The following is a 134374-nucleotide window of genomic DNA, read 5'->3' as shown; positions in this document are numbered from 1 at the left end:
GATCCACAATAATTTAAATCAATAAGAGAGTGAGTATTAGAGAGAATGTTTAAAAGAGAGTGTTGTTATCATTGCTCATATATTAAATTAATCCCCTAATAAAATATATAAGAAGTGGTCGTAATGTGCATGAAATAATGGAAAATTCTATGGTGAAGTCATGAAAATAACTTTTTTGGTGAAGTTAATACTATAGCATCAAAAATATAGTGAGTAACACCCCACTGTTTGTACAGTGACATCAAAAGTTCAGTCCCCATAGTATCGTCAATTCATCAGATTAACAAGACTACATTTAATCTAATTTTATCCTATCTTGTTTTAAGTGTAACACCCCACAAAGTGTAACACTTAAGACTATCACATAATATCATCAACTCTGTTTGCATGTTAAAGATGCCAACGATACAATACAATAGTACTTGTAAGTCCAAGATGTTGCAAGCATTACTAGATGAATTACTATTGATCATTAATTAGTAATCAACAATTTAAAAATGAATCAAACATTAAGATCATGATTAACTTTCCCAAAAAAAATCAGTTTTCTAATGCACCATAGAAGCTCCTATAAATAATAGTAGTAGATCAATATCGAACGTGGGGTCAAGATAACAACAATAAATAAGCCAGCCACATTATTTAGTGTTTTACATCAAGTTTGTGATAGATTCTCAGTCCAAAACAAGAAGAAGTTTGTGGTAGTAATCGGTAATGACCACCTCTCACAAAAAGTATGATGTATTCGTTAGCTTCAGGGGAGAGGATACACGCTCAACCTTCACTGCACAGCTTTATCAAACACTCAAAAAGGAAAATATCATAACATACATTGACGAGAATCTTAACAAAGGAGAAGAGGTTGGTCCAGCACTTGTTCAAGCAATCCAAGAATCACGTATGTCTCTCGTGGTTTTCTCAGAAAACTATGCTTCCTCAAAATGGTGTTTGGATGAACTCCTCAAAATACTCGAATGTGGAAAATTTCATGATCAAGTGGTTATACCTGTGTTCTATAGAATTGATCCATCAGATGTACGTCATCAGACGGGAAGTTACAAGGAACCATTTGCAAATTACCAGATAGATCGCAAGAGCAATGAAGACAAAGTGTCTCAATGGAAAGCTGCTCTCACTGAGATCGCCAATATCTCCGGATGGGACTCCAGAATCTACGGGTAATTAATTACTTTCCTTTCACTACCCTTAAATAATTATAGGTAATTTGTTTAACAGCCGATGAGAATTAGTCACACGAGCGGGGCTCGAACTCGGATTCTCTCGAATTCAAGACCTGTCTTTTTACCATAAGACCAAGCTTTTGGAGTCACACAAGTAAATTTGCAAGTGGCGTCCACGACTAATTTTCATTGTTTTTTTTTGTTGCATAAATTACACATAATTTTTCAAGGCTAATCTAGAAAAAATATTTGTTAATACATGTATGCAAAAACTCTTGATAAAGAGTTTGATCCTCAAGTCTTTACCGTTGTAAAAAAAACTTTAAAATAAGAGAGTGCAGTTTGTAACTAATAAGCCCTTCAAGTTATGGATCTGGTTGATCGTCTTGAACAGGGATCTGGTCTCTGTTCGTCTTGAACAGTGCTATGATTGTTTAATAAAATTTATTGTTTCGAAAAGAAAAGAAAAATTATGGATCTGGATTTGATGCATTTACTGCATTGCCTATATTTATATAGATTGAGATTTTTTCTCTATTAAGTATATTAACAGTGCATTGCCTATATTTATATAGGTTGAGATTTTTTCTCCATTAAGTACATTAACTAAACAAATTATTATAAAAGTTTAATTGTTTGATATACTCTATAAAATTTATGATAAAATATAATTCTTCAAAAAGTTTATGCAAGCGAAAAAAGTACATAAAGTTGGGGTAAATACATAAAACTTAGAGGGTGTAAAGCTGTATATGCTTCTGGCGGTTTTTTTTTTCTAGATTACCCTCTCTTATTTAGAGGATATTTACCCTCTCATAATATCAACCAATCAAAATGTAATATACATTAACAACATTAAATGTCATAAATGAGTCAATTTTTTTCTAAAAAAAGAATCAATTATAATCATAAGGTAACTTTTAATACTTTTAATTTTTATTTAATTATAGACATGATTACATTAGAGGTCATTTATCTTATTTATTTGTTACACTTGAGTCATTTATCTTTTTTTTTTTTCCGCTTAGGTCTTTTATCTCTTATAAAAGCACATATACATCATTTTTCTCATTTTTTTTTATTTAAAAAAAATACATAATTTTATTTTTTTAAAATATATTCTTATTAAAAATGAAATAAATCCAGAAATATGATGAAGATGTTCATCATCTTCATCTTCTTTCTTTAAATCTTCATCATCTTCATTGAATCAAAAAAATTTCTACACAAATATATCTCCAAATATCATGAATTAATGTTATATTCACCTCAAATCTTCTTTTAAACACAAAAATCAAAACCCTATAGAGAAAGAGATTTAGTTTCATCACAAAAAAAATAAATTTAGTTATATAAATTGTCACGCATTATATTATTATTATTATTATTATTATTTTCTAACTCAATATTCAAGCCCGACATAAAAATAACCCAAAAATTGAGAGCAGCTTTGCACATCAATTTTGTTCTTTACAGAACAATCTTAACTTTCGTAAAGCCCAACCCTTCCGCCAGTGACTAAGCCTCCACCATCCACCTTGCAACATTTGTGAAATTAAGGTTTTGATTTTTGTGTTTAAAAGAAGATTTGAAGTGAATATAACATTAATTCACGATATTTGGAGATATATTTTAGGAGAATTTTTTTTATTTAAAGAAGATGATGAAGATTCAAAGGAAGAAGATGAAGATGATGAACATCTTCATCATATTTTTGGATTTTTTTTAGTTTTAATAAAAATATATTTTTAAAAATAAAATTATGTATTTTTTAATAAAAAAAATGCGAAAAAAGATGTATATGTGCTTTTAAGAGAGATAAAGGACCTAAACGGGAAAAAATAAAGATAAAGGACCAACATGTTACAAATAAATAAGATAAAGGACCCATAATGTAATATTGCCTTAATTATATTTAGGTGTTCAATCTTAATTAATTTACACTACAGGACTGGCTTAAAACAATTAAAATTTTAGATCAAATTTCTTTCATCTGAATGTCCTTAAATTTATCAGTTATATTCATACAATTTCTTCTTCCCATTTTGATTGTTCAATTTTGTCGTTCCCAACTGCCGCATTTTTCATTTTCGTGAGAATCGTCATCGTTCGTTTGATTTCAAATATCGTGAGAATTGCCGTTATTTCCAGTACCACGTCAAGTATGATGACTTTGAAGGGATTTTAAGAGGGTTTTTCAAAATTTTAATCCTCTTTGCGGAAGAAATCCCATTGAAACGGATCTTGATTAAATCATTAATCACTAATCAAATAGAAATTTAAATACTTTAAGATTCATGTGTTTACCTCTTGAAGAGCAGAACCTTTGTAGAAGAAATATTTCTGATCACGAGCAAAGCAAAACAGCGATGCCTCTACTCAGTCCACACGAACAAAACTTCTCCGATGACCGGTGCTAGCCAATTCCAATGAAGATTCAGAGAGAAGAAGGTTTAGAGAGCGGCGGCTAGGGTTTCACAACTTTTGTGAATTAGGTTAAGCACTCACAAAAAGTTAGTAATGCTTCAACACAAGGGTTCTATTTATAGAATCACTTGTGTGGTCAGCAAGACAACACTTAAATACACCGTACCTTACGGTGGACCGCGTTTCTCTATTTTTCGTAAATTAAATAATAAAGTCATATTTAATTATTTAATTAATAATAAGTCTCACTTATTATTTATAAATAAGTCTCACTTATTATTTATAAATAAGTCTTACTTATTTATTTCTCTTATCTATCTGTCCTTTGTGTGTGACCCTATAGGTTCCTGTAACGTTGGCAATAATATTAAATCACATATTTAATATTATAAACAGTGAGCGGTATCTAGCAACACATCACTGCTACCCAAGTGACGAGAATGTCATGTGATCTGACGAAACCTTTCTGTGATAATGATCATGTGTATAATTACCTTTTTGCCCTCATGTCTATATTGAACACAAGGCATAGACCGTGTCATCCTTGTCTAGTTCAATATTGGGCCCGTAGACATTTCTCCTGTTATGTAGGAGGGGCAAATTCCATCTTGGTCACTCATGTCCCTCAGCATGATTCATGGAGTACCCATCAACCAACTTTATAGTCATCTTGTTACGAACAACGTTTGAATGGTGACAAAGCACTCGACTCCAACATCTAGGGTACATAGTGGTTTCTGGTCGAAGGGTGGAATACACCACTATCACTATGAGAATATCTTATGACACTTTTCATAACTTTTACTATATAGTATTCTCATGGCGGATCAATCCAATATAAATATTACTCCTAATATTTATATCTATGTGAAGACTTGATAACTCTTTATCCATGATCTGTGAGATGTGATCATCACTCTACCCATATAATAGTCTCTATGCTTTAATGATATCCCACTTCTCAATAAAGCTTGACTACAGATACTTTAAAAATAGTTTCCTTATGTTTAACGGGGTCTCACAATTAAGTTATACTTAATGTTCCATTAAACGGACTAACTATTCTAGGGACTTTATTATTTTGAAACAAAACAAAATCAATAAAGAAATGTCTTATTATTATATATTCACAATATATACTTATATCAATATCATGATACAAAGCCAAACTCAATCAATATAGATTGGCTATTAGGGCTTACTCCAACAGACTTGATTTTTCTTTTTGATTTGATTTTTCTTGGTTGTGAGGTAGTTAATTATAACAATTGAGTAAGTCATCCGTTGTACTTTGAGGGCTGCTAGCAGGTGTTGCCGCTGTGATGTTGTGTGAGTTTGCTAGCATTTTTTTGGTTGCTGCTGAAATGGTTATGTGATGAGGCTTTTGTTCTTTTATTTGGACTTAAAGACTTTTGCTGATAGTGAGACAAGTCTATGCGTGTTAACAGATTTTATTAGGTTGGCTGCTCAAATAAAAAAAAAAAAGTCACGATACATGACGCGGTTCTAGAAACAATGACAATTCTCACTATATATAATTGGAAACTGCGGCAATTTGGAACGACAAAATTGAACAATCAAAATGGGAAGAAGAATGAAAAAGAACAATAATTGATCAATATGGAAGAATAAAGAAGAAGAAATTTGAATGAAGGAGATGTTTTTGTTCTCACGTTCTGGGTTCTGGAATGGAAGAAATTTTATGAATGTAAATGATGAATTTAAGGACATCCAAATAAAAGAAATTTGATGTAAAATTTTATTTGTTATAAGTCTTATAGTGTAAATTAATTAAGATTGAACACCTTAATATAAAAAAAATTAAATCATTTGCTGTTTCAAAAAAAAATTAAATAAAAATTAAAAGTATTAAAAGTTACCTTATGATTAAGATTAACTCTCCATAAGAAAAAAAAGATTATTAACTCTTTTATTTTTAGAAAAAATCTACTCATTTATTTGACATTTAATGTTACCTATGTATATTACATTTTGATTGATTGATATCATGATAAAGTAATTACCCTCTAAACAAGAGAGGGTAACGTAGGTCTCACCCTTCTAGCTGTGCTGAGAGTGTTATTTTAAGAGATGCTATGTCTAGAGCACCTGTTCCTCAAAAAACGTCTAGAGCGTTTGTTTTAATTTTATTTTTTTTAATTGGTTTTTATTTTAATTTTATTTTGTTTGTATTTTATTTTATTTGGTTAATGTTATTTTATATTTAATTTTTTATTTTAACAAGACCGTATTTTCTTTTAATTTCCAAAATCAATTGTTTTTTCTTTAAAATTACATTTATACACATGACAAACATTAAATGAAGACACATCATCACTAAAACACATGGGGGCCTTTAAATCTGAAAAGGGGAAAAAGATGGGGTGCAAAATCGTTCAATTAAAAATATGGGATGCAAAATCGCACAATTGACAAAAGATAGGGGGAAAATGCAATTAAGCCTTCTTTTAATTGAAATATGCGTGGGTCATTGTACCCAACAATATTATATTTGTGATCCCACCAATTTGGAAATACTTTTCACATAAAATGTTGGTACTCACATGCATTTCAAAGAAGGAGGCTCACCCCAAGCATCTACCACCCTTAAAGGCCAATTGAAGAGTAGGCCCATGACTCGAACCTTGGGTCCACGTTGAGTAAGAGTTAAGTCTCCACGAGTTTTGCGTGAGGTTTGAGGGGCAAGTACTCGCTCGAATATCCAAACCTAGTTACCAGGCAATACGAACAAGTAGCCGTCCACAATTATAAGATATAGTTGTTGAGCCATTGGGGGAGAGGATGCAATATTCCTCTATATATAAGTGGACCATAGCTAACCCTTAACTAATTCACTTTTTACCCCCTAAATACGGTACATCTTACGCTTAATACTTGGTACCCTGCCTACAAGGTCTAACGCTAAGTACATTAGCTTGAACATTTGGCGTCCAATGTGGGGTTACAGTAGAGTTATTCCCCGATCATACTTTATCAATATGAACCAAATGGTGCTATAAGGAAACAATGAGGTGTTGTTGGTCGTCTAAGCTGTGGTCAAGGATCTAGGACGCTATAACGAAACCCTGCAAACACAAGTCGAGGAAATACATCAAGCGCAATAATTTATGGAAATCTTGATGGAGGAGAAGTCGATAACCACAACCCATAAGATAGAAGATCTGGGATGCCCATGTTCCATCGAACTTTAAACCGACACGTTTTATGGAAAAAGGGATGTTTTGGATCACCTTATGGCTTTGGGCACCCAAATGGCGATCTTCAGAGTAATCGAGACTGTGAAGGGAAAACTTCTCTCCGACACATTGAAGGACGCAACCCTTCAGTGGTATATGAACCACCCAAGCCACTTCATCATGGGATACAAAGACGTCCATATCAAGTTGGTCCATGAATTTACGGGAAGCAAACATCCAATCAAAGCACAAATCCATCAAGAGAGCGGAGAATGAAAAACTTATCTCTTCACATTCCTTAGCCTTCAATCCCTTGATCCTGCTTGAATCCTTTTTTGACTTCAATAGAGAACCCTCTACACATGTAATTGAGAGGTTTATCCTCTATAGAAACCTCATCAACATATTGTTTTTCCCCTTTCCTCTTTGAAAGATGGACTTACATGCTCAACAAATCCAAACCGGCCTCGACACAACCTCATTCTTGGTTAGCCCTTTTACTCTCTAACAAGGATCATTGGAGTTTTCCACTCATCATTACCAATTATACTCAAGTTACATGCAAACACCATGACACAATTAAAAAATGATCTTCATTCAAACCAACACACAAAGATTCTCACAGTGACATAAAAATTTTACTTACAAAGAAGACTCTTCAGAGTAACATTATCTGACTCTTTTTCAAATTGAACCTGAAAATCTATTAGGGCTAAGGATATTGGATAACTTGTTACTTCTTTCTCAAAAGCATAAAACTTATCATAGCAGAAAACTTTCATTGGAACCATATCACTCATCCAATAAAGAGGAAATAATCGCTCACCCTCATCATTGAAAATGATTCCCTCAAATTTATCATTACCTTTGACCTGAAACAATCTGCTGTTAAAATTGTTATAGTTTCATTTGACCTAATGAAATTGCTCGGATAATAACAATAACAAATAAAGTACACTGTATGAAAGGAAAATGAAAAAAAAAAGGGTGAAAAATTCCTTTCTAATCCGAAGGAAATTAAGACCAGCAAAGAAAACACCTTGAAAATGGTGGAGGATCGGTTGAAAGGAAATAAAAGGTAGTGGAATAAAGTTTTTGGGTGGAAGAAACAATGATGATTGTAGGGGAAAATATAGAATAGTTGAGAAATTAAAAAGACTCGCTCCATTAATGACGCGAGTCTTGTGTAACAAGTGGCGCAAAGGTGATTGATAGACAATCTAGGGAAAAAATCGTGCATTTGACCAATGCAATGATTCAAAATAGTCGAACATAAGAAAATGCTCCATATCTATGCTTTTTTGAAAAGAGAACTCGACCTACGTCTAAATTGGTATTCAAGCATTTCACCCTTACATGTCTCGTTCTTAGAGGGTTATGGACTATAGGGTTGGCTCTAACCACATCAGAAAGGATTATTCAAGCAATTACCCTTACTAACATCGTGCTTGGGGGAAGGTTGATTAGATTGATTGATCGGCCCAAACATCCACTACTCTCAGAGCCCAATTGAAGAGAGAGGAAGGCCATGACCTAAACGTTGGTTCCATGTTGCTTATGAGTTAAATCCCTATCAATCTTGGGCAATGTTTAAGAGGCAAGTAAGAGCCCAAATATCCCAACCTAATCACTAAGCGATACTTGAGGAAAAAGTCTATATCTGTTCAATGTTATAGGATAAACTTAAATGCATTGCTGACCCTTAACTCTTAACATAGTTGAGAAATTAAAAAGACTCGCTCCATTAATGACGTGAGTCGTGTGTAACAAGTGGCGCAAAGGTGATTAGTGGAGTTGGCCGTGATAGAAAGAGAAGAGACACATTGATAGACAATCTAGGGAAAAAATGGTGCATTTGACCAAGACAATGATTCAAAATAGACGAACATAAGAAAATGCTCCATATCAATGCTTTTTTGAAAGGAGAACTCGACCTACGTCTAAATTGGTATCCATGCATTTCACCCTTACATGTCTCGTTCTTAGAGGGTTATGGACTATAGGGTTGGATCTAACCACATCAGAAAGGATTATTCAAGCAATTACCCTTACTAACATCGTGCTTGGGGGAAGGTTGACTAGATTGGTTGATCGGCCCAAGCATCCACTACTCTCAGAGCCCAATTGAAGAGAGAGGAAGACCATGACCTAAACGTTGGTTCCATGTTGCTTATGAGTTAAATCCCTGTCAATCTTGGGAATGGTTTAAGAGGCAAGTAAGAGCCCAAATATCCAAACCTAATCACTAAGCGGAGGAAAAAGTATATATCTGCTCAAAGTTCTAGGATAGACTTAAATGCATTGTACCTCCCAAAAAAAAAGCTATCTTGGTCCCATAACTTTAGAAAATGTTGCAATTTTTTAAAGATAGGAGGCCATAAGTGCATATTGTCTTAAGGATAGAGGACCAAAATCACAATTTTTTTAAAGTTATGGGGTCAAAAGTGCATTTAAACCTATATATAGCTACTGAGCCATCAAAGGAGAAACCTTTATCCTCACACTTATATAGAGGCACCCAACTAAACCCCGACTCATTTACTTTTTACCCCTAAAATACTAAACATATCATAGGCCTAGTACTAGATACCCTGCATATTCGAGTTATATAATTCAAAGTGTTATAGAGTGCGTGTGCGAATGGTGATTCTCAAGGAGTTAAAATCCCTTGTCGTGAAAAAAACACATTAGCCCTTGATAGAACAACGTGAAAGTATAGAGATTAAGGAGAGCGGTTTGTGACAAATTGAGAGAATTAGATAATAGATGAGAATCAAAGAGATATTATTGATTGAAAATTTCATTTTTGTGATTTACCTCAAAGTCTTATTCATACAACAAATTTAACAAAGTTTCTAACAAACTAGGCAGTTACTTTTTTTTTTTTTTTTTTAACTAGGCAGTTACTTGTAAAACAAGGTAACTACCTAACTAACTAATGCATTAAACCTTCTAATAGCCATGTCTTACATAATCGAAGGCACGAGAGGAAATTAGATTTTCAGGCTTTTGGTGGTGGATGGTAATGGAGCAAATTTGATTCGTTTTAACTAAAATTTCAATATGTTATTGCCATCACTTTGTATTTTTTATATATTTTACCGGAAGCTTTAGTTCCTCTTAGTTTGGTTGGTATACCTTGTTTTTAGAAGTGTTGCTTTGTTGTCTGGTTTCCACCCGTTGCCTAATTTTATTTTATTTTTTGTCAAGTAGTCTATAGTGGTTAGATTCACACACATTGTGTGTAGAGAAATGGGAAATATGAAGTTCAAACCCCGGCCACAACTTATAATGTGCCTGATAGCTACTAAATAAGCTACACTTATGGGTCTTGTTCCCTAGCGTTATTAGAAAGGATATTGAGTACCCATTATTTTACATCTAGACTAGGTCTCTCGTTTTTTTTTTTTGGTAGATAGACGAAAATGACAAAGCTATTATAAACTAGGTCTCTCGTTTCTATTATCTCATATTGAGGAAATTTTTCACGCTAAATATTCGGCGTCTTTGATATTTAATTTTTTTGTTATTGTGCTTTGAAATTTGTTTTGGATGGTTGTTTATTTAATTGCACATATGTGGAAAAATTATTCCACTTTAAAGAGATGTCATGTCTGGTTTTTTCCAACAGATACAAATAATGATAAAGTAAGTTTGATAAAATGGCTAGAAGGATTATGAGTTGAACAAATATCATTTTGAATTGCAATAGAGAGATCAAATTCAAAAGGAAAAGTAAGAGGAAACAAATTTGACTACAAATGAAAACTGGGAGTGTTCTTCTTATTATCTATATATCTATTTTTTTTACTAATAGTCCTTATCTAGTTAAATATATGGTGAATGAGAAATATCGAAAAAAGGGGTAAATGAGAGTGCTATTGATCATATACCTCCCAAACAAATCCTGATCATTATTTCATTATATTTACCTTCTTGGATAGGGATGATTCTCAACTCATTGAGAAAATTGTGGAAGATGTTGGGAAAAAGTTGTCTCGGATGTATCCTAATGAATTAAAAGGTCTTGTTCAAATTGATGAAAACATAGGATATACTGAATCACTACTGAAAAAGTATCAAAGAATTGGAATATGGGGCATGGGAGGAATCGGAAAGACAACCATAGCCAGACAAATGTTTGCCAAGCACTTTGCAGAATATGACAGCGCTTGCTTTTTGGAAAATGTAAGTGAAGATGTAGTAAAACTCGGACTAATACATGTTCGTAATAACCTTCTTGGTGAGCTACTAAATCGACAAATCAAAGCAACTGAGCATGGATCTGCATCGATTTGGAGGAGGCTGAGTGGTAGAAAAGTTTACATTGTACTTGATGATGTGAACACTGCATTGATATTAGAATATTTGTGTCAAGATCTTTATGACCTTGGACCACACAGTAGACTCATTATCACAACAAGAGACAAACATATTCTTAATGGAACAGTTGATGAGATATATGAGGTCAAAAAATGGAAGTTTAAAGAATCTCTAAAGCTTTTTAGTTTAGGAGCCTTCAAGCAAAGTTTTCCCATGGAGGGTTACAAACGTTTCTCAGAAAGGGCAGTTGAATATGCAGGAGGTGTTCCATTAGCTTTAAAAGTTTTGGGTTCATTTTTTTATTCAAGAAATCTTGAATTCTGGGAATCTGAATTGAATCATCTAGAGAAAAAAGGAGAATCCTTGGATGGAATTCAAGAAGTTTTAAAAGTGAGCTATAATAGATTAAAAGAACGATATCAGAAAATGTTTCTGAACATCGCATTCTTTTTCAAAGATGAAAATAAAGATTTTGTCATAAGGATACTTAGTGCAAGTGGTTTCAATGCTAGTAGTGGAATACAGATCCTTGAAGAAAAAGCTCTTGTAACAATTTCAAGCAGCAACAGGATACAAATGCATGATTTACTACAAAAAATGGCTTTCAATATAGTTCATAATATCAAAGGCCCAGAAAAGCTAAGCCGGTTGAGGGATAGCAAAAAAGTTAGTAGCATTCTTAAAAGTAAAAAGGTAATATACACAATGTACCCTTTTAAAAGACATATGCATGTGTTTACATATCTGATTTGTCGTCACTAACAACGTTGTCTTTTGTTAATTAGGATACTAGTGCGGTTGAAGGCATAATATTTGATTTATCTGAAGAGGTTGATTTACATATCCAAGCTGAAACATTCAAAGAGATGACTAAATTATGGTTTCTTAGATTTTATGTCCCTTTGGGTAAGAAGAGATCCACTACCTTGCATCATGATCAAGGTATTATGTCAATTTCTGATAAATTGAGATATCTTGAGTGGAGTGAATACCCATTTAAGTCTCTTCCACATGCTTTTTGTGCTAACCAGCTTGTTGAGATTCACTTGCCGCGAAGCAATGTAGAACATATTTGGGACGGAAATCAAGTATGTGTTTCGGTGTGTGATTTTAGTTTAAAATTTAAATGGGGAAAATTACTTTTTAACTCATCCTTTTGTCTTGATATGTTTCAGGAACTTGTGAGTTTAGAGACAATCAATCTAAGCGAATGCAAGAAGTTGATCAAACTCCCTGATTTGTCTAGGGCAATAAAACTCAAATGCCTCTATCTTTCCGGTTGTCAAAGCTTATGTGCAATCGAGCCTCATATTTTTTCGAAGGACACACTTGTTACCGTGCTACTAGATAGGTGCGAAAAATTACAGAGTCTTAAAAGTGAGAAACATTTAAGATATCTTGAGAAGATCAATGTCAATGGCTGCTCTCAGCTTAAAGAATTTTCAGTGTTCTCAGATTCAATTGAAAGTTTGGATTTAAGCAACACAGGAATCAAAATATTGCAGTCATCAATCGGTCGCATGAGGAAGCTTGTGTGGCTCAATTTAGAAGGCTTGCGACTTAAGAATCTACCCAATGAATTGTCTAACCTGAGATCACTTACAGAGCTTTGGCTTTGTAATTGCAACATAGTAACTACATCCAAGTTAGAATCCATATTTGATGGTCTGGAATCATTAACAAGATTATATTTGAAAGATTGCCGATACTTGATTGAAATCCCTGCCAACATCAGTTCCTTATCATCATTATATGAATTAAGACTAGATGGAAGCAGTGTGAAGTTCTTGCCTGCAAACATCAAGTATGTCTTAAGGCTAGAAATTATCTCCTTAGACAATTGCACAAAGCTTCGTATTTTGCCAGAGCTTCCACCACACATCAAAGAGTTTCATGCCGAAAATTGCACCTCATTGGTCACCATATCTACTTTGAAGACTTTTTCAGGAAGCATGAACGGAAAGGACATATACATTTCATTCAAGAATTGTACGAGTTTGGATGGGCCCTCCCTTCACGGAAATCTTGAAGATGCTATATCAACAATGAAAAGTGCTGCATTTCACAATATATTAGTAAGAAAGTACAGTTTGCAAACACGCAACTATAATTATAACAGGGCCGAGTTTTGTTTACCCGGAAGAAGAGTTCCACGACAGTTCCAATATCAAACAAAAGAATCTTGCATAAATATTGAACTTTCTAAACTCTCCTATTCATTGGGATTCATTTTCTCAGTTATTATTGCTCCTCCACCCATTAATACATTCAATGATGGTCTTACAATTCAATGTCAGTGTTATTCAAAAGATCGAAAGATGGTGGGATATGCGTCTAAGTGGCATCACAAAAACACCACAAGATTGAATTCAGATCATATTTTTGTGTGGTATGATCCGTACATTTCTGACATCATATGGGAAAGTGATGAAACAAATGTTACTTTTGAATTCTCTGTTTCTACTGTTTCAGCGGAAGGAGTTTATAACAACTTTATGACAGTCACAATGAAAGAATGTGGGATCTGCCCAATTTATTTCTCAGAATTTCAAATGCTTTTAAGCATACTAAATTTGGACAAGGAATCACAATTAAATTTGTGCGATGCTGTGAAATCTGAGTCAACATTACATGGAAGGTATGAGGAGGTATGCAGTTACATTGAATCAAGTGACACATGTGGTGGGGAGTCAAGCTCGGACGATGGTACCGAGCTACCAAACCAAGAGTTGGCCTTGAATCAAAAATGTGACTGCTTAATAGGTAAGAAGCTTCTTACTCCCTTTTACGAATTATGTAAGTTTGGTCCTACTTTCATTAAAAAAAAATTTACTCGTCCTCAATCGGGTTGAGTTCAGCTGAAAGAATTAAATACGAACAACGTGGTGAACTAAGATTTAAATTTCAATTGATAATGGTACCCATATTTAGTGTCAAAATGTCATGAATATGATTATCTCCTGTGGAAGAATTTATGAGAAACAAAACGAATATTTAATCAACATACTGGGATAAAATTAATGTTGCCAAGACATGCTGACATGGTTAAGAAACTTTCTTCCATATGAAACGTATAGGGGTAAAATTAATATATTGCATCATTATACAAATAACAAGAATTTTTATTTAACATTTCTTTGGCTCCATGTTTTCTATAAGCAGATCCATTTAAGTGCTTGTGGAGGTTGATTTGCACCTGAAGTTGGGTATATATGGAGCTATATGTTCTCTTTTTCATGGAAAAGTTCACGAATGCAGGCATGTTTTTCATGGTATAAGCAATGTTTTAAAAATGATAAAACTATAGCAAGGTTCCACTACTAAAAAAAAATAATATTAGCGAGGTAAATTTAGAGACTGAAAATGTCAAATCTCTCTCTAATTCCGTCACTAAATTTTTAGACCAAGGAATTTGGGAGATTTTATTTTTTCCGTCACTAATTTATCTCCCTAATTTTGCTTTTTCTATTAGTGTTCTTTAACTAAATTTAATATTCCAAACAAATTCTTTTTTTTTTTTTAAGAGTCTAAAATGAAATATATTAACACCGCCAAACAAACCCATTATTTTGTCGACCACCTGCATAATTGAGCTTTCTTTTGCATTTAAAATCCTTTTGTTTCTTTCTTTCCATATTTATTATTTACTGTTGCAAACTAAATGACCTGTAATCTCGTCAAGTTAGTAATTTATCTTTAAAAATCTCATTTGAAACTTTAAATTAAGTTATATGATCTCCGATGCAGTTTTGTCTTTAAAAATCGAAATGAATCAGTTGGTTCAATTGAGAACAGACCATCTCGTTGGTTGATTTGATCTCAGTTGTCTCACGATTAGTATGTAACATGTTTTTTTTTTTTTAATTATTTATTTTAATAATTAGTTTATCATCTAATTCAATCATAGTTAAACTGATTAAACTACTATGACTCAAAAGTCTCATCCATTCCAATTTTAAAACATTGGATAAAAAAGGAAAGGGTGGACGAGGGGCTAATTTGTTTGGGATTACGATTGAAACGGGATGATAAATTTCAGAATCATTTTTTCTTATAGAATTTCATTTTTTTAGTAAAAAACATGTCACTCATGGCAGATTGCTCAACATTTGAGGCGGCAGCAGCAGCAGCAAGTCAGGTCTTCTGCATTATAAGTGCAGGAAACATGGTTTGAATCGCGTACGAGGTGGCAGATTTCAATAATCTATTGCAGAAATTAAAGCACTATCTTGCAGCTTGTTCTTATGTAAGGATGATTTAATTTATCGTCAAGTTTACTTTTTTTTTCAAATGGTTTACTAAACCCATTAACTTGTATAAACTGTGCATGATCTTATACACTATATAGGATTAATTGTTTAAATTATCTTTATATATATACACGTGAAGTCTGAAAAATGACTTGTGAAAAGGAAGAAAAAAAAATTCTACTTCTTTAATTTGTAATTCTTTCTATTTTTATCCTTCGATGGCTCAACTACGCATAATCTATTATATTTATTATGTGAGCATTTCAATATATCCATAAGAACCACACAACAACTTGCTGGATTAATAGAAAATCTAACCTCTCCTTATATTCCCTCCATTTAAGTCTAACATAGTACTAAGAAGACTCGCTAAATATGTATGGTTGGGGTGGGAGTTTGTTTTACCTTCAAATTTATCGAGTCTTCTTAGTACTATGTTAGACTTAGGTGAAGTGAATAAGAAGAGGTTAGGTTTTTTATCAAGTATAAGAGCTTATGATGTAAGCTCTAATGTTATAAGCCCTAATGCTATAAGCATTTATATAAGCTATTTATCCAAACGGAGCCTAAAAGGAAAAGTTGACATATTTATAGGGACCAAAAACATATTTAACCCTTCATTTTAATATGTGCTCCCTATTGTCTGTCTCGTAAGACTAAAATTGAGTTTATGGTTTACTCCTTCTACTTTTAGAATGAAATATAAATAAAAGTATAGTAGAAAAGTTAATATATATCGTTAAAAAATTAGTCTACATATATCAATTTTTTAATTACCCTATTTGCTTATAATTTATTTGGGAGGGAATATAGTTTATAAAGTTTGTATGATTATAACAGACATGTTTGATAACTTTCAATTTTACACAAGTCTATAGTTTCTTTTCATGACCTTATCGTGGTTTTTGATAAGTTAATTCAAATAGTTTATAATTTTTTTTTTCATTTTATCCATGAAATCTTAATTGAAAATAATAAATATTAATTAAATACATATTATTTTATGTCTTTTCATATTTATAAGTTACTTCCACCGTTAATTTTATCAAAAACTACAAATTCAATCAACTATTTTATCCATTATCAGTTATAAACTAGACAAAACTACACAATTCGTCCCTTACCTTAAATTTAGGTAACACTTTCGTCTTTTATATTTTTTGTCCCAATTTAATCCTTTGTAATATAATGTCAATATCATATCATTTTTATGCGAATTTTTTGATGAAATATGAGTTTTTAGATTTGTATGGTGAAGATTCGGATTTGTTTATAAGTTTGATGAGTTTTTGATGATTTTTTTAATAAAAAAGGATAATTATGTCGGCAGTTTATAACCTAAAGGACTAAATCGAGACAAAAAAATAAAAAGAATGAAAGTGTTAACGAAAATTAAGTTAAGGAACGAATTGTGCGATTTTGCCAATAAACTATTTGTAAATCACCCGCCATAAACTAACTTATTAGCTATCCTCAATTTTTTTACCCGAAAAGCCCTATGCAATTATTAAGGATAAAAACTTAAACTTTTTGTCAAAAATAAATAAAATTTGTATTGGAAAAAATATTTTTTTCATTTTTTAAAGGTTCATGTTTCAAAATAATTTTGTATATTTTTAAGGCTTAATTACACTTTTGGACCCCTATCTTTTCAAAAGTTGCGGTTATGGACCCCTAACTAATTTAAATACAAAACAGCCCCCTATGTTTTGATTATTTGGCAGTTTTGGACCCCCAGTCCATTGTTGACTCGGTCAACGCTGACGTGGCACCCTAAGTGAGGTGCCACGTGTCAATTTTTTTATTTTTTTTTGCCTTGGGGGTCCAAAACTGCCAAAAAATCAAAACATAGGGGGCTGTTTTGTATTTAAATTAGTTAGGGGTCCATAACCGCAACTTTTGAAAAGATAGGGGTCCAAAAGTGCAATTAAGCCCTATTTTTAATTCTTTAACCCGTATCGCATAAGCATTTATTAACATTTTTTTTCCTTTTTTCATCAAAACATATCGAATAATTCTTCTAAAAAAAAATATAGTAATCGAATACTTGACAAAAACATAATAATAAAACCTTGACCAAAAATATATTAATCGAATAGAGTAAAATAAGTAAACATAAATAAATAGTTAATTTCCCCCCTGAAATTGTAAGTTTCATCAATTACCCCCTTGAAATTAACAAAACTTCAATTACCCCCCTGAAATTTCACAACGTTAGTCAATTTACCCCCTTCGTCAAATTTTTCTGTTAGTGAACATGACGTTTTGCAAATACCCTCCTGAAGTTTTGCACTTATGTGCAAAATGCCCCTCAAACTTAAAAATTTATATTATTTTTTTCTTAAAAACAAACAATTAATAGTTAAATATTAAAACTAACTATTAATTTTGGAATTTGAGAAAACTACATGCATATATACATCAAAATAGGCTCCAAAATGGGGAAAAATATGTATTTTTTAAAGTGACAATAATGGGATGATTTGTGGATTAATATTGAGGGTTGTGTAGTTTAAATGATTTGAGCAAATTGTTGAAGGAGTTGGAGGAGTTAAAAGACTAAGATGGTGAAGGAGAAAATATAAATTTAAATCTAATTATTAATTTGTTTATAAACCTCTAAAAATAATAATTTGTCTATTAGAAATAACCATTATTGTCACTTTAAAAATACACATTTTTCCCTATTTTGATGTATATATGTCAATAAAGGATGTCAACCCCGGTCGTTATAACTAAAGGCAAAGCTGGACATATTTGCCTTAAGCCAATTAAAAGACATAAACTTGACCCTTTCTGCTAGACGATCCGAAGTCATTAACTTATTCTGAAAAATCCTGTTATTTCTTTCCTTCCATATAACTCAGACACAAGCATGTCAGATTACTGTCACAAAAAAGGGTGAAGATAAACCTGCTAACCGACCAAAAGATGAAGTTTTATCTTAAGAATAAAATATTCAACACATTACAGCTTTAGAAAATAGTTTTTTTTTATTTTTTACATAAAACAACGACTTTCACTCTTAAATATCCAAAATTTCTTACACACTTGCTCATAAAATATATTTTGTGATGAAATAATATGTTTTAAACTTCGAGGTGAGCAGTTAATTGCTATAATATTGATGTGTGTAACATTTTCTATGTAGAGGCGTTACTCTGCATCTGCATCTGCATCTAAAAGGAAGTAAAAGGTTTATTATTTTTTCCAGGGCCAATGAGATGTACTTGGGGAGGTCTATGTGCATATTCAGCAATGAGATATCCAGGAATTTTCTGATGTTTTCTTTTTTCAGAAAAATATAGAATCGCATCAAGAATATATAGTTTGTTTTTAATGTATTGGAATTCTTGAATACATGTCCAATTTTTTGCATAACAAAAAAGTTTAGATTATAGAAGATACAGGTTTATGCAAGGTCCGGAAGAAACATCAAACACACCACAAAATCACATAAAGCAGATCTTGATTAAACCAGAAAATACAGCATTGCATTATTGTGCAAGAAATAAATAGATGTTGCAGAATTATAACTACGTGCAGAAACGGTATTAATAATTAGCTTGCAGAAGCAAATGCATTAAACCAAAAGTGTTTAAATCAGAAAACAATTATACTAAAATGCAGCATAAAATATGCATAATTAGCAGAAACTATGCACAATTCAACGTGATTATGATGGATTATGTAGAAATTTAAAGAGAATGCAGCAGCAGCAGTGCAAAATTAACAAAGAAATTAAAACCAAGATTGAGATATGAGCCTTAAAAGTGTATCTTTGCTCGTAATAGTAACCGGAGGGTGTACGATTCAATTTTTGCCTACAACAATTATAATTCATCAAGCACAGCAATTCATTAATTATGATTAATTTTTACGTACTTTTTTCTCAGTCATTATTATAAATAAATAATCATTTGTTAAGTTTATTGAATAATTTATAAAAAAAGTGATTGTTATTTGTTTGAAAAGTGAGTTTTTTTTTATGATAGTGTATGGCCGGAGTATTAAATAGAGTATTGTCCAAAGAAATAGTAAGACTATAGGGTCAACTTTGAAGAAGAAGCATAGTTTTGGGAGTATGCCACGAGAGCACGTGGGTTGCTTTGACAGTGGCAGGCAAACAAAGTCAAACATTTCCCATCTTTTTATTCATGGTTAAATATATTTTAGATCCATATAAATATGTCAAATTTTCGTTTTAGTTATTCTAAAAAATTTCTTCAACTTTTAATCCCTATAAAATTTTCAATCACTACTTTTGGTTCCTATTTTTAATTTAATTTTTGTATTTTTTTTAATGAAATTATGCAGAAATTTGTAAAATATTCTAAAAAAGTTTCCTAAAAAAAATATGAATTTTTTAACAAACCACAAATTAAATATGAATTTTTAACCGTAAAAAAATATAAAAATTCATACTAAATTAATGTTTTGTTAAAAAATTCTAAATTTTTTTTGGAGTGATTCGTATAATATTTTGAATTTTTTGAAAAATTTTATTTAAAATTATGAATTCTACATATGAATTTACTTTAAAAGAGAGATAAAAAATGAAGATTGAAAATTTTATAGAGACTAAAAGTTGAAAGAAAATTTTAGAGAGACTAAAAGGAAAAGTTGACATATTTATAGGGACCAAAAACATATTTAACTCTTCATTTTAATAGGTGCTCCCTATTGTCTATCTGGTAAGACTAAAATTGAGTTTATGGTTTACTCCTTCTACTTTTAGAATGAAATATAAATAAAAGTAGTAGTAGAAAAGTTAATATATATCGTTAAAAAATTAGTCTACATATATCAATTTTTTAATTACCCTATTTGCTTATAATTTATTTGGGAGGGAATATAGTTTATAAAGCTTGTATGATTAAAACATACATGTTTGATAACTTTCAATTTTACACAAGTCTACAGTTTCTTTTCATGACCTTATTGCGGTTTTTGATAAGTTAATTCAAATGGTTTATAACTTCTTTTTTTCATTTTATCCATGAAATCTTAATTGAAAATAATAAATATTAATTAAATACATATTATTTTATGTCTTTTCATATTTATAAGTTACTTCCACCGTTAATTTTATCAAAAACTACAAATTCAATCAACTATTTTATCTATTATCAGTTATAAACTAGACAAAACTACACAATTCGTCCCTTACCTTCCCTCCAAAAAAAAAAATCCGTCCCTTACCTTAAATTTAGGTAACACTTTCGTCTTTTATATTTTTTGTCCCAATTTAATCCTTTGTAATATAATGTCAATATCATATCATTTTTATGAGAATTTTTTGATGAAATAAGAGTTTTTAGATTTGTATGGTGAAGATTCGGATTTGTTTATATGTTTGATGAGTTTTGATGATTTTTTTTAATAAAAAAGGATAATTATGTCGGCAGTTTATAACCTAAAGGACTAAATCGGGACAAAAAAAATAAAAAGAATGAAAGTGTTATCTAAAATTAAGTTAAGGGACGAATTGTGCGATTTTGTCAATAAACTATTTGTAAATCACCCGCCATAAACTAACTTATTAGCTATCCTCAATTTTTTTTACCCGAAAAGTCCTATGCAATTGTTAAGGATAAAAAATTAAACTTTTTGTCAAAAATAAATTAAATTTGTATTGGAAAAAATATATTTTTCATTTTTTAAAGGTTCATGTTTCAAAATAATTTTGTATATTTTTAATTCTTTAACCCGTATCACATAACCATTTATTAAAAAAAAATTTCCTTTTTTCATCAAAACATATCGAATACTTCTTCTAAAAAAAAATATAGTAATCGAATACTTGACAAAAAAATAATAATAAAACCTTGACCAAAAAATATATTAATCGAATAGAGTAAAATAAGTAAACATAATCGACAACTGTTGCATAATTTAAGGATCTTGGATTCCCACGGCAAGTGGTTAATTCATAGCTAGATTCCCTATTCCTTCACTAACCCTAAACGGGCAAAAAGACAGCTGTACCATTAAAAAAAAATTTGGTTGAAGTACCATTATATCATTTTAATTCTGTTTCTTCTTTTTCTTGTTTAAAGAGTTGTTAAAAATGATTTTGTCGATGGAAAATTGATTATGACGTATGTTTGATTATTTTAAAATAAAATTGGTTAAATGTTAATAAATATCCTAAGAATACTTACTAGAAGTTAAAATGAAGTTTTTTTTTTTAAACCAGCCAAAATGAAATATATTATATTATCAAAGGTGATTCATCTCACATAAGATGTGCAAAAGAGAACACTTATCACAAACAAAGTTTAGTTACATTATGAATTCGAAAGCAGAAACGAAAAACAGAAAAAAAAATGGACAAAAAGCTACACCAGCACACCCATACACAACAAAGGATGTCGCCCCCAGTCGTTATAACTAAAGGCAAAGTTGGGCATATTTGCCTTAAGCCAATTAAAAGACATAAACTTGACCCTTTCTGTAGACGATCCGAAGTCATTAACTTATTCTGAAAAATCATGTTATTTATTTCCTTCCATATAACTCAGACACAAGCATGTCAGATTACTGTCACAAAAAAGGGTGAAGATAAACATGCTAACCGACCAAAAGATGAAGTTTTATCTTAAGAATAAAATATTCAAACACATTACAGCTTTAGAAAATAGTTTTTTTTTTTACATAAAACAACGACTTTCACTCTTAAACATCCAAAATTTCTTACACACTTGCTCATAAAATAAATTTTGTGATGAAATAATATATTTTAAACTTCGAGGTGAGCAGTTAATTGCTATAATATTGATGTGTGTAACATTTTCTATGTAGAGGCGTTACTTTGCATCTGCACCTAAAAGGAAGTAAAAGGTTTATTATTTTTTTTAAGGCCAATGAGATGTACTTGGGGAGGTCTGTGTGCATATTCAGCAATGAGATATCCTGGAATTTTCTAATGTTTTCTTTTATCAGAAAATTATAGAATCACATCAGAATATATATTTTGCTTTTAATGTATTTGAATTCGTAAATAGATGTCCAATTTTTTGTAGAACAAAAAAGTTTAGATTATAGAAGACACACACCTCTATGCAAGGTCCAGAAGAACCGTCAATCTTATTAAGGATTTACAATGGAATTTACGTTTAACCTACGAACCGAATAATTCTGAACTTAATAAGTGCATGAATTGGAAACACACAACAAAATCATGCAAAGCATATCTCTACTAAACCAGAAAATACAGCATTGCATTATTGTGCAAGAAATAAATGGATGTTGCAGAATTGATAACTACGTGCAGAAACGGTATTAATAATAAGCTTGCAGAAGCATATGCATTAAACCAGAAGAGCTTAAATCAGAAAATGGTTACACTAAAATGCAGCATATTGACAAAAGTTTATTTGATTTTCCTAAAATAAAATTCGAATATTTCCCACAGTAATAATTTGGTCTTTCGAATTGATTTAGATTAATTCGATCCATATGGGATAATCCATATGGGATAATAATGAATAAAACAAAGGACAAAAAATAGGGTGAGGGGGTCGAACTAAGTGTATATAGAATCTAATCGTTATAAGACAACTCTTAGTTTTTTAGGGGTTTCCAAGAATGATTCTCGAATCCTATTGAATCTAAGGTATAACTAATTGGTTTGAATATGAATAATAAGCAGAAATGATGCACAGTTCAATGTGATTATGATGGATTATGCAGAAATTTAAACAAAATGCAGCAGCAGCAGTGCAAAATTAACAAAGAAATTAAAACCAAGATTGATATATGAGAAGAAGTTAGAACAAACAAGAATTGATTATTGTTTTCCCCTTTCGCTTGAATATTATTTATATTCCAAATATTTGAATATCTTTTAAAAATAAACTTTGAAATAAAAATTTTAACAATAAAATTTCTGGATTATTTTACTCTACAAATTTTAAAAAAGAAAACTTCCAGAATATAATTTCTGTACCTATATTTTGATTTCAGCGGCAAAAATCCTTCCGTTAGAATGAACGGTCTCTAGTTTGCTCAAGGCCATATAACAAGAATCTTGAATATTTTCAAACGAGTAGATGGAAAATGGCTAAATATGTTTTTAGTCCTTATAAATATGACAATTTTTTGTTTTAGTCCCAAATTTTTTTCCATCTTCACTTTTGGTCCCTCTTTTAAAGTAAATTATATGTAGATATCATATTTTTGAATAAAATTTTTTGCAGAAAAATTCATAATATTATTAGAATCCCTCCCAAAAAAAATTATAATTTTTTAACAAAACATGAATTCAATATGAATTTTTATATTTTTGAAGATAATTGGACGAACTGTTTGCACTTCGAACTGAATCGGGCTATTTCAAAGCAAGCCGATGAATCCGAAGATTTTGTTTGTGGTGTATTACACCAATTGGTTAATTATATGCTAGTTTTATGGCTTTATTTCATTTATTTATAATCAAATAGTTCTTCCCCATTGTGTAATTTTTATGAATTTGCCAATTTTTCATACAAGGAGTTGCCATGGTCAAAGATATCGTAGCTGACACAAGCTTCCATTACAACAGAGAAGTTAACGGACAACTAACGGTGTTAACATACAAAGAAAGAATATTTAATTAAAGAAACAAATAAGGGAGGTCAATGTTCATTTTTAAACTAAAGGGGGTCTTTGTGTTGTTTAAAGAAACCTCCAACTCCAAGCGGGCAGCTGATAAAAGAAAGTCATATTCATATGTTTGTTTTGTTCATACTCAATCATAATTTCTAATCAAGGTACGTAAAATGTCTTATTCCAGCAAGAAATACGATGTCTTTGTCAGCTTTAGAGGCGAGGACACTCGGTATGGCATCACCAACCTTATTTACGATGCTCTGATTCATAAATCAATAAAAACATTCATAGATTACGAGCTCAATAGAGGAGAAGATGTTTGGCCAAAACTTTCCAAAGCTATTGAAGAGTCACACATCTCCGTCGTTGTTTTCTCTGAAAATTTTGCAACCTCAAAATGGTGTTTGGAAGAACTGGTGAAAGTGCTGGAATGCAGAAAAGACCATGGTCAAGTTGTTATACCTGTTTTCTATAAAACAAATCCGTCTCACATAAGAAATCAGACTCATAGTTATGAGAAAGCATTTGCAAAACACGAGAGAGATCTTGGGACCAAAAGTAATGCATCCAATAAACTTATAGTGCTTAAGTGGAGATCTGCCCTTACTGAAGCAGCCACTATATCTGGATGGGACACTCATACTCACAAGTAAGTAACCAGTTTTAGATGAATTTTTTAAGATATTCAATTCAACCACCATGTGTTAATTCCTAAGCATAATATCTCTCGTGTTTTTGATGAATTTAATCTACTTATTATTTTTTAAGTAATAGTGTCAAAATAAAAAGCTTTTCTCTTCATATAGTTATGAGAAAATTATTTGTTAAAAAGTGGAGTATATTTTTTTTTTAATCAAAAAAAGAAGAGGAAGTGAATTATATATATCATCATCATCATGTTCTTAATGTCTACTAATATATGAAGGCAAAAGGAGCGACTTTATTCTTGAATACTAGTACATAAATGAAAGTAGTTCAAGAATAACAAAAAGGATAATCAAATAAAAGGGAAGAAAATAAACAAATTAAAGAGGTGATTTCAGACCAAAAATTGACTATAAATCAACCATGGATGCATTAGTTCTTTTTTTCATATGGAAAATTTTAACAAGTGTCACCGATCACTCTTTAGTAGACATGGTAACAAAATCCGCCCCGCCCCGAATTTAACGGGAAAAGCCGATTTAATTGGGTACGGATGTGGGGGAAATCTGGATTTTTAGTACGGGGTCGTGGGCTCGGGATGCTTATACCCGCCCCGCACCCGTTTTTTAAAATTTACTTTATTAAATTTTATAATCTTATAATTTTCATAAGAACCAACCTATTTTAATATTTTATTACTCTTTAAAAACATGTTTATTATAATTATTTTGCTCTTTTGAAAAAAAATTATTAGATCTTTAATTATTAATATAATTATTGTTTTTTGTTGCTATGAACAAAATGAAAAAATATGTATTGTTTTAAATATTTTATAAAAAATAGAGTTTTCGCGGATGGGGTGGGGCGGGGCTGGGAGATCCGTCCCCATTGAGGGCGGGGTTGGGTGTTCAATTTTTACCTCCAATATGGTTTGAGGACGACGGCAGGCGGGGGTGGGGACAGGGATGCTTAAACCCGTCCCGACCCGCCTCGTTGCCATGCCTACTCTTTAGAACCTTAAATGGTAAGTTTTTATGAAGATTTATGAATTCAGTGCATTAAAAATTGAATTATTTGATTTTGTAAAAGAATATTTTTTTAATTAGGAATGCTTAAAGAGTGTTATGGAAACACTCGTTAGCAAGACCCTTCATATTTGTTTGTCTCTTTTTAAAAGTTTCATTTATACTTTATCCGTCTTAAATTATAAGTCGTTTTGAGAAAATAAATTATTCTAAATTATAAGTCACTTTACAATATCAAGAAAACATTAATGATACTTTTTTCCATTATACCCTTATCCATTTATTACATTCTCTTATTTCAATTCTTCAATTTATTTTTCACATAACATTAATAAAGGATAACTTTGTAAAATAATGCAAAATTTATCTTTCTCACAAAAATTAATTATATTTGTTTAATTTGTGTGAAATGACCAAAATAATTTATAGACGAAGAGAGTAGTTTAGTTCTCAAAATATCTTCATAAACATTGAAGTGGTGTGATTTGATTAAATTCATGTGTAAAAAAGTTTTAAATTGAGGTGAATACAAGCTAAAGCTATAAAATAATAGATCGTCCATTCATTTCATAAAGTTTATCTCCTACTTCAATTTAGTCTATAAACTAATTTAATACATTAATTATTTTCATCAAAAGTATCCCTATTTATTTTACAAATCGAAACATGATCTTCTCACACAAATTTCTCACACAAATCGAAACATGACTCCAACAACTGATAGCGAGGAACAATATGGAGCTGCAACTATTAAGCAAAATATGTTTATGCCCCAATCAACAACCTCCCCTATCAGTTTTGTCGAATCAAACAACCTTGGGTAACAAAATTTGCTCCCACAATGTGTAACATAAAGCAAAAGTAGGTTCAAATCATGCAAAACATCATTGCAATAGAAGTGAACAAACCCACAAATTCCAAAGAACTCATCAGCATGCTTATGGACATTTAGAACTAGCGACGGGTATTCTTCACGGAAAAAAGATCCATAAGATAAACAACAATGTGTACAGTCGAGTCCCCGTGATGTTAGCTTAAAGATAGGGACATTGCATAATATATGCAAGGGTCATGTTCGAATTCTGAACACCTCATTTATTCACATTAAAAAGATGAATTTTTATCCATTAGACTACTTTGACAAAAAAAAAAATATGCACAATCCTATGCATGGGCGTAAAGATCCATAAATAAAACAAAATTCTTTTTGTTATTAGTTTCTTGCTTTATGTGCATAATATATTGTCATATTTATGATAAATTTAATTAATCATTGCTTTTTGTGTCATTTACTCTTTTATTTTTACTATGTTAGGGATGAATCTAACCTCATCCACAAAATTGTGAATGATGTATTGCAAAAGCTACAACTGAGGTACCCTAATGAACTAGAAGGCGTTGTGAGAGACGAAAAAAACTGTGAATGTGTGGAGTCATTATTGAAAAGTGTTCAAATACTTGGAATTTGGGGCATGGGCGGTATGGGAAAGACAACCATCGCCAAAGTCTTGTTTGCCAAACACTTTGCTCAATATGACCAAGTTTGCTTTGCTAATGCAAAAGAATATTCAGTCAGTAAGTTATTCTCTGAGCTACTAAAGGAAGAATTTTCTCCATCTGATGTTGTAATATCTACATTTCATATGAGAAGGCTGAGAAGTACCAAAGTTTTGATTGTACTTGATAATGTGGACAGTTTGGATCAATTTGAATATTTATGTAGAGATTATGGTAAGCTACATAAAGATAGTAGACTCATTATAACAACAAGAGACAGACAATTGCTGAGAAAACGAGTTCATCGGATATATGAGGTCAAGCAATGGGAAGATCCAAAATCTCTAGAGCTTTTCTGCCTTGAAGCTTTCGTGCCAAGTCATCCCCGAGAGAAGTATGAGCATCTCTTGCAAAGGGCGGTCACTTATGCAGGGGGCGTTCCACTGGCCCTTAAAGTTTTTGCTTTACTTCTTCGTTCAAGAGAGATTGAATTTTGGGAGAGTGCTTTTAAGAAACTTGGTAAGCATTCTAATGCGACAGTGCATGAAGTTTTAAAATTGAGCTATGATGACTTAGATGCACTGCAGAAGAAGATATTTCTAGACATAGCATTCTTTTTCATAGGAGAAAAGAAAGATTGTGTTGCGAGGATACTAGATGCTTGTGATTTCGAAGCAAGTAGTGAAATAGTAGTCCTCAAAGACATGGCTTTGATAACTATCTCAAATGACCATACAATTCAAATGCACGATTTGCTACAAAAAATGGGTTCGGACATATGCAATGATCGTGGCACGGACCCTGCAACACATACCCGACTGAGTGGAAGAGAAGCTCTTGATGTAATTGAAGAAAACAAGGTAAGGGGAAGAAAAACTGACATTTTTTTCAACACAGTTAAATTACTATCTAATAAAACGTAACCAATTAATTGGATAAATTTTACTTTCTTGTCCTGCAGGGGAGTAGCTTCATTGAAGGCATAATGTTGGATTTGTCTCAAAATAATGATTTATCTTTAAGTGCCGACACATTCAGCAAGATGAAAGGCTTAAGAATTCTTAAATTCTATGCACCCTCTAACCAGAGTTGTACTACTACATACCTCGACCTTCCCGAATTTCTTGAGCCATTTTCAAATAAACTCAGGTATTTTGAATGGAATGGATACCCTTTTGAGTCTCTTCCAAAACCTTTTAAGGCTAAGTTTCTTGTTGAGATCCGCATGCGGTACAGCATTGTTAAAGAACTCTGGCAAGGGATACAGGTAAATATACACACATTATCACATATACTTCTTCTTCTTCTTCCCTTTTGAGTGTCCTCCAAAACCTGTTTATGATAAGTTTCTTGTTGAAATCTCCATGCTACACAGCAATGTTAAATAACTGTGGCAGGGGATACATGATTTGCATTTTGATCATATCATCTTTTTCAAATGTCACAGGAATTTGATAAATTAGAGGGAATTGACATGAGTGAATGCAAGCATTTTGTACAGCTTCCAGATTTGTCTAAGGCGTCAAGACTTAAATGGATTAATCTCTCTGGTTGTGAGAGTCTGGTTGATCTTCATCCGTCTGTTTTATGTGCAAACACACTTGTTACTTTGATACTGGATAGGTGTACAAAGGTTAGAAGCGTTAGAGGTGAAAAACATTTAAGTTTTTTGGAGGAGATCAGTGTGGATGGGTGCACAAGTTTGGAGGAATTTGCAGTGTCCTCGGATTTAATTGAAAACTTGGATTTAAGCAGTACAGGAATCCAAACACTGGACCTATCAATTGGTTGTCTTCCCAAAATTAAACGACTTAATCTAGAGAGTTTAAGACTCAGCCATCTTCCAAAGGAGTTACCTAGTGTGATATCTCTAAGGGAGTTGAAGATTTCTGGCAGTAGACTAATAGTTGAGAAACAACAGCTACATGAGCTGTTTGATGGCTTACGATCCCTACGAATACTACATATGAAGGATTTTGTTTTTGTAAACCAGTTTGACCTCCCCAACAACATCGACGTTGTATCAAAGTTAATGGAATTAAACCTTGATGGAAGCAACATGAAGAGGTTGCCTGAAAGCATTAAAAAGCTTGAAGAATTGGAAATTTTGTCTTTGGTGAATTGCAGGGAGCTTGAGTGCATACCAGAGCTTCCACCTCTCATCACAGTGTTAAATGCAGTTAACTGCACATCACTCATTTCAGTGTCAAGTCTAAAAAATTTAGCAACAAAGATGATGGGAAAAACCAAACACATTTCATTCAGTAACAGCTTGAATTTGGATGGACATTCACTTACCCTTATAATGAAAAGTCTCAATTTAACAATGATGAGTGCTGTGTTTCAAAATGTGTCTGTAAGAAGACTTCGTGTGGCCGTTCACAGCTACAATTATACCAGTGTTGATACTTGTGAACCAGGAACATGTATCCCGAGTCTGTTGCAATGTCAAATAGCTACTGACTCCTCCATTACCTTTAATTTGCTTCCTGATCATTCCAACCTGCTAGGATTCATATACTCAGTGGTTCTTTCTCCAGCTGGTGGAGATGGAACGAAGAAGGGTGAAGCTAGAATAAAATGTCAATGCAACTTGGGAGAACAAGGTATAAAGGTTAGCTTGCTAAATACTGATTGCACAGAACTGAACTCGGATCATGTTTATGTGTGGTATGATCCATTCCATTGTGACAGCATTCTCAAATTTGATAAACCTGAGATTTGTTTTGAGTTCTGTGTTACAAACGATATGGGGGAAGTTGACGGTTCAATTGGTATTAAAGAGTGCGGGGTACGACTTGTAGGTGTCGAAGACTTGGAGAGTGTTTTACTGGAATTGGAATTGGATTCACCAAGGAAAGAAGAGTTGAAGAAGGCAGTTGAATTAGAATCAGGACATAGTATAATCTTTAAGCCACTTGAAGATCTTTCCACAAATATCACACAAGGTTTGCAACTTCTTACTCCCTTTCGATAGTCTCATATATGTTGTGTTTATTCCTACTACTACTTAATTAAATCAAGTCCTTCTTCATCTCATTCATTATCACAAAAACTTACTTAAAACAGCTAAATAACTATATTTTTACAGCATACCTGCTAGTTCTTATTATTTTGTAAACTTGAACACCAAAACATCAGTTCTTGAAGGAAGGCATTGTATCTTAGCAAAGGGATGTGACCATCTCACTGGGAAAAAAATAAAAAATGTGTTTGTATTGCCACATACTTCAACCAATGTTTTTTTTCCTTTTCAATTACTTGATTCTTATCCTACTGATTATTTTTATTTTTTTAATTATCTGGATGCACTAGTATTTTTGAAGAAGGTTGCCATTCAATTCATGCATCTCCTTTACTAATGTGGCTTCATACTCCAGTAACAATCCGCAAGTCATTCTTGTAAAACAAATTTGACTAGCAAGTCATACTATCTCCTTTACTACTTTGGCTTCTGATATTGATAGATTATTCCAAAATGCGCCAAGAAATGCTCGACAAATGAAATCTACACCAGACTACCACTGCGTGTGACCTGGATTCCTTTCTGTCAATGGAAGCACGGAATCAGAGTCATAGGACACCTATGCATATTCTATAAGAAATGGTGTGGGATCAAGGGAGAACTAGTTAGTGAGCTAGAATATGGTTACCGCATTTTAGGGAGGGGGATCTTAGTCATTTAGCCTTTATATGATTCAACAAGAGGAGTGTGGGAATCATTCAGTTTTATGGTTGATAGTTGTGGTTAGGAGAGTTCTCTCTCTAGTAGGAGTTATGCTTTGGAATAGGATCCTTTGACTCTGGTTATCGCTTTCGTCGTTGTAGAGCTTCATATCTCCGCCCTTTCATAAATAATATACAGTTTCACTATCTTGAACTTCTGTAATGGGCGAAATTGCTTGACTGGTTGATAGAACGTGTTCAACCAGTCAAGCAATTTCTCCCATTGAATGACTCATATTTTGACCTCAATGAAATGGCTTTAACATTAATCGGAAATTCGAGTCACCTGATTTTCATCCAATGAACCAGATTTGTGAATGACCGTTTTACCGTGGATAACCCAATTCTGCTAACACTTAAGTTTGTTGTTGGATAGAGTGAGAGGAACGGAAGGTTGAATTTATAAACCATTAGGTGTAGCCAACTGAATACCATCTTTCAAATAATTAAGTTCGATCATAATTTAATTAAACATATTATTTTTACTTGTGCAATCTTAAATACAGCAAGTATTATTATTAATGCTTAATTGCACACTTGGATTCCATAAATTGCAATTGTGCAACTTTGATCCCTATTTTTTTAAATGATTTTGACTCTATTTTCTTTCATTGTAATCGGATAGTCCCCTCCCACTCTGAATTAAGTTACACATGTGGTCATGAGGAGTCAGCATGCGGTGAGGAGTCAAGCAGTGGCCAAGGTACCCAGGTACAAAACCAAGAGTTGGCCTTGAACAAAAAATGCGACTTTTCATGTGACTTCTTAATACGTAAGAAACTTCTTACTCCCTTTTAAAAATTTCTTATGCAAATCAGGAAATTATAAACATAACTGGTTGGTATATAACATTCTTTTGGATCCATGTTTTCTATAAGCAGGTCCATTGAAGTACTTGTGGAGATTGATTTGCAGCTGAAATTGGGCGTGACAGAGCGAGCAACAAGATAGTAACATGAAGATAATATGCGGTATATATATTTGAATTTGGTTATAGCATGAAGATAGTATGCGGTATATGTGTGTGTGAATTTGATTGTGATATTATAAAATATGTATTATAATTTGAACTATTGGAAAAAGTCACTGTGTATTATTAGGAATGACTATAATATGGTTTATGCTTTCATTTACTTTAGCGGACAATGTTCGAAATCTTTGAATTGTATCGATATGATATATTTGATGAACATTTATAAGTTCATGTTATAATTTTTTTATGAAACAAATATTGTAGCTTAGTTTTTCTCCCTTTAGAATGATTCTCAATGTTATTTTTTAGAATGAACAAGCAACATTAGATGCAAGCATTTTGAAATCACAAATATTTTTTCGTTTTTCATTTTTTGTTTCTCGTTTCTGTTGAAATTGTACATGTTTTCTCCAGGATTAATTTTCAGTTGTTGCAAGTTTTATACATTCAAGAGAAATAAACTCAGATCAGTTTGGTAAGACTAATGTCTGATATGTTGCAGAACTTTGGATTCTGGTTACAGTTACAGCATGTTCGTGACCACATCTAGAACAACAATCTTGCATCCGAAGACCTATTTCACATGATTTTCAAAAGCAGGAAACAGAAGAGTTTGAAAGTGATTATCTATTTTTTCCAAACGCGAACTTAGTCTCTTACTTGCAAATAGTACTCATCCTTGAAGCAAGTATGCAGCTGATAAACATTGTTTTCGTTTTTCGATTTGATCACTGAAATCATGCCATTAGAGGATTTTAATTTTTAAAATATTAGTATTTCACTTTCTATGTACTATGTGTTTACCATATGTTAATTTGGGTTCTAGTGACTTCGTAAATTGTAGCTTTTCCTTTTTCAAAAGAAGCAAAGTTTATAGTATGATTTTAGAATTGATTTCAGCATCACTGCCTTGACATTTTTATGGTGTCTATTTAATGTTTCATAATGAATTTCACTGATTGATGAACCTTGCCTAAGTTATCCTATTCTCATTTTTTATTTTATCAATTGAAATTGTTTAATCATTTTGGAAAAACAAAGAATTTTGATATCAATCGAAAAACAAGAGAAAATCCTTAATGTTCGTGAATGTGCACCCACACGTTACAAGCATAAATGATGGATAATGCAAAATTTTCCCATAGTCAGGTTAATGGAAATGAAGTAAATTGATAACTGAGTTCACAAACACTCACAATCTCTCGCTACCCGCAACCCAATTACATCGAAGAATTTTCTCTAAAATTCTCTCAATGAGTTTTTCTCTAACTCTCCTTGATGTAGGTCACTTGGCTTGTTTTTTTGTATTGTGCTTATGATACATTTCTTATTCATACTTCCTTCCAAATGCACCTCTGTTTAGAGATATATTGAACAGAATGAAGCACGGATACGGACACTGGCACACCGATACAGTTAATAATTCTAAAAAATCACATAATACAGTATAATTACATGAATCAATATCGTGTCAATGTCGGACACGACACATGTCCGACACCGGAACACGCATAATTCAAGGAGTGTCCGTGCTTCATAGCAACCTATAGAGTTTGAAAAAATCAGCATCTCTTTTTTCACCTAAAGTCATGAGCTTCAATGTGAAACCGACATAGCGTGCCAATATTCAAATATGCTGCACCGCATGCTGAAATGCTTGGCACCAAAAGTCTATGCATAGCTTACTGTGTGTTTGGTTATGCGGTGATAAAAATTAAATTTGATAGAATTGAATTTAAAAGAATTAATTTTAAATAAAAGTGAGTTGTAAACGTGAGTTTTGGTGTATTCACCATGCAACCAAACATATACTTAATGTGGTAAGAAAAAAGGCAACCTTACATTAAATGAATAGAAGACTTTGTGTATGACACGTAAACATGTGTTTTGAGCTATGGAAGAAACCCCACAGCATAGAATCCATGAATAATCTCACCGACCATTTTTCCTCTCATGATCACATTATTTAAAATTTTCAATAAAACTTGATTAAATCTCATAATCATAGGAACAATTTCACCGCAATATAAACAATAATTTATTTATATATTAAAAAATGAGTAACGACTTGCATTGTAAAGGAGATATATGCTAAATATTTATAATGAGATTTGATAACATTGATATATAATTAAGTACAATAGAAAAGCTGATAGACGTGTCTTTCTGCTAGTGAGTATAAGGCAAATAATTATTGAGGCAAGAATAGCTTTGATATTAGACTCAACAGACTGTATTAGTATGTGTATACGACCAAAGCTTCAAAGTAACTTAGATATCACAATATTTATGTTGCTTTGTTTCTTCTACCCTCTCAATTGATTCATTCAGATTCATAGAATGCGTATAAAACAATATAAATTCAATGTCGCTAAAATTTAAAATGATAAATCTACAAACAAACTCAAAACATTAAGATTAAAAACATTCCAACAAAAAAAAACTTAGATTTAAACATAAAATGACAAAATGTTTACAACAAAAGTGAGTGATTTGAATAGCCACGACCCCAGGAGCTATAATGTTGACGACTGAATCGTTAATTTGAGTATGTAACATGTAAAAAAAAAAAAACAAATGAGATATAGGAACGAGACAGAAAACTAAAATAAGTAGTTTTTTTTTTTTTTTAATAGATAGTCTAGTGGCTAGAATTCACCTTATAAGCTGAATAAGTGAAGTGTCCGAGGTTCGAACCCCGACCCCTGCATATAATAATGCATTGTCCAACCAATTGAGCTAAGCTCACGGGACAAAATAAGTAGTTTTTAAAATATATAAAATATGTCTCCCAAAAAAAAAAAAAAAAATATATATATATATATATATATATAGATATATAATATGGGTTTTTTCTAGATTACCCTCTATTGTCAAAAAGGAATGCAAGCTGTAGTAAATAATGATTGAGTCTATTTCTTAAAGAGTGATGCAGCAAATAGGGATGCAGGCTCATGAGAATGTTTCAAAATATAACTCAACTTTTTACATATATGCAGGACACCAACTGATTTGAGTGAGATAAACACAAAATCTATTTCGTCCAAGATATAAAATAGTCATGAAAACACTTCATTTTATCATTTAGCTCAAGGTAACCCCGTGACTTATCTTCTTATGAGGTAAAAAATTTGACTAAGAAGTGAAAGTAAATAGAACTATTGGCATGAACATCAATAAGTAAAAGGATTTTAAAGATCAAACCAAACTGCATAATATAATAATAACCTACAAACAAAGCTACATATCTGTTACATCAAGAATCATGTTAGATTGATATATGTGCCACTGGCCACTACAATAGCACACAATACAAAATTAATAGACTTCATATCATGATGAGTATTTCTCAATATTTGCTGCTTACCTTCTGTCCGCGCATTTGTCTTAACAGTCTCAGTGAACACAAACTTCTCAAAAGCTAACTTTGAACTGTTTGTCGGCCAGTCATCTGAGTAATACTTGACTGCCACACGCTTCCCTTCAGAGTCTAAAAGAAGAATGTTTTTTATTGAAGGACACAAACCCTACAGATGTAACAATATGGAAACATGTCAAAAAAGAAGCACTGTAATTTTCATATATGCTGGAAACTCCCTCCTCCGTGGTTTCTAATTTGCAAAACTGATAATCATCAAAACAAAATGCAAGCAAAATGGGTGCAGAACAAGTTGTTCAATTTCACACACCATTCATAAAAGAGCAATTTTTAATAATCAACACTTTTCTCTTATTAGTTCTCAATTCCTGGCAAAGAAGCACTTGCAAGGACAAGGACACCAGATATGACACCGACAAATCAAAACCGATAATAATTTGAAAACATAACAACTGAATGTAATCACATTGACGACCCATGTCAGTGTCAAACACAAACACATGCCGGACACCAGATATGTCTTTGATTAGAAGTGTCGGTGTGACAGAGATTCCAGGTAGTGATCTCAGCAGTAACTGCAGATCTCAGCAGTAGATCATGGCATTTGTAGTGCTGTCAATTACATATAATAGCAAATTTGTTCAAATTTTGGTTAAGTGGTTATTATTATTATTATTAAGCAACGGATATTGCAAAATTACTTTGGTTTTAGATATAACGGAAATCACCTTTACAAGTGGGCTTAGATAAACTAGTCATGATGCATTGCATTCGTGATCATTATATATATAGCATTTTTCTTCATTATATTTACCTTTTTGGATAGGGATGATTCTCAACTCATTGAGAAAATTGTGGAAGATGTTGGGAAAAAGTCGTCTCGGATGCATCCTATTGAACTAGAAGGCCTCAATGAAATTGATGAAAACAAAGGAGATACTGAATCACTACTGAAAAAGTATCAAAGAATTGGAATTTGGGGCATGGGAGGAATAGGAAAGACAACCATAGCCAGACAGATGTTTGCCAAGCACTTTGCACAATATGAAAGTGCTTGCTTTCTGGAAAATGCATGTGAAGAAGTAGACAAATTTAAACAAATGCAAGTTCGTAGTAATCTTCTCAGTGAGCTACTAAATCGACAAATAACACCAACTGAGCATCGATCCAAATCTATTAGGAGTAGGCTTACGAGTACAAAAGTTTTCATTGTACTTGATGACGTAGATAATGCTTACATATTAGATTATTTGTGTGAACCTCTAGGTGGCCTTGGACCACAAAGTAGACTCATTATCACAACGAGAGACAAACATATTCTTAGTGGAACAGTTGATGAGATATATGAGGTTACAAAATGGAAGTTTGAAGAATCTCAAAAGCTTTTCTGTTTAGGAGCCTTCAAGCAAACTTATCCCGAAGAGGGCTACAAGGGTTTCTCAAAAATAGCAATTGAATGTGCAGGAGGTGTTCCATTAGCTTTAAAAGTTTTAGGTTTACATTTTAAGAAAAGAGAATATGAATTCTGGGAATCTGAATTAAATTATATGGAGAAAAGAGGAGAATCCTTGGGAGAAATTCAACAAGTTTTAAAAGTGAGCTATAATAGATTACCATTACAACAGAAAGAAATGTTTCTTGACGTTGCATTCTTTTTCAAAGATGAAAATAAAGATTTTGTTATCAGGATACTTGATGCATGCGGTTTCAGTGCAATCGGTGGAATAGAGAGCCTTAAAGATAAAGCTCTTATTACAATTTCAAAGACCAACAGAATACAAATGCATGACTTACTACAACAATTGGCTTTCGATATAGTTCGCATAGGCCCAAAAAAACAAAGCCCATTTAGGGATAAAGAAGTTAGTGATGTTCTTAAAAGTAAAAAGGTATGAACAATACCATATTAATTTACATGTTTCTACATAATTTATTTGTTGTCATGCACTAACTTCTTCTTTTGTTAGGGTAATGATGCAGTTCGAGGCATAATATTTGATTTGTCTCAAAAAGTTAATTTACATATCCAAGCTAACACATTCAACGAGATGACTTATTTAAGGTTTCTTAAATTGTATGTCCCCATGGGTAAGGAGAAATCTACTAAGTTGTATCCTCCTGATCAAGGTATTATGCCATTTTCTGATGAATTGAGATACCTGGAGTGGAGTGAATACCCTTTTAAGTCTCTTCCACACCCTTTTTGTGCTGAGTATCTTGTTGAGATTCACTTGCCGCATAGCAATATTGAACATATTTGGGAAGGAAATCAAATACGTCTTCGTGTGTCTGCAGGTTTTAGTCTAAAATTTAACTTGAGAAAATTTATTTTGAATGTTTTTTTTTTTTTTAATTGTTACAGGAACTTGTGAATTTAGAGACAATCAACATAAGAGAATGCAAGAAGTTGATCAAACTCCTTGATCTGTCACGAGCATTCAAACTGAAATGCCTCTATCTTTCCGGTTGTCAAAGCTTATGTGAAATTAAACCTCATATTTTTTCTAAGGACACAATTGTTACTGTGCTACTAGATGGGTGCAAAAACCTACAAAGTCTTATTAGTCGTGATCATTTAAGATCTCTTGAGGAGATCGATGTCAGAGGCTGCTGTCGGCTTAAGGAATTTTCAGTCTCCTCAGATTCAATTGAAAGATTGGATTTAACCAACACAGGAATTGATAAATTGAACCCGTCAATCGGTCGCATGTGTAAGCTTGTAAGGCTTAATTTAGAAGGCTTACTGCTTGATAATTTACCGAATGAATTTTCTGACCTGGGATCACTGACCGAGCTTTGTCTGTCTAATTGCAAGAATCTTCAACTTTTGCCAGAGCTTCCACCACACTTGAAAGTGTTTCATGCTGAAAATTGCACCTCATTGGTCACAACATCTACTTTGAAGACTTTTTCAGAAAAGATGAATGGAAAGGAGATATACATTTCATACAAGAATTGCACGAGCTTGGATAGACCTTCTTCCATTGACCGCAATCTTGAAGATGGCATATTAACAATGAAACATGCTGCATTTCACAATATATTAGTTAGAAACAACAGTTCGCAAACAGGCAAATATGAGTATAATAGTGTCCAATTTTGTTTACCATTTCCAGGAAGAAGAGTTCCAAGAGAGTTCCAACATGATATAAAAAAATCTTGCATAACTATTGAACTTCGCAAGCTTCCCTATTTACTGGGATTCATTTTCACAGTTGTTGTTTCTCCTTCATCAGATGAAAACCAAGATGCTGAAATTCGATGTCAATGTTATTCAAAAGTTGGAAGGTGGAAAGTGGGAAATGCATCTAACTTTAAGTGGAATCATAAAAACACCACAAAATTGAAATCGGATCATGTGTTTGTGTGGTATGATCCATACCTTTCTGACACCATATTGAGAAGTGGCCACACAGCTTTTTCTTTTGATTTCTCTATTACAGGTGGAAACAATAATAGGTCTCTTTCAATGCCAATGAAAGAGTGTGGGATCTGCCCAATTTATTTGTCAGAATTTCATATGCTTTCAACCACACTAAATTTGGACGAGGACACACAATTAAATATTTGTGAAGCTGTGAAATCAGAGTCAAAATTAAGTAGAAGGTATGATGAAGTATGCAGCTACTTTGAGCCAAGTGACACATGTGATTGGGAGTTGGCCTTGAAGAAAATATGTCATTGTTCACATGACTGCGACTGCGACTGCGACTGCGACCGCGGCTGCTTAAAAGGTAAGAAACTTTCACTCCCTTTTATCGTTTTTCTGTCGCTGCATAAACTGCTCATAGTTTAATACAGCATACACCTTTTGCAGTGTATTTAGGAAATTATTAATTATCTATCGATCACTTCCTATTATACTCCTAAATAAATAAAATGTGTGGGAGCATTCTTCCAAATATCTATAGGAGCTTTAACATGCACTCACCATAAGTGACCGGTGTTACAATTTTTTTATCAAGTGGTGTTACATAATTATATTTTGTCAAAAAAAAAAAGTACATAATTATATGCATTTCATTTGCTTGCATCTTATTCTGTATACTTAATTTAACTTTGCATTAAATATCCAAGGACATTACCTCAAAAATAAAAAATTAAATATCCAAGGACATCTTTGAGAAACTTTCTTCCAGATGAAACAATAATATATATTGCATCATTATATAAACAACAGAACTTTAGGAAATTATTTTTTACCAAAAAAAAAAAAAAAAGTAAATTATAAAGGTAGAAAGGACCGTAAATCGATTCCGTCAATTGAATGGAAAAAAATTGAGGAAATAATGTGAAAATCTTGATAATTGATCTTCACATTATTAATGGTCAAGGTTAATGATAAATCATTACCAATGATAATATTGGAGATTAATGATCAAGATCTCCACATGATAAATCTTAACCATTGGTAATGTGAATATCAATAATAATTAATATCTCCAGAATTTCCTCAGTTTCTTTTTCAATTGAGAGAATTCACTTCCCAAATGACCTATTTGCTTTAAAATGTTTTAAAATCACTTTTAATGTTTTAGTTATGTTTGTAAGCTTTTTTAAAAATACTTTGTTAAAAAATGATTTTTGTGTTGAATATGGAAAAGCTTTTCTGTTTAGCTTTTGGAGAAAATTATTTTTAATAGAAAGAAGAAAAAAAAATTGGACTGGAAAAAGAGAGATAAAATATATTCTATCAACCATATTAATAAAAATATATTCTATCATACAGAATTGATATATAACACCCTTATCGATCCATCATTTCTATATGCAGATCTATTGAGGTGCTTGTGGGGATTGATTCGCACCTGCAATTAGATATGACAGAGCAGCCAAATTAGATGCTTCAAAATCATTGGTCCATGCTGTTTCAGCTTAATCAAAAGTTATCATTTTAAAGTGTTCCAACAACTTCAATGAAGAGAGGATGCTTGTGCTGATCGTGTTTTTAGTAGTAATAGTTTTGTTTGGTGGAGTTTTTTTACCTAATTATTAACGATGGATTTAGAAACAAATTTGGTCTCCTAAATTTAGGAATTTATTTGGAATTTTTTTATGCATGCATTGCACTCTTTTGGATAAGATTTTTAATGAACAAATATTTGAAATATTTTTTTCATTGGATTTTGGCCTAATCCTCTCTAAAAAAAAATCTTTCCCTAATTTTTTAATACTATGTTCCTTTGAGGTGATGTAAATGATTGTGTGAGAAGTAGAGATGCAAGTCTTGCTGGAATATCTTTTTTTCTTGTGATGGCTATGCACCTCATAGATTTATTATAAATAGATAGATAAATAGAAATGTGTAGTATTTTCGTCTTCCAAAGGCATTTGTGGTAAATGCAGAAATTAAAGGCGACAGTTGATGATAAATTGTACTTATTATAGAAGACAATTACTGAATCTGTTCTAGTACAAGTATTAAGTAGAATAAAGATGATGATGTGAAAATGGAAAAATAGAGAGAGCTAGTGAGAAATAGAAGAAGGTTCCACACATTTCACACCAATGAAAATTATGCTTTATCATTTCCCTTTCACATAACCCTCAATTATACTTAACTCTATTCATTAATTCACTAACTGACAAATCCCTTCAACAAAGAGCTAGAAATACGGACACGTCTTCCCGTCCTTATTTTTCCTACAATTGCATTTTTCCCCTATATATTAATTCCAGTGTTAATAAAATTAATTAAAAGAGCAAAACCTTTACGTTTTAATGATAACAAGTATGTTTGAGAATTGGAAGTTTTTAAGGTTGAGGCAAAGATATTGAGGACTAGGTTGTCTTAGTGGTAGTTGTTTGTAATAAGTTAATTATAATGAAATCCCTTGAAAGTGTAAGAAGACTAAACTAACTTTGGATTATGGAGTGAACCAGGATAACTTTTTTGTGTCATTTTCTATCTTTTATCTCTTTGCTTTCCGCTACTATTTATCTGTATTCGGTTATCTCAAAGAGATTCAAAAAGCAACCAACAAATTCAATCTCCCCTTGTGTTTTTCTCACCTTCACTTGGTATTGGAGTAAAGTATTTGAAGTTTCTCTTAACCATGTCAAAAAAAGATCCGGAGAAAAACAAGTCTTCCTCTCTACCTTCCACCACATCAAAAGTGATTCCAAGAATGATTCCTTTATACATCTAAATATCAACAATCGTTTGTAGTCCAACAGTTGGAATAATTGCCTTCCAAGCAATAGACCTGGGTTAGACTCCCGGCAAACGCATTCCTTTTATATCCTCTTTTGTACATAAATGATGAATGTAACAACATCTTAACAACAGACACAACTTGTTTCATCTACAATACTATGTTATAACAAGATGAAAACTCCAATATTTATGAGTCTAGTTTTAGGGCTCTGATTTTATTTGGTGATGTATTATGATACATGCGACATCGCTATTTTGGAGATTTTAATTGTTGATGAGATGTTATTCCGCTGCGAGTTTTGAAAAATTAATTATGCATGTTTGGTTTAATTGAAAATGTAGCATCTAAATCCTTTGAATTGTTGTAGCATCTAAATCCTTTGAATTGTTATATTATTTACATGATTTATCGCTTTAAGGATTTAGGGTGTTACAATTTCTAACAATAGAATACAAATGCACGACTTACTACAAAAGATGGCTTTCGACATAGTTCGTAATGACCAAGGAAAACGTAACCGATTGAGGGATATTGAAGAAGTTCGTGATGTACTTAAACATAAAAAGGTAAAAGGCGCTGATATCTTTTCAATGGTTTTATTATAATTAATTTTCTATCGTTTACTTTGTTTTTGGGGAAGATGTTTTTTTTTTTGCCTTCTCTCTTTTACCAAGGGGGCTGATATTGTTGAAAGGCATACAATTTGATTTGTCTCAAAAATCAAATTTATATGTCAAAGCTGAGACGCATTTGAAATGATGGTTGATCTAAGATTTCTTCGATTATATGTCCCCTTGGACAAGAAGAGATTGACTACCTTGAACCATTCTGATCAAGGCATTATACAATTTTCTGATAAACTTAGATACATTGAGTGGAATGGATACCCTTTGAAGTGTCTTCCAGATCCTTTTTGTGCTGAGTTTATTGTTGAGATTCGCCTGCCACATAGCAGTGTAGAATATCTTTGGCACGGGATGCAGGTGCGTATGCATATGTGTGTGCAAACTTAAAAGTGTTTAATTTATATAAAATATGAAAACAAAATATATTGTAACATACCTTTCTTTTTGAATTGTTACAGGAACTTGTGAATTTAGAGGCCATCGACCTAAGTGAGTGCAAACATTTGTTCAGCCTCCCTGATTTGTCTGAAGCGACAAAACTCAAATCGTTGTATCTTTCAGGCTGTGAAAGTTTTTGTGAAATTCATTCTTCTATTTTTTCTAAGGACACACTTGTTACTTTGATACTTGATAGGTGCACAAAACTGAAGAGTCTCACGAGTGAGAAGCACTTAAGATCTCTACAAAAGATCAATGTCTACGGCTGCTCAAGCCTTAAGGAATTTTCATTGTCCTCTGATTCAATTGCAAGTTTGGACTTGAGAAATACAGGAATTGAAATATTGCATCCATCAATAAATGGTATCAGCAAGCTTGTGTGGCTCAATTTAGAAGGTTTAAAATTTGCAAATCTACCGAATGAGTTGTCTTGTCTGGGATCACTTACCAAACTTCGACTTTCTAACTGTGATATAGTAACTAAATCGAATTTAGAAGACATATTTGATGGCTTGGGATCATTGAAAATATTATATTTGAAATATTGTGGCAATTTGCTTGAACTCCCTACAAACATCAGTTCTTTATCATCATTGTATGAGTTAAGACTAGATGGAACTGATGTGGAGACACTACCTTCAAGCATCAAGCTTCTCTCAGAGTTAGGGATTTTATGGTTAGACAATTGCATAAAACTTCATTCCCTCCCAGAGCTTCCTCTAGAAATCAAAGAGTTTCATGCCGAAAATTGCACTTCATTGGTCAATTTATCCAGTTTGAGAGCTTTTTCAGAAAAGATGGAAGGAAAGGAGATATACATTTCATTCAAGAATTGCGTGATGATGAATTCGAATCAACATTCATTGGACCGGGTTGTGGAAGATGTCATATTAACAATGAAGAGAGCTGCACATCACAACAGATCAATAAGATACAGTATTAATGCTCACAGCTACAGTTATAACAGTGCAGTGGTTTGTTTACCAGGAAGTGAAGTTCCAAAGGAGTTCAAATACAGAACAACTGGTTCCGAAATAGATATTAGATTACAGGACATTCCTTACTCGACGGGATTCATTTACTCAGTGGTTATTTCTCCAACCAATAGAATGCAAAATGAGCATGGTACTAGTGCTGAAATTCAATGTGAATGCCATCAGGAAGATGGCGATAGGGTGGTGTTATACCCCGTTTTTGGACCTAAAAATACTAGGGCCCAATTTCATTTCAAACTTTGTCAATTATCAAATTTCAACTGTACAGTTCAATTTGTCTCTGCCTCGCAGTATTTTCAATCACAATTTTACCTATGTTTTTCTTGCATAAAACCTTTCGAAATGTCTTTACTTGTCTTGTAAGTCATTCAAAAGTGTCTCTGAATCATTACATTGCTTTTTCTACAGTTTATTTCAAAATTTGCAAAAAGTCATGCAGAAGGGTATTTTGGTCATTTCCTGCAGTGGGAGCCATTTTCATCCTTGTGACTGTCTCTGAGTCTTTTCAAATTCATTTTTTACTTTTCATCAGTAAACCCTGTTTAAATTCATTTCAAACTCGCATCTGAGTCAGTGTCAGAGTCAATTTGAGTTGGTTTAGGTCATTTTTAGCCCTAGGGGCATTTTGGTCATTTCACATAAAAATTTGGCATAGAGAGGTTACTTTGAAGTACCTCATTTAGGCCTTTGGTTCGTTTTAGTCCGTTTTGTCAATTTTATTTTTGTTTCGCTTTACGTTTAGTCAAATTACATATTTTAATTCATTTTATATTTTTTTTTTCTTTTCTTTGCATTTTAATCCTTCAACTTTTTAAAAATTGCATTTAGGTCCAAGTTGTCCAATTCTCTTTTATTTTTGAGTCTGTTTTACAATTGCAGTCCAGTCCTTGTCATTTTCACAATTTGCAGATTGGTCCTTAAATAAAAATAGCAAGCAGCGCCCAAGTGAGCAAGTCCAGGATACGTGTCAGTTCCCCATTGGCCAAACAGTACACTTGTCAGCTATAAAAGCAACACAGTGGCAATGAATTTCACACGTTTTTCCATTCATCAAGCGCCAACTCATAAACACAGAATCACACTCTCTCTCTTGTCAGTTACAAATCAAAACAGAAAAAGCTTCAACATTCATCAATGGCGTAAACCTAACCTTTTCCAGAAACAGAAACTACACAAATTCAAGCTATTTTTTCATGGATTCTCAGTGATTCTTTGAAGAATCGTCATCATTGAATCAGTATCTTCGCAATTCAAGGTGCGAATTCGCCAAAGGCAAACTCCAGCACCGATCACGAAGATACAGTGAGGAAGACGAAGAAGAAGGAAAGATAATGAAGGTTTAAACCGGCGAAGAAGACGATAAAGCAAGAAACCAGCAGGAACACCGGTTTATTTCCGGATTCAAAGCCAAATCACATAGCATCAAGAACATTCAAGTTTTCCCAAAGTTTTCCTCCATTAAAGGTTTCAACCAAAACCTTAGGTAAAACTCAGAATCTTTTCTCAAAAGTATTATCACTGTTAAACCTAAAAAAAATATATCACGCAAGCAATAGATCCAAAATTTCCAGAACTCAAAGACGAAACCGTAACCGTAAACACAAAACCTAGATCCATAAGGATCTAAGTTTTGAAAGCAAGAACAAACATCAAAGAAGCAGCGAATAACGAGACGATGTAGATCTTTAAACGATCTAAACATTTCCTTTCAAAAAATCAAAAAATCAGTTTCAAAACCGTATGGAAATTTTTAGATCTACGTCGTTTCAAACCGTATTTGAAAAAACAACTGCTGGATTCGTGTTTAGGGTTAAAGGACGAACCAGAAAATACAAAAACCTTTAAGTTCTGGAAATTTTAGGTCACCGGAGTTCATAGTCTCGCCGGAGAAGATGAAGTTTCCGGCGGACCTTCAAGGTCTCCGCCGTAGCTTCATCCTCACCGGCGGTGAGGTTTCTAGAGAGAGGTGAGAGATGAGAGAAGAGAGAAGGACTTAGAGAGAGAAAGCCAAGTGAAAAATGAGAAAACCGGTGTTCCTCCACTTTTATAGGCCAGCGAACCGGACCGGTCCAGTCCGGTCCATCCTCCTTTGATTCCTGGCCGTTTGATCTAGGGTTTTTGAATCCTGGATCAATCGTGTGGCTCCTGTGCATCCGGACCTTGTAGTTTTGGGCTTTGGTTTGGGCTTAGTTCTTTTCTACGTTTTTGCTTATTTTCTGCTATTTGCACTGTTTGTTTTTGCTATTTGAACCAATGCCTTGATTAAAAATTTTGATAAATTTCCTAGAAAATCCATGCTTACTTCTTGACATTTTCTTGATGTTTTATGGTATTTTTGCACGTTGGAATTGGCAAAATTCTTGTATGATTAATCCATGGCATTTTAATTCTTTCTTGGATTATTTCTTATGATTATTTTGTCAATTCTATCATTGATTTGTGGATATGTGATAAAAGGCCATTTGACATGTTAATGTGAGGTGCTCATACCTACAATACTAATGTTGATTTTGCTGTTTTAGATTGATTCATGAAACCTTGATTGTATGAGCGATGTATGCATATTCTAAAAAATAATAAAATGCTAATTCTATCTCAAAATTGGTATGAAATTAAGCTTGCTTGTTTCTAATGATCCTATGATTATAGCTTGAGATAAAAGAAACTATTTCAAACTTGCTATAGCATGAGAATTAGAAGCTACAAATGCCTTAGTTCTTATATCAAAATTTTGGGTTTTTATTACCATTTTATTACTATCTTTATGGCATTTTATGCGTCTTTGCCTCTTGCTACTCTTTATGCTTTATTTCACTAACAAGTTTATTTCCATGTTTCATGCATCCCATTTAGCATTCCCTCCACTTTCTTTAGCCTAGCATTTATCTTTTGCAAGTTTTAATTCATTTGGTAATGTAATTTGTTATCATTGGTTTGTAGCTTGGCAAAGGGGCCATAGAATGTATTTAGGCAATTTTTGTAATATGGACTATGGACACTATGACGCACCGACACGCACACACTCACCTTAGATGTATGCGTAGGATTGTATGGTTAGATGAGCGCTTAGGTTTGAACACTTAGAGAAAATCCATCTTTTTCCAAAAGAGAACAATTGAACTTCACTTCAAAAATTTTCATAATAAATATGAAGTCAACACTTCATTTTTTTTCTTTTCTTTTTCTTAAGAAAAATTCAATTCATCTTAATCATTTAGACTTTCTTTTTAATCACTAATCAAACCTCACTTTTTGCTAAATCTAATGCCCTTGAGGCCTCTCATCTCTATTCTTCAAAATCTCTTTTCAAACTTAAAATCAACCAATAAAAACAGAAAACCATTTTTGAGAATGAACTACGAACGGTTTTGATCCCTTAAAAGGGTACGTAGGCAATGAGTCAAAACTCATCCAAGCCGAAATAAAAATCAAATTCTACTTCTTCTCACCCCCCATTCTTAACTAATCACACCTTCATTTTTTACAAATAGTCTCTAAAAATAAAGCGTAGAAATCAACTTAGGAGAGCGGTTCTTATGGAGTACCATAATCGCTCCGGGTGCCTAACACCTTCCCGTAGCGAAAACGACCCCCGAATCTAGAACTCAAGGGTTTTTCTCCTTTTACCCTTCCCAAGAAAAAAGAGAGATATCAACGGTCGAAAGGTTCAAGTCCAATTAATGGCTTGGCACCCCAAAACCATGATAACAGAAATGGCGACTTCACTGGGGATGTCTTTTTAGCGGGTCGCGCCTAGTTTTCCTTAGTTTATATTTACGCTTTGTTTTATTGCTTATGTGAATACTTGTTTACTTTCATTTAACGTGTGAGGTGAGAATATCAAAAGTCCTAACCCGGGCTGAGTGAACTTATGTTTAGGTAGAGATATAATCGACAATTCGATCCGGGGGTTGCCTCGTGTATTGGATTATGCGATCAATCTCACATAGCTGAGGCATTTTGAAGGTGATATTGTCGGCGTGTGTTGTCATGCTTAGGCACTTCACTTTCAATTGTTCGACGAAGCTATGAACCGTAGTTACCAAACCCATCCTAGCCTTTTTAGGACGTAGTGCGGTGGCTAAATTGAGTGTTGTCTCAAACTTTAGTCGTCACGCGATACTACACTCAAACTAGACCTTCTCACAAATAATCATGGAACGGGTGTCGTCCTGTACTACCATGATATATGTGAGAGAGGTTGCAGTTTGGGAACTGTGTTAGAACCTTGGTTACTACTATCCAAAGCCTTAGTTCACCGGACGCCGTGTCCATCCGTGGCCCTGTTACTTTGAAACTCAACCCACTTTTAACAACACAATCATGCATACATGCATTCATGCATAAACATTTTTCATGCATTCATCGAAGGGTTTAAACAAATGAGAATCTTTGTAAATAATCACAGGTATGAAGAAGACTAAGTGCTACAAGTTCAAGGAAGTGGATTTGGTCAGTTTAAGAGAGTTGGCACTCAAGGTCAAGAGTCAAACAGGATTCCGACTCAGGTATGGGGGATTGCTTACTTTGCTCCGAACCGATGTGGACGAGAAGCTAGTGCACACTCTAGTGCAATTTTATGATCCAAGCTTCCGTTGCTTCACTTTCCCGGACTTCCAGTTGGTTCCTACTCTCGAGGCTTACTCCAATCTAGTGGGTTTACCTATAGCCGAGAAGACGCCTTTCACCGGTCCCGGGACTTCTCTTACTCCTCTGGTTATTGCTAAGGATCTCTACCTCAAGACTTCCGACGTCTCCAACCATCTTATTACCAAGTCTCACATCCGGGGGTTCGCTTCGAAATATCTTCTTGATCAGGCTAACCTCAGTACTACTCGTCAGGACACACTCGAGGCTATTCTTGCTTTGCTTATCTACGGGCTCATCCTCTTTCCGAACCTCGACAACTTCGTGGACATGAATGCTATCGAGATCTTTCATTCCAAGAACCCGGTTCCTACTTTGCTAGCGGATACCTACCACGCCATTCATGACAGGACTCTCAAGGGCCGTGGGTATATTCTTTGCTGCACATCTCTTTTGTATAGGTGGTTTATTTCGCACCTTCCGAGTTCCTTCCATGACAACTCGGAGAACTGGTCCTACTCGCAGCGGATTATGGCCCTTACTCCTAATGAGGTCGTCTGGCTCACTCCTGCCGCTCAAGTGAAGGAAATCATTATGGGTTGCGGAGACTTTCTCAACGTACCTCTTCTTGGTACTCGTGGAGGAATCAACTACAATCCCGAGCTTGCTATGAGACAGTTTGGTTTCCCTATGAAGTCGAAGCCCATCAATCTTGCCACATCTCCAGAGTTCTTCTTCTACATGAATGCTCCCACCGGACAAAGGAAAGCTTTCATAGATGCTTGGTCCAAGGTTCGAAGGAAGAGTGTGAAGCATCTAGGTGTGAGATCTGGTGTTGCTCATGAAGCCTATACTCAGTGGGTGATAGATCGAGCCGAGGAGATTGGTATGCCTTATCCAGCTATGAGATACGTGTCCTCATCTGCTCCATCTATGCCTCTACCTCTACTCCCCGCGACTCAGGATATGTATCAGGAGCATCTAGCTATGGAGAGTCGTGAGAAGCAAGTGTGGAAAGCTCGGTACAATCAAGCCGAGAATCTAATCATGACTTTGGATGGTAGAGATGAGCAGAAGACTCATGAGAATCTGATGTTGAAGAAAGAACTAGCTAAGGCCCGGAGGGAATTGGAAGAGAAAGACGAGCTGCTTATGAGGGATTCCAAGAGAGCTCGAGGACGACGAGATTTCTTTGACAGATACTGTGATTCAGATTCCGAGTCCGATGATCTTCCGACTACTTCCTATGCTTGAGAGCTTTATTTGTTTACCTTGTTGAAAATGTTGTGTAATTTTGTTTATTTGCAAGATTTCTAATTTGTTTTAAAATCCTTCGATGAAAAAAATAAGTCTTTTGCATTCGCATTTGCATATCATGCATCATATGCATCATGCATTGGTCACAAAGGCTTCCAAGTGCTCACTATCTCCTGGTTCCTCTGCCGCAGTGTGAAAAGTGGCTCGTGCTCAGAGAGTTTACGAACCAGATAGAATTGATCGAACCAGAGAATACAGAAGAAAGAAAAGGGCTATGGAAGAAGAGAACGCTCAGCTTCGCACCGAGTTAGCCTCTCTAAAGGAGGAATTGGCTAAAGCTAATGACGTCATGACTGCTCTACTAGCTGCTCAAGAGCAATCAGCTACAGCTATCCCTACAACCACAGCTGCACCAGTAACTACAAGCGTGCTCCCTACCACTTCTGCAGACAATCGCTTTACTATGCCAGTGGGGTTTCCGTATGGGCTTCCACCGTTCTTCACTCCCGTTGCTACAGCAAGCACCTTGGGCACTGCTAACAATGTTCTGATCCCTGCAACAAATGCCGCCTCCATCATTGCTACTTTGCCACAAACAACAGCAGCTGTCACTGAGCCTCTGGTACCCACTCTGCCTCAAGGTATTAACATCAACACACAGTACAGAAGCATCCCCGTAACCAAGACTATGGAAGAAATGATGGAGGAACTTGCTAAAGAACTCCGTCACGAGATCCAGGCCAATCGATGGAATGCAGACTCTGTCAAAACTCAAGACCTTTGCTTAGTGTCAAAAGTGGATGTTCCTAAAAAGTTCAAGATTCCGGACTTCGACCGGTACAACGGGCTAACTTGTCCTCAAAATCACATCATCAAATACGTCCGGAAGATGGGCAATTACAAAGACAATGATTCCCTTATGATCCACTGTTTTCAGGATAGTCTGATGGAGGATGCCGCAAAGTGGTATACTAGTTTGAGTAAGAATGACATCCATACCTTTGATGAGTTAGCCACCGCTTTCAAGAGCCATTATGGGTTTAACACTCGACTGAGGCCAAATAGGGAGTTTCTCAGGTCCCTATCTCAGAAGAAGGAGGAAAGTTTCCGTGAATATGCGCAAAGGTGGAGAGGGGCGGCTGCCCGTATCACTCCTGCTTTAGATGAGGAAGAAATGACCCAGACGTTCTTAAAGACGTTGAAGAAAGATTATGTTGAGAGGATGATCATCGCTGCCCCGAACAACTTTTCGGAGATGGTCACTATGGGAACCCGTCTTGAGGAAGCAGTCAGGGATGGAATCATTGTGTTTGAGAAAGCTGAATCTTCTACGAGTGCATCGAAGAGGTACGGTAATGGACACCACAAGAAGAAAGAAACGGAAGTGGGGATGGTGTCAGCTGGAGCCGGTCAATCAATGGCTACTGTTGCTCCTATCAATGCAGCTCAAATGCCTCCGTCATACCCATATATGCCGTATTCTCAGCATCCGTTCTTCCCACCGTTTTATCATCAGTACCCTTTGCCGCCGGGCCAGCCTCAAGTGCCCGTCAATGCAATTGCCCAACAGATGAAACAACAGACGCCGGTTCAACAACAACAACAAAATCAGCAAGCTAGGCCTACTTTCCCTCCGATACCGATGTTATATGCTGAGTTGCTTCCAACTTTACTCCAGAGAGGGCATTGTACAACTAGACAGGGTAAGCCCCCACCTGATCCGTTGCCTCCAAGGTTCAGGTCTGATCTCAAATGTGACTTTCATCAAGGTGCCCTAGGTCATGATGTCGAGGGGTGTTATGCTTTGAAGTATATCGTGAAGAAGCTCATCGATCAAGGGAAGCTGACTTTTGAGAATAATGTCCCACACGTCCTCGACAATCCTCTTCCAAATCATGCCACTGTGAATATGATCGAAGTGTGTGAAGAAGCTCCGAGACTTGATGTCCGCAACGTCGCAACTCCTCTGGTACCTCTACACATCAAGCTGTGCAAAGCTTCTCTGTTCAATCATGATCATGCCAAGTGTCTGGGATGTCTCCGTGATCCTTTGGGTTGTTATACTGTTCAAGAAGACATCCAAAGCTTGATGAATGATAATCTTCTGACTGTCAGTGATGTTTGCGTGATTGTGCCGGTTTTTCACGATCCGCCTGTCAAGAGTACACCTTTGAAGAAGAATGCTGAGCCTTTGGTGATAAGGTTGCCAGGACCAATTCCTTATGTTTCGGATAAGGCTGTTCCATACAAATACAATGCTACTATGATAGAAAATGGAGTAGAGGTGCCTCTAGCCTCCTTTGCCACAGTAAGCAATATTGCCGAAGGGACTTCTGCAGCGCTAAGAAGCGGGAAGGTTCGTCCGCCGTTATTTCAGAAGAAGGTAGCTACACCGACCATTCCACCAGTTGAAGAAGCAACTCCAACCGTTGTCTCACCCATTGCTACAGATGTGAACCAGCCTGGCAAATCTATAAAGGATTCAAATTTAGATGAGATTCTGAGAATAATAAAGAGGAGCGACTACAAGATCGTTGATCAATTGCTGCAGACTCCTTCGAAGATATCTGTCTTGTCATTACTCTTGAGCTCCGAGGCTCACAGGAATACCTTGTTGAAAGTGCTGGAGCAGGCTTATGTTGACCACGAAGTTACGGTAGATCGTTTCGGTGGCATAGTGGGAAATATTACTGCTTGTAACAACCTCTGGTTTAGTGAAGAAGAGCTGCCGGAAGTGGGAAAGGGTCACAATCTGGCTTTGCACATCTCGGTGAATTGTAAATCAGACTTGATATCAAATGTGTTGGTGGATACCGGTTCCTCTCTCAATGTAATGCCCAAGACAACCCTAGATCAGTTGAGCTACCGTGGGACCCCTTTGAGAAGAAGTACTTTCTTGGTCAAAGCTTTTGACGGATCTCGAAAGAATGTGCTGGGGGAGATAGACTTGCCGATAACCATTGGCCCTGAGAATTTCCTGATTACCTTCCAAGTAATGGACATTAATGCATCCTACAGTTGTTTGCTGGGAAGACCATGGATACACGATGCGGGTGCGGTAACCTCCACCTTACATCAGAAGTTGAAGTTCATAAGGAATGGAAAACTTGTTACCATTCATGGTGAAGAAGCATATTTAGTCAGCCAGCTGACTTCTTTCTCTTGTATTGAAGCAGGGTCTGCTGAAGGGACTGCTTTCCAAGGTTTGACCATTGAAGGTGCAGAGCCTAAGAAAGCTGGGGCTGCTATGGCTTCATTGAAAGATGCTCAGAAGGTTATCCAAGAGGGTCAGACTGCCGGCTGGGGCAAGGTGATACAGCTCTGTGAGAACAAGCGTAAAGAAGGTCTCGGGTTCTCCCCGTCATCAAGGGTTTCCTCGGGAGTCTTCCACAGTGCTGGGTTTGTTAATGCTATCTCTGAAGAAGCCACTGGATCTGGTCTCAGGCCTGTATTTGTTACACCAGGAGGCATTGCGAGAGATTGGGATGCCATTGACATTCCTTCAATCATGCATGTTTCTGAGTAATGTGTCTTGTTGCTTTAATGCTTTGTTTTCAAAATAACGATCCTCTCGCTCTGCCCAAAGCGAGAGTGATATTTTCTGTAAGGGCATGTTTGTTTCGGCATTGCCGTTGATTAATAAAACTTTGTCGTTTCTTCCACGACTACTTTTTTTTAGTGCTTTTTCCCTTGGAAATAATGGTAATGCCAGAAAGAACCAAAACGTCTGTATTTTCTTATTAATTTCAAAAATCTGCATGAAAAAAAAAAACTCTTTCTAAAATCATCCAATCATTATATGCAGGTTGAACCATAATAAACCCGTTGAACACAGTAATCCTACGGTTCCTCCAAATTTTGAATTCTCTGTGTATGAAGCCGAAGATGAAGAGGATGATGATATACCATATGAGATCACTCGGCTACTCGAGCAAGAAAAGAAAGCCATTCAGCCTCACCAGGAAGAGATTGAGCTTATCAACATAGGTACCGAGGAAAACAAGCGAGAAATCAAGATTGGTGCTACTCTAAAGGAAGGGGTTAAACAGAAGATCATCCAGCTCCTCCGGGAATATCCGGATATTTTTGCATGGTCCTATGAAGATATGCCAGGTCTAGACCCTACGATTGTGGAGCATCGGATCCCCACCAAGCCTGAATGTCCTCCCGTCAGGCAGAAATTGAGAAGGACTCATCCTGATATGGCTCTCAAGATTAAGAGTGAAGTTCAAAAGCAGATTGATGCGGGTTTCCTCATGACAGTTGAGTATCCCGAATGGGTTGCCAATATTGTGCCTGTGCCAAAGAAGGATGGTAAAGTCCGGATGTGTGTTGACTTCAGAGACCTGAACAAAGCCAGTCCAAAAGACAACTTTCCATTACCTCATATTGATGTGCTTGTTGATAATACTGCTCAATCTAAGGTGTTCTCCTTCATGGACGGTTTCTCCGGTTATAATCAGATCAAAATGTCTCCTGAAGATAGAGAAAAGACATCTTTTATCACTCCATGGGGTACTTTCTGCTACAAAGTGATGCCTTTCGGCCTAATCAATGCTGGTGCTACCTACCAAAGGGGAATGACTACTCTGTTTCATGACATGATTCACAAAGAAGTCGAAGTATATGTGGATGACATGATTGTGAAGTCAACAGACGAGGAGCAACATGTTGAATATTTAACGAAGATGTTTGAAAGGTTGAGAAAATACAAGCTTCGATTGAATCCCAACAAATGTACATTCGGTGTCAGATCCGGGAAGTTGTTAGGCTTCATTGTCAGCCAAAAGGGCATTGAAGTCGATCCTGATAAAGTCCGGGCCATCCGAGAAATGCCAGCTCCACAAACAGAGAAGCAAGTCAGAGGTTTCCTCGGGCGTTTGAATTACATCTCCCGATTCATATCTCATATGACCGCAACCTGCGGGCCGATCTTCAAGCTGCTTAGAAAGAACCAGCCTGTTGTATGGAATGATGAATGCCAAGAAGCTTTTGATAGCATCAAGAATTACCTGCTGGAACCACCTATCCTTGTCCCACCCGTGGAAGGAAGGCCTTTGATTATGTATTTGGCGGTATTTGATGAATCCATGGGATGTATACTTGGTCAACAAGATGAAACTGGAAAGAAAGAACATGCTATCTACTATCTGAGCAAGAAGTTCACCGACTGTGAAACTCGGTATACAATGCTTGAGAAGACTTGTTGTGCTCTAGCTTGGGCCGCCAAACGCCTGCGTCATTATTTGGTGAATCATACAACTTGGTTAATATCCAGAATGGACCCGATCAAGTATATCTTTGAGAAAGCGGCCGTTACTGGGAAGATTGCACGCTGGCAGATGTTGTTGTCTGAATATGATATTGTGTTCAAAACTCAAAAGGCAATCAAAGGTAGCATTCTTGCCGATCACCTTGCTTACCAACCTCTTGATGATTACCAACCAATTGAATTCGATTTCCCCGATGAAGAGATCATGTATTTAAAATCCAAAGACTGCGAAGAACCGTTGATTGATGAAGGTCCAGATCCCAATAGCAAGTGGGGTTTAGTCTTTGATGGTGCTGTCAATGCTTATGGTAAAGGAATTGGGGCAGTCATTGTATCCCCGCAGGGGCATCACATTCCTTTTACCGCCCGGATTCTGTTCGAATGTACAAACAACATGGCTGAGTATGAAGCATGTATCTTTGGGATCGAGGAAGCAATTGACATGAGAATCAAACACCTCGACATCTATGGAGATTCTGCGCTCGTCATCAATCAGATAAAGGGTGAATGGGAGACCCATCATGCTAAGTTGATTCCTTATCGTGATTATGCGAGACGTTTGCTGACATATTTTACAAAGGTTGAGCTGCACCATATTCCTCGTGATGAGAACCAAATGGCTGATGCTCTTGCTACTCTATCCTCCATGTTTCGAGTAAACCATTGGAATGATGTGCCAATAATTAAAGTGCAACGCCTTGAAAGACCTTCGCATGTGTTTGCTATTGGGGATGTGATCGATCAGGCTGGTGAAAATGTGGTTGACTATAAACCCTGGTACTACGACATCAAGCAGTTCTTGCTAAGCCGTGAGTATCCGCCGGGTGCTTCCAAACAAGATAAGAAGACCCTGAGAAGATTGGCCAGTAGATTCCTGTTAGATGGAGATATTCTGTACAAGAGAAACTATGACATGGTATTGTTAAGATGTGTTGATGAACATGAAGCAGAGCAGTTAATGCATGATGTACATGACGGTACCTTCGGAACCCATGCTACCGGGCATACTATGTCAAGGAAGTTGTTACGAGCAGGTTACTACTGGATGACCATGGAGCATGATTGCTACCAGCACGCCAGAAAGTGCCACAAATGTCAAATCTATGCTGATAAGATTCATGTGCCTCCGCATGCTCTCAATGTTATTTCATCCCCATGGCCGTTCTCAATGTGGGGCATCGACATGATCGGAAGGATTGAACCGAAGGCTTCAAATGGTCATCGTTTCATCTTAGTGGCAATTGACTACTTCACCAAATGGGTTGAAGCAGCATCTTATACCAATGTGACCAAGCAAGTGGTAGCTAAGTTCATCAAGAACAACATCATCTGTCGATATGGTGTTCCCAGCAAGATTATTACCGACAATGGTACCAACCTGAACAACAATGTGGTGCAAGCTCTTTGTGAAGAATTCAAAATTGAGCATCATAACTCTTCTCCCTATAGACCTCAGATGAATGGTGCAGTTGAGGCCGCCAACAAGAATATCAAGAGAATTGTCCAGAAGATGGTAACCACTTACAAGGACTGGCATGAGATGTTACCCTATGCTCTGCATGGCTACCGTACTACTGTGCGCAGTTCAACAGGGGCAACCCCTTTCTCTCTTGTATATGGTATGGAAGCAGTTCTTCCTTTGGAAGTAGAGATCCCGTCTCTCCGTGTGATCATGGAAGCAAAGTTATCAGAGGCTGAATGGTGTCAAAGCCGATATGATCAGTTGAATTTGATTGAGGAAAAACGTATGGATGCCATGGCTCGTGGACAGTCATATCAGGCAAGAATGAAGACTGCTTTTGACAAGAAAGTCCATCCTCGAGAATTCAAGGTAGGGGAACTTGTATTGAAAAGGAGGATAAGCCAGCAACCCGACCCAAGGGGCAAGTGGACGCCTAACTATGAAGGTCCTTATGTTGTCAAGAAGGCCTTCTCCGGTGGTGCTTTAATCCTTACACACATGGATGGTGTAGAACTTCCAAATCCAGTGAATGCCGATATAGTCAAGAAATACTTTGCCTAGAAATATGAAAAGAACAGCGTGGTAGGTCGAAAACCCGAGAGGGCGGCTTAGGCAAAAATGCGCTTCCCGGTGGATCGAAAACCCGAAAGGGCGGTCCAGGCAAAAATAAGGGACAAAAAAAAAACAAATATGAAAAGCTCGCTGAGATTGTACACAACTCAGGCAAGAATGAGCGTCTCGATGAGCCGAAAACCCGGAAGGGCGGTTCATGCAAAAATGAGATTGAAACAAAAGGCAAGTAACTATATCTGGCCAACCACCGTCCCCCTTGGGGCATCTGCAGCTGTTAATGACCATCTTCATCAAAAGCGAATGCTTGCGAATTCAAAATTTCCAGGAAATGTAGTGATTACTGTGTTCAATGTACCACCAACCAATAAAATTACCATTTTCCAAGCTTTGTGAATCCGTGGAGTCATGCCTTTGGCTGACCACCACTCTTATACATCAATTTGAGCCTTTGCTTTTGTTTGAAAACTCTATTTTCTTCTACTTTCAAAGCTATATATAAAACATTTTCTTTCTATTTTGATAATGACAATGCTTGAAACAAACATTTTGAAAATTGAAAACTTTTTGTCTATTTTGAAAAGCAAACCTGAGCAACAGGGTACATTCAAATGAAACATGCATGAGCGAGAGTATGTTGATGTCTATTTCAATATATGTTACAAGCAGGTTCTCCTCCAGGATAGTCTGTGGTCAATGGCAAGAATGAAAAAACAGAACGAAAACGCACGAAAACAAATGAGCTCGCTAAGTTGAAAACCCGAAAGGGCGGCTTAGGCAAAAATGAGCACCCCGCTGGATTGACAACCCGAAAGGGCAGTTCAGGCAAAAATGGGGCATTGAAAAGAATTTATTTCCCCGGTGGATCGAAAACCCGAAAGGGCGATCCAGGCAAAAATGGGATGCAAAAAATGAAAATGAGAATATAACGTGCAAAAAGCATTGACCACAGATGCAATGTCTACAACATACCCAGCACTGAAATGCCCAGCACAACGGCATTTTCCCCAGTCAGGTCTTCCAAGATTCTATCTCCAGCAAGTTGCATATCTACCTGCCCTCAGCTTTGGTTCCGACACGTCTCCCAACGACGTCATCTCCAAAGAGGATTTCTAAGAATGTGTAATATAGCACGAGCCACTACGTGCCCAATACTCTAATGTCTTGTCTTCCCCGTGAAGTCGTGCCTACAAACTGCCAACAGTCATGCATTACAAGCATTCATACATGCATAATCATGCATATTGCGTACCCATGCATTTAATGAAACTGTTATATCATCCGTGCATATCGCATTTCCAATGTTAATATCGGTCAATTTCTACCTTTCAATTCAAATCGACGTCAAGTCAATCTCAATTTATATTTTGTCAACAAACCAATCCCCAGTGAATATGTTTCTGTTCGGTCAAGTGGCTAGTTCAAGTCCAAGAACAGCTTGTACCTATCAATTTGCTTATGTTATCGGTCGAGTGCCCAGCTCAATCCAAGAGCAGCTTGTACCTGTCAATATGTTTCCGTTTGGTCAAGTGCCCAGCTCAATCCAAGAGCAGTTTGTACCTATCTATCTGTTTGTCTCCGGTGGAGTAACCAGTTCGCATCCAAGAACAAGCTCGCACCTGTCTATTTGCCTTGCTTTCAGTCGAGTAACCAGTTCGAATCCTTAAGAACAACTCGTACTTGCCAATTTTCTCTTTTTCCCAGTCGGGTCACCAGTTCGAATCCATAAGAACAACTCGCACTTTCCAATATCCCCAAGTGAGTTACCAGTTCGAATCCATAAGAACAACTCATGTTTGTCCAGTAACCTCTATCCCCTGTGAAGTGACCAGTTCGAATCCATAAGAACAACTCGCAGTTGTCTGTTTGTTTCATCCCCGGTCAAGTGGCTAGTTTGAATCCAAGAACAGCTTGTACCTGTCCAACTCGTTTCCAGTTTCCCGTTACTCTGCTATTCACTATCTTTGTCAATGTCTACCAATCCCGCAATGGATACGACATATTTTGTTAATTCCAATCCCCATGAGGTCTTGCATTCATAATCCAAATGATGCATGGCATGCATATTATTTGAAAATGGGTAGGCGTATTTTTACGTCCAAACACAGTGCAAATGCTAATATTTAAGTATCTTCGTCCTGTCAAGCCAAAGACTCCGTCTCTTGACTCTCCAGACAAAGAAACTTAAATAGGGGCAGCTGTTATACCCCGTTTTTGGACCTAAAAATACTAGGGCCCAATTTCATTTCAAACTTTGTCAATTATCAAATTTCAACTGTACAGTTCAATTTGTCTCTGCCTCGCAGTATTTTCAATCACAATTTTACCTATGTTTTTCTTGCATAAAACCTTTCGAAATGTCTTTACTTGTCTTGTAAGTCATTCAAAAGTGTCTCTGAATCATTACATTGCTTTTTCTACAGTTTATTTCAAAATTTGCAAAAAGTCATGCAGAAGGGTATTTTGGTCATTTCCTGCAGTGGGAGCCATTTTCATCCTTGTGACTGTCTCTGAGTCTTTTCAAATTCATTTTTTACTTTTCATCAGTAAACCCTGTTTAAATTCATTTCAAACTCGCATCTGAGTCAGTGTCAGAGTCAATTTGAGTTGGTTTAGGTCATTTTTAGCCCTAGGGGCATTTTGGTCATTTCACATAAAAATTTGGCATAGAGAGGTTACTTTGAAGTACCTCATTTAGGCCTTTGGTTCGTTTTAGTCCGTTTTGTCAATTTTATTTTTGTTTCGCTTTACGTTTAGTCAAATTACATATTTTAATTCATTTTATATTTTTTTTTTCTTTTCTTTGCATTTTAATCCTTCAACTTTTTAAAAATTGCATTTAGGTCCAAGTTGTCCAATTCTCTTTTATTTTTGAGTCTGTTTTACAATTGCAGTCCAGTCCTTGTCATTTTCACAATTTGCAGATTGGTCCTTAAATAAAAATAGCAAGCAGCGCCCAAGTGAGCAAGTCCAGGATACGTGTCAGTTCCCCATTGGCCAAACAGTACACTTGTCAGCTATAAAAGCAACACAGTGGCAATGAATTTCACACGTTTTTCCATTCATCAAGCGCCAACTCATAAACACAGAATCACACTCTCTCTCTTGTCAGTTACAAATCAAAACAGAAAAAGCTTCAACATTCATCAATGGCGTAAACCTAACCTTTTCCAGAAACAGAAACTACACAAATTCAAGCTATTTTTTCATGGATTCTCAGTGATTCTTTGAAGAATCGTCATCATTGAATCAGTATCTTCGCAATTCAAGGTGCGAATTCGCCAAAGGCAAACTCCAGCACCGATCACGAAGATACAGTGAGGAAGACGAAGAAGAAGGAAAGATAATGAAGGTTTAAACCGGCGAAGAAGACGATAAAGCAAGAAACCAGCAGGAACACCGGTTTATTTCCGGATTCAAAGCCAAATCACATAGCATCAAGAACATTCAAGTTTTCCCAAAGTTTTCCTCCATTAAAGGTTTCAACCAAAACCTTAGGTAAAACTCAGAATCTTTTCTCAAAAGTATTATCACTGTTAAACCTAAAAAAAATATATCACGCAAGCAATAGATCCAAAATTTCCAGAACTCAAAGACGAAACCGTAACCGTAAACACAAAACCTAGATCCATAAGGATCTAAGTTTTGAAAGCAAGAACAAACATCAAAGAAGCAGCGAATAACGAGACGATGTAGATCTTTAAACGATCTAAACATTTCCTTTCAAAAAATCAAAAAATCAGTTTCAAAACCGTATGGAAATTTTTAGATCTACGTCGTTTCAAACCGTATTTGAAAAAACAACTGCTGGATTCGTGTTTAGGGTTAAAGGACGAACCAGAAAATACAAAAACCTTTAAGTTCTGGAAATTTTAGGTCACCGGAGTTCATAGTCTCGCCGGAGAAGATGAAGTTTCCGGCGGACCTTCAAGGTCTCCGCCGTAGCTTCATCCTCACCGGCGGTGAGGTTTCTAGAGAGAGGTGAGAGATGAGAGAAGAGAGAAGGACTTAGAGAGAGAAAGCCAAGTGAAAAATGAGAAAACCGGTGTTCCTCCACTTTTATAGGCCAGCGAACCGGACCGGTCCAGTCCGGTCCATCCTCCTTTGATTCCTGGCCGTTTGATCTAGGGTTTTTGAATCCTGGATCAATCGTGTGGCTCCTGTGCATCCGGACCTTGTAGTTTTGGGCTTTGGTTTGGGCTTAGTTCTTTTCTACGTTTTTGCTTATTTTCTGCTATTTGCACTGTTTGTTTTTGCTATTTGAACCAATGCCTTGATTAAAAATTTTGATAAATTTCCTAGAAAATCCATGCTTACTTCTTGACATTTTCTTGATGTTTTATGGTATTTTTGCACGTTGGAATTGGCAAAATTCTTGTATGATTAATCCATGGCATTTTAATTCTTTCTTGGATTATTTCTTATGATTATTTTGTCAATTCTATCATTGATTTGTGGATATGTGATAAAAGGCCATTTGACATGTTAATGTGAGGTGCTCATACCTACAATACTAATGTTGATTTTGCTGTTTTAGATTGATTCATGAAACCTTGATTGTATGAGCGATGTATGCATATTCTAAAAAATAATAAAATGCTAATTCTATCTCAAAATTGGTATGAAATTAAGCTTGCTTGTTTCTAATGATCCTATGATTATAGCTTGAGATAAAAGAAACTATTTCAAACTTGCTATAGCATGAGAATTAGAAGCTACAAATGCCTTAGTTCTTATATCAAAATTTTGGGTTTTTATTACCATTTTATTACTATCTTTATGGCATTTTATGCGTCTTTGCCTCTTGCTACTCTTTATGCTTTATTTCACTAACAAGTTTATTTCCATGTTTCATGCATCCCATTTAGCATTCCCTCCACTTTCTTTAGCCTAGCATTTATCTTTTGCAAGTTTTAATTCATTTGGTAATGTAATTTGTTATCATTGGTTTGTAGCTTGGCAAAGGGGCCATAGAATGTATTTAGGCAATTTTTGTAATATGGACTATGGACACTATGACGCACCGACACGCACACACTCACCTTAGATGTATGCGTAGGATTGTATGGTTAGATGAGCGCTTAGGTTTGAACACTTAGAGAAAATCCATCTTTTTCCAAAAGAGAACAATTGAACTTCACTTCAAAAATTTTCATAATAAATATGAAGTCAACACTTCATTTTTTTTCTTTTCTTTTTCTTAAGAAAAATTCAATTCATCTTAATCATTTAGACTTTCTTTTTAATCACTAATCAAACCTCACTTTTTGCTAAATCTAATGCCCTTGAGGCCTCTCATCTCTATTCTTCAAAATCTCTTTTCAAACTTAAAATCAACCAATAAAAACAGAAAACCATTTTTGAGAATGAACTACGAACGGTTTTGATCCCTTAAAAGGGTACGTAGGCAATGAGTCAAAACTCATCCAAGCCGAAATAAAAATCAAATTCTACTTCTTCTCACCCCCCATTCTTAACTAATCACACCTTCATTTTTTACAAATAGTCTCTAAAAATAAAGCGTAGAAATCAACTTAGGAGAGCGGTTCTTATGGAGTACCATAATCGCTCCGGGTGCCTAACACCTTCCCGTAGCGAAAACGACCCCCGAATCTAGAACTCAAGGGTTTTTCTCCTTTTACCCTTCCCAAGAAAAAAGAGAGATATCAACGGTCGAAAGGTTCAAGTCCAATTAATGGCTTGGCACCCCAAAACCATGATAACAGGTGGGATTTGTGTCAGGAAGATGGCGATAGGGTGGGATTTCTGACAGCATACTCGGTTGTGACGAAGAAAAGGTTTCCTTTGAATTCTTCATTAAAACTGATGGCTTCTTCAGGATGAAAGAGTGTGGTATTCGCCCACTTTTTTAATAAGAATTGCCAAAGGCTTTCAAGCAAAATAAATTCGAATGAAGTAAAATCCGATTTGTTTAAGACAGTGAAACTTATGTCAAAATCAATTGGAACATATAGTGAGATGGAAGGCAGTGTGACATTACATCAATAGACATATATGATGAGAATGAAAACACTGGTATCCAAATACATGAAGAGAGGGAAGGAAACCACAATGAATCAGTTGGAAAGCACCGATGAAAGAGGAAAGCACCTATCAAAGTATCCAAATACAGAACAAGAGTTGGACTTGAATGAAATCTGCCATTGTTCATACGACTGCTTAATCGGTATGAAACTTTTTAGTCTTTTTTATCTACAAATATCATGTTATATTATTGTTTGTTTGTTGTTACTTGATGTTTGTCCTTACCTCAGCCTTTTAAATAATTTTATTATAAATTGCGAATCATAATTGTAATTGTCATTTTCGATGTCTTTTCATTTCAATGTACATCATTGTTCATGTCATGATATTATAATAACATAATGTTAGAATTTATACATAGAGATTGAATTGAAAAGAAATTCAATAATAACTGATTCTTGAGCATGATCATAACTGAATTTATTGTTTGGATTACTTATAGAATTTAATATAATGTAATATATTTCAAGGGAAACAAGATAGGAAACTTTTATCTTGTCAAAAAAAAAAAAAAAGATAGGAAACTTTTATTTTTCCTTTCCATCGTAAAATATCAGAACAATAATAAAACAATGACTCTATTACATTTTAATTCACTGCATTCCATTTTTTTTAAATCTTATTCTATTTTCTTTCACTCTCTAGATATCCAAAATATCTAGAGATGAAATAATGCATTTTAAACTTTGAAGTGAGAAATTAATTGTTATAATATTGATCTGATCAACATTTTCTATGTGCAGGTCCATTGAGGTACCTGTGGAGGTTATTTTGCACCTAGAAGGAAGTAAAAAGATTTCTTGGATGGCTATATGAAGATTCGGCAAATCTAGGACTTTCCAAAGTTTTCATTTTTCAGAGTTATGGAATCACATCATGATTATATATTTTTCTTTTGATGTCAAATGCATGTCCACTTTTTTACTACCTCCGTCCCTAATTATAAGACCCTTTTGAGTATGTACAGTGGAATTTACGTATATATACTACCAACTGCAAAATTCTAAACTCGAATAAGTGTCGGTTCAAAGAAGGAATTTGGAAGCCATCAAGATTTTTCCTAAACAAACAATCAAACCAAACTAGCAAAACACACAGCAAAATCGCATAAACTAAGTTTCAATTAAACCAGAAAATTCAGCAGTGCAAAGTTAACAAAGAAATTAAAACCACGATTGAGAGATAAGAGCATACGAGAATTGATTACTTTTCTGTGTCATCTAGAGAGAGCGGCCTCACTATTAATCAAAGAATTATGGTTCCCTTTGTCTAATAGATTTCTTTTTTGTTTTTGCAATTCAGACCAAAATGGTGAGCATCTTCAATATATATGTTTCTGAAAAAAATTCATGATACCAAGTTGAAAGCTTTTATTTGTTTGTGTTTGAAGTTTTGGATAGAAGCTTTGCTTGGCAGTTTGGAGTCCCACTATTTGTTTACAATCTGATGCTTGGGTTGGTCATTTGGTGCTTTAGGGAGTTTAAGTTTAATTTTTAATCAAGAAGATTTAATTTGTTTTTCTGTCATACATTTGTCAAATATCTATCTATTTGTGTTGGTTTGTATCAATTGTTGGGAAGATTTGTAGGTTTTGTTTATAGAATTGAATTTATTTGCTTAGTCCATTCTCCTTGATACTGACATAAGAACGTTGCTTCCTCAAACCAACTTTGAAGCCGTGGTGAGGACATGGATTTCAAGCGTCTGGTCTGGGATCATCTGCACTCTTTATGGAAACGGGCAAAGGCCATGATGCTTCCAGCTCTTCCAGTGCTCCACCATCAAACCCCTATGGGCTATGGCTATAGTGATCATGGAATAAAGTATAAAGCATTTTTATGCACTTCCCATTTTTGTAAACAACTAGTTTAGTCACCCATTTTGTGGCTACCAAATATCTTCAATGAATAATGGAATTTTGTGGTTCAGCATTATTCTTTTCATCTATTATGTTCTGCGTTTGTTAGTCGATTGGTTTTATTGTGAATAACTTGTAACAAAGGCGAACGAATGGAAATACAAAACTAGTCAAACTGCTAATTATCAAACAATACAAATTCAATCAACTATTTTATCTATTATCAACGTCCGTCTAAACTTTTAAGTTATATAATATAAGATCATCTGTTATAAGTTAATTTATAAGCTATCCTCTATTACTGTAACGTGAAATCAACAATAAGTTAATCCAAAAGTATAGAATATATATATTGAATGTATTGCCTTAGAATTTTGTTGAATAGGCTGATATCATACAATTTTTTTTTATGGATATCAAACAATTTTTTAATGGGATAATAGTCATTTTAAAATTTTAAAATAGTTCTTGATTGTGCACTTCGTAGTTAAAATGATCCTTGATGTTAAAATAGTTTCACAATGTTCACAATAACTCTTTTATAGGGATTGATATGACAATAAATAAGCAATTTGATAAGACAATTTGTATTTTTTAGTGGCCTCTTCGGTATGCCTTGTGTTAAAGGGACTGCTATAGAAGTGTTAATATAATTTATTTTGACTTGTTCAAAAAAAATAATAAGTAAGCACTTATAATGATTCATATGACAGGAAGTAAGTAAGTATATTGTGCGACTAATATAATATTATTAACATAATATTTTAACATAAGCAACTATTTTTACTAACAAAGTGCAGTGTTAGGAACTATTTTGAAATTTCAATACATTTAAGGACTATTGTACTAAAATGATTATTATACCATATTATTTAATATCATGTTATTTAATTATTTTAAAATAAATTTAAATTTGCAATTAATTTTGTTAACAAGAGCCCAATACATTCTTCTATGGTCACAAACACAAATGAATAGTGTTTGGTCACACACACACATAAAAAAACTTTTGATTAAAATATTAAATCATTTTATTATCATTTTTTTTTTATTAAAAAAAATATATTGATGTGTTCGTGCCCAAGCAATATTCATTTATGCTCCTGACTATAAAAGAATTCCTCCAAGATGCCATATCCAACCAAACTCTAATTAATGTCTAGAAGAAAGAAAAAAAAAAACTCCAAAGATTTCTCGTAATAAAATACAATGAGTTTTTTTTTTTTTTTTTGGTACAAAAAATACAATGAGTTAGTAAGTCATAATAAACATCAAAGGCCATCAACGACTAATGCGTCACATTATTCAATTTAATTAATTAATATAAAAACTATTTTATAATTTTCTTTAACTTTAGTTATACTAAAAAAATTATTCTATTAAAAAAATATATATATATGCAAAGACCAAGAAAGTCTCTGTCATTGATCGCGTTCACGTACATTGTCTGTCACCTAACATGTTATTTTATTTTTATTTTTTAAGAAAACATATTATTTTCTTGTGTGCTATTTTATATGAGTTTGGTAGTGATATCTAATCAAGAATATTTAGATGAGATGACTCAAGTTTTTTTAACATTATCAAGAATATAGATTCGAATCAGAGATCTACATACAACTATAAAATTAATTTGCCACTCGTTTGGATCCACACTAGACTCGAGGAATTCGTTTTACCATATGTAGCATTTTTGTTCATAAAATCCAGTAGAAATAATTTTTTATTGGTGAACCTAAAGCAATGGATTTAGTTGCCTTACCTTGAGCCATACAGCTAAGGGTTTATTAAAAACTACCATAAGTGGTGGGGAGGAGTGGTGAAAACCGGTGGGGCGCACCATTATAGTATCTTATCTATGTTTTTTTTTTTATCATATGATAGTGACAACATCTTACTTTAATGTTAAAGTGAAGACTCAAGTAAGTCTCGGTCATGGCATTCTAATTGAAACCACCTATTCAATTTGTTTGTTGCGTTGTTTATCTCGAGGTTGCGTTCAGACCCTAAAAAGAAAAAGAGACTAAGGTTGCGTTGACCTTGAAGTTGTAAGGTGTTTCTGTTCTGTAACTGTAAGTACTTATACTTATATTATTGATATATCCTGTTCTGTTTTCTTCAGAAGTGTTCTGTAGGTTCTTCTTCCTTGTAAGGTGTAACTGGTTGTGATAGCTAATCAGAACATGTCCACCTCTTCGAAAAAGTACGATGTGTTCATCAGTTTCAGGGGCCAAGACACGCGTGAAACATTCACAAGCCATCTTCATTATGCTTTATGCAAGGAAAATATCATAACATACATTGATGATAATCTTGTGAAGGGAGATGAAATTGGTGAAGCACTTGCTGAAGCAATCCAAGACTCACGCATATCTCTTGTTGTATTCTCCAAAAATTATGCAACCTCAAAGTGGTGCTTGAATGAACTCCTCAAAATACTTGAATGCAAAAAACTTCATGGTCAAGTTGTTATACCTGTGTTCTATAACACAGGTACATCAGAAGTACGTAATCAAACAGGGAGTTACGAGAAACCGTTCTCACACTATGAGATAGAAGCCATCAACAACGAATCCTTTGCAAACACTGTTTCTGAGTGGAGAGCTGCTCTTGCGGAGGCTGCAAATATACCTGGATGGGATAGTCAAAGTCGAACCTATAAGTAAGTATAGATTTTCTTATTTAAAACCCTTATTACCTCTTGAACATGTTGTCAAACTGATATGGTAAACATAATTATATTTCTTCCAATAATCCTTTTACTAGAGGGAAGGGATTATATTATTCACATGTTTGGTTCAGTTTGTATGAATCATGGTGAGCCACATTTATTTTGCAAAAGCTACACTTTGGAGCAAGTAATTTTAACAAGTCAACTCTTTAGTGAAAAAGAATGTTTTAAAGATCTGATGCTTAATCATATTCAAGATTCATCTTTACTATTTGTTCATTAATTCATACTTTTAATTATTTGGCTAGGGATGACTCTCAAGTCATTCAGAGCATTGTCAGTGATGTTTGGAAAAAGCTAGCCTTGATGTATCCTAATGAACTGAAAGGCCTTGTTCATAACGATCAACACGGTAGTTATACTGAGTCACTGCTGAAAAGATATTCAAGAATTGGAATTTGGGGCATGGGTGGAATAGGGAAGACAACCATAGCCAGACAGATGTTTGCAAAGCACTTTGCACAATATGAAAGCGCTTGCTTTATGGAAAATGTAAGTGAAGAAATAGAAAAGTTTGGACCAAGGTACATCCGTAATAAGCTTCTTAGTGAGCTGCTTAAGCGACAAATTACTGCATCGGATATTCTTGGAGCCCCATTCATTGAGAGAATCTTAAGTGGTAGAAAATTTTTCATTGTACTTGATGATGTGGATAATGCTGCACAATTAGAATATTTGTGCTCAGAACTTGATGACCTTGGACCAAACAGTAGGCTAATTATCACGGGAAGAGATAGGCAAACACTCAAGGGAAAAGTTGATGTGATTCATGAAGTCACAAAATGGAATTTTGAAGAATCTCTGAGGCTTTTTAGCTTAGGAGCTTTCAAACAAAACCATCCTAAAGAGGGTTACAAACTTCTCTCACAAAGAGCAGTTGCATATGCAGGAGGCGTTCCATTAGCTTTAAAAGTTTTGGGTTCACATTTTTATTCTAGAAGTCCTGAATTCTGGGAACCTGAATTGAAAAATTTGGAGAACAAGGGGGAATCCTTACGTGGAATTCAAGAAGTGTTAAGAGTAAGCTATAATGGATTAACAGTCCGAGAAAAGGAAATGTTTTTAGATATTGCGTTCTTTTTCAAAGATGAAAAAAGAGATTTTGTGACAAGAATACTAGATGCCTGTGGTTTCAATGCTGCCAGTGGAATAGTCACCCTTGAAGATAAAGCTCTTATCACTATTTCATATGATAATATAATACAAATGCACGACTTACTACAACAAATGGCTTTTGACATAGTTCGGCAAAAGAAAGACCAGACTAGCAGAGACCCGGAAAAATGCAGCAGGTTAAGAGATATTAAAGAAGTTTGTGATGTATTAAAAAATAACAAGGTAATTAAGGAGTGTCAACCACTTATTTATTGTTAAAAATTATTCTACTAGTTGATTAAATAATGTTTTTACTTATTTTTTTTCTTTTGATTGGTTAGGGCACTCCTAAAGTTGAAGGGATAATATTTGATTTGTCTCAAAAGGAAGATTTGCATGTCGGGGCAGACACATTCAAAATGATGACTAAATTAAGATTTCTAAGACTGTATGTCCCCTTGAGTAAGAAGATATCAACTACCATATATCATCCTGAGGATATGATGCCATTTTCGGATAAATTGAGATATCTTGAGTGGAGTGAATATCCCTTGAAGTCTCTTCCACACCCTTTTTGCGCTGAGCTACTTGTTGAAATTCACTTGCCTCGCAGCAATATAAAATATCTTTGGCACGGGATGCAGGTGTGTGTACGCCTGTGTGCGTTTGTGAATAAAATAAAGGTTTAATAGTATTTTTGGCCCCCTATGTTTATAGAAGTTGCGATTTTGATCCCCTAACTAAAATAATTCGATTTTGACCCCCTATGTTTTGCCCCTTTTTACTTTTGGTGCCCTAGGTCAATTTTGACCAAGTCAATGCTGATGTGGCGCCACATGTGTAATTTTTTATTTTTATTTTTTTAATTAAAATATTTTAAAAAAAGTATTTTTTTTATTTTTTAATTAAAAAATAACAAAAAAGTATTTTTTTAATTATTAAAAAAAACTACACACGTGGCGCCACGTCAGTATTGACTTGGTCAAAATTGGCATAGGGGGCCAAAAGTGCAAAGGGAGCAAAACATAGGGGGCCAAAATCGAATTATTTTAATTATGGGTCAAAATCGTAACTTCTTGAAACATAGGGGGCCAAAACTGTTATTAAGCCAAAAATAAATGAAAATTGAAGGATTTTCCATTTTGACTTGTGACAGAAACTTGTGCATTTAGAAAAAGTCGACCTAAGGGAAAGCAAACAGCTGATGAAGCTCCCTGATTTGTCTGGTGCTGAAAAACTTAAATGGTTGTATCTCTCAGGTTGTGAAAGTTTACATGAAGTTCAACCATCTGTTTTTTCCAAGGACACACTTGTTACTTTGCTTTTAGATGGGTGCAAAAAGTTGGAGATTCTTGTTAGTGAGAATCATTTAACATCTCTACAGAAAATTGATGTCAGTGGCTGCTCAAGTCTCAGGGAATTTTCGTTGTCCTCAGATTCGATTGAAGAGTTGGATTTAAGCAATACAGGTATTGAAATACTGCACTCATCAATCGGTCGTATGAGCATGCTTTGGAGGCTTGATTTACAAGGTTTAAGACTTAAGAATCTCCCGAAAGAAATGTCTTCCATGAGATCACTTACAGAGATTGATCTTTCTAATTGCAATGTAGTAACTAAATCAAAGTTAGAAGCCTTATTTGGTGGTTTAGAATCGTTGATAATACTATATTTGAAAGATTGTGGCAACTTGCTTGAACTCCCTGTGAACATTGATTCCTTGTCATTACTGTATGAACTAAGACTAGATGGAAGCAATGTCAAGATGTTGCCTACAAGCTTTAAGAATCTTTCAAGACTACGTATTCTGTACTTAGACAATTGCAAGAAGCTTGGTTGTCTTTCGGAGGTTCCTCCACACATCGAAGAGCTTCATGTCAATAACTGCATCTCATTGGTGAAGGTTTCGAGTTTGAAGGCTCTTTCACATAGTATGAAGGGATGGAAGAAGGAAATTTCATTCAAGAATACCATAAAATTGGATGCACCTTCACTCAACCGTATTACAGAAGATGTCATATTAACAATGAAGAGTGCCGCATTTCATAATACTATAATTGTTTATGATGTGCACGGATGGAGTTATAACGGTGTTCATTTTTGGTTACCGGGATGCACAGTTCCAAGTCAGTTCAAATTCCGAGCAATAGGTTCCTCTTCCTCCATTACTATTAAAATTCCTCCACTTTCCAAAGATGTTGGATTCATTTATTCTGTTGTTGTTTCTCCATCCTTTCAAATGGAGGAGCATGGTAATAATCTAGAAATCAGATTCAAGTACTATTCGGAAAGTGGCGACTTGAATTTTATAAATAGTCATTCTATTAAAGATGTGAGCCTGGATCATGTTTTCATGTGCTATAATGAACCACATTTCATTGGAAATGCATTTGAATTCTCTGTTACAAATTTAAGTGGGGATCTTAATGGCTCTTATATTTTGAAAGAGTGTGGGATCTATCCAATTTATTACTCAGAATTTCCAAGGCTTGCAGCCACCATGAATTTGGACAGAGACTTAGAAAAGGAAATTGCATTGGAGTTGTCACGGAGCCTAGGATCAGATTTTCATGAATATATACAACAATTTCAGTCAGAATCAATTGCAAGATATGATGATGATGGTGATGATGATGAGAGAGAAATAGGAAATGAGATTGATGAGTCAGTTGAAAGACGTGATGAGAATGAAAGAACTAGCATTCAGAATAACCAACAAGATTTGAACTTGAATGAAAAATGCAGGTGTTCATCATTTGACTGCTTCATGGGTATGAAAACTATTTACCCTCTTGCACAAATCGCACACATTATTATCTTCTAGTCCTTCTTTTTTCAATGTCATAAAATTGTCGAGAGACATCCCTAATTTAAAAATAAGTAAAATCATTATTTTTTTTTTTGGCTTTCGCACTGACCCACCAGTGGTGGGCGACTAATCCGGCTCATGCGTTTAGGCATGCGCACTGGCCAAGCGTTGTTCCCCTTGGGAATCGAACCCGGTATTCCCCGGGTGTAATCTTAGTATATACTTTTAGAAAATTATAAGCTCAACAAATTGGGATAATGTTCTTTTGGGTAAATGTTTACTGTAAGCAGGTCCATTGAGCTATTTATGGAGATTAATCCGCCACGGCCTACTATGAAATCCGAGAGTTTATAGTATGTTTCTTTTCTTCCATTTGCGTATTATGAACTTACATGAAGATTATATGTTTTGTTTTTCTTGAGTGAGCTGATGAATTGCATGTCTTGACTTGCAGAGACACTAATTCAAGACGAGATACTTCATCTTGTGATGGTGTCAATGACATGATTATAGGCACGTTTTTAACTTTCATCCTTCTATTTGATTACAATAGCTAGTTTTTCTCCATTTAGAATGATTCTCAATATTATTCTTTAGAATGAACAAGCAACATTAGATGCAAGCATTTTGAAATCACATATATTTTTTCATTTTTCATTTCTTCTTTTGTGATTTCTGATTAGATTGTAAATGTTTCCTCCAGGATGATTTTTCGATATTCGCCGGTTTGATAAGCTCAAGAACAGAAAAATCTAGCTATAATGGATTAATAGTCCGAGAAAAGGAAATGTTTTTAGATATTGCGTTCTTTTTCAAAGATGAAAAAAGAGATTTTGTGACAAGAATACTAGATGCCTGTGGTTTCAATGCTGCCAGTGGAATAGTCACCCTTGAAGATAAAGCTCTTATCACTATTTCATATGATAATATAATACAAATGCACGACTTACTACAACAAATGGCTTTTGACATAGTTCGGCAAAAGAAAGACCAGACTAGCAGAGACCCGGAAAAATGCAGCAGGTTAAGAGATATTAAAGAAGTTTGTGATGTATTAAAAAATAACAAGGTAATTAAGGAGTGTCAACCACTTATTTATTGTTAAAAATTATTCTACTAGTTGATTAAATAATGCTTTTACTTATTTTTTTCTTTTGATTGGTTAGTGTGAGAGTTAACTTAAAATCAGAAATCTGGAGTATCGTGCCAAGCATCGCGCCACGATGGTTGAAGCAAGATTCCTGGGAAGCTACTGGAAAAATCGTGCCACGATGAAGCAGGGTCGTGCCACGATGGTCGCGCTGAAGATAAAAATAAAACGTATTTTTCAGTTAGATTTGTTTCAGTTTTATAAGGGTTTACTTTCCACTATAAATACAGCCTTGTATCAGATGATAAAAGTGTGTAGAAAAACAAGGTTTAGACCAACAAACAAACTAGGGTTTATAGAGAATTTCTCTTGGCAACAACTCTAGGGTTGGGATTGTTTTGATTCACCTTGAACAAAACACTATTAGGATTGAGTCTCTTGGTCACGGGAAGAGGCTGGGACTTGGGTAGAATTAGGTTTGAAGACTGATTCTTGAAACTCATTATCTCTTTGTAAAGAAACTCATTCATTATAGTGGATTGGAGAGCTGCTCTCTCCCCAGACTAGGTCATCATTAGACCGAACTGGGTAAACAAATATCTTGTGTTCTTTCTCTCTCTTTCTTTTATCTCTTGCTGTTTTTGTTTGGATTATTTGCTACCCGCTTGATTTGATTACTTGGTATTAATTTGCTCCACGCATCAAGTTTTTTATTGGTGTGGTTTTCTCAACGAATTCACAACAATTGGCGCCCACCGTGGGGCAAAGGTCAAATTAATAGCCAGGTATCATGGGTTCGAAGTGGGATATTGAAAAGTTCACCGGTAGTAACGACTTCGGGTTGTGGAAGGTGAAGATGAGGGCAATCTTAATTCAACAAAAGTGCGTTGAAGCACTAAAGGGAGAAGCACATATGTCTGCACATCTGACATCTGCTGAGAAGACGGAGATGAATGATAAGGCGGTCAGCGCTATCATTCTGTGTCTTGGGGATAAGATGTTGAGAGAAGTATCAAGGGAGGCTACTGCTGTGTCTATGTGGAATAAGCTTGATTCATTATACATGACCAAGTCTTTGGCACATAGACAGTGTCTGAAACAACAACTCTACTTTTATCGTATGGTGGAGTCAAAACCTATAATGGAGCAACTGACGGAGTTCAATAAGATTATTGATGATTTGGCGAACATAGATGTTAATCTGGAAGACAAGGATAAAGCCTTACACCTGCTGTGTGCTTTACCTAGGTCCTTTGAGAATTTCAAGGATACTATGCTTTATGGCAAAGAGGGCACTATCACTTTGGAGGAAGTTCAAGCAGCTTTGAGAACCAAAGAGTTAACCAAGTTCAAAGAGTTGAAGGTTGATGATAGTGGAGAAGGCTTGAATGTCTCAAGGGGGAGAAGTCAGAACAGAGGAAAATGGAAAGGCAAGAATTAAAGGTCAAAGTCTAGGTCGAAGGGTGATGGCAATAAAACACAGTACAAATGTTTTATTTGTCATAATCCAGGTCACTTCAAGAAGGATTGTCCAGAGAGAAAGGACAATGGAGGTGGAGAATCATCCGTTCAGATTGCAAGCAAAGATGAAGGTTATGAGAGTGCTGGAGCACTAACTGTGACAAGTTGGGAACCTGAAAAGAGCTGGGTCTTGGACTCTGGGTGCTCTTATCACATTTGTCCAAGAAAGGAGTACTTTGAAACGTTAGAGCTGAAAGAAGGTGGAGTAGTTCGCCTTGGTAATAATAAGGCTTGTAAAATTCAAGGTATGGGTACTATCCGACTCAAAATGTTTGATGATCGTGATTTCCTTTTGAAGAATGTGAGGTATATTCCTGAACTTAGGAGAAATTTAATATCCATAAGCATGTTTGATGGTCTAGGCTATTGCACTAGAATTGAACGTGGTGTGATGAGAATTTCTCATGGTGCATTGGTTATGGCTAAAGGATCTAAAATACAAGGTTTGTATATTTTAGAAGGTTCTACCGTAATAGCAAATGCATCGGTTGCTAGTGTTGACACTCCGGACATAACTAAACTTTGGCATTTGAGGTTAGGTCATGTCAGTGAGAGGGGTTTGGTGGAGCTAGCTAAACAAGGTTTTCTAGGGAATGAAAAATTGAACAAGCTAGATTTCTGTGATAACTGCACATTAGGCAAACAACACAAGGTGAAGTTTGGAGTGGGGGTGCATAAATCTAGTAGGCCTTTTGAGTATGTTCATTCGGATCTTTGGGGTCCAGCATCGACGAAGACTCATGGGGGAGGTTCATATTTCATGTCTATCATTGATGATTATTCTAGAAGAGTATGGGTTTACATCCTGAAGAAGAAAAGTGATGCTATATTTTGATCCCCTAACTAAAATAATTCGATTTTGACCCCCTATGTTTTGCCCCTTTTCACTTTTGGCGCCCTAGGTCAATTTTGACCAAGTCGATGCTGACGTGGCGCCACATGTGTAATTTTTTATTTTTATTTTTTTAATTAAAATATTTTTAAAAAAAGTATTTTTTTTATTTTTTAATTAAAAAATAACAAAAAAGTATTTTTTTAATTATTAAAAAAAACTACACACGTGGCGCCACGTCAGTATTGACTTGGTCAAAATTGGCATAGGGGGCCAAAAGTGCAAAGGGAGCAAAACATAGGGGGCCAAAATCGAATTATTTTAATTATGGGTCAAGATGTTGCCTACAAGCTTTAAGAATCTTTCAAGACTACGTATTCTGTACTTAGACAATTGCAAGAAGCTTGGTTGTCTTTCGGAGGTTCCTCCACACATCGAAGAGCTTCATGTCAATAACTGCATCTCATTGGTGAAGGTTTCGAGTTTGAAGGCTCTTTCACATAGTATGAAGGGATGGAAGAAGGAAATTTCATTCAAGAATACCATAAAATTGGATGCACCTTCACTCAACCGTATTACAGAAGATGTCATATTAACAATGAAGAGTGCCGCATTTCATAATACTATAATTGTTTATGATTTGCACGGATGGAGTTATAACGGTGTTCATTTTTGGTTACCGGGATGCACAGTTCCAAGTCAGTTCAAATTCCGAGCAATAGGTTCCTCTTCCTCCATTACTATTAAAATTCCTCCACTTTCCAAAGATGTTGGATTCATTTATTCTGTTGTTGTTTCTCCATCCTTTCAAATGGAGGAGCATGGTAATAATCTAGAAATCAGATTCAAGTACTATTCGGAAAGTGGCGACTTGAATTTTATAAATAGTCATTCTATTAAAGATGTGAGCCTGGATCATGTTTTCATGTGCTATAATGAACCACATTTCATTGGAAATGCATTTGAATTCTCTGTTACAAATTTAAGTGGGGATCTTAATGGCTCTTATATTTTGAAAGAGTGTGGGATCTATCCAATTTATTACTCAGAATTTCCAAGGCTTGCAGCCACCATGAATTTGGACAGGGACGTAGAAAAGAAAATTGAATCGAGGTGTTCATGGTGGTTCCGATCAGATTTGAATGAATCAATGCAATTTGAGTCTGATTCAATTGAAAGATATGTTGATGATGACGATGAGAGGAAATTGGGCAATGAGATTGATGATTCAATTGAAAGATGTGATGAGAATGTAAGCGCTTGCATACAGAAGAGCCAACAAGATTCAGACTCCAACGAAAAAAGAAGTTGTTCATCATATGAGTGCTTAATGGGTATGAAAACTTTTTACCCTCTTTCACAAATCAGACACGTTATTATGTTCTAGTAATCTAGTCCTTTCCTTAATGTCATAAAATTGTCCAGAGACTTCCTTAAAATAGAAAACAAATAACATAGTATATATTTTTAAAACTGTTGTTTTCTGGATCAATGTTTACTATAAGCAGGTCCATTGATCTATTTATGGAGATTAATCCGCCGCACATAGGAGCGTGTCAAGACCTACTACGAAATCCAAAAGATTCTGGTATGTTTCTTTTCTTCCAATTGTGTATTATTAACTCACATGAATATTATATGTTTAGTTTTTATTCGATTGAGTTAATGAAATGCATATCTTGACTTGCAGAGAGACCAATTCAAGACAACATACTTCGTCTTGTGATGGTGTCAATGACAAGATTATAATAGGTTCATTTTTAACCTTCATCCTTCTATTTAATTACAATAACTATTTTCTCTCCCTTTAAAATTATTCTCAATGTTATTCTTTCGAATGACCAAGCAACATTAAATGCAAGCATTTTGAAATCACAAAAAAAAAAAAAATCATTTTGCATTTTTTCTTTTGTGATTTCTGTTGAAAGTCTATATGTTTCTTTCAGGATGATTTTTCAGTTGTGGCCAGTTTGATACATTCAAGAGAAATAAACTCTGATCAGTTCTAGTTAGTCTCTGCTTGCCAATAGTTCTCTCCATGGTTCTAAATTGCAGTTGCTTAAGCTGCAAGTCTTTATATTGTGGCAAAATCTGCGCAACTGTGGCCATACGTTGGGGAAATCTCTTAAAATTTTACAGGATGAAGGAAGTATATAGCAGATTAAGATAATTGTTTTGTGTCAACAATACAATTGATGATCTGGCTCACCTATTTGTCAGCAGATTGAGTTGGATTGTTCATTTATAGCTGATAAACATTATTTTTGTGTTTCTATTTGATCACTGTAATCATGCCATTTGAGGAATTTCAATTTTAAAATATTACTATACTATTTTTCTTTGTGTATGTATGGTTTACCATGTTTCTTTTGGTTCTAGCGGCTTTGTAAATTGTAGTTGTTTTCCTTTTCAAAACTACGGTCTATATGTCTTCGTGAACTTAGCTCAGTTGATATGGACAATGCATAATATATGTAAGGTCTGGAGTTCAAACTCCGGCCACCACAAAAAATTAAAAAAAAAAAACTACAGTTTATATGATTTTAGTATTTATGTAAGCGTTGTCGCCTTGACGTTTTTATGATGTAGTATATTTTATGTTTCACAATGAATATTTGAAAGATTATATTTGTAGAGAATAATAAATTAATGGTTATGATCAATATATTTTTTATTTTAAAAATATTATAACATAGATTGAGTTCATATAGACTCTGAAAAACCCTTCAAAATCGTACCGTACATTCTCCAAAATTAGAAGATTTTGTATTATTATGAAGAAAAAATAAACCCCCCAAAACACACTCCACTCAAAGTCATCTATTTCTTGCTCCTCTTTTTTTTAAAGTCCTCACTTCACTTCCCCTCCAAACTTGCAAACAAAGCCTTGGCGTTTTACTACGATTTTTTATTAAACAAAATTATCTTGATTATCAATCAAAGAACAAGAGAAAATCATTAATGTGTATGTTTAAGATCGATCAAAAAACGAAAGAAAATCCTTAATGTGTATGTATGTGCACGACAGTGTTACAAGGTTATACCAGTTTACAATTAGAACTTAAACCACTTGTTCAGTTGTTTCATGTAAACTATGCTTATCAACAGACTTCGTTAGTATATGATATATGATGTGGAACCAAATCTTCACAGTATCTTGGATATCCAAACATCTAGGTTGCTTTTTATCCAACGATTGTTTACCTAAAATTATTAAGTTCTTTCATACATTGGAAAATAATATCGGGTACAGGAGAAGATCATTGAAAAAAAAAAAATAGTACAACTACCCAGTAACTTGAATTCAGAAAAGCAATTCCAGATCTTAGCAGAAGACTGGATTTAGTAGTATATTGTACTTGCTTTTGTCAAAAAAATACAGATTCAAATGGAGGGATAGTATAAAACAACTCTCATAAACAGAAAAACTTCTAAAATATAAGGATCACACTTAAGTACATCGCCATGAGTGCATCATGTTAAAAGAGTTCTTGTGAAAGTGTCTCTGGCTGTAGCCCATGCCTGAGTTAGTGTCTGCAATATCCAAAAGTCAATGTCAGATTGAAGGTGAGGTATGTCATTGTAAATTTGTGTTGCAAAATCCATAGAAGGCATACATTACTGATAGAAACTAAACTGATAGTTATGTAAACATTACCTGCTCTGATAAGGGAGCATCAGCATCCATGTTGTGGGAGGTAACTTTTTCGGCGATAAGAGGTCCATTTGTTTCGAGTATAATCCTTCAAGAAAAAAATGAGGTGTTAAAAGAATAGACTTTCGTGGAAAAGATAATTTGTGGCTAATAAATGTATACATACCCTCCATCAACAATCTCATCAAGGCATAAAAGAATGAGATCCAAGTTCTCAAGTGCCTCACTTTTGTCAACATTGCTCCTGTAAATGGAACACAAATATGAGCAATACCCATCTGATTTTAATTAGGAAAACAAATAACAGAATACAACCATAAATAAATACCTCAGCAAAAGGGTGACTGCATCAAAGAAACCTTGAAGAACAGATGACAAAATGAGCTCATTTTCATCATCACCACCAGTGACAAAGAAATGCAAGTCTTGCACAAATTTGTAAACAACGATATTGTTCTCAAGCAGTGTTATCTCAGCTGCGATGATAATTAACATTACATCAGTCTTAAAAGAAACGATAAACATGAGTTCTCACAGAAGTTTTTCTACAATAAAACAACAGATACCAATGGTATTGAAGAGTGTTTTTTTATTGCATTTTGATTTCCCAAATGGGAAACAAATAAAAGAGCAAATATGCCAGGGGTCTTGGGAAAGTTCATGTTCCATTCACATGTTAAAATTCAGTAGAATAGATACTGCTACCACTACTGGCAAATGCCTTGTGAACTTTTCAATCAGTTAATAAATATAAATCACAAAGGGCACAGAATGAAATACCGGTAGAGTGCTGACTTGGATGAAATTTTTTGATACATTCAATTAAAGGAATTTTCTGTAACAATTTTCTTTCAACTAATACACTTGAAAATATGTTTGATTAAGCCATCAAAATTAAAGGGGGTGTCAAAAAGGAATGCAAGCTGTAGTAAATAATGATTGAGTCTATTTATTAAATTGTGATGCAGCAAATAGGGATGCAGGCTCATGAGAATGTTTCAAAATATAACTCAACTGTTTACATATATGCAGGACACCAACAGATTTGAGTGAGATAAACACAAAATCTATTTTGTCCAAGATATAAAGTAGTCATGAAGATCCAACATTTTATCATTTAGCTCAAGGTAAAGAATTTGACGAAGAAGTGAAAGTAAATAGAACTATTGGCATGAACATCAATAAGTAAAAGGATTTTAAAGATCAAACCAAACTGCATAATATAATAATAACCTACAAACAAAGCTGCATATCTGTTACATCAAGAATCATGTTAGATTGATATATGCACCACTGGCCACTACAATAGCACACAATACAAAATTAATAGACTTCATATCATGATGAGTATTTCTCAAAATTTGCTGCTTACCTTCTGTCCGCGCATTTGTCTTAACAGTCTTAGTGAACACAAACTTCTCAAAAGCTAACTTTGAACTGTTTGTCGGCCAGTCATCTGAGTAATACTTGACTGCCACACGCTTCCCTTCAGAGTCTAAAAGAAGAATGTTTTTTATTGAAGGACACAAGCCCTACAGATGTAACAATATGGAAACATGTCAAAAAAGAAGCACTGTAATTTTCATATATGCTGGAAACTCACTCCTCCGTGGTTTCTAATTTGCAAACTGATAATCATCAAAACAAAATGCAAGCAAAATGGGTGCAGAACAAGTTGTTCAATTTCACACACCATTCATAAAAGAGCAATTTTTAATAATCAACACTTTTCTCTTATTAGTTCTCAATTCCTGGCAAAGAAGTACTTGCAAGGACAAGGACACCAGATATGACACTGACAAATCGAAACCGATAATAATTTGAAAATATAACAACTGAATGTAATCACATGGACGACCCATGTCAGTGTCAAACACAAACACATGCCGGACACCAGATATGTCTTTGATTAGAAGTGTCGGTGTGACAGAGATTCCAGGTAGTGGTCTCAGCAGTAACTGCAGATCATAGCATTTGTAGTGCTGTCAATTGCATATAATAGCAAATTTGTTCAAATTTTGCTATGCTACAATGCTATAACGCCGATATAGCTGCTATTTGACAACACTCTAACCTAAATAGCATATCACGGAACAAATGCGGTTTGTTCAAATGTGCCAGTGCTGTAGCACCGTTATTTAACAACACTGGTCTTGGCATTCGACATTCAATATTAAACACATATCCTCAACATAGGAACCACAGCAAAGTTCATCCTATTATCCCTAGTCATCAGATTTTAGTTTCGTAGACAAAAATATCCTAACCTTTTCCTTAACATCAATTATAACAAATTCTTAGAAAAATTTGCTATAACCAAAGCATAACAAACAATCACTACAGGGATAAATGTTTTAAACGGATCTGAATTGAAACAAACAAAAAGATCTCAAATTTAAACATTCAAAGTTAAATCACTCCAAAAGCCCAAATCACTAAACGATCCAACCAACAACCACAAAACAGAAACTTTTTGAAACCCAATTCCTAAAATATGAATCATATGGTTATTGATCCATCAGAACAGAAAATAACATAAAAAATTCACCCATAGTTTTGACGTAAAACAATAAGCTTTGCCAGTGAATGATCCAAGAAAGAAACGAAAAACAGAAACTTTTTTGAAACCCAGTTCCCAATTTGATTAGAATAAGCTGAAATAAGATCCATCACAACAGAAAGAAGAAAAAAAAAAACATCAAAAAACTTCAACAATTTAATAGTTTTTGAATAAATCTATATGATTATTAGATATAGCATTGTGATTGAAGTGCAAAGAATGAAATAGAAAAGATAGAGAAGCTTACGTTGGATGCCATGTCTGAGGAGAAGAGGGATGCGATGAAGTGTGAATTTGGTGTTTGGAGTTTGGAGATCTGTGCTGCGATATATGAATTTCAGGAGAAGGATTTGCGACCGCCACTTTAATATATCAGGGCCTAATTTATTTATTTATTTTTTTAGAATAAATTTTATAAAAAAAAAACTAAATTAATTTTTTTTTTTCCTTCAAAAAAATGAATTGATGTTTGATAAAAATATTGTATAACTGATATATCTGACTTGTATTGTATATAGATCATATATATTAATTATTTAATGAGTTTAAAAAGTTTTTTTTTATAAATTTGATTTAAGAGTGTATATATAAAGGTTGGGTACTTGGACATCCGTTCTATTTATGTCAAGTAATGTGATTGTTAGAAATTCGTTTTTTTTTTTAGTGAATAGATGGAGAATTTGGAGTTCGAACTTGATATTTCATAAATAATGGAATGTCTCTATCAACTGAATTAAGTTTACGAAGACGTCATTTTCTATTGTTCTTTAAGAATTTAAAGGACTAACTTGAATAATAATAGTTTTAAAAGAGTTTAATATATTATATACTTATATAATTCAAAGATCATAGTGAAGAGAAAATGATAGTTTGGATTTTTTATTTTTTTTTATGTCAACCCTCTCATATATAAAAATGGCTTGGTTAACTTAGAGTTTGGTCAAAATGTAAATAAAATTTAATAAATATTTCATTCAAGAATTAAACTCAGATTCTCCAAAAGATTTATCTTAGGAGAAACTCGTTGATCACTTAACTCAATTATAAAGTTATAATTTTTTTTTGCAAAGACTAATAACTAGGAAAAATATTTATTTTAGCAAAAATTATTATTTATTATGTTTAATGATTCTTTTAAAAAAATTGAGCTAAAAATGTCAGCTAATTAAAAAATGTTAAATCAGTGTGCCATGTCATTTATTATGTAGAGTCAATACACCATGCTATCTTATTTGTTTAGTCAGATGAGCTTAAGGTCTAAAACTATTTGGGAGGACTATAAAAAAACTCAATTCCAAATAACTAAGAGTAGGGTAGAGTAACGATCGGGTTCGGGCGGGTTCGGGCCTGAACTCGGCAATATGTATGAAATCGAGCATCCAATTTAGAGATCCATTTCCGCCCACAAATTAATACGGTTTGGTCGGGTGGGTTGATTCGGTTATTTCTTCAATATTTTTTTATTCATCTCAAAGTATCTTTGCAATCATTAAACTATCATAGATCAAAGTATCATAGCAATCATTAAAATATCACGGTATAAAAAATTTAACAAGAAAAGGTCAGGGATCTGTTATCATTATTTTTCTTGTTCTCAATATCACGTGTTCATAATTAAAATATTGCACCTTGGACTTGCACAGATTTGGATCTGAGTAAATCATGGCTAAATTTAAAGAAAAGTTTGCATGTTTAAGTAGATCTACATAGTAAATCAACAAAATATGCTTGCATGTGGAGTAAGTTTTGTTATGGGTTGTGTTGCGTCATTTTTCGGAGATCAAGGCTATTTGATTAGCTTTTGACTCACTTTATTATTTCACGACTGAATATTTAATTTTATTATAAAAAGGGGAAAAAAGTTCAAACTACCCCATTTTGAAAAGATTTAGGGTTCGGGAGTTAGTTACATAAAGGGAAGGTGTTAGCACCATTTATGTCCGTAGTACTCTACGGGAACCTCTTGATTTTATTTAATTTAATGTGCTATAACTTGCTTGCTTATTTTTTATTTAATTTAATATGTTATAACTTGCTTGCTTATTTTGAAAATAAGAACTAAAGTGGAAAAAATAAAGACCTAAATATCTACATTTTTTATTGTTTGGAAAGACGAGTGTCCTCTGCCTACGTACCCGTGAGGGATCAAAACCTCGTAGTTCGGGATAAAAATTGACGTTTGATCGGTTGTGTGTTTTTTATTAGTTTTGAAAAAGGTTTTAAAAATAAAAGTCAAGTGGCAAATAAGAATTTGTTTGTGTTTTTTAATTTAAATGAAAATAGACTCAAAGTAAAATTAAATTGATTAATGTTTGATTTAAGAAAATAAAATAAAAAAAGACGGTCACTTGATTTGGATCAAGGTTTATTTATGAAAATATTTTCTGTGATTTTTTGAACTATTTGCATATTTTTGTTGTTTTTTTTTTTTTAATAATAGTTGAAACCAAATTAAAACTAACGGAGCGAGAAAATAAAACGTAGTAACCTAAGCAGAAAAATAAAGCATACACCCACACACATGCACCTAAGTTATTACAAAAAAAACTTATTATACATGCTAAGGTCTGCGAGAGAAAGTAAATGACGGAAATAAAATAATTTACATTTCAAACCTAATTTACATTCTAATACCCTTGCTATATAAAACAAAATAAATGGCTTAAAAAAATAATAAATAATATATCTGAACCTAAAATATGCATGAGGAAATATAAAATAATTACAATGCTAAAAGATAAAATAAAATGTATGCAAGACTTGAAAGAAATAAATAAAAAAGGTTCAATCACAAGGTGGGAGGTGTAGCAGTAAACAGGGGGTGCAGGAATTAAAAAGGGAACCGGGCTCAGAGGCGCGCGTTGGGCCTCACGGGTTGTGGAATTGGGCTTAAACCGGTTCGGTTCAAGCCTGGTTCGGTTCAGGAGAACCGAACCGGTTCAGGGTACTATATATATGTGGTGTGCCGGTTTTTTACTAATTTTTACAAACAATTCTCTTTCTTATCCCCCAAAATTCTCTCTTCTCTCTCATGTTTCTTCATCTTCTCCGATGAGAGAAAGAAGAACACCGGCGGCGGTTTCGAATCTCTGCTCCTCTTGGTGATGTGCAATTTCTGGCTTCTCCTCTCCTTTTCTGTGTGCCTCTGTTCCGTGCGTTTCCTATGTGTTGTTCTTGTGTTGTGCAGGTCTCTATTTATAGTGCTGCTTGGGACCTAGGGTTTGTTGAGATGATGCAGAAATTGTGCTTGGATTGGGATCCGGGAGAAACAGAACACGTAGTGTTCTTTGATTGGAAATCAAGCGCGTGCCAGGCTGGGCTGGATTTTTGGATCGGGACCGCTTTTGGACTTATCACTTAATTAAAAAAAATGAAAAAGATAGACACGTATATATATTTTTGGGTTTTATCTCCTAATTAAATAATAAAAGAAAAGAAAAGAAAACTTGGATTTATTTAAAACGGGAATAAAAAGAAATTAAGTCTAAATTAAAACTAAGTTAAACTAATTAATTTATAACAAAAACAAAAAAAGAATTAAAAGATGGAAATAATTGATTAAAGACTAAGAGGAGAGGACCTGATTCGGAACCAAAATGAGGTATTTTAAAATACCTCCCTGCCGAATTTCATTGAAAAATCAGGGACTGATCAGGGTCAAATGACATGCGTCAGTGGGACCTTAGGTCAAAAATTGGGGTAAGACAGGTTGGTCGGGTTCGATTTACACGGTTTTGGATTTGTAAAAACGGGGCCAACCGTCTAAACCTACACAAACCCTATTTTTTAGTCTTTCTTCACCCCGATACCCGTTTTAACCCGCACGGTGGATCCGCGGGTGACTCGGATATATCGGGACTTTGCGCTCACCCTAACTAAGAGAGTTCATCATCTACCTCATCAAAAATCTGTTAGAAAAAATCCAAAGGGATTAAACCTGACAAGAGAAAATGTATCCAGAGCAAACAACAACAAAAACAAAAAGGAAAAAGATAACTCTTGACAAAGAGCAACATCAACAAAATATGAATTCAATACATCCTAGCATTTAAAAAATCTAAAATGCAAAGTAGAATTCAGCCAAAATGTCCAATTCTGCTTAAGACCAAAATAATATATTTTGTCTCCACACCGGTTTCCTTCTCTTAAAATTTAAGAAATATAGAACTTCATTTATTTATTTTTGTTAACATTGTACTATTTGACCATTTATTTCTTAGGTGCCAAGAAATTTTGAAAGCCAGAGTAACAGGATGAGAGTCGGTCTCTAACCAAAGTCTACTCAAAGTCATTGTTTAAGCTATCTCAATAGCATTCATCAGTTCATAGAGCCTTGTTTGATATTGATCCATTTATCATGCTAAAAATTTGATGTACTCACCATTGTCAATACTCAATAGATCATTACTTTTTCTACCATATAAGTTTTTTGCGCGTCCTATTTGAATTTTAAAAGCCAAAATATTTCAACGTGTTTTTGGAAGTTTTATGAAATTTTTATGCAGTTCAGATTCTAAAATTTCAACTGCATAGGGCACGCGAGAACCTCATAACGTGAGAAAAGAAACGGTCTTGTCAATAAAGTCACTGCCCATGTTCCTTGACAATGGAGAACTTGAGTTTCAAACAAGTCCAAATAGAAGGAAAAATATGATAGGAAATATGTCCATTTGATCTCAACACTCTAGCTCTTAGAAGAAAGCTTAAGGGTGGCATCCTCATTGATGTCGTTTATAGATCTCAATTCTCAATCCAATGTCAAACTACATCATCTTTATTTGATCACAGTCACCAGATCACGTAAAGTTTATATAATCCATCTGCCAATGGTGTTGATAAGAGATTAATTAGGCCATGAATAAATAAGAAAACTATAGATCACACTTTTAGGAACTTGAACTCTTCCCGCAATAGATAGTAAAGAACCCTACCCGTAAAAAAGTATGTGGATTATGATATATATACAAAAAAATTGATTTTGCTCTTCTATTCTGATGTGTGTAATATTCAATTATAAAACTTAATTGTTAAAATTATGAGGTATGTGCATAATTAAGTATGAATGTGTTTAAATATTAATCATTACTTTTTTATTCATATTAATCATTAATTAAATCTCAAAAGTTTATATATGTCGATTTCGAATTGAAAGTCTTGGGTATGAAGAAGAAAAAAAAAGAATTGAAATTGAAAGTCTCTTAAATATTGACGCATATATGCGTGTTTAAGTGTCTTTGATTGTGAGCTGCATCGATACGAGATACGATACGGATACAAGATGCGTGTTTAAGTGTTTAAGTGTTTTTTTCATATTAATCATTAATCATTACTTTGATTGAAAGTCTTCAATATTGAAGTCTGGATACGAGATACGATACGGATACGATACTGCACCGATACGTCGATACAGAAAAATTTCAAAAATCAAGATACGATACAGCTGGGATACGTTAATAAAAAAAATTATATAATTAAATGCAAATATATTAACAAACACAAGAAACTAGACTCGCAGCACATTAACATAAATATAAATAATATTGACGATTAAGAGAGTGGTGATTAGTCAATTACATACGCAAAATATACAAAAAAGAGCACGAGCAGTGTTATACATCAATGCTATACTATATCCAAAAGGAACATTGTTAGTGCTATACTATATCGATCCAAAAAAGAAGCACTATATCCAAAGTGGAAGGCGACCATCTTGGAAGAAAAAGTTGAAACCCTAATTTTTTAAAAAGGGGAAGATGAAATTGTTTCTATGGTATGGTGTGGGTCGTACTGACACCAAATAAAGATAAAGGAAATGAATATATATCATGGTAATATAATGTTTTTATTCTTATTTTTTTTCTTATTTTTTACAAAAAAAAAAAAACACAGAAATCAAAATAATATAAAAAACACAAGTATCTGTGCGTATCGGAAAATTATTTTCTTAAAAAATAAAATTTAATATTTGGATACTCTCCCGATATGTATCGGAAAGTATCGGGCAGATATCGGTGCAGGATACGCAGGGGATACGGTACGTCATCCATTTTGAAGTATCGGGGCTTCACAGATTGTAAGATATGTTGGTAGTTGTTAAAAGAATCTCACATCGGATAAAAGATTGTCTGAACATGTATTTATAAGTGGGGGTAATATTCACCTCACAAACCAGTTGTTTAAGGATGCGTTGGATCCCAAATTTCAATATAGTATCAGAGCTTCCGTTAAGATTCATTGGGACACCTACTATCATGTTTTCGTTATCGGATCGAGCAATTATAACCTCACATTTTGATTTTGTAAGGATGTGTTAAGGCCACAAATGCTATCTGAGCAATAAAAAAACCAACTCAAGTGAGTGGTATCCCTAAAAAATAAAAAAAAATATCAAGTGGATGGTAGGATATATTTCATTCGGTTTAAACAAATGTTTTTGGTTAGAACTGAGCTCTGAAAATACAATAATATTAAATCAAAGCTTTTAACTTTTGAGAGAGTTTTTTCATCTACGGTCATACTCGATTTGAGTGATTAATCTCTCCTGTTACACATAGAGATATCCGGTAAAAAATATTATGTGTGTGTCTTTATGTGTATTTTTTTTTGTAAGAAGTCAAACTTAACATTAAAGAGAATCGAAACTTTAAAGAGAAAACTAAAAGGACCAATCCAAGTGTGTATATAATTATTTATAATCATATTTTTGGCAAGTAGCACAATTAATTACTGCTCGATGTAGCATCACACCTCAATACAGGTTTGCTAAGTAGCAGTTTCAGTTCTGAGCTGATGAACACAGGTTTAATAGCAATGGTTTTGGACTCTTGGCTATAAACTTTGAGATAATACCAGGATCATGTTTTGTTTTGTATCCTTAGTAGCTTCGAATCGAGGCACTAAGCTATCATAGACTTTGCCTCTACCCAAATGGTGTCTATGTAAGAGAACAAAAACAGAACAGATTTTAACGAATGTGTAAAAGTGAATATTAACCTATGCCTAATGTTGCCCAAAATGGTGAAATTAAAGATGGTTCTTTCATTGGAGACTGTGCCATTATGTATGATCTGGATTTTGATTTGTATTTGTTTTAGTTTTTCTAGGCTAAAATGTTTTCTAATTTTGGAAATATTTGACTAGGTTAAATTCTCAAATAACTTGAAGTGGATATACAATCTAACTCTAAACCAAGAGAATGTAAATTTGAATTTTAGGAGTTCTTTTGATTCAAAGGTTAGTAAAACTTAATGGGTTGTTTCATTTTAGTGCACCTATACAATTAAACTAAATATTAATTTTATTAACCACACTTGAATTTAATCACTATATTTTTGGAGGGACTAAAATTGATTTTAGAGGTGTAAAATTGATTATGATATATTTCGTTATTGTTGAGTAGAATTGATTCTAACTTTATAATTGATTCTACTTGTAGTTAAAGTATGTAGCTTTTGATTCTAGAATTGATTTTCATATACAAATTTACAGTTTAACTCATTTTTACATGGATGTACTCAAACACAAATAATTTTTAATGAGAATCACTTTTAACCAAAATCTATTATGTAATATCAATTTTATCAAAATCAATTATCTATACCACACAACAAAACACACGGTTAGTTCTTAACTAGTCTTTGTTCTGAAGGCGATAAACTTTTTCATTTTATAGTATTTACGTCATTCATACTTATTTAAATTTTAGTTATGTTGTATATTTTTAAATTTAAATTTGAAAAATAAAATGTATTAGTAAAGACAAATTTGAATTAACACCTGCAATTCCCTTTATATTATGAATGATGATATCGATTAATTAGGCTTAATTTTGCATCCAAACTTAAAACATACAATAAATCATTTCAATTCACCATCAAAATAAATTTTACATAATCTTCAAAATCAAATTTATACATGCACATAAACTCACACAAACTGAACATTGCAAAGTTTGGAACGACATATATACAACTCCTCACCCCAAGAAAATTTTCCTCCCCAAAGAGATTATTGCTCCTTGTTAGAAATAGATGATTTGTTTTGAGCACATTGTTTAGAAATAATAATAATGATAATAATAAAATCATAAATTACCAAAACTCTTTTGAATATGAGGATTGTACAAACTACATAAGAACTAGAGAATGAGATAAAAGATCATCATTCTGAGTCATAATACAATGTAGTAGATAATTAAAATGGAAAATAATACAATATTCAAGGACTATAGAATGAAGGACCACACTTGCATTTCCAACTCTCAGGCTCATAATTTGCATACATAATCCCCAAATGGCTTGTTCTGCTTGGCACTTGAGTAGCTTCACATGGAAAACAATCATAGCATTTATGCTCACAGCTTGGTGGACTTGACCCTATTTTACTCACTTCTCTATCATTTTCTACCTCCCTTTTCTTTGACATACCTTCTTTTCCCATTATACCCTTTAACTGTAACACAATGAAACTATAAGACAACAAAGCAAACAATGGAATAAACTCATGCACATTACTATAAATTTTTATAACCTTTTTTGATTCAATGGTATAAGGTGGTGATGATTTTGAAGCATTTTCTTGAGCTGCAAAAATAATGAATGGTTGAGAAGAGTTAACAGAATGTGTCACTGAAAATTAGTAAGTTGAAAACTTGAAAATGGACTAACCTGAATGTGAAATACCATGAGTTGAAAGAAAAGGCCTCTTTGCTACACAAACCAAACTCACTATTTGAAGAGTTAGCAGAAAAAAGAATAATCTTCCCTTCATTTTTTTTTTCTTCAAATGATGAATGTGATGATGTGAGAGAGGTTATAGAATTATTTGAATAACTTATAACTAGAATAAATGGTTAAGCAATATGATTGATGCTATATATATATATAAATAAGAAGGACCAAATGAGTTTTGAAGCTGCAAATCCCAAAAAGCAGGCCAGGACCCCCAAACATTCCAAGGCTACTGTTTAAAAGCTTTGTTTTGGCCGAGAGATTTTGATTCACAAGCAAATGATTTTTTTGGTTTCTTGTCAAATAGTTAAAAACCTCAGCAAATTTTTTCACCCCTCATTTGACAACTCAATAGCTACTACAAAAGTCTAGTCTTTTTTCCACTGTCTTTATGCCTCTAAGGCTCTACTAACCTTGGGAGTGACATTGTGTGCAGTGTGACCGCGTGCAATTAGACACATATGTATCATCTGATCAAGATCGAACAATTAATTTTGAAAGTTAATTTTGCTTGAAATCTAGATCATCCGATCAAAACATCGAACAGTCCAAATATCAATGCTATTTATCAAGTTTAAAATCTGGATCGTTGATTTTGATCGGACAGTTCATATGTTCGGAATTGTGACAGCACACAATCCAAATCCTTAATCTTGGATAACTTAACTTTCAATACAAGCCAAAATTAGCTTTCTCTTTCAAATCAATCCAAAGTAGTAGTACTATATATGGTGGTCCATAAAATCAGAATAACAGCACCCCTTTTGAGTCTGATATGTCAGAACAGCCTGCAAAATCTCCATAATTATCTGATATTTCAGATTTTTTTCTTTTTTTTAAATAAAATAAAATAAAATCTTTGATGCACCTTTCCTTTTTTCTGATGCTTCATTACCATATAGAGAAGAAAGAAATTCAAGGACAGAGAGCCAGTCATATGAAGTAGAAAAATCATCAGCCTGAGACATGCAGTTCTGTAGGTCAAAAATAAAATATTTAATGAGTTTGTTATAGAATTAAATAAGGTACTATTGTTAACTTTCTTAAGGTTGGTTTGTTAAAGAATTAAAGAATAGTATAGAAATATCTTCACTAACTTCCAATATGGACTATGCCTTTACTAGTTGGTATTAAATTTGTGTGTGTATTCTGCATTGCTGGATATTTTACCACATTTATTGAGGACCATATTCTGGTTGCATCATTTATTATGATTCATAAGCCACTGATGATGAAAGTGAAACTAACATGCATGCGTAGTTTGAGGTTGTTATACATAAAGGGCTCAGTTTATTTCTTAAAAAATTATCAACTTTATTTCTTAAAAACAAAAAAAATTATGAATAGTTCAATTAATGTGTTTATGAATATAATGATGTGGTTAATGAAATTCAGTTAAAGAAAAATCGCTGGAAAGAATCGAAACATAGGGAGGGGTTGGAATATATAATTATATGTAGTCGGTTGCATCATATAATCGGCTGATAATAGAGGATCAATGTTGTTGATACACAATAGGTTCCCTTGTTCCCCTATGTTTCGATTCTTTCCAACAACATTGATCCTCTATTATCAGCCGATTATATGGTGCAACCGACTATAGACAATTACATATTTTCTTTCTTAATTTAACAGTTTACAGTGAACCACACCATACAACTGATGAAAGACGATCCAATTTAGTGGGCAAAAATCCTCTAAAACGTTTAAAGTGTAAAATGTGGAAATTAAGGTTTGTTATTATAATATTATCATGATTTATTATGATATACATGCAATATCTACCTTTAATTTGATGTAAACGATTGATACCGCTTAATATACACTTTAAAATAAGTTCATTTTAGAAGAGTTAGATCCCAATTTGATGTACCTATCAATATCATATATTTTAGTTGTTTGTGTATCTTAAAAGCAGCTGAACTTTATTCTCTCATTGTTTAAGTTAATTAGGCATTATAAAGGAGAATACTTTTTTTTGAAAGATAACAAGCATTTCATAAAGATAGACAATAGATAAACTTGGTTATGTTGTATAAAGGTTGGTCAAAATGACACAAAAATAAGTCATCAATCAGTCATGTTAAAGAGCAAACCAGGGGGAAGGTACAAGTAAACAACAAATAAAGCTATAAATACACTCTTTCTTAACGTGGGGGTATACCATTGTCTCAGAATTATTTACTTATAGGGCAGCTTTATGATTTGAGTAAAAGGATCTTTCATTCATGAGTTGATGTGCTATGTAGTCAAGGAAGAAGCTGATGTTACCTACCTACTGACCTACAATAAGTTTTTTCTAAAAAAAGTGATTAAAAAAGTTCCCTACCAATAAGTTGTGTCTGTTTAGACTTTAGAGTTTATAGGGCTGCTGAAAAGAAGTTAAGATAAGACTTTGAGGAAGAGAAATGGTAAGTGTTATAGGTTGGATATTGTGCATGAATGTTTGGTCACTGTGGTGACGTTAACTAGGAAAGAAAATTACAAATGCTGCATTTCAAGTAGGTGCAGTTTTTCTAGTTTCTTTTGGTGTTTGCTTCTGTATTAACTAAAAAAATCCTTGCACTTGAAAGCAAAAATGTTACATAGTTGTTATTTTGACATCAAAATCCGACACCGTAAAAAATTCAACTTGATGGAGGGTTGGTTTTGATCGAGAAAAGCGAAAAAATAATATAAAAATCAAAACCGTATGAATATAGTGTTTGATGTCGGATTATGTACAAAAAAAAATCATATTCTAACCGTGGTTTGCCACATTATAGGAACTAGCTCCTTCCGTCGTATATTTAGCCATTAGAGTTGAATATTAACATGTGTATTAGTATTTCAGAATACCAGATTCTATTTAATTATAGGAGCCATGTTGAGAAAAATGTGCTGTTCTTACAAACTAACCACCAATAAAGTAGAGGAAACATACTTGGTGAGTTATAAATCTTACTGATAAACTATAAGAAACAGATCATAGTCTACACAGAACTTTAACATTGATAATTAAACAGTTCAAATGGTAATTTTTTTCTTTCCTGAAAACAAAAGGATTCAGCATCCAAATAAACAATTAAAATAAGAACAATAATATACTTTACATATCTAAAGGAAACATCCACATGAACAAAAAACACAGACAAAGCAACATAGTAGCATAGTTTTGATGATTAACAGCATTGAGTGCATGTTTGGAATCGCAGTGTAGTTTAACGAAATCATGGTAGCACGGTGATTTTGTTGAAATCTTCAAGTGTATTTTTTGTCAAAATCACAGTACCACACTGTACTTTTACCAAATTCACCATCAATCCAAACATAAGTAAAAGGTTTACACTCTTTGTTTTATAATAAAAGGTGCACCCTAGCTAATAACTATGATTTGCTTAAAAAAAACAACTAACAGCTATGATCACTTTGATGGAGAGTCTTTAGTGTCAGATACTTTCTTGGGGTGAATGGCCTCAACTACAGCTTCAAGCTCTTCCTTCACCCTTTCAAACACACCGGGAGCTTTGACTTCTTCAACAGAAGTTCCCTCATCAATGTCATCATTCCTTCCATGAGTTTCTTTGTCATGGCGAGGCGACTTGTCATGATGAAAAACTGCCTCAATCTCCTCCTTAGCCCTCTCAAGAATGTTTGGAGCTTTCACATCTTTTTCTTTCAAATGAAACAGAATATACAACAGGGGTTAGAGTTTAAAATTTGAACCCAATCATTTATAAAATACTCAATCACCATACCATATATGTTTAGAATGTACAATAATTAGTTCCCATATATACCTAAAACCAATAATTACTTATCAAGTTTTTTCTAATGAATATGTCTACATGTTCTCTCTTTCGGAGATAGGCCTGTTGTGAATTTGTACTGATTTATCTACTTTTCACAGGATTTGTATAGGATTTGAGTACATATTGGATTAACGGTGAGTTTGGCAAAAACTACACTTTAGAGCTTCAACCAAATCATGGTGGCACGGTAATTTTGTCAAACTCACCAACAATCCAAATTTGCAATGAACCAAAGAACTCACTAAGTGGATGTTTGAATTGATGGTGAATTTAACAAAGTCACGATGTCAACATAATTTTGACAAAAGCTACACTTTATAGCTTCAACAAATCACGTTGTCAACATGATTTCGTCTAGCTTATTGTCAATCCAAACATGCATTAAGTCAAGCAACTTAGGTAATTATTTATCATCTAGTAAATCTTAATATAAGATACAGAAGAAAACAAATAATCTCCATAAAAGTCATTAGGATTGGTCTAGTGCTTAGAGGTTTTTGTGTAATATGCTTGAGTTCATAGGTTAAAATCTTATTGCTCTATACTCCTTTCAAAATAAAACCTCCATATCCCTTTAATAAAATAACAAACATGGTGTTATAAGAGTTGGCAACATGACGTTACAAGGCCTGTTAGGAGTTGTCCATTTGGAAAGTACTCCAACTATAATTAAAGAAAAAACTAGATGTTCCGCTGCCAATTTGAGAATTAGTCCCATAGCAGATCTAAGTTATAGGTATACCTGGATCGTCTACTAGGGTCAAAGATATTAATTACTGTGGTTTAGAAAACAAACATCTCGACCCTCCGAGGTTGGCCTAGAGGTGAAGGCTTAAGACCTAGAAGTGTGCTCCTCTCTACATTTCAGGTTTGAATCCCGTCAAGTGCAAACAATTCCTATGTTTGGCCAGTCCATACAGAGTTTGCTCTGACTTCAATTGAACCTCCCGCTAGTGGATGGTGGATTGGTTTTCCGGATTAGTCAGTCTTAGGACCGGATACTGAATTTCAAGAAGAAAAAAAACTCCATGTCTCCTACATAAGACCACAACCAAAAGGAAAATAACTTTCAACAATGGAGTTTTAGAGTTTAAAGTTTGAAGCAAATCATTTATAAAATAGTCATTTGTCATATCATATATGTTTACAATGTACAATAAGTAGTTCCCATATATATCTAAAACCAATAATTACTTATCATGTTTTTTCTAATGAATATATCCAGTTGTTCTCTCTTTCGGAGATAGGCCTGTCAGGAGTTTGTACTGATTCATCTGCTTTTCACAGGATTTGTATAAGATTTGAGTGCATATTTGGATTTACAGTGAATTTGGCAAAAACTACACTTTAGAGCTTCAACAAAATCATGGTGGCACCGTAATTTTGTCAGACTAACCACCAATCCAAACTTGCAATGAACCAAAGACCTCACACTAAGTGCATGTTTGAATTGATGGTGAACTAACAAAGTCATCGTGCCACCATAATTTTGACAAAAGCTACACTTAATAGCTTAACAAAATCACGTTGTCACCTTGATTTCGTCTAGCTCACCACCAATCCAAACATGCATTAACTCGGGCAACTTAGGCAGTTATTTATCATCTAGTCAATCTTAAGACAAGATACTGAAGAAAACAAATAATCTCCGTATAAGTTTTCGGGATTGGTCTCATGCTGAGAGATGTTTTTGTGTAATATGCATGAGTTCATACAAATCTTATTGCCTCTTATACCCCTTTCAAAGATAAAACCTCCATGTCATTTTCAATAAAATATAATAACCAACACGGTGTTAGAAGAGTTGGCAACATGACTTTCCAAGCCTGTTAGGAGTCCAACCCTGATTAAAGAAAAAACTAGATGTCCTGCTGCCAAGTTCATGAATTAGCCCCATAGCGGACCTAAGTTGTGAGTATACCTAGAGTGCCTAGTGGGTCAAAGATCCTAATTATTGTGAGTTAGAAAACAAAAATCTCCATGACTCCTCCATAAGGCCACAACCAAAAAGAAAAGAACTTTCAGAAATGAGGAAGCAGAAAAGGTCATTAAAATCCAGAAACAAGAGCCATAAATAGATTCATATCATGTTTTTTCTCATGAATATGCACATGTTCTCTCTTTCGGAGATAGACCGGTCGGAAGTTTGTACCGATTCATCTGCTTTTCACAGGATTTGTGTAGGATTTGAGTGCATATTTGGATCAACGGTGAGTTTGACATATTTATACTGGGCCACTTCGAGTTAGGAAAAGGTACACTTTAGAGCTTCAACAAAATCATGGTGCCATCATAGTTTTGTTAAACATACCACCAACCCAAACTTGCAATGAACCAAAATCACTACATGCATGTTTGTATTGATGGTGAATTTAACAAAATCGTGGTGTCACCATAATTTTGACAAAAACTACACTTTATAACTTCAACAAAATCACGTTGTCACCACGATTTCGTCCAACTCACCATCAATCCAAACATGCATTAAGTTAAACAACTTAGGTACTTATTTATCATCTTTATAAATCTTAAGATTTGATGCATAGGAAAACAAATAATTTCCATATAATTCATTAGCGTTGGTCAAGCACTAAGAGGTTTTTGTGTAATATGCATGAGTTCATAGGTTAAAGACTTAGGACCTAAGAGTGTGCTCTTCTCTGCATCTTAGGTTTGAATCCTGCCAAGTGCAGACAATTCTTATGTTTGGCGAGTCCATACAAAGCTTTACTCTGACTTCAATTGAACCTCCCGCCAGTAGACGGTGGATTGGTTTTCCGATTAGTCGGTCCTAGGACCGGATATTGAGCTTCAAAAATAAATATAAAAAAAAACTCCATGTCTCCTCCATAAGACCACAACCAAAAAGGAAAATAACTTTGAACAATGGCGATGCAGAAAAACTCATAAAAATCCAAAAACAAGAGCCATACATTGATTTTTTGAAGTGATTTTTATATGGGTAAATAACACATACAAATATCTAAAATTTCTACATCAAATTTTTTTCTTCTTCTTTTATCTCCATTAATTATCATAAGCATAGTTTAGATTATACACTTTCTAATTCTATAACTAAAAAGGGTATTATGGAGTTATGATAAATTTCAACAATAACATCTAATTAATTAATCAATTGAAACAAAATCCGAATCAAGATTCAAGAGTAATAAGAATATTAGTATTTGTAAAACAGAACATAGAAGAGACGAGAGTGTTAAATGATGATACCTGAAACCGAATCTTTAAGTTTGGGTTCCTTTTCTGCCATTGAATTTGATCCAAACAACGTTTGAGTTTGAGGTTACAATAGAACAACAATGTATTTCCTGTAGTATATTTTTGTGTTAATGTTCAAAACGTAAATGAATAAACCAAATTTGATTTAGTCGATAAGAAGTTTATCCATTGGCTCTTTTTTTGTCGGTTCAAGTAGTCTAGTGAGTTTCCACAATTTAATTGCGGAGAAGTGGGGTGTTTAAGGTTCGAATAACGGCTCCTGCATATAATATACAATATCTCCATCAACTGAATTAAGCTCACAAGGATGACATCTCTTCTATTAAAGAAATAAATAAACAAATAACGGGTTAAATATGTTTTTGGATTGGAAATTTCTAAGTTTAGTCCTTACTTAATTTTAATAGGTTTTTTAGTCCCTAAAAAAAATATCACTTCTAATTTTAGTCCTATTACAACAAAGTTTGTTTAATTATTCTTAAACTTTTAAATTTTTGAACAATTTTTATGAGACAAGTTTAGAACATTATGAAAGGTTCATTTACTAAAATTTATAATTTTTTAACATGAAACAAATTAAATATGAATTTATTAAAACAACAAAAGATAAAGATAAAACTAACAAAATCTGAACGTAAAAATTAAATTTTGCGACAATTTTTTGCAGAGGAACTTTTAGTAATGTTTTTAACATGTCTGCAAAAAACTGTTCAAAAACTCAAGAGTTTATGCATAAATTAAACAAATTTGAATTGAAGAGGGACTAATACTGAGTGAAAAAAAAAATTAGAGACTACTATTGAATTGATTTTTGTTCTTTCAAGAATTAAAAAATGTTATCTCTAGCATGGAGATTTCGAGATGGTCTGGGACATACTGTTTATAAGAGTTCAAAAGCTTTGAAGTTCGACAAGAGGTAATTCAGAGAAAAGATTGTTCGAAGTCAATCAATTGTTGTGGAAGGGAAAATAATTCAAATCCAAAAGCAGCAGTTTCTTATTGAGACGTGGGGGACAGACAGTTTTCGATCGAAGAAATGCAGCTCGTGGCAGTTTAGCTTCTTACGGTTATTTCTTCTAGTCTAGGTATAAATAATAGTTTTTCATAGGAAAAACATGTCGCAAATTATTTATAGAATTCTAGCACTCGAAGTACCTGCGTCTAGAGAAAGAGTCATACATAATGTATGTAAACTGATTTGTCGAACTACATTTACATTTAAATGCAATGCAATTTACATTTCTTTAAATTTTTGCGTTTGAAATTTTAAGCATTTTTACTTGCATTTTTCTTTACTTCTTTCTACCGAAAGACATTTACTTTCATATAAAAGATCGTTGTATTCATAAAGCAACCTATGAATATAATAAATACGTCGTTTTTAAAGATGTGATACTCATACAATAGAGCAGTACACTGAAAAAATTGTCTCAACAACATTCATCAAAGCATTGTCCTTGTAAGTGACAATGACTATGAGAAAAATATTTGAAGATCAAGTAGTCTACTAAATGATCATTGTATTCTTCATCGAAGCCTTTTTATCAATTGAAAGATCAAGTAGTCTACTAAATGATCATTACAAAGTTTGAATTTACAAGAAAGCGATGCTATTTTTTTTACGACCTCCACTTTTAAATATAGGATAGTTTTAAGTCCTTATACCCCTCAACTAACTCTTCCTCGCAGGAAAATAAACCACTTCTTCAACTCCAGCTCCTCTTCCAAACCACTCGAAATCACCATATTTTTCATTGAAACCTTTTTTATCAACTAAAAGATTAAATAATATACTAGAGCCATCCTTACGAAGTTTGAGTTTGAGGTTATCATAAAACGATGTAATTTTTGTACTACCAGTAAGATAGTTTTAAGCCCTCCCATCCCCTCTATTTTTTTACAAGACCACTTTCAAAGTTTTTATGTTAATTTTTTATTCACCAACACACCATTAATTTTGTTACATATGTTTTTCGCAATCTGTAATAAATACTCTTATTAAAACATTAATAAGAAGGTTAAACTTATAATATCATATCAATTGTCAACAATGTTGTACCAAAAAAAAAATTGTCAACAATGTTAATATAAAAAAAAAAGATTTTTTTTAATTTATGTGATTTTCTGAAAGTGACCCTATATGTAGAAAAAGAGGTATTAATTCTATTTTCACTTTTCCTAATACAGTGTAGCTCAATGGTTGTTCATTTTCTTCACCTGTTTTGTCTTTTAAAGGAAACCTTTTAAAACAAGGACAAATAAAACTTTAGAAATATTTAGAAGAAACAGGAAGTAGTGCAGCAGTCAAATTAGTGTTAGACCTTTAAAAAAAAATAGGTGTTATTTGAACAACCATTTATATAATAAATTATGGATCAAATGCATCTAAAGGTCCTTTAAGTTTTTCGTTTTTCCTAAAGTGATCATTTAAGTTTCAAAAGTCTCAAACAAGTCCTTTTAGTCTCGCATTGTAGATAGCATAGTTGGTAATTGCTTCTTTAAACTCATCTTTGATACTCAATTTGGCTCCTAACATCCACTTAAAATCAGTCATCTTTTTAGGCATGACAAATGGTGGATAATGCTTTTTGTTGCTATCGTCTGAATCATCACCATCATCCTCTAAAAGAACTTGTTTGAAACGATTCAAAAACTAAAAAGACTTGTTTGTGACTTTTGAAACTTAAAGGATCACTTTTGGAAAAATGAAAAACTTAAAGGACTTTTAAATGCATTTGACCTAAATTATGAGATAACCATGAATTTATAAAGAAAATTAAATATTGATATAAAAATCAAAGCAATAAAAAGATAAATTAAAAATATAATATAAATATAAAAAAGAAAATTGTCATAAATATTAAAACAAAATAGTTGTATAAATATCATTTGTTTTAAAAAAAATTAATGTTAGACTTTAGAATTGAAATATCACATGTAATATGTATTATATGGACCTTATTTGACGAAGTAGTATTGTCATTGCCCCACCCAACCTATGTAAACACCAACGGTCTGTACGGGTTTCATTTTTGTACCAATAAAATGTTTATAAATTCATTATGATTCATTCTCCTATCTTCTTTTTCAGGAGAAAATCATTCTCCAAACTTAAATATCAGTATTATTAAAAAAAAAAACTTCAATATAACATGCACGTGACTATATTTATTGGGTGAGGTTTAGCATGGAATGGGAAGTTCTTTCCCATGATGGAAAAGTTTAACAAGAGTCATAGATTTAATAGTAATTTATTTGGATGGTTGAGATCTATTACTTGATAAGGGTTGTAACTTTTTTATTGGTATTGGAAAACAAAAAAACTCTACCCCACCAAATGATTAATATCACATAGAACACAATGTAACCGGAAAAAAAATTTCCTTGGGTTTTTCGATTTTAGCAGTAAAATATAAGAGAAATTGGCTTATACGTTCGAAAAGAAGAGAAATTGAAGCGGTTCAAAAGTAAATGGGGAGGTGTATTGGATAAAATACAAACAACGTTAAAAAACTAATTTTATTTTTTTTCTCTTTTCCAAAACAAGTTGCAAACCACCAGATGTCTTAGAAAATTGCACTTTTTCATGGTAGGAAAGAACTAACCATTCCCAAACTAAATGCTACCTATTTATAGGGCCAAAGTTGAAAAAAAAAACATTTAATTTGTTGTATTAATTCTAACTCATTTAGTTAGTTATAGTAATATGGACGTGAACATGAATCACACGAAATTGTGGACCTTCAAATCGAAGGGAAATGATCCACGACAAACCAAGTCAAGGTCGAAGTCACGTGTGGGAATGTGTGATCACGTTACTGTATGTTTATAGCACTCCATATCTATTATTTATAGCAAGAGTTATTACAAGCCACACAAAGAACAATTCGTAACCGTGTTGAAAACTCAATTGGAACAAAGAAAAATAGTCCAGTTTTTAATTAATGACTTCAAGTTCAACTTAATAAAAAGATTTTGAAATGTATGAAAATGACGTGGTCAAGCATGTATTTGTCCTATGAAACACAATTCGTTTGATGTTTCATGTTGTTTAGATTTTAGGCTTAATTGCACTTTTGGATCCCTATCTTTTTAAAAGTTGCGGTTATGGACCCCTAACTAATTTAAATACAAAACAGTCCCCTATGTTTTGATTCTTTGGCAGTTTTGGACCCCTAGTCCATTGTTGACTTGGTCAACGCTGACGTGGCACCCTAAGTGAGGTGCCACGTGTCAATTTTTTAATTTTTTTTGCCTTGGGGGTCCAAAACTGCCAAAGAATCGAAACATAGGGGGTTGTTTTGTATTTAAATTAGTTAGGGGTCCATAACCGCAACTTTTGAAAAGATAGGGGTCCAAAAGTGCAATTAAGCCTAGATTTTATTGTCTAATTCATATATTTTGTATGCTTCATATTTTTTGCCCCTTATTCACTTCTAGTATTAATTACTAATAAGGAAATGTTTAATGTTTTAAACGGATTAAGATCCTCTCCATTTGCTAAAATAAATAGAGTTTTGCAATTTGGAGAAAGATAGACACAAAAGAATAGATGATAGGTCCTACCATTAAGTGGATCCTATTATCATTAATTATGTTTTACTTTTTTGAAAACTTTGTGTGTCTATACCTCTCCAAATGGTAGAAATAAAGAAGGACATAAATGAAGAAGATTTTGACCCATTTTAGACACGGTCTAGGAGAATGTGTAACCATCACGTACATTTTAGTCCCTTCTTCTTGCTCAATTAGTACAACAAAAATAAGGTAAAGGAAAAGGACACATTCAAACTCCCGTGCTCCGAGTATGTATGTATGCACGTATCTTTTCACAATCCCTTTTGAGTATTGTTGTTGACACATTTAGTTTGGCTGAGAAACACGAGTAAATTCTGGGCATTTGAGTAATTTACTCGTGATTCTCAGCCAAACCAAATGTGTCAACATCAATTTTCATCCCTTTTCAATTACAAGTAGTGAAAGTCTTCTAAATCGGTGTACTTCGAAGGCAATTCACAAAAAACGGCACATGTCAAATAATTAGCTCAATTTACTAATGAAAAATGTTTTATCGTACATAGGGACCCACTATTAAAATAAGGGTGTCATTTAGCCTATGTAAGCAAAGTTTTTTCCCACCATGGAAAGTTGAATTTCTACCACTAGATTAAAAGAAGAACATATTCTTATCATGCACTCTCTACACTGAATTTTTTATCCTATCTTCCCTAACCATTCTCTCTCATCTCTCACCCACCAAAGGAAGACAAATTCAATGTTTATTTTTGTTTCGATAACACTACAGTTTTAAGTGGCTTCAAATTGCAATGGGTCTTAAATCCTATGAGGTTCTATTCATATGGGTATAAAAAATTCCTTATACTTGTAGCTTTAACATTTCAACTCAACAATATTTTAACAATCTAGCTTTTTTTATTCTCAGACTCATCAATTTTTATTTGTAGGTGTTTTTGGGTTCTTAAAAGAATGACCATGAATCAATATACTAGATCTGTGAAAAAAATAAGGGTACTCGTGAAAGGGATTGAGAGACCAATTTCATGTCAAACTGCAAAATTCAAATTGAAAATCAGTATTTAATTTGATATAGTTTTTCATATCAAAATTTGGTTAGGTGGTTGTTGACTTGAGTGTGGTGATGGTGGTGGCGAAATGAGAGAGATGGTAGTGAGGTTGAAGATAAAGTCTGGAAAGATACCGTGTTTGCATACTATAATAAGACTAGTGATCCTCTTTAATCTAATGGTAAAGATTTACTTCCCATGGTGGGAAAGAACTTCCTTTTTCCATGCTAAACCCCACCTAAAATAAGATGAAAATGACGATAGTGGGATCTCATGATAATGTTTATTGAACAGATCCTCTACTTTAAAATGATCTATGACGATAGTGGGATCTCATGATAATGTTTATTGAACAGATCCTCTACTTTAAAATGATCTATTTTTCTCTTCTTCCTCAAATCTTAGTCGTTAGATCAATTTATCGGTAGACATAATAAAATACAAAATAACTCAAAAACTTATTTGTTGTATCATTCTAAGTCATTTAATCTAAAATCTCTTCTAACAAAAAGGAAAAACTCAAAATCCTTAAATTTGAACCCAATCACAAGTCACGACGTCGGCGGCAAGGGAATAAGACAACGAAGAGGGAATACATGTCGGGAAGGATGAAATGAAACTCCACCATCAGCCGCCGCCCAAAACGACACCAACATTTGAGTACAAGATGTCGATGACGACGAATGTCGCGACAATAGGGTTTTTCCCTCTACCCCATCCTATTTCTTACATGCACTAATTATTTCTCCCCATCTTATTTGTTGATAGAATCACATTGAAGCACGGAGGTTATCAAATTGAGAGTGAAGAGGTGAGTAAACATAGAATTTGAGATATGGAGGCCACAAGATTGAGAGTGCATACCTCTCGAAGGGAAGATGAAGAAGCTTCTTGGAGTAGCAAAATCCCGCCCGATTTGTTTCACAATGTTAATGTTTTGGGTTATTTATTTATGTTATTTTGTATTTTAATATATCTACCATTAGATTGATATAATGGTTAAGATTTGAGGAAGGGGATAGAAGGAGCCAATTTTGAAGGAGAGGATTCAATTCATAATGTTTAATACAATAGACTGTTGTTGGAACAATATTTGGACAATATTTACAAATAGTTCAAAAAGTTTTTAGATCACCAAAGAGATTAGTGGGATGAGTCACAAACAATGTCACTCTCTTTAAGATGTTTCATGACAATATTTAAGATTATGCAAGCAGACTATCAACCACAACATTTCTAGGATAAAATATCTCAGTTACAATTGTATCAAAGTCCGACGACAAAGTAGGACCTATTTTAGAAATACACCCTCAAATATGGTACAATGACCACTCTAATGTGGTACAAAGACCACTTGCTATGGTTTCAAGACCACTTAGGTATGGTACAATGGTCACTTTAACTTTCGAAGGGACTATGATTTGATGACCAATCTAAGAAAGAACAAATTTTTTGAAAAATGACTATGGTCTTAAGACCACTATTTAATTCTGAAGGGTCAAAAAAGAAAGGGGGTAAATGGCTCATAAATGCATCTAGTAAAAAAGGGAGAATAGAGAAAACTCACAAGTTGTTGAGTTTTGGTGTGAAGAAAAGTGAGGGTGGAGCACTCCTTATATAATTCAAGAACCAAGTGGCAACCAAAATGAAGGGCCAAGATCATTTGATTGTTGTGGAATGAACTACATGATCTTACCTCACTAATGCCCCACTACTTAGTGATTGACGCGAAATTGAGTTGACTAGAGGAAGGCACGTGCATGTGTGTGTTCAGCGGGCGTAGGCGTGTGCCAAATGATGCTGATGCATGAAAACACTTACGTGTTGATGACGTGTACCAAACTAAAACTCCAAAAAAATAATTAATTTAAGGTTTTATGTCCATAAAAAATAATACATGACACAACTCAATCCCAGACCGAATGATGTCGTTGTCTCACATGTGGTGGTCATGTCGAGTGCATCATCATCCGTTTACAAAATCGTGTACCCTAAGAGTATATTTATGCTAGTCATACATCTACTATGTAAACAATAGTGTTATGTGTAAACTATCCAATTTAGGACTTCTGGGATTTTTTCAATTCACATACAAACACACATGGCGTTTGATAACCCCCACTTGAATTTAAAAATTTGACTCAGAAAGTATCTTTTAAGATTGTGAAAAAGAAAATGTGTCTTAAAACCTTAACCTTTGGGTAGTGAATAATATTCATATTTTATTAAGGTGACTCGTAGTCTTGAACTCTATTTATAACATCAAAACATACACAAAATTTTCTTAGGTGTATTCTAAAAACTCATGCGCATTAATGAGTTTTTAATGCACCCTTACCGCTTCAATATACTCCAGTCCATATACAATATAAATCTCATTAAGAGTTTTTATTATCTCATCCTTTTACCGCTTCGTAAATCATGCCTCTTTTGTTCTATAATACGATGTCCATCTCATATCACTTCACAACTTTTTATTACCCATTGGACCTCATTCTTGACATTTTCAGTTATGTAGGTTGGGTTAACATAATAAGTGATTCACTTTTCCATAGTTAGTAGTCCCATCTTAATCGTCGTTTTATAGAATTTCTTTAGCTAGTGCTTTTGTCAAATGATCGACTAAATTTTCATCAATGCATACATGATCCGCTCTTACAGTTTCAGTAGAGAGTAACTATATAACAATGTTGTGCTTATGATGTATTTGTCATGTCTTACTGTTATTATAACAGTTCTATTTTTTTCTTCAATATACGTGGTATTATCGCTATGGATCAACACAACTGGTAACAATTTTTCCTATAAAGGAATACTCCTTCCGTCCCAAATTGTATGTCATTTTGAAAAAAAAATTGTCCCAAATTGTATGTCGTTTTAGAATACCAATAAATCATTAATGTTACTTTTCCTATTATATCCTTAACTATTTATTACTTTCTCTCCTTCCAAGTCATTCATTTATCTTTCCCATATCATTTATTAAGGACAATTTTGTAAAACAACTCATAATATCTCTTTCCCACACAAAATTAATTACATTTTTAAATATGTATGAAATGCCCAAAACGTCATACAATTTAAAACGGAGGGAGTATCTGCTAGCAAGCATCTTAACCAACTTTCTTCTTCACTATCTATTGCTAGTGTTATAATCTCATGTTCCATAGTAGACAAAGTGTTTCTTATATTTTCAAGAAGTAGCTCCTCCAAAAATACGAACTATATAACTATTGGTTCCTTTGGAGTCATCTAATAAAGTGTTCCAATTTGCGTTTGTGAATCTTTCAAGGATATCTGGAAACATATGATAATCTAATCCAAAGTTCATGGTTCTTTGTAGCTATCTTAAGACCATATCAATAGCATGCCAATGCTCATTACCAGGTCTACTAACAAATATGCACAACTTTCCCATAACATAGACAATGTCGGGTGTGGTGCAATTAGTGACATACATGAGACTGTCAATGATGCTTGCATATTCTATCTGTCTTACACTTTCACCAGTGTTCTTAAATAGTTTTACATTTGGAACATGTGGTGTGCAAGTAGGTTTGCAGTCAAAATAATTATATTTTTTGAAGATCTTCTCAACATAGTGAGGTTGATCAAAGAAAAATCCCTTTTTTTGGCCTAATAATTTTAATACCAAGAATTACATTAGCTTCTATGAAGTCTTTCATATCAAAGTTGTTAAACAACAATGATTTCACAACATTTACATCATGAATGTTTGAACCAAATATGAGTTAGTTTTTCATTTACAACATTCACAACATTTACATTTGCGATGACGTCTACCAAAACAAAAAAATCTAAAAAAATAATTTATCAATTTGGGCACACCACACAACCCAAGCCCCCTCAAGGAAGGATGGTGGCGACGTTATCTTCATCGCATGTGTTGTGGTCATGTTGAGTGTGTCATCACTCGTTTACAAAATTATATACCCCAAGAGCACACCCTTGTAAATCATACATTCACTATATAAACATTAGTGTTGTGTGTAAACTATCCAATGTGAGACTTAAAAAAAAAAAAAAAAAAATTCAATTCACACACGCAACGTTCAAACATATTTGAAGAGCAAAGACTTTGAAGTTTTTATTTTTTATGTTGTTTGTGTTTACGGTTTTAAATTTAAAGTATTTGGACACACTCACGTAAACAAAAAAGGTAAATAGAGGGTACTTAATTTTGCTTATGTGTTAGTAAATTAAATTGGGTTGGTGTGTTGATTTTTGGATCTGGATTGCCTATTGTTAAAAAGGCACGCAGATACACACTTTTTCACGTCTCGACTAGTAGTTACAGATCAGACAGTTCAGATCATACAATAATAAAATCAACAAGAAATGATCACAACCACATATTTCAAATCAGACGGCTTATATGAGTAAGTACGTAGTTACCGCGTCAAATCCAAATCCTAATTTTTGTTGTATGTTATCTTTTTTTTTTTTTTTTTTTAGTGGCAGGGGTTCGAACTCCGGATCTTGCATAATTATGCATTGTCAATACCAACTGAGCTAAACTCATGAGGACTGTCGTATGTTATCTAATCTAATTAAATATACAGCTGATTTGAAAAAAAAATTGAATTAGTAAGAATAAATTTGTATTGTCTGACTAAATATAATTTTGTAGTAGTTGATTTGAAGCTGCCTTATATAATGATGTAGATATCGTTATCACATCAATGCCTAACCCCTTTATAAAAAATTCGATTCTTCCCCTACAAAAAATTCAATGCCTAATCAAACATCTTCTTCCATCATACTCCAATTTCCTTTGCTCAAGTTAGCCCTATAGATATTTACTTTTCTTTTTTCAATGTTATGAGAGGAATATAACAAGTAAAATGGAATGATTAAAATATGTAATAAGACTATTCTTCATTAAGAGTCCGTTTGTTATAGTTTTTTTTTTTTTTATAAAAAAAAGCCAATTTTTTTTAAAAAAAAAAATAAATGATCATTTTTAATAGTTTTGCATCCGTTTGTTACAGACATTTAAAAAAATCAGAATCTAAAAAAAAATAAAAATCTAAAAACAGCTTCAAATTTCTCAAAAAATAATTTTTTTTTCGAGAAGAGAGAAAATATGATTGAAATAATTTTGTAACAAAAAATCCCTTTTATATAATTGTATGCAAACAAACTAGATAATTTGTTTAAAAAATGTGATTTTTATTACGATAAGCAAACGCAAAATAGATTCTGATTTTTCACAAAATCTCTAAAATATAGAGCCCATTTGTTATAGTTTTTTTTAAGAAAAATTTCATTTTTTTTTTTAAAAGTAATTACTTTTAAGAGTTTTGCATCCGTTTGTTACAAATTTTGAAAAAAAAAAAATCAGAATTTAAAAATAATCTAAAAACAGCTTCAAATGAGAAGTGTTAAAAGCAGCTTCTCAAAAAATAGTTTTTTTTTAGAGGAGAGAGAAAATATGATTTAAAAGATTGAACTAATTTTGCAACAAAAAATCCCTTTTATATAGTTGTATTCAAACAAACTAGATTATTTGTTTAAAAAAAGTGATTTTTATTACGGTAAACAAACGCAAAATACATTCTGATTTTTCACAAAATCTCTAAAATATAATCTCTAAATTATTTTATGTCAAAATCACTTTTATTTTAATCCGTAACAAACGGGCCCATAATCTCTAAATTATTTTAAGACAAAATTACTTTAATTTTAATCCGTAACCAACAGGCCCTAATTCACATATTATATGAGCATTTTTCAATATACTTAAATTGTCAAAAACATAAAAAAATTAAATTATATAAGTATATACACTTTTATTAATAAAATATTAACATTGATTTATTTATCATGCTCAATTAAAAAGAATAAAAATAAGATTCACCATAAAGAAAAAAAATAAGAAAGAAAATAAAGATATGGCAACCCCCCCTTTAAGCTGCTTTTGACTGATTCTGTCTCATTCAATTCACATCACCGCGTATACACTTTTCACTTACACACTCATGTAACACCTTCTCCAAGTTTCAATTTCTATATTCAAGACAACCCATTTTATGGTACAAGACACATAATTTCTTATTTTTCTATTCAAACCAAACCGTTTCATTAATTAATTAATTCCTAAATAAATAATTCAAAGGGTCACACCATTTTTCTTCAATCTATCTCTAACGTATTTGAAAGTACTTATTAGAATCTTCACTCTTTATTTACATGTACTCCTAAGTTTGTGCCTTATATAAGAGTTGTCAAGTGAACATTTTCCAAGACTGAAAATCAGTTGCTATCTTTTGCTTATAAGAGAATCATAAAGAATCTTGCTTTTCAATTTCATACTCTAAAGGTGACCATTTCTTTTCATCTCTTGTTATTAATATTGGTTATTCATTTTCTAGTGAAATGCTTGATTTGACTCTTAGATGTTACATTGAATAATATATGACGATTTATAAACATTTCCCAGTATATTATTATTAGAAGTGCTTCTTTATTTTAATTATTAAAATTATTCAACTTTTTTTCTTTACTTTTATTTTGCAGAAGAATGCAAATGATAACAATAAGACCAATGGATTATGAATCTAAAGAAGGAGAAGTTACCTTAAGAACAATGAGTTTCAAGAGTGAAAGAAAAATAGATGAATTGTATAATCAAGAAAAGTTAGATGATGAGGTTGTTCATGAAGAATCTACATGTTCAAAGAGAAGGAAAATTGGAAATCTGAAGCTGCAAACTACATTCTCATTCAAATATTTGGTTACAGATAACTCTGGTACAAAAGAGGGTTTTATTGATGATGTTTTCAATAAACAAAGCCCTTCAATTTTGTTGCATAAACCAGAAATTTGGTTCTCACCAAAATCCATTGGAGAGCTTGATGTTGCTGCTATAAAGCTGCAGAAAGTTTACAAGAGTTATAGGACTAGAAGAAATTTGGCAGATTGTGCAGTTGTTTGTGAAGAACTATGGTTTGTTTCAATTTCAATATTTATGATTATGACATTTATTTTTAGATGTGTTTTTAGTTTCTAAACAATTTTATTTTCTATTTTAGTATTTTCATCAATTTTTAAATCACACTTTTTATAAAAAATGAGTGTTTTTCCCTTCAAAAATAAAAATAAAAATGAGTGTTTTTAATTTCACTGATGCTTTTAGTTGCTTTAAAAGAACTAAAAGCACCAGTAAAAAGAAACGTGATTTTATAAGGATTAAAAACATTAATTTTTTATCCAAAAAAATAAATATTAATCCTTATTTTTATGGATAAGGAATTTTAATGTTGAATTATAGTCATTGATTATTAGAATTTAATAAACTTTTGTAAATAATTTTTTCTTAATTTCTTACAGGTGGAAGGCTTTAGACTATGCTGCACTTAGTAGGTGCTCTGTATCACATTTTGATTCAGTTAAAACAGAAACAGCTCTTTCAAAATGGGCTAGAGCTAGGACTATGGCTGCTAAGGTACTCTTTAATGTCAAAAGCTATAATCTTTGAATAAACTTTTGGATAATGGAGAATTTCTTTTTAATATTTCAATTACATAGCCATTGGTTTCATTTACAACTTTATTATTTTCCTGAAATATAAATCATTTGATGTTAATTTGGCTTTACCAATTATATATTTGACTGGGACCATATAGAAGAATTCAAAGTTTTCATTCTCTTTCAACACAATTGCTTTTGTGAATTTGTTCCTATAAATTAACTTTTTTTTTTGTTGGTTTGTTGGTAGGTGGGAAAAGGATTGTGTAAAGATGATAAAGCACAAAAATTAGCTCTTAGACATTGGCTTGAAGCTGTAAGCTCATATGTCTAATTATTGACTTTGATTATGATTTTTAAATTAACTTATTAGAAGTATAAATAAGCTGATTAAAACTAAGATTTTCTTGTATTTTGCAGATTGATCCACGTCATCGATATGGACACAATTTACACTTGTACTATAATGTTTGGTTCCATAGCCAGAGCTCACAACCTTTTTTCTACTGGTAAAACTAATCACTAAGGCGATTGTTAAAATAAAGTTTAAAACTCTAAAATATGCCACCTTAGTAGTATGTTTTATTTAGAGCAATGATGTTTGAACAACCATTTGGTACAACTTATTTGACAACTTTCCTTTTCTCTCTTTTCATTGGTCAAAAACAATGGAGAGAAAAAAAGGAAGAGAGAGAGTAAGAATATAATGTGAGTATGAGAGAGAAAGTTGTCTAAAAATTGTCACAAAGTAGTTGTACAAATATCATTTCTCTTTTATTTAAGAAAACAAATATTTCTTTATTGCTTATTTCTTATTTATTTATTTATTTATGAAATTGCCACCTTATTCTTAAATGTTTCATGTTTACAAAGATTTGTACAACCATTTTTAAAAACATAAATTAACATGAAAATAATGTGGCTGCTTTGTAATTAAAAGTAAAAACATTTTCTACTATCAAACATGTCTTAGCACAATTAAAAGTAAAAACATTTTCTACTATCAAACATGTCTTAGCACACTTTTGATCATCGATTTTTTTTGCTAAACTGATTTCATAATTGCATGTTGGTGACGTAAAAAGGTTGGATGTTGGAGATGGAAAAGAAGTAAATCTTGATAAGTGTACAAGATGTGAATTACAGAAGCAGTGTATAAAGTACCTTGGACCTGTAAGTTCTTTCACTTTCACCTCATGACATTGACAATGCCACATAACATATGATAATTGGACTTTATATTATAATTTTTCATATGATCATGGAATTAGATCCATGTACATGTACTATATAATACTTGGTCAATTATAGAGTGCTAGTGGTGTATCTTAGGACTAATAAACTATCAATAAAATCATGTGTTAGTGCGTTCATTTGTCATTTTATTTTATTTTTTATTTTTTTTGTATTTGTCAATAGTTTGACTTTATTTAATATATTGAGCAGCCACCAAAATATTCTCTATTAATTATAAGAGGTTCCTTTTTATTTTTATTTTTTTATTGCTTATGCAGAAAGAAAGGGAAGTATATGAAGTTATTATAGAGGAAGGAAGGCTTGTTTATAGAAAAAGCAAGAACCTTGTACACACTTGTGAAGGATCTAAGTGGATTTTTGTTCTTAGCTCATCCAGAATTTTGTATGTTGGAGAGAAGAAGAAAGGCCAATTTCAACACTCAAGTTTCCTAGCCGGTGGTGCTACTATTGCATCTGGAAGATTGGTTGTCCAAAATGGTGTTCTTGATGTATGGTACTTGTTTTATACATAATTCATATTTATAATCTTAGGACACCATAAAAATGCAATTATTTTTATGACAACTTGCTGCTGAGTCGTTGAATCTAAGCCAATTATTTCTGAGTTGGATTTGATATACTCGGAAATTCATGTAATCAGCACATTTGTGGTCGTTAGATCGAGACAAGACGATTTAGATTTTTAAAACTCTAAAATATTAAATTTTAAATCTAGATTGTCATATCTTGATCAAACGACTACTGTAATCCTGATTGCATGAATGTGAATGCATCATTTATAAAGTAGCAAAAGGATTCCATTTCTAATCACCAAGAGATAAATTTAAAAGGAAAAAGTTGAAAAGCATTTTACTTTCTTTAAATGTTATGTAAATTGATGTTCATTAATTTTTATTCAGGCTATATGGCCCTATAGTGGACATTACCGACCTACAAAGAAGAATTTCATGGAATTCATTGGCTTCTTGATGGAACACAATGTGGACTTGACAAATGTAAAGGTAAATTCATAACTTCCAAATAAATTTTCCCTATATAAATTAGCCTATTTTTGCTTTGATTTGAAATCACTAAACATCCACATGATTAAACTTATGTACAAACATTTCCTTATGCAGAAATATCCAATTGATGATGATGTCCCACCTTCAGAGCAAGTTGACAATGAGCTTCAATTTAAGTCCACAAATAATACTACTAATGCAAATTCAAGTGATTCTGCCAAAAGGTGCATCCAAAATAATGTGGCAATTACACAACATAAAGATTGCAAGCCATTGTCAAGCAAATGGACCACTGGAGCTGGTCCTAGGATTGGTTGTGTGAGAGAGTACCCATCAACACTCCAAGCTAAGGCACTTCAACAACTCAATTTATCACCTAGAGTCAACAATGGAAAAATTGCTAACAAGACACCTATTCCCTCACCAAGACCTAGTCCAAAAATTCACTTGTCTCCTAGACTTGTGCACATGGGAATTCCAAGCCCTAGAGTACATGTTACTTCAGCAAATTGAGATCTATTTAGTCCATGTTTAAATTGTCGGTGAATCTGGTAGAATTACGGTGTTGCAGACTTGCAGTGCGCTTTAGAACTATAGCAAAAAATCATAGTACCACCGTAATTTTGTCAAACTCACCATCAATTCGAACATGTACTTATCATCATAAACTATTTTATATTCATTTTCTAATAATATCATGTCTTTTCATTTATACCTTAGTTTAGAGTATAGGATGAAGGTTACAACATAAGAGATCTAACCAATGATTCATTTTTTTCATTTAGTTCTTTTTCTCTTGACCAATTCTTTTGGTCATTTAGCATATGATGAATAATGTTTTTTGGTCCCTTCATATGTTTAATTACCCAATTGTATTTTGGACTTGGGTCAATATTCCATTCTTGTTTGTCAAATAATATTTAAAAATGATTTTATAGTTTCTTAGTCATGAAGATTCTCTGCCACTGACTAGTCCTTGTGGCGTGGAGATGAGGCATGTCAAAATTGCCCAAAATTGGTCTCATATTCTACATACAAATAATGTGGACATACTAAGAGCAATCCATGCAATGTTCCCTGTGTATGATTTGTGATAGTAATGTATGTATATACTATAAAGTCAAGGTTTGGATTGGTTTACCATAAGAAAAACAAAAAAGATGAAAAAAGGTCAAGATTGATTGATTTGGGTGGAGAATATAAATGTTTTGCAGTCATGAGCTAGATTGACCAAATTCTATTAAGCTAGGCAATGAATCTAGAGGCTGTTTCTGTTGTAAAGGTTAAATAATTATTCCTTACAATAAAGCTAACATATGAGACATTTACTTGGGAGCTTTCTTTTCTCCATATTCCAAGTTTAGGTAAATGAAGCCGAACCAAACAAAATTTACCAAATTCCTTTCAACTCTAATTTTTTTTTTCTTCTATTCCTAAATTCCTTTTACATGAGGAAATTCTATTCGAGAGATGGTTGACACTAAACAGCATGAACACCTTCTCCCAACTGAGATTAACATTTTAATTGATCGTGTTATAAAAAGTTAACCTCTTTCACTAGACTCAATCTCAGTTGGTCCTCTGAACTCTTATTTTGTCTGCAGAGAATTATTTTACATAATTATATTCATGAGAAGTTTTGCTATGCAAAATCAATTCAGTTAATTACAAACCGAATTCAATATGGATAGCTACCAATTCTCTTCAAGATATTTTGAAATTCTTTAAATAAATTACAGTTCAAAGTTTAAAGATCAATGATAGTTTACCCCAATATTTTGTAGCACTAGAGAAAAGAAGAGACATTTAGAAATAATTTCAGTAGAGTTTTGAATCATAAGGAACCATAAATTCCGTTTGTTATTTTGCCTCAAATATAAGTCTATTTATAGAAAAACTCATGTCACGTGATGAATGAAAGCAATTCAACAATTTTTTTTCAAGCAAGGAGAGAGGACAAACATTAAGAGGCAACATCGACATTCCAACTAGGTTGACACCGCGAGAAACCTTCATCCTATACCGCCAAACTCTAGAAATTTTATTAAAAAAAGGGGGGAAAATAATTACAAAGGAGGGGAGACTAGGCTAAAACCCTCAAAAGAAAACATAAAGGAAAAATAAGCAGAAATAAAAAACAACCAAAAAATAGATCATGGACATTTGTAGTTAGGTAAACCACAACTATCCCTAAAGAAATCAACCTTCAATTCATCCGGAAGAGAAGCCAAATCGTAATCATCGGTTCCACAATAAAAATAAGCATAGGTTTATGAGACATATATAATTTTTTTAAAGCAATCTGAGTATCAGAATTACCGATACCTCTAACATTCCAATAGAGAAAGTTTATTGATCAGTCGAATGAGGATCACCCCGAGCACGAGTTTTAGTAGGCTGCTTCGGCAAGACTTGTTGTAATTTAAGTTTCAAAATAATTTCAAAATAAAGTTCAAAATAATTCCGAATAGAGTTCAAATCATTTCAAACAATTAAATCAAAATAAAGTTCAAAATATTTTGCAAATGTTGCATTGGTCTAATGATTCCGAACAGGTTTTTTGGGTAACATGTTGGCCTTTTAAGTCATAAAATAATTGCAATGTTAGCTTTTTCAATCCAATTTTGTAAAAACTTACATGACCGTTTTGGTGCTTATGTGACAAGTTCAAATCACCTTCATCAATAAATTAAATATTTTTATTCAACTTTTAAAGAAATAAAAGTTTTGAATGTTTTTCATCAATAATCGTCATCAAAATAAAAATAAAAATAAAAATAAAAATCATACATTAGCTCTTTGATCACCCTTCATTTTCTTCATCTCTTTTTCGATTAACCTTAATAAATTTAGTTTGAATTTTTATTTATTTCTTATTTTAAGAAGATGGTATAGATGAAGATGTTGGAGATGTTATTTTTTAAAGGTTGACGTTTTTTGTTTACAATTTGATGAAAGTGTTGAAGAACATGAAGAAGGTGATGAAGGTTGATGAGATTTTGGGATTGAGTTCAATTTATGTTCTTTTTACTTTCTTTTAATGAAGTTGATGAATAAGATGAAATCCATAAGATTATTTCTATTTTAAAAAAAATATAATTGGTTAAAAAAATGTAATTTGTATATCCAGACTTGGCACATAAGTACTAGAACAGTTCCGTATACAGTTTTTTAATAAAGTTTGATGAAAAATAGTAAGGATGCAAACATTTTACAATTTAAAGGATGGATTTATAAAGAAGAAAAAAAAAACTTATAACTAACTTGTTTCGAACGTCCAACTTAAATAATCATGTGATTTATTTGGTCAATTTAACAATACTACAAACTTTATTTGAACTGAGGTTCTTTGGTTAAAACCAACCAACACAATCACTAGGACAATTGAAATATTGTGTTTTTGCCTATACCAATATAACATCCAAACATCTCGAATATTTTCTATAATATACCAATATATAACTTTGTATCAAACTCGAATCAAGTTATGAACTAAACCATGAGTTCGACCCGACCCAACCAATTTTCAATCCTACTTAAAGAGGTAAAAAAATAAGTGAGGAACATGAGTGGAAAACATCAATTCATCAAACGACAACGTTTTTTTTGTGGTAACCACTAACCAGGAGTCACATTCAAGACAAGGTCAACTCAAGAACAGGAACATGAGTTGGAAACATCCATTCATAAGAAAATTGAAACAAAAGCAAGGAAAAGTCTTCGTATCCGTTATGTTTGTTTCTTTTTTCTTTTGGTCTTTTTCTTTTCACAAACATTTCAAATTTCAAAACTTCTTCTATATTCTTCTTTTTTCTTCTTCTACAAGAACACCTTCAAACTCATAACACATACTGCATCATCAACTTCTACTTCTTGCTGTTGCCATTCTTCTTAAATAAGCTCTTTTCTCAAATGGGTGGTTCAGGAAGCTGGTTTAAATCACTGATAAGAAAGCCATCTACTAATCAAGTTCGTAATTTATTTATGTATTTCTTTGTCTATCAAGCGCCTCGACATGTCTGTCTGGTGTCTGACACACGACAATTACACATGTAATTATATTCAATCATTTTCTCATTAGTATTAGTGTCCACGTGTCATATCAGGTGTCGCGGTTTTATATATGAAGCATGGATACCACGTAGACACCGATAATAATTTAAAATTAGTAAAAAAATGATTAAATATAATCACATGTGTATGTGGTGTTGTGTTGTGTTGGTATTGGACATTCTTACATGTCCGATACCGAACATACCAAATATGTCTTTGATCTGAAGTAACAATATGTTACATAGGTGTATTTTTGGTTCTGGTGATGTCTATTTATTATGTTTTGGTTCTGAACTTTTTCCAGGAGAAGGGTATTGATAAGAGTAAGAGAAAATGGAAGTTATGGAGAAATTCATCAGAAGTTATTGGATTTGGAACTTCTATGAAGAAGGGGCACAGTTTTGGTGCTTATGATAAATATTATTCTTCGTTTGTGGTGAATGAAGAAGCTTTTGCTGCTGCAATGGCTGCTGTGGTAAGAACTCCTCACAAAGATTTCTTGGTGATCAAGCAGGAATGGTCTGCCATCCGCATCCAGTCTACTTTTCGAGGCTTCTTGGTAATTTCAAATCTTTAGCATCATCATGATTCTGTTTGCTCTGTTTTGAAAATTGTTTCTCTCTTCAAAAGATTATTTTTCAAAGCTTCTTTTATTTCATTTTGTTATTAGGAGTTTCTAATCTTTAATTATTTAGTACATGTTTGGATTTGAGGTGAGTTTAGTAGAATCACGGTGTTGGAATGTGATTTTGACAAAAGCTACACTTTAAAGCTTCGGCAAAATTAGTGTGCCATTGAATTTAAGAAGTAGATACTATACTATTTACTACATGTCAAAACACCTCAAGAAATAAATCATTAATTAGGCCTTAGATACTTAAATGTACAATTTAGGATTATACCTCTAAATCAATCTATGAACTTTTGTAGAAGAATTACAAATAGGTTTATTTGGTATTTTTACTGATTTAAATTGAGGTAAATACTGGTGAAGCTTCAATGTGCAAGTCAAAATAAGATTTTGGTATGTGTTAGAAAATTCACTTTCGATTCATATTTTGGTATGGTTGGTTATTGTACTTGAATATATAATTTAGAAGAGTATTATCTCATGAATCATGATAGGATTAGGATATAAGATAGCGACTTGCAAATTGTTTTGCATTAGTAATGTGTAAGGTTTTGAATCGCATTGTGGCTGCATCCAGTAATGTGTAATGTTTTGAACCAAATTGTTTTCCATTAGTAATGTGTAAGGCCTAATACAACTGCGGCTGCATCTAGATCCTAAATATTTCTGGAAATTGCGGCCTAATACAACTGATGAGGCTACAATTGCTGGATGTAAAAACAAGAAAAACTTTAACGGTGCGGCTACAGTTACTGTCGGTCACTAACTTTTTCTAAAAGCATGCTTATGCTATTTATGTTGCAGGCAAGAAGAGCGTTAAGGGCTTTGAGGGCATTGGTGAGGCTGCAAGCTATATTTCGTGGCCGGTTAGTGAGAAAACAAGCAGCTGTTACTCTAAGGTGCATGCAGGCTCTTGTGCGAGTTCAAGAACGCGTCAAGGCAAAGAATGTAAGGAATTCTCCAGAAAAGAAAGCTAAGAAGGAACTATTAAACGAGCAACATAATCAAGCTGATCCTATTAAACAGGCTGAGGTATCATAATCTATCTATTATGTAACATTTACGATTTTGATGCTTAGTTAAGTTGATAACAAGATGTTAACAATGTAGCAAAATTTGCTTTGTTATTGTCAGCAAGGGTGGTGTGACATACCAGGAACTGTGGAAGAAGTTAAAGCAAAACTAAAAATGAGGCAAGAAGGAGCAATTAAGAGAGATAGAACAATGTCATACTCCAATTCCACCCTGGTAATTGAGTTAAGATTTGAGATGATATAATATATTTATGATGAGTCTTACTGTGTAAATATGGTTTCGGCGAAGGCACAATTGATTTTAGAGGCGTAGGATTGATTTTGACATGTTTGGATGTTTTTGAGTAAAATTGATTTTGCCTCTAAAAGTGATTCTAACTTGAAGTTAGAATTTTAAAATTTGGTATCTACAACTGATTGTTGGCCGCAAGTTTATTGTTCAACTATCTTTTACTCGAATGAATCCAAACACAACTTACTTTACATTCCACTCACTTTTAGTAAGAATCAGTTTTACTAAACCAATTAATTCAAAACAATCAAATTTTGGCAAAATATATGTGCTTTAATAAACTTTGCTTGTTTTCAGCGATCAACAGCGAGTTCTAGTCCAAGCTCAAGAGGTTCTAAGCCATTGACTCCTCTCAAGCACAGCAGTTTAGACGGTAAGAGCATGTTAGAACGCTGGATTGCAGCTAAGCCATGGGAGAGCAGGTTAATGGGAGACATCTATTTGGATTCACCTGGCATGACTCCATTGTCCAGGAAGAGTGAGAATGTTGAACTCTCCTTCAACTCATATCAACAACATGGCTTAGTAAAAGCAAGAAAAAATGGTGCAACAACTAGGGTTTCGTCTAAATCTCATACAACAAGCCAATCAAGTCCGTCGTCTTCGGCTATAAGCTCCGAATGCATGTATGATGATAGCCCTTTATCAATTTCATCCACATCTGGATCACCAACGAGGGTGGAAGATGCAAAGCAAAGGGAAACTGGGAAACCGACCTACACTAATTTGACAGTGTCAACCAAAGCTAAGCTGAAAGCGTGTAGACATTCGTCTCCCAATTTGAAGAAACTCTTTATGGATGATGATTGTCTGTCTCGTAGCGCGCGAACAAATGTTCTAAGCGCAGATACTAGAAGCATTTCTGGTTCCTATTCTTCGGCTAATATATGGAAGGATCTTTATGCAACTCCTTTAAGGACAAGTTATCAAAATCGATTTACAATGGGACTTAAGTAGTGACCATGACCAATGAATCCAACATCTTGTTGTTCATTGTCACTTTAGTCAGAAGAATGTGTGTTCAAGTTCATAGATAATAGATGATTGATACTGTTGATAACCTAAGTTGTTTGCATCTATAACCCTTTGCACTCTGCAGCACTGCACATGATGCAATCGTTGAAGAGCCGTTAGATTCAAGTCCAATGTTGGATCTAACAGTTTTGTAGCGACTGCATCATTTGCAACCTTGTTGAGGGTCTGAGGTTAAGTGGGAAGATGAAATAGCAAACGCTGAATTTGTACGGTGTTTTTCGCCAATTTATAATTACTAGTCCCTTCAATTGTATTTTTTTATTATGTTGATGTTCATTCTTTTGGCTACTCTATTGATTAATAGCTATGTGTTGTACTATATAAAAAAACTGACTATGAAATGTGAGTTTGAAGATGAGATAGCACATCAGTTTCATTCACATTTTGTTTTAATTCACCAATTCACATTTGATGCAAATTTTAATCTCAGAGTACCATTCTATCATCTTTTGAAATACTAACAATTTATATCTTGTATAGATAGATGAATAATTTAAAATATCACTTCACATTTGTTGCCTACTCTTGATGAAAAAAAATGTTAAAACAATGTAGATCTTCAGCTGTTTGTTCATAAGGTATAAAATACAACTTGTTAACACTGACAATCATGTATGGAATTCTTGACCAGCAATGGAGCAATTCAGAAAGGACTAAACTCAGATAATCAAAATCAAAATATAAAGTAGGACATAGTAAGTCAATATGTTAGGAGTCCCACATTTCTTTTCATATAAAGTTGGACCCTGTTTTATGCGTTTGGTCATCTTATGCTGAGATGGCCCATTTTGACAACCCTTAGTGTTGGAGGTTGCTCTTTTGGAGGCACCCAGTAATTGTTCAATTTTTACAAACTACCATTGGCTAACAGTAGTTAAATGTTGTTCGCCAAAAAGCAGTAGTTAACTGTCGTTTGACAATTTTTAGATCGGTCAAATTATTTTTTAAATTGGATCAACAAAAAAAAAAGGTCCTCGGAATGGTAGTTAATTGCCGTTAGGAATATTTTTGTCAGTTCAAAGTGTTTGAGAGCAAATCATAGGAGCCTAAAGAGTAATTTTCCTTAGGTTTTGGATCTTGTGACTTTGGGTTGGTCCTCTCCGCATCGGAACTTGTATCACGTTGCAATCTTGGGATTTGAGAATTGCTCTTCTCCCATCTTTTTTTGCTCATTCATGTTCAACGTGAGTTAACTCACGCTGAAAAATACACATATGCGAGTTAACTCACGTCGAAAATACACATGCGTGAGTTAACTCATGTTGTACTATTTTAACGGGAACGAGCAAAAATAGATGGGAGAAAAACAATAACCTTGGGATTTACCCTGTTTTGAAATAAAATAACTAAACGTTATATATGGATTAAAAATGAAATAAAATGAACTAAAAATAACTAAGTGTTATGGATCAGATTCACTCTCTTTTTCAGACCTTTTCCATCCTCACTAGTGGTGAAGGAGTGTGTTGCTGTTGTCGTAAAGGTTGGTTTGTATTTTGATGTTTTCTTGTTTCGTTTGGTTGGGACGTTGGTGGTGTACGTGGTGTGTTGTTGGATGGTTGCCGGTGATTGTTTGGTTTTCGTGGGCCTCAAACTGTTTGATTTGTTTTCTCTCTTGGTTGTGGATGGATGTTATGTTTGCTCGCAACATAGTGCTAATGGATCGATCATGATGGTGGTGATGGATCATATCTGGGTTCGCTTATGAACTGTTATGGTTTTGATGGATCTTTGGTTGTGTTGGTTTGTGGTGCTTCATGGCGGTATTCATGGTGATGTTGATTTTGGGTCTTTTGTGGCGGGGCTCGTTGGTTTTTGGTGGTGGTGCTCATGGTGGTTTTTTGTGGTGCTGCGCGTGGTGGTTGGTGTTATTTTTTGGTGAGGGTTAATGGTGATTTTTGTGGTGGTTAATGGTAGTTTTGGTGGCGGCGATGGTAGTGGTGTTGGTTTTTGTGGTGGTTAGCGATGGTTATGTTTTTTCCTTTTGTATGATGGTACAAGGTTTTTGGTTGGCTTTTGCGGTTTTTTGAGAGGTGTGTTTTGGATGAAGGTGCTTGGGAGAATTAATGGTGGTGTTTGGCGTTCTATTCCCGACTGTTTCCCAAGGTTGTTGGTTGTTGTGTAGGTTTTTATATTGTTGTCCGGGGATTGTGCGCGAGCAGCAGAATCTAGGTGGTGGAAGTTGTTTTTGTGGTAGTTGTGACGATGTTTGAGGATTTTGGTACATCTTTTGTTTATGTTGTTTCGTTGATCGTGGTGGCGTTTCTATCTATTGATTTCGAATATAGCTCTTTGTTAGGAGGCGTTTCCTATAGGTTTTTTGGAATTTTTTCTTTGATGCACGGGTGTATGGGTTTTCCATTGGAGGTTCCCCATCTATCCTTTGTATGTTGCTACTTTAAGACTCCTAGCCTAGCACTCCTTGTGCTGATTAAGATTCATTGCGATTTTAATAAATTCCATTTTAGCTTTTAAAAAAAAATTAACTTAATGTTTTTTTATATGTTAAGTATTTTGTAGAAAACTATATATTAAAATAAAAATAATAATAAAATTTTGAGGGACATAAACCTAATTGAAGAAAATAAAAACAAAATAAAAAAGAAATATAAAAAGACAAAAGCTATATCTAAGCGTGGACAAAAAAATATATTTTGCCATATAATTTCAGAGGATAATTTAAATTCTACGATGTAAGTTTCGTTGTTTGGATGAAAAATTTAAATGTTTTTCTAAACAAAATAGTTTATTTTTTCGACAAAAAAATTTATTATTTTTTTTTGACAAAAAATTAATAGTTTTTATGTAGCATATTTTGTTAAATATAAATTTAAACATCTAAAAACTAAGAACTTGAATTTCCTTCATTACTTTATTAAATGTGAATCTTAAGTTTGTCCTTGAACTTATTTCAAATTATGCAATTTAGACCACATATTTTAAAATTTTGAAAATTGATCCCTATACATCTAAAAAAGAAAATCAAATTGGTCCCTATAAATTTGAAAAAACTGCAAAGTCTTCCATATTTTTCATATTTTGAAACTTCAAACTCAATCCAAATCTGTTAAAGTTCTCTTTTGGGACCACTTTCATTATATACTTTTAATTTGATCTAATTTGTTTAAAACTTATAAAAATATCCCAACAAAGATTAGCATTAATGAATAATTTTATTAATTTATTGAAATAGAATATAGAAATGAAAGAAATTTAATTGAAGCATTTCAATCTCCTAAAAGTGATTTTACAAAGTATTGAATGAAAGCTAAATTTGAGTGGTTTTAGATATTACAGGTAATGTAATTTTAGAGGGTTTCAAAATATTCTGTGCAAATTCAAATGTTTTGAGGATAAATTTGGAGAATTTTTAAAATAAAGGAATTTTAAGAAATATTTTGTCAAATCTAAATTTAGGAAATTTCAAATACCACCTAAAAGTTTTGAGAATATCAAATCGATCATTATAATTATTTTAAATTATGCAAATTGATTCCTATATGTTGAAAAAATGTACACATTAACACATTTGTATTTTTTGAAATTTGCAAATTGGTTCCTAGAATTTTCATATTTTGCAAATTTTTCACTATAATCTTTCAACAAATTGCAATTTGATCCCTATAAAATTTCAAAAAATTGTAAATTGGTCCGTATAAATTTTCAGAATATACAAATTGGTCTATATTTTTTATATTTTTAAATGGGTACCTCAACCTTTTAAAACTTTAAGTTTGGCTTAAATCTTTTAAAATTCTCATTTTGAACCACTTGTCGTTATATGTTTATACTTTTATCCTAGAACTCTTCAAATTTATAAAAATAGCTCAATTAAGTCTAATAGTGAAGTACTTTATTGTTCTATTCAAACAAAAAAAACCTAAAGGAAATTAATTGAACAATCTAAACTGCCTAGAATTTTAATTTTCCTAGAATTTTTAATTGTCCATTCAAACACAGACTTAGGGAAATTAAAATATCATCTCAAAACCAATAATTTGAAATTACTTCCTAACCCTATAAATGAAAATATCATCTCAAAACCAATAATTTGAAATTACTTCCTAACCCTATAAAATGTGAAACACAAATTGGTCTTTAGAATTACTCTACTAACTTATACAAATCGGCTCCTATATGATTTTAATATAAGTTGGTCTTCATTTCTTAAAAAAAAAAAAAAAGTTGGTCTTTATATTTTTAAAAACTTTCAATTTGGTCATAATTTTTTTAAAAAGTTCATATTGGGCACTTTTTATTTGGAAATTGATCCCCAAACTTTTTAAAGTTTTAAATTTAACCCTTAATCTTTTAAATTCTCATTTTGGATCACTTTCATTATATATTTATAAATATATATAATATTAGTCAAACACAAGTTAAAAATAATTTTTTTATTACTCTATTCATATAAAAAAAAAATAATAATACGAATTCAATTGAAGTATTTGAGTTCCGTAGATTTTTAATTTTCCTAGAATAAACACACTCTCGATATCTTTAACCAATTTTCAGTGGATTCAAGTATTATGGATGTACGGATTTAAAAGTATTATGGATTTGTTGGTAATAGAAGTAAGAGTTTAAAGTGAAGGTTGTTGAAATATAAGTGTACAATACATGATTACTTATGAAGCTTTTTTATCATTTATTAATTTGCTGCTGCAGTGGCTCAATTTCTCAGACGTAATTTATTTTTATTTGTGCATTTCAAATTTAAACGATAAACCAGAGTGGTGCATATAGTTAATAATTAGTTGTCAAATATATTGTGGAAGATTCATAAAAGATTAGAATGACTAATTAAGCCTTTATTAATCATTTCTTATCTCCACGTGAGTATAATAAGAGAATAATAATTGATTGAAAAAGAAAACATGTTGTGGTCCATAATCAAATTATGTAATGATGCAACACAACAGCTACGATACTATATGGTCCAACCGATCTCTAGTCAATAATAATCAATATTAATTCATACTCTAATGGACCACAGATTCACCAATAATACGTTGAAGGATTTGTGCTTCACTTTAACCGTGAACATCAGAGACAGAAGATTATAAATTTATACAGATACACAAAAACGTACGGTTTAATATTGTCACGTCACAAAAACATACGGTTTAGGTCCTTTCTCTCATTAAAAAATATTTTCAGATCCAATTAGAGACTAAACGACAAAATAGTTCATGGGTCAATATCAGGACTGTGGACAAAAATTATGTTTCTTTTAGGGGTAAGATTTTTTTTTTGAAGAATGGGGAAGTAACTTGTGAAGTTAAAATTGATCAATAGATCCATATCATATTAATATTAACAAAATTTTGAAGCTATAGTTGAAGTCTAAACATTGATTAGAGGATTTGGAGGAAAGTTGAATTTTGATTAAGTGAAGAATAAAGTTAAATTTTAATTAATGTGAAGTTGAAATGAATTTGATTTTCCTTTACAATTATTAGAAAATATTGTGTGCAACATTTAGACTATTAACAATTAATTGTTAAAGAAGAGAGATAAAGTGCGAAAAAAATAAGAATTTATCGAAGAGATGGAGTGTATAACTTGTTGTGAATTCCGACAAAATCACATCAATAAAACAAAGATGTGCGGAGCAAAGGAAGTAGTAATCAATGGATAAAGTAGCATCAAGCAACAACAACAAATAGACCTAAATCTAAGTGTAGAACAAAACCACAAGCATATTCAAAAGCAACAAAGATAAGCAAGCAAGAATGAAAAACAAGCACAACAAGATTGGTAACAAGTTTGGTCCAATATGACATATTGTGGGGGAGAGAGCGGCTCTCCAATTACTAAGATGAAAGTGATACAAAGATGTTACAAGAAATTAGCTTAAAAGCTCACAAAGAACACGACCTCATTTTCACCCATTTTTCAAGTCACCCACACTTTCAATGAATCCTAAGAGAAAACACTAAAGAAAGCTTTTTGACCTTTCGAATGGTGAAATCTCACAAACCAAGATGATTACAATGTTTCCCAACCCAAGAGAACCTCACTAAAGACACTCAACCCTAAAGTTACCGTCTTTGTATTTCCAAGTTTCTCTCTCTTCTAGCTCTCCTTAAAAAATGAACTAAGAATCCTTAATTAGTACCCTGTAATAGTCAAAATCGTGCCACGATTCGTAACATACAACCCAATGTACAACAACCTTATCCATAAATCGTGTCACGCCTGCCACAAATCGTGTCACGATTTGCCTTCAGGAAAAACCATGCTTCCTGCCTCGAAAATCGCGACACGCCTCCATAATCGTGTCACGATTATGAACTTTCTAAGAACACTAATTTGAAGTCAAATATCAACATAACTTGTTTTTTTACAAAAATAAATGACATTCATTCATTTAAATTAATATAGTACATCAATAGAATGCAAATTCGCTAAAAACAAAAATGATGAATCTGCGAACAAACTCACAATATTCATGTTAATAGCATAAAACGACAAAGTACAAAAGCCTACACATATGACTATATTCAAGTCTCCGGATTTGCAACGTTGACGACACAAAAGTCATTGATTGAATCTGCACTGAATCGAAGTTGACCTGACAATCTGAACCGAAGAAATACTTGAGCGAAATAAGAAAGACAAACAACGCCGCACAAAGACGACGAACATACCAACGTCGCACTAAAACGACAAAATCACAAAATAAAAAACGAAATAGATGTGAAAATCACTTATTTCATAAAAAGGGAAAGAGAAAAACGAGTTAGAGATGTGATTTTGGGTTAAAAATTGACCCTAAATCACTCTTATTTAGTGGAGGAAGGAGAAGAAAATAAATTTTGTGACGGCTTACATGAGAAAAAGAAAAATAAAAAAGAGAGAGCTCGTAGAGGACATGTCAATGTGAGTGTATAACTTGTTTGTTATTATTAGATAATGGCAAGATATCAAAATTATTGAAAATAGAGTGTATGTAAAAAAATAAAAATTTATTGATGAATTAAAATGAACTATATAAAAAAATCTTGAAAATTTAAGTTCTTAATTTAAATAATTTAAATGTACTTTTCTAAATCTATGTTTAGAAATAAATGAAAAATTGTTAAAAAAAAAAAAAAAGAAATAAATGAAGAAAATATTAATATGATGTCAATGACAGGTACGTACTTCATAGAATTTCCACGCGAGATTTTGTTCTAACAATGGTAACAACTAACAAATCAGGAAAAAGTCGTAATATTTCCTTTTTTGAACGTTGATTGTGAAAGCTTTTCTTTCTTTAATTTGAGTTGCTGTGAATAGAAGAAAAAAAGATAAAAAGTGGGGTTTTGTAGGACCACAGGAAGCTTGTTTTCTTTGACATTTTTTTTTTGTTGGCCAATTGGTTTATTCTATAGTGAGGGACTGAGGACTCAGGACTGAGGAGTAAATATCTTCTCCATTTTTTTATAATAAATGAATCATATTATTCGGAAGGAGTAAGACCTCTCAATTTATTAGGAGTTTTTCTATTTACACCCCATGTTTTTTTGGTTACATCCAAATTTTCTTAAAACCCTAATTTTATTCATTGTCATTGAGTTTCACCCTCTTTCACCCCACAAGCGATCACGAGCAAACAATTTGATGTTCAATATCAATCTCCATGAAAATTAAAGAGTGAATCAAAATATTTTTCATCCATACTCAATTGGATATAAGTAATTGAATTTCTTCTTCTATTTGCAAGTTTCAATTTTTTTCCTTCAACTGCACTGATGCACTGTACGATTACGGTTTTAATTTACATTCGTAAGGTTAACTTAAATTCAGTTTAAGTAGGTTCATTCTAAGTTTACATGAACCTACTTAAACTGAGTTTACATGAACCTACTTAAATTAAGTTTACATGAACCTACTTAAACTGAGTTTATATGAACCTACTTAAACTAAGTTTACATGAACCTACTTAAACTGAGTTTACAGAACAAGAAAAACACAATTGATTGAAGAACAACACTTGCTAACCTGATTTGCTTCGAATTTTCTTTGAAATCATGAATGGACGTGAGAAAGTATGGTTTTGAAAATCTTCGCAGAACACAATCAATCGATTGGAGAATTATGGTTTTGGAAGAGGGGTTTTGGGATGTAACCAAGAAAGAAGGAATATGCTTTTTGAAAATCAAATTTTATGAAAGGGTAATATTGTCATTTTGGGGTGCAACCATGATTAACTAGGGTGCAAGTAGAAAAACTCATTTATTAGTCACTCCATTTTTTTAGCCAATTAATCTCTCGATTTTTTATATCTATCTCTCACTAAATGATATTGTTCATTTATTTTAAGCAAATTGAGAGGATCTTAACACGTTATATCATTTTTTTTTTTTTTTACAAAAAGTGAGTCATATTACAATTAATTATTTATATTTTTAAAACTTTTTTGTCATTATCTCTACGGATGAATAAATGAAAATATTCGTAAAAGAAGACGATCATAATACATTTCTAAGACTCTCTCCAACATTGTGAAAATCATGTGGGTCTCGTAATTAATTATAAATGAATCTCACATAAAGTGATGAGACCCCCTTGAATTCCATTTAATAAATGAGTGAGTGTAAGAAATGAAGTTTTCCTAGCATTTTTTAATAAAAAAACTATTTAATCTTTTTTAGGTGTATAAAATTGTGTTGGCAATGGTGGGTAGGGTGTTTGCGATACAGTTTGGATCGATTTTAAGGTAAAATGTCATTTGATCCAAAATTAAAAGTTGCAAGCAATTCAATTCAATTTAATAACTATTTAAAAAAATACGATCCGATCATATCCAAATATATTGAGTTTAATTTGGAACAGTTTTTTATATCCAAAATACAACATGTATATAAGCTGATCAATTATTTTTTAACAATAAAGAAGAATTAATATACTGATTGAAGGAGTCGAGGGAGTATTTCTACTCATACAGCACCAAGACAAAAGAAAATAATAGAAGAATTGAAGGGTTACCCCTACGTAAACTGTAAACATTCTAGAGTGTTGACACAGACAATAACCCTAAGGAACCCCTATTAAGGAACCATTGCTAGGAAGGACAAAGCATCTACATGATTATATTAGAAAAAATATCCCAAACATATTAAGAGAGGAATAAAGAGAAGAAAAATGAGGTAGAGAGAGAGGCAAGTCTTTGAGTGAAAATGACCTATACCAAAACCAATACGGGAGCACAGCATTCTTGCATGTACATGACTATGACTATGCTTTCTCAAGAATTTAGGGTGTCAACAGGTTGTGAGTTTCCAAGTTTTATACCAATATATTTTTAATGTTAACTTCATCAAAAATGTCATTATCATAATTTCACCTTATAATTTTTCAAGTTTTATACCAATCAACTTTGTTGAAAACTAATACAGACATTAGTCCTACCACCTGCATGTGTGTGACACGTATCGCCACTACAGCAGCTCCAACAAGCAATGATAGCTAGCATACCAATATACTAAGAGAATCTAATATACAATTTCATATTGGATAAGAATAGTTTAGTCCATGAGGTTTTATGTTCCCTGTATGCAAGCAAACTAAGAAAATGATATCTCATTTAATACGTTGAATTTTTTGAGTTCTATGTCCCTCTCTAACACAATCACGTTACATAAGTTTTTCTTCTCTAAAAATATAACAAATTTTAATTTTAGTCCTAAACAAATAAAACAAGATATTGCTAAAAAAAAGATATTTTCATCCTCACAAAATCTTTTGTTTTATTTTTAGCCATTAATGACCAATTTATGTTTATATTAATCTCAAAATTATGACTCTTTAAAATTCAAGATGCATCTATGATATACTGGTTTATCATCTTCAACTCTTATATGTCCATATTATATTCAAGAAATATCAATAACATACCAATGTCAAAATTGTATCTATTAGGGATGACAAAAAAACAAAATTTTTATGAGGATAAGAACTAGTTTTTTTTTAGCTAAAATCATACTTCTTTGTCAAAAACTAAAATCATAATTCAATATATATATATTCTATGTGAGACATTAATCTTTCCAAAAAATAAATAAATAAGAGACTTGATGGCGGCATGTTTCATGGTTGTTTGCGTCCAGATGGAGCCTGTTTGCGCCCAGATGAAATGCGGGGACATGTCTATAAAAATGCAGATTTCAACACAATTTTAAGTGTGAAAAAAAAAAAAGCAAACTTAAAGAGACCAAAAGATGGAACATTTAGGAAATCAATAGGCTTTTGGGGGTAGATTCTAGAGTTTGGAAACACCATCGAAACACCTCAGTGTAAAATTATCGAGTTTCTAGACCACATGAAGATTCGAGGAAAAAAAAATAGATTTAGGTTTGAAGAATGATTCTTGTATTTCCTTTTGAAATATCTATGTAAAGTCACTCTCTTGATTAGTGGAACAGAAAGATGCTCTCTCTCTCTCTCTCTCTCTCTCTCTCTCTCTCTCTCTCTCTCCCTCTCTCTCTCTCTCTCTCTCTCTCTTATTGGGATTGTATTCTTCTTCCTTCATATTGTTGTTTACTTTTGTTCAAGACTATTATTGCATTCCTTTAGGTTTTTTGTTGCCATCGATTTTCTCCACGCATCAAGTATTATAGTGTGACTCTGTTTAATTTCACAACGACTGGCTCCCACTGTGAGAGCACCATGGGTACCAAGGGGGACATTGAGAAGTTTATCAGAAGCAACGATTTTGGATTATGGAAGGTAAATATGAGGGCAATACTAATCCCACATATGTGTGTCGAAGCTTTGAAGGGCGAGTCGTTTATGTCAACACATATAACACCAACAAAGAAGAATGAGATGAACGATAAGTCAATCAATATCATTATCTTGTGTCTTCAAGGATACCCTAGCAATTATACAAATCTTAATACGAACAATTTTCAAACATTCATCACGTACTTATTCGCCACCCTTGCTAGCAATTATCTACTCACTCTATTCCAAAATAAATGATTTTCTTGACCATTGCACACATGTCAATACATATTTAGTCTTTAATATCTTTAATTATGTATTAACAAAAATTATAAAATTTTAATAATTTAAAAATATTTGTCGATACGAATTCAACAATATCTTGCATGCTACAATTTGTCTTTATATGATGGTAGAATAACATGATCAAAGTATGTTATGTAAATAATGCACATAATCGACATTTAATTTTCGGAAGGGAGTACTTTTATAAGGAGCGGACCTTTGATCTATTTTCCAAGAAACTTTATATTGGGCCACCATTATACAGCTTCCACGTTGAATTCACCACCTCAGTGCACTCACAGTTTCTGCATATATATCATCCTTTTCTCTGTTACTCGATCTGATCACACCATTCTTTTCATAATTTAATGCAACATATTCTATTCTTAAGCTAAAGCCAAAGATAGAAGATAGAGATTCATCTGTCATTTCTTTCACCATTTTTCAAATAATACCAAAACAAGACATCATGGGACATCACTCTTGTTGCAACAAACAGAAGGTTAAAAGAGGATTATGGTCACCTGAAGAAGATGAAAAACTCATCAAATATATTACAACATATGGACATGGTTGTTGGAGTTCTGTTCCAAAACTTGCTGGTATTAAAAACATCTTATACAAGACTATTTATTTCAACATATAGTTTTCAAATTAACATTTTTTTTTTCATTTGTATATCATGATATGTGTAGGTCTGCAGAGATGTGGAAAGAGTTGCAGATTAAGATGGATAAATTATCTAAGACCTGATTTGAAACGTGGAAGTTTCTCTCATCAAGAAGTAGCACTCATTGTAGAACTACACAACATTCTAGGCAATAGGTATATTCATTACATTAGCTCTCTTTCTTCTCAAAATTCAAAAGTTTGTCTGGAATCCCTCCGTGAATGTCGACTTAACATATTACTCCCTATATTCATTATTATTTTTTGCATCATTTTCAAGTCATGCTATTTCCCTATACATCTAGGGCTAACAACTAATACTTCATCCATCCTCTAAAAGAAAAAACTAATACTCCATCCGTCTCATTTTAAGAATTTCATTTGGGTTACTTCTTAAAATAGAATTGATTTTAATGATAAAATAAGTTTTAAGGTCTAAGGACAGTAGGACATTTGTTAAGGATTCAAAATTAAAATAATTGATAAATTTTATGTAGAAAAAGTAATTTTTGTTGTTTCAATGTGTTGAATGCAAATTTCTAAAATAAAATTTCCACATTAAACTTCTTAACTACTGGTAAAACATTTTTCTTAATAGTAGTTCGAAGAATGGTTAGATGATTTGAAATACAATAAACGAGGATGTACCGATAAAAAAATAAAATAAATGTTGCATTGATATTTTAAAATGAAAATTAATTTTAAACACAAAAATATTGCAAAACGAAAGGGGGTAGCTAATGAAACTAATTTTTCAAACTACATCATTCTTTCTTTTATTTATTATTTTTATAGTTTATGTCAAAAATAAATAAGGATTTACACTTGTTTTTGGACAGATGGGCTCAGATTGCAAAACACTTACCTGGAAGAACAGATAATGAGGTGAAAAACTTTTGGAATTCAACCATAAAGAAGAAAATCCTTTGTCATGATATTATTCCATCTTTCACCACATTTTCTGAAATTCACACCCCCTACCATAATATTGGTTCAATGGAAAACTCATTCCCTTTAAATGCAAACCCTAATGTGATCCTCAACTTCAATCATTATAACCATCAAGATTACCTATACCATTCAACCTCATCTCCAAATCTACAAGGTAATTTTCATCAAATTGATACAAAGGTAGACATCAATGACCATTATAATGCCAATTTCCCTCACATTCAAAATCCAATACCACAAAATATAGTACAACCAATATCTGATCCTTTTCCATATGAAGACGGTGTAGCCCTTCATCTCAACCCAGTTAATCAATATTCAAAAAGTGATACGACCCCACTTAACAAATTAATGAACCCAATTGAATTAATGCAACAATATGATCAATATCATGATTTGGTTGAACTTGATGCTACTATGCCTGAATTAGTCAATCATCAAAGCCTTGAGGATTATGCTTGTAACATCCTAGATTCATCTAATTCGCAAGAACATGAAGCTCCAGCGAAAATTCAGTGCTACACGTATGGTCTTATTCATCCACAAGATCAAAATGTGGAAGCTAATCCATTGGATTACAATATTGATGCTCTCATGTGCATGTCATCATTGTCATCCTCAAGCAGCCACATAGTCACTAATCCTATTATTCCTTTAGGATGGGAGTCTTAAAGTATTGGCATAACTTCATTCTCAATCTCAATGAGCTCAATTATTTCTATGCATTTGATGATATGTAATGTAATTTTTTTTATTTTTTATTTTGTCAAGAGTGTGTAGAGCTTTTAGTGTATTTGTTAACTTGAACACTGCTAGTTCAGGCACTTCCATAGTTCCATTAAGTGATGCTTGTTAAAGTTCAATAAATATGAAATGTACGTTTAGGATCCATTTGCATGCATGTATGTTCGTCACAAAAAACTATATGTGGATGTTATTTATGGAGAGCTACTATGATTGTTAACAAAGACAAAAGCCGTATACTACATCCTGGTGAATTAAAGGCTAGTGTACTTTAATTTGACGTACGTAGAGGAGGCCAGCATGCATATACTTTACGATGTGATAAGAGTTTTATGAAGCATGCGCTGTATTTTTTTTTTTTTTTTTAGGGGATGCATGCACTGCATATAAGAAAAAAAATTTACCACTCTCGATATTTTATTGGAGATGCTCTAAAAATATATAAATCAAAAAGGAAAATTCAATGGTACACCCAACATTTTGAGTGTACGGGTACACTAAACATTAAATTAATAATTAAATTGATTGTTTTTTTTGAAGAAAAATAATTATTTTCTATCATTGACAATTATAATAATTAAATCTTATTTACCAAAAGCGTCGATGAAATAAAATTTACTTTTTTTTGAATTTTTATTGCTCATAATGAAGAATATTGATTATTTTTTATGAGAAAATGTTAAAAATTTAATATGATTCATATAAACAATGAAATAATGTTTTTTTTTCTCATGAGATGGTATTTTCTAAAATATAAATAATGACAAATAACAACTTATTTCATAAAATGATCATTAATTTATAAATTTATGAAGCAGAGTATCGGTACACCTCAACTTGTGAGGTGTACCGTAGAAGCTCCCAATAAAAAATACTACTCTCAATATTCCATCGGAGATCCTTTAAAAGATATATAAACGAAAAAAGAGAGAATATTATCTTAAACTTTACTGCTAAATTATTCTGACCAGGTATTGATGTATAGAACATGTATCAAATGAGATGAGTGTTTATAGATGAGAGGACCAAATAATTACCCTTGGTTTAAAATGAATCGGCTCGCATTAAAAGCTGCATTTTAAATGGCACACACGCGTGTACTAACAAACACATAGAATAAATGGATGAATACACTCAAATGAATCGTGTTGATAATCAAGTGTGAGGGATTATGTCCCACATCAATTAGGAATGGAGGAAACGTTGGATATATAAGAGAGGGGACCCATAAACCATTGCCTTAAGGTTTTGGGTGGAGATGTGGTGTCTAAGTCTCTTACTGGTCCTTGAAGTTTAGCCCATTGCCGCTCTCGACGCTCCCCGGACTCCCCCAAGAAATGGTATCAGAACCCTGGTTAGGCTCGGTGGGGAGTGGGAGCGGGATCCTAGTGTGGATCAGGCTAGTGATGTGGGTGACTCACGCTTGAGGGGGAGATTGTTTGGAAATCAAGTGTGAGTGATTATGTCCCACATCGACTAGGAATGGAGAAAACGTTGGATATATAAGAGAGGGGACCCATGTACCTGATGCCTTAAGGTTTTGGGTGGAAATGTGGTGTCTAAGTCTCTTATTGGTTCTGGACGTTTAGCCCATTGTCACTCCAGGCGCTCCCTGGAGTCCCCAACAAATCGCTTATGCTCCGTCATAGTCATCTTCTCGATATTCTTTTTATTTTCTTGTACATATCTATTCTAATTGATGTAAAGTTGAAGATAACTCTTTGCACAAACAACTTTAATTTTAATATACTCTTTTCTTTTGTTTTTGTTTATTCCAATTCCTTTTTCTTCTTGTTAGCCACCAAGATAAATAAGAGTAATGCTAGTGATGACAGTCCGTCATTTCACATTTTTAGAGTCTTTTTATGATATTTTTGAGTTCACAAGCAAGTTTAAGTAGGAAAAGCAAGAAAAACTGAAGAAACTAAAAAAAGGGAATCGTGTCACAATTACTGAAAAACGTGTCACAATTTGGAGATCTCAAGAAACATGCATTCAACATTGGTGAAAACGTGTCATGATGGCAAAAACATGACACGATTATGGAAACCCTAATTTGGGTGGTTTGTTTCACAAGGAAGAAACATGTCACGA

The 134374-nt window shown here is 33.4% G+C and overlaps 11 protein-coding genes across 14 annotated transcripts; 8 read left to right on the top strand and 3 right to left on the bottom strand.

The window, feature by feature from the left end:
• Window positions 1-671: 671 nt before the first annotated feature.
• LOC11419904 (disease resistance protein RUN1) lies at window positions 672-15533 on the top strand. 3 transcript variants are annotated; one of them, XR_005643382.1, is made up of 6 exons: window positions 672-1178; window positions 10750-11821; window positions 11914-12216; window positions 12304-13891; window positions 14291-14400; window positions 15226-15363. XR_005643382.1 is itself a non-coding variant. In XM_039828505.1 (5 exons), the coding sequence occupies exons 1-5, from the start codon at window positions 715-717 to the stop codon at window positions 15300-15302; spliced, it is 3504 nt and encodes a 1167-aa protein (XP_039684439.1). In that variant the 5' UTR covers window positions 672-714; the 3' UTR covers window positions 15303-15533. The 3 variants fall into 3 exon arrangements, 1 of the variants encoding a protein (XP_039684439.1); XR_005643383.1 differs by having other exon boundaries at window positions 14291-14386; window positions 15226-15355; XM_039828505.1 differs by lacking the exon at window positions 14291-14400 and having other exon boundaries at window positions 15226-15533.
• An 8493-nt stretch (window positions 15534-24026) lies between these two features.
• On the top strand, window positions 24027-32715 carry LOC11418910 (disease resistance protein RPV1). The gene is made up of 7 exons (XM_003627088.4): window positions 24027-24619; window positions 26956-27997; window positions 28099-28404; window positions 28585-30085; window positions 31489-31635; window positions 31745-31834; window positions 32339-32715. The coding sequence occupies exons 1-6, from the start codon at window positions 24141-24143 to the stop codon at window positions 31780-31782; spliced, it is 3513 nt and encodes a 1170-aa protein (XP_003627136.3). The 5' UTR covers window positions 24027-24140; the 3' UTR covers window positions 31783-31834; window positions 32339-32715.
• Window positions 32716-35731: 3016 nt separating this feature from the next.
• On the top strand, window positions 35732-63441 carry LOC11418909 (disease resistance protein RML1A). The gene is made up of 7 exons (XM_024772823.1): window positions 35732-35786; window positions 36008-37104; window positions 37309-37510; window positions 37750-38821; window positions 42239-42356; window positions 42458-43617; window positions 63369-63441. The coding sequence occupies exons 1-7, from the start codon at window positions 35732-35734 to the stop codon at window positions 63439-63441; spliced, it is 3777 nt and encodes a 1258-aa protein (XP_024628591.1).
• A 3008-nt stretch (window positions 63442-66449) lies between these two features.
• Window positions 66450-72494, top strand: LOC11419903 (disease resistance protein RUN1). The gene is made up of 8 exons (XM_039829661.1): window positions 66450-67145; window positions 67463-68552; window positions 68651-68953; window positions 69466-71080; window positions 71409-71471; window positions 71573-71631; window positions 71822-72187; window positions 72285-72494. Exons 1-5 carry the CDS (start codon window positions 66667-66669, stop codon window positions 71453-71455), a joined length of 3534 nt encoding a protein of 1177 aa, XP_039685595.1. The 5' UTR covers window positions 66450-66666; the 3' UTR covers window positions 71456-71471; window positions 71573-71631; window positions 71822-72187; window positions 72285-72494.
• Window positions 72495-74838: 2344 nt separating this feature from the next.
• On the top strand, window positions 74839-76927 carry LOC112417288 (uncharacterized). The gene is made up of 4 exons (XM_024772816.2): window positions 74839-75895; window positions 76070-76149; window positions 76252-76313; window positions 76508-76927. Exons 1-2 carry the CDS (start codon window positions 74899-74901, stop codon window positions 76108-76110), a joined length of 1038 nt encoding a protein of 345 aa, XP_024628584.2. The 5' UTR covers window positions 74839-74898; the 3' UTR covers window positions 76111-76149; window positions 76252-76313; window positions 76508-76927.
• Window positions 76928-77760: 833 nt separating this feature from the next.
• On the bottom strand, window positions 77761-81155 carry LOC25500499 (coatomer subunit zeta-3). Its single transcript, XM_013588926.3, has 6 exons — window positions 81024-81155; window positions 79589-79748; window positions 78545-78692; window positions 78383-78460; window positions 78220-78304; window positions 77761-78095 (listed from the first exon to the last, which is right to left on the bottom strand). The coding sequence occupies exons 1-6, from the start codon at window positions 81033-81035 to the stop codon at window positions 78036-78038; spliced, it is 543 nt and encodes a 180-aa protein (XP_013444380.1). The 5' UTR covers window positions 81036-81155; the 3' UTR covers window positions 77761-78035.
• A 7693-nt stretch (window positions 81156-88848) lies between these two features.
• Window positions 88849-90435, bottom strand: LOC11431129 (EPIDERMAL PATTERNING FACTOR-like protein 6). Its single transcript, XM_003627075.4, has 3 exons — window positions 89443-90435; window positions 89306-89358; window positions 88849-89227 (listed from the first exon to the last, which is right to left on the bottom strand). Exons 1-3 carry the CDS (start codon window positions 89543-89545, stop codon window positions 88994-88996), a joined length of 390 nt encoding a protein of 129 aa, XP_003627123.2. The 5' UTR covers window positions 89546-90435; the 3' UTR covers window positions 88849-88993.
• Window positions 90436-92502: 2067 nt separating this feature from the next.
• Window positions 92503-96701, bottom strand: LOC25500497 (uncharacterized). 2 transcript variants are annotated; one of them, XM_024773802.2, is made up of 2 exons: window positions 96528-96701; window positions 92503-93153 (listed from the first exon to the last, which is right to left on the bottom strand). In XM_024773802.2, exons 1-2 carry the CDS (start codon window positions 96565-96567, stop codon window positions 92909-92911), a joined length of 285 nt encoding a protein of 94 aa, XP_024629570.1. In that variant the 5' UTR covers window positions 96568-96701; the 3' UTR covers window positions 92503-92908. The 2 variants fall into 2 exon arrangements, with proteins under 2 accessions (XP_024629570.1, XP_013444378.1); XM_013588924.3 differs by having other exon boundaries at window positions 92503-93159; window positions 96528-96690.
• Window positions 96702-108101: 11400 nt separating this feature from the next.
• Window positions 108102-112765, top strand: LOC25500495 (IQ domain-containing protein IQM1). Its single transcript, XM_013588920.3, has 9 exons — window positions 108102-108464; window positions 108662-109090; window positions 109475-109589; window positions 109863-109928; window positions 110033-110121; window positions 110698-110785; window positions 111127-111357; window positions 111769-111870; window positions 111988-112765. Exons 2-9 carry the CDS (start codon window positions 108666-108668, stop codon window positions 112384-112386), a joined length of 1515 nt encoding a protein of 504 aa, XP_013444374.1. The 5' UTR covers window positions 108102-108464; window positions 108662-108665; the 3' UTR covers window positions 112387-112765.
• A 2765-nt stretch (window positions 112766-115530) lies between these two features.
• LOC25500494 (protein IQ-DOMAIN 1) lies at window positions 115531-119298 on the top strand. Its single transcript, XM_013588919.3, has 5 exons — window positions 115531-115842; window positions 116231-116485; window positions 117362-117589; window positions 117692-117805; window positions 118181-119298. The coding sequence occupies exons 1-5, from the start codon at window positions 115786-115788 to the stop codon at window positions 118838-118840; spliced, it is 1314 nt and encodes a 437-aa protein (XP_013444373.1). The 5' UTR covers window positions 115531-115785; the 3' UTR covers window positions 118841-119298.
• A 10837-nt stretch (window positions 119299-130135) lies between these two features.
• On the top strand, window positions 130136-132235 carry LOC25500492 (transcription factor MYB26). Its single transcript, XM_024772822.2, has 3 exons — window positions 130136-130518; window positions 130612-130741; window positions 131425-132235. Exons 1-3 carry the CDS (start codon window positions 130386-130388, stop codon window positions 132206-132208), a joined length of 1047 nt encoding a protein of 348 aa, XP_024628590.1. The 5' UTR covers window positions 130136-130385; the 3' UTR covers window positions 132209-132235.
• The last annotated feature ends 2139 nt before the right edge of the window (window positions 132236-134374 follow it).

Source organism: Medicago truncatula, chromosome 8 (assembly GCF_003473485.1).
Source record: "Medicago truncatula cultivar Jemalong A17 chromosome 8, MtrunA17r5.0-ANR, whole genome shotgun sequence".
NCBI lineage: Eukaryota > Viridiplantae > Streptophyta > Magnoliopsida > Fabales > Fabaceae > Medicago > Medicago truncatula.
Note: the sequence above shows the minus strand (reverse complement) of the source record. Positions and strands in the feature narration are given on the sequence as shown.

What these genes read in the sequence shown, in the direction of transcription:
- LOC112417288 (XM_024772816.2), top strand. Translation starts at nt 74,899, where the DNA reads ATGTTGCCTACAAGCTTTAAGAATCTTTCAAGACTACGTATTCTGTAC. An exon ending in ATCATATGAGTGCTTAATGG is followed by an intron (nt 75,896 to 76,069) that starts GTATGAAAACTT and finishes TACTATAAGCAG; the next exon opens with GTCCATTGATCTATTTATGG.
- LOC11419903 (XM_039829661.1), top strand. Translation starts at nt 66,667, where the DNA reads ATGTCCACCTCTTCGAAAAAGTACGATGTGTTCATCAGTTTCAGGGGC. An exon ending in AGTCAAAGTCGAACCTATAA is followed by an intron (nt 67,146 to 67,462) that starts GTAAGTATAGAT and finishes TTATTTGGCTAG; the next exon opens with GGATGACTCTCAAGTCATTC. An exon ending in ATCTTTGGCACGGGATGCAG is followed by an intron (nt 68,954 to 69,465) that starts GTGTGTGTACGC and finishes GACTTGTGACAG; the next exon opens with AAACTTGTGCATTTAGAAAA.
- LOC25500495 (XM_013588920.3), top strand. Translation starts at nt 108,666, where the DNA reads ATGCAAATGATAACAATAAGACCAATGGATTATGAATCTAAAGAAGGA. An exon ending in TTAGACATTGGCTTGAAGCT is followed by an intron (nt 109,929 to 110,032) that starts GTAAGCTCATAT and finishes TGTATTTTGCAG; the next exon opens with ATTGATCCACGTCATCGATA. An exon ending in TGGACTTGACAAATGTAAAG is followed by an intron (nt 111,871 to 111,987) that starts GTAAATTCATAA and finishes TTCCTTATGCAG; the next exon opens with AAATATCCAATTGATGATGA.
- LOC11418910 (XM_003627088.4), top strand. Translation starts at nt 24,141, where the DNA reads ATGTCTTATTCCAGCAAGAAATACGATGTCTTTGTCAGCTTTAGAGGC. An exon ending in TGGGACACTCATACTCACAA is followed by an intron (nt 24,620 to 26,955) that starts GTAAGTAACCAG and finishes TTACTATGTTAG; the next exon opens with GGATGAATCTAACCTCATCC. An exon ending in ATGTAATTGAAGAAAACAAG is followed by an intron (nt 27,998 to 28,098) that starts GTAAGGGGAAGA and finishes CTTGTCCTGCAG; the next exon opens with GGGAGTAGCTTCATTGAAGG.
- LOC11419904 (XM_039828505.1), top strand. Translation starts at nt 715, where the DNA reads ATGACCACCTCTCACAAAAAGTATGATGTATTCGTTAGCTTCAGGGGA. An exon ending in TGGGACTCCAGAATCTACGG is followed by an intron (nt 1,179 to 10,749) that starts GTAATTAATTAC and finishes CTTCTTGGATAG; the next exon opens with GGATGATTCTCAACTCATTG. An exon ending in AAAATGTGACTGCTTAATAG is followed by an intron (nt 13,892 to 15,225) that starts GTAAGAAGCTTC and finishes CACTCATGGCAG; the next exon opens with ATTGCTCAACATTTGAGGCG.
- LOC25500497 (XM_013588924.3), bottom strand. Translation starts at nt 96,567, where the DNA reads ATGGCAGAAAAGGAACCCAAACTTAAAGATTCGGTTTCAG. An exon ending in ACTTAAAGATTCGGTTTCAG is followed by an intron (nt 93,160 to 96,527) that starts GTATCATCATTT and finishes TTCATTTGAAAG; the next exon opens with AAAAAGATGTGAAAGCTCCA.
- LOC25500494 (XM_013588919.3), top strand. Translation starts at nt 115,786, where the DNA reads ATGGGTGGTTCAGGAAGCTGGTTTAAATCACTGATAAGAAAGCCATCT. An exon ending in CTACTTTTCGAGGCTTCTTG is followed by an intron (nt 116,486 to 117,361) that starts GTAATTTCAAAT and finishes TTTATGTTGCAG; the next exon opens with GCAAGAAGAGCGTTAAGGGC. An exon ending in ATCCTATTAAACAGGCTGAG is followed by an intron (nt 117,590 to 117,691) that starts GTATCATAATCT and finishes TGTTATTGTCAG; the next exon opens with CAAGGGTGGTGTGACATACC.
- LOC11418909 (XM_024772823.1), top strand. Translation starts at nt 35,732, where the DNA reads ATGTCTTTGATTAGAAGTGTCGGTGTGACAGAGATTCCAGGTAGTGAT. An exon ending in ACGTCTTCGTGTGTCTGCAG is followed by an intron (nt 37,511 to 37,749) that starts GTTTTAGTCTAA and finishes CTGTGCTACTAG; the next exon opens with ATGGGTGCAAAAACCTACAA. An exon ending in ATCTTTGGCACGGGATGCAG is followed by an intron (nt 42,357 to 42,457) that starts GTGCGTATGCAT and finishes GAATTGTTACAG; the next exon opens with GAACTTGTGAATTTAGAGGC.
- LOC25500499 (XM_013588926.3), bottom strand. An exon ending in GATGAGATTGTTGATGGAGG is followed by an intron (nt 78,305 to 78,382) that starts GTATGTATACAT and finishes TTTTTCTTGAAG; the next exon opens with GATTATACTCGAAACAAATG. An exon ending in ATGCTCCCTTATCAGAGCAG is followed by an intron (nt 78,096 to 78,219) that starts GTAATGTTTACA and finishes TGGATATTGCAG; the next exon opens with ACACTAACTCAGGCATGGGC.
- LOC11431129 (XM_003627075.4), bottom strand. Translation starts at nt 89,545, where the DNA reads ATGAAGGGAAGATTATTCTTTTTTCTGCTAACTCTTCAAATAGTGAGT. An exon ending in TCATGGTATTTCACATTCAG is followed by an intron (nt 89,359 to 89,442) that starts GTTAGTCCATTT and finishes TTATTTTTGCAG; the next exon opens with CTCAAGAAAATGCTTCAAAA. An exon ending in ATACCATTGAATCAAAAAAG is followed by an intron (nt 89,228 to 89,305) that starts GTTATAAAAATT and finishes ATTGTGTTACAG; the next exon opens with TTAAAGGGTATAATGGGAAA.
- LOC25500492 (XM_024772822.2), top strand. Translation starts at nt 130,386, where the DNA reads ATGGGACATCACTCTTGTTGCAACAAACAGAAGGTTAAAAGAGGATTA. An exon ending in TTCTGTTCCAAAACTTGCTG is followed by an intron (nt 130,519 to 130,611) that starts GTATTAAAAACA and finishes TGATATGTGTAG; the next exon opens with GTCTGCAGAGATGTGGAAAG. An exon ending in CACAACATTCTAGGCAATAG is followed by an intron (nt 130,742 to 131,424) that starts GTATATTCATTA and finishes GTTTTTGGACAG; the next exon opens with ATGGGCTCAGATTGCAAAAC.